The sequence below is a fragment of the Sorex araneus genome, chromosome X, assembly GCF_027595985.1.
Source record: "Sorex araneus isolate mSorAra2 chromosome X, mSorAra2.pri, whole genome shotgun sequence".
Classification (NCBI taxonomy): Eukaryota; Metazoa; Chordata; class Mammalia; order Eulipotyphla; family Soricidae; genus Sorex; species Sorex araneus.
In genome coordinates, this window is record NC_073313.1 from 241,223,305 (window position 1) to 241,367,483 (window position 144,179).

At 41.2% G+C, this 144,179-nt stretch overlaps 1 protein-coding gene across 9 annotated transcripts; it reads left to right on the plus strand.

Annotated features, from left to right (window-relative positions):
- Positions 1–7,005: 7,005 nt before the first annotated feature.
- On the plus strand, positions 7,006–105,568 carry PIKFYVE (phosphoinositide kinase, FYVE-type zinc finger containing). Of its 9 annotated transcripts, none has more exons than XM_055120438.1 (43): positions 7,006–7,138; positions 12,499–12,679; positions 16,012–16,173; positions 16,473–16,508; positions 21,300–21,418; positions 22,616–22,787; positions 26,963–27,170; positions 30,365–30,454; positions 33,931–34,069; positions 35,927–36,084; positions 37,346–37,457; positions 38,753–38,900; positions 39,440–39,607; positions 49,190–49,249; positions 50,807–50,933; positions 51,356–51,536; positions 52,566–52,640; positions 56,582–56,689; positions 61,331–61,471; positions 62,063–62,189; positions 64,213–65,405; positions 66,982–67,082; positions 73,265–73,336; positions 74,013–74,184; positions 75,606–75,784; positions 77,939–78,052; positions 78,785–78,893; positions 78,998–79,152; positions 80,618–80,708; positions 82,667–82,727; positions 84,436–84,573; positions 85,868–85,988; positions 87,988–88,083; positions 90,450–90,533; positions 91,447–91,550; positions 91,810–91,974; positions 94,288–94,347; positions 95,136–95,312; positions 95,842–95,945; positions 96,665–96,793; positions 99,865–100,126; positions 100,516–100,590; positions 102,311–105,568. In XM_055120438.1, exons 2-43 carry the CDS (start codon positions 12,508–12,510, stop codon positions 102,424–102,426), a joined length of 6,381 nt encoding a protein of 2,126 aa, XP_054976413.1. In that variant the 5' UTR covers positions 7,006–7,138; positions 12,499–12,507; the 3' UTR covers positions 102,427–105,568. The 9 variants fall into 9 exon arrangements, 7 of the variants coding, with proteins under 7 accessions (XP_054976413.1, XP_054976414.1, XP_054976416.1 ...); XM_055120439.1 differs by having other exon boundaries at positions 16,476–16,508; XM_055120441.1 differs by lacking the exon at positions 39,440–39,607.
- Positions 105,569–144,179: the final 38,611 nt, after the last annotated feature.

Genomic DNA, 144,179 nt, shown 5'->3' on the forward strand with positions numbered 1-144,179 from the left:
TCTGGGCTTACTCCTGGCCCTGCACTCAGGGATCACTCCTGGCGGGGCTCCCGGGACCAAATGGGATGTGGAAGATCAAATCTAGGTTGGCCGCGTGTAAGGCAAGCACCCTACACACCATACTACCTTTCCAGTCCTAGCACTTGTTGATTTTTGAGGTGGATTGCTGGAAAGAAACAGTCACCTCTATAGAAATGATATTATGTAGCTTCTCTTTTCTTCCTGAATTTGGGACCCAAAGTCACTTGAGATTGTGAATTTACTTGAGGCTATTGGGTTTGATGTGAACCCAATGCTCACTCCTAAAATTAAATTTATTCTTATTCCAGAAAAATATTAGGGCAGTGTTCAAGAGGCATAGAATATGTGGCATGATAAAAGGTACTGGATTTTGGTGGGGAAAGCGAATATAGTAAAATACACAGAACCATGCTGTGTTTCATTACAAATATATCAAATACTACTAGAGATGGACTGCAAATTTGGCTGTAAGCTAAGGGTGAAAAGTAAGATCACACTTGTGAGAGTCTCATCACCAAAGAATGTGATCTATGAGAGAAATGTAGAAATTCCTTTTTTATTTAAAGTATTTTCTATAGATATCTAGAATTTACTTGTGTTGCTGTTTATATGCTATTTATAATACTAGAACTATGCATAGTTCTTATACAATACTAAAATTATAGAAATCATGATTAGGAAACAACTGTGAAACAAAGTATTACCATTATCAATATAAATACAACAATGAAATTTCCAACAATGAAATGTGGCTATGAAGCTCACTGCTTACATTCAGGTTTGAATTTAACTTGCTTATTCTACTGAATGCCATGTGATGATTCATTTAGCATCAGTTTTCTGTCTTTTTTGGAGGGGTTGGCTCCCTGTAGGTGCTCAGGGATCACTTCCGGTGGGTGGGGCTCAGGGGACCTATGAGTGCTGGCGATCGAACTCAGATCTGATGCATGCAAAACAAGTACTTTACCTACTAATCAGTCTCTCCAGTCCTAAACATTTTAATATAATCTGGTCCCAAATACCATGCTAAACACAAATAAGAGCACAGGACTTGAAATTTCTGTAAGTTCTTCATAATGAAACATTTATCTAGATAATAGGATTTTCATCATATTCTGTTATATATAGTTTTATTTTGATGATAAAAATATCAAAGTTCAAAGAACAACTTATTCTCCCTTGTGGAAATTTAATTTGTAGAAATTTGTCGACCATGAAGATGATGAGAGAGAGAAAAATAAGAGAAAAATAAATTCAGAATTGGGGATTTAGGTGACAAGTTGTTCTTCAACTGGCAGGGATATTCACTAAATCACAGGTTTGATGAGCATGATTTTGAATTAATTTCAAGCTTTGATCAAGGAAAACAAATTCTGCCTTTGTGACATTAGGATAGGGATGTCCAGGAGGTCTGTTAGGTTAGTTTAGGACTAGAAAGAAATCTGTGCATCTTTAGCATTGTTAATGACTTAAATTACTTTTTTTAATTTTTAAAATTTTATTGAATCACAAGCTTTCATGTTTGGGTTACAATCTCACAATGATCAAACACCCATCCCTCCACCAGTGCACATTCCCTACCACCAATATCCCCAGTATACCCCCCCTTTTCCACCCTCCCCCTGCTTCTAAGGCAGACAATATTCCCCATACTCTCTCTCTACTTTTGGGCATTATAGCTTGCAACACAGACACTGAGAGGTCATCATGTTTGGTCCATTATCTACTTTCAGCATGCATCTCCCATCCCAACTGGTTCCTCTAGTCATTATTTTCTTAGTGATCCCTTCTCTATTCCATCTGCCTTCTCCCCTCCACTCATGAAGCAGTCTTCCAGCTATGGGGCAATCCCCCTGGCCCTTGTATCTACGGTCCTTGGGTGTCAGCCTCATGTGATGCTACCCTACACTCTACAAATGAGTGCAGTCCCTCTATGTCTGTCCCTCTCTTTCTGACTCATTTCACTTAGCATGATACTCTCCATGTTTATCCATTTATAAGCAAATTTCATCACTTCATCTCTCCTAACAGTTGCATAGTATTCCATTGTGTAGATGTACCAAAGTTTCTTTAACAAGTCATGTGTTTTAGGGTACTCGGGTTACTTCCATATTTTGGCTATTCGTGAACAGTGCTGCAATTTAAATTACTTTTCTTCCTCCATGATCTTCCCCTGGTATCAGTTGACGCTCTAACACCCCAGTCCCTCAGAATGTGATTGTAATTGAAAATGGAACCTTTAAAAAAGTGATTGTGACATCTGACTGGTGCCCTTAAAAGAAATTTTTGATACACAGATTGCACACACAGGGGATGAACATGTGAAGAGACTGCAACAGAATGACTGTTTGCTGCTAAATATAGAGGCTAAAGGAGAAAATAAACCTGCCAACACCTTAATCTTAGACTCCCAGTCTGCAGAACTATATCTTTCTTTTTTGGGAGGTGATGGGGGGGTTGGGCCACAGCTGGTGGAGCTCAGTTCTGTACTTAGGTGGAGCTCTTGGTTTTGTACTTAGAGATGGCTCCTTTGGCTCAAGGGACCCTATGGAGTACAAGGATCAAACCCACTTGCTACATTCTAGGAAAGCATTTTGCTTACACGCTGTATGGTTCCTTTGGCTTCTCTGTAGTGTGTGTATGTGTGTGTGTGTGTGGTAGCCCCACTAAACTAACACAAGCATGTTTTGATAGCAGATGAAACCAGAAAGTGCACTGGAGTATGGAGAGGTATAGGGAAGGGTCTGTCTCAGCAAGAACTCTGGAATATTTAACACATTTTTAAGAGCCAGGTGGAGGAAAAGTTACCGCTGAAAGAGAACAAAAGCACAGTGTGAGGTGACTGCAGATACAGGGACAAGATTCATTAGAGCCTGATGGAAGGCAAAGGAAGAGAAAGGTTCTGAAAAGGAAGATGTACAGCAGAGAGGTTAAGGGAGACAGAGCAATAAAATTTTGGCAAGTAGGGGGAACTCATGAATACACTTCCAGAAGAACCACTCTGTCACGGACGATTCAGATAAATGCCATATTACAGAAGATTAGAGTGTGGACAGAAGTTTGGGACAGGGAAACTCAAAAACATTTTTTTTAAAGAATGTTGATTGTGAAGTGCAAAAGAATTCTTTATAATAGCAAGCATAATTTCTGATAGCTATATAATTGGTCATCATTTTGAATTACCCCCCTCTTATTTCTGTTGGTTAGAAATTTGTTTTGAATTAATTGTTTATAATGATTCAAAATATCTATGGGAGCATATTTAGATGTACCTTATTTTATACTTGTCTCTGTTCTGGATAGGAGCTTGCTAGAGTTGCAGTTGTTGGGTCAAGGAATATAAGCATTTGTAAGGTGCTTTTTAAGTTTTCCCAGATCATTTTATGCTATACTGTGTATGTTTTCCCATGCAGTTCAATAAAATGCCAATTTCATTATATCCTAGTGAGAACTGAATTTACTGATTTTCTAATATATCTTGGCATTCCCTGTTAGAGGGAGATAGGGCTCCTTAGGGAACGGATTGATTCTAAGCCCAGGGCAAGAATACTTCAAGATGAGTTCCATATATTTTGTTGGGTTAGAAACTAAGGAAATGCATAGAAGGGTGATAATGGTATGTCCAAATGGACGAACATAGGAACCAGATGGATGGGGAAAGCTCTGGGAAAGAGAACTTAAGCATAACTATGAGTAGTGGCAGGAATTAATTATATAGGATGCCCCGCCCCCATGAGTTCATATTGGTACTGTTAAAAATATATGGAGGGGAGCTGGAAAGATAGTACAGTGGGGAGGACACTTGTCTTGCAGGCAGAAGATGAGGATTCAGTTCCCAGCATCACATATGATCCCCTGAGTCACTCCAGGAGTGATCCCTGCACAGAGCCAGCAGTAAGCCCTGAGCACTGCCATGTGTGGCACTAAAACAAAACAAACAAAAAACAAAATATAAACATTTTAAGTAATTTTCTGAGCTTGAATCAGAAATTGCTAAATGAAAGTAGTTAGAAATGCTCCACTGAAAAGAATTAGGGGAAAAATTTGGAAGCGGCCAGAGAAAAGGAACTTAATTGATTGGCTACAACTTAGGCATTGCATATTAGGAAGAGCCTGATTTTGTGTGTATGTGTGTAGGTGTGTTTGGGTAGTGGCACACTTGACTGTGCACAGGGCTTACTCCTGGCTCTGTACTCATGATTACTCAGATGGAGCTCAGAAACCGTATGTGGTGCTGATCTTGTACAAGTCAAGAGCCCTACTCGCTGTACATCTCTCTGAATCCAGAAAGTCTAATTATTTGTGAGTGATTGTCCTTAGTTCAAATTCATAACCTTGGATCATTCCAAGTTTTGAAGTTGGTTTGCTTAAGTAGGCTACTAAGGCAAGAATTTCACATCAGTCTGAAGACCTCCTGGTTTAATTGATTATAAATATTAATATAAACAATAAAAACTGCTAATTTATTTTCAGTAAGACCTTATGGAATAACATAAAAACGGTACCATTATTTAAAAAAACCCCTCAGAATTGTAATATGTGCCTGGATGAAGTTTTTGAGAAGGATATTTGCATAAAGTGTCTCTCAACGGATGAAATTCTTCTGGAGTGAATTTTGAAATCTATTATGAGGTGTAATTCTACAGATTCTTCTCTCAAGATGTTAATCATTTTCCATCTCTTTTTTACAGAAATTAAATTGTAAACTAACATCAATATAAATTATAAACTTGTTGAGGACATTTAAAAAATTAATTTGAGGCTGGACTGATAGTACAGTGGGTAGGATGTTTGCCTTGCACGTGGCTGACCCGGGTTCGATTCCCAGCATCCCATATGGTCCCCTGAGCACTGCCAGGAGTAATTCCTGAGTGCAGATCCAGAAGTAACCCCTGTGCATTGCCAGGTGTGACCCAGAAAAAAAGCAAAAAAAATTTAATTTATTGCTTCACCATGAATTACAAAGTTATTTATGATTGAGTTTTAGATATACAATGTTCCAACACCAATCCTTTTACCAGTGTCTACTTCTTCCCACCAGTTCCTGGACTGTATTGTTTCTGCAGTTTTATTCCTAATGCTTACCGACTAAGTTGCCTCTTAAATTAGTCACTTAAGAAACATGTCAATAAGGAAGCCCTATTCAATGGAGGTAGCTCAAGTCTTAGAAGAACATTCAATTCAACCCAAACCCAACCCTTATTGTCTCAAGGTCAGGGAGATAGCTCTACTAGCATGCACAAAACCACTCATCCTTTCATCACAAAGCCTTCTGAGTACCCACATGCGGTCGTGCTGGTGGTCCCCAGCAGCACTGGGGATCCCCCTCCCACAAACAAATTAAAAGAAACTAAAAAAAAAGACAACCACTTACAGAGAGCTAACCAGGCTTTCTCAAATAAGTCAACTGAAGTCATAGCCAAGCAATTTCCTTGCTATGCTTCCCACTCTTCCTTCTATAAAAGTTATCCTCTAGTTCTAGTGACAGAGTGAATCCTAACCACTTGTTTGGGTGCTGTGTTACTCAAAGGATTTTTTATTTTCTCTCTCTTAAACCCTTAACATTTCTAAGATGCTCAGTTTATTTTTTACCACCATTTGGCATTTCTGTATACACTATAATATTGATGGTTATCTTATTCAGATAATCTCTGGATCAATGAACACTTTCTTGTAGCTTTATAAACTGTTAATAGCTGGTGTGCTAATTACGAGGGGAAACTATTCTTACCTGTCTTTATTTTTTAAGGCAGACAGTGCGTTGGGTATGGCTATATATAGGTTGAGAGTTAAGTCATTGTAGAAGAGATTGGACCAAACATCCAGTGGAGATAGAAGGTGGGTTGGACTGGTTTCCCAGCTGCAGACTACTGTATGTCACGGAAGTAGGGAACTTCTGTGTGGTGTTAGGGGTTGTCCCCAAAGTCCTGGGCTTTTTCACTCAAGTCTAAGAAGATTCTCTGCTGAAATTGTCCAAGTATTGGGGGGTGGGAGATTTGGAATTGCGTCGTGAGGGACTGGAGAAGCTGACTGTTGTGTGGCTAGCTCGAGATGGGGGTGGTGACCACAGCTGTACTGATGCCAGTATGCAGAGATCACAGCCACTCCAGAAGCAGAAGCGACCAGTTCAAGGAAAACATTAGAGGGATTGGCCATAACTTTCGAGGAAAAGGGCTGCAGAATTAATTTAAAATAGCACCTCACTTGAGGTTTTGTCTCCTTCCCTACAACTTGCCCTGCCAAGACGAGGGCTTGGGGCCAGCAGGTTTGGGCATGCTTTCTTCAGTTGACAGCACATTGCTTATAGCCGCATAAAATGATGGATCTGCTAGGCAGTCTGGACAGGATGGGATTTGTTAACTACGTATCTGCAGCAGCACAAAACTTGAAAAAAAAAGATGAGCCTTAGAGCTCTATATCACTTATTTGGGGATAGTGTTCTGAATTTTTGAAAATTTTAATTTGCAAAAGATGATGAGTGGTTATTATCAGTGCAGCTCTATTTTACAGATAAGGTGTCTGGGCACCAGGTGATGGGTTTTACGGTCAGAGAGCATAATAATAGGCGGAGTCATGAGTTTGTTCTTTGCCATAGACGCAGGGACTCTTCTTCCTTTCCCAATCGACTATCAGTCTGGAGCGCGGTAGTAGCGTAGCACAAGTGCTCGCATGATCGGACACATACGGTAATGAGGTCCCGCCAGCACCCATCCGGTAACCCCGCACGCGTGATGCTCACGCGCGCAGTCGCTCTCCTCGTCTCCGCGAAAGGCTGCCGAGGCGGCCTAGTTTTCGGGGCCAAGAGTCCAGGACGACTCGCTCTGGGCTGGACTCCTTCTGCCTGAGCATCTGATGCGCGCGTCGTGCGGGCGGGGCGGAGAGGGCGGAGCCGGCGCCCGGAACCATGGCGGATTGGCGGGGAGGAGGGGCGGTGGGCGGAGCCTCGAGGGGAAGCCAGAAGCCGTAAGTACCTTGGAAGTAGCTTTGCTTCCTGCCGCAGCAGCTGGTGGCCCGGCCGCTCGGCTCTGGCGCTCCAGGGGCGGCTGACTGCGTCTGAGCGGGGTGAAGCGGCGGCCGGGGTGGACAGGGGCCAGCGGGGCCAGGGCGGGAGGCGCAGGTAAAGGGGGCGCTCGGGCGGAAGATCGGGTTAGGGAGATCGAGGGGGGCCGGGGCCAAGGGGAGGGAGACCTCGGTGGGGGGCGAGAGCTGGGCTGCTGCACCGCGCCAGTGGGCCGGTCAGCGGCCGGGGCTGGCCAGGGAAGGGTTTAAGGAACCTGTGCCCCAGTCCCCTCCTCATTCCCGGGCTGTCCCTGGTCTGGCCAGTGGGGCGGGGGACTTGGTGTGGGGGCTGTTCTGGAAGAGATGTCCTGGGAAGTGGGGGAAGTTCTCTCCCTTTCCTCTTTTGACCCTTGTCCCTGAACTTATTTCGGAGGGGCACAGTCCAGTTTCTGTCCCGGTGGGTCAGGCTCGGAGCCTACGTGTGTCCATGGTGCATCAGTGGAGAAGAGGGAAAGTTTAGGAGCGCCAGAAACGACGCCAATAGCGTGGTTGCAAGGTTGCAAATATGTTTATCTGTTTTTCATGCTCGCCCTCCCCCTTAATTTCTTGCTTCTCCTTTTTTTTTTTTTGGAGGCTCTTTCCTTAGTGCCCTCTTCCTTAAAGAGGGAATTTGATTTTACGTTTAATAGTTTCCCGTTTTCAACAGAAGAGTGGGAATAAAGTGTTAAAGGATGTTTTTAAAAAGGAATTAAGAGTGTTTTGCCTAACACAGAGGTTATTATTTTTTTTGACACCAACAAGTGCTAGAGATGCTCGAATTCTGTATCAGGCCAAGTTGTTTCGGTGTCACTGATGTGTGTATATGCTAAATGTCATGTATTGATTCACTGCAGACTCCTGTAAAATTAGTGTGTTGACAGCAGAAGTCGAGTCTTGTTCCTGACAACTTGACTTTTACTTGATCCTCATCTTTAACTTATTTGAACGTCCTTTTTAAAACGCTAATTCCCCATCTGTTGGGATCTAGACAAAAAAGAAGTTTTAGAGTCTTTTTTGGTCAGTGACAAAGATTGTGTTTTGTGGAGCAGGAGTGAATGCTTTTCCTTTTTTCCGTCACTTTGGGAAGAGGAACGGAAATCAGACTTGATTTTCATATGAGTGTTTTCTGTTCGTGTGTCAGTAAAACACTGAACTAAAAAATCTTTTTTGATGGGGACATTTCCAGTATTCAGTGGTTTTGCATTGTCAGAGCTTTAAGGGTTTTTTTTGGGGGGGTACTGTTTTGTTTTTGGGTCAAGAATAAAATCCCCGACCTCACATATCAGGAGGTACCACTGAGAAGGGGAAGCCCCTGTATTGAATATTTGAAAAAAAACTGTCTAAAAGTGGCTTGATGGTTACTTGAAATTTTCCATCTGCTGCAATTTTTGTTTTGTAGGCCAGGCTTATTATTATTATTTTTTTTCTTTAATTTCCAATTAGCCTTCTGATTGGATTGACCAACAAGATAATGTGCATTATCAGCAGAAGGTGTGACAAAGTACTGTTGTTCCTAAGAGTTCTTTGAGAAAGTAGGCTAGTCCTGATTATCTCTTGGTTAGCAAGGAGTTCTGGTTTAGATAACTGACTTCCAAGATTGAGTTGTAAAGTAGTTTCTTCAGGATCCCGGTGTCACGTAATTATGAAGATGAACTCGGGGATTGTATTTATATTTCAGAGACTACTTTTTTTTTTTTTTAGTATTTGCCTGTTAAGTACTCTCCCTCCCCCCGCCCACCACACATAATACACACACATTTCTAAAGCCTAATCATTTTTTTGCGGGGAGGGCTTTTTGAGTCACACCCAGCAACTGCAATTCAGGAATCACTCCTGGCCGTGCTCGGGGTGGGGACCATATGGATGCTGGGAATTGAACCCCAGTTGGCCGTGTGTAAAGCAAGTGCCTTACCCGATGCACCATCTCTCCGGCCCCCTGATAAAAATTTTTTTGTGTGTGGGTGATCCTTAGAAGTAAAACAGTGAATTGTTGAGACAGATGGCTGCTTTTGATGCCTCTGGTTATCTTGGTGGAAGGTAAGCTGCTTCCCTAGGGCGTGCTATTGCCTTCACTCTGTCCTTTTTAGTGATCTCCACGCCACCCCCTTCCTTTGAATTTACTTTTGGTTCCCACCAGCCTATTTTCCTCGCCTTTATGTCTTGATACTTAATGATTATTGACTGCTCTCCCCAGTAAAAACAGATCCTGGAGCCCTTCCTTCCCTTCTTCCTTTTCTTTTTCCTCCTCTTCCTCTGTCTTCCTCCCCTTCCTTTATTTCCTTTTTTTCCTTGACCTTCACTCTGCTGCAGGACACATTGCCAGAATCATATCAAAGTTAGTGGTTTCATTAATGCTTTGTTTAATCAATTTATTAATCAATTATTAATCAGGCCACATCTTGAGAAGTTAGAGAATTTGGATAGACAAGATTTGGAAGTTTGTGACAAGCTGCCACATTAATCTGGGTCCGAAGAGGAATTCTGGAGTAGAACATGGGGTCTGGTTATAATTCTGCCACTGATACTGTTTGTTAAGGAAGCTCTTTTAGGTCCAGGAGGGTTCATGGGCTGTCTCAAAGGTAAAAGTTAGAGAATTTGGATAGACAAGATTCAGTCGCTTTGTGCACGCATCTTCTAGGATTTTTGTAAAAATAAAATCTGATGATTGATACAATTTTGAAAGTGAAAGGCATTACAGAATTAAAAAAAATCATAGTCAGGGTGTGTTGATGGTGATGTTGACATTTACGGTCTTGGTGTACACAGTTAACTTCAAGCCACCCACCTCCCAAGTGCCTAAGACCATCGCCACCCATTCTGAAAAGCATTTTATCAGAGTGTGATGGCCTCTTCTAAAGTGTAAGTCAGATTACAGACTATAACACTGTCATGATGAGTTTGTATACCTCAGTCTTTTACATTTATTGATCATGATGGCAGAAAATAAATAGCAGTGCTTTTCTGTAACCTCCCGCTGGTGATGTGCTTAGCTTTACTGTTTTGGTTGAATCATGACCTACCTTTCTTCCCTTCCTCCCTCCCTCCCTCTCTCCCTCCCTTTCTTCCCTCCCTTCCAGTGCTCAGGTCTTATTCCTGTCTCTGCACTCCTGGCAGAGCTTGGAGGACCCATATGTCGGCTGTGTGCGGGGCAGGCATCTTTCCCAGTGTACTTTCTCTCCTGCCACCCTTGTTATCTTTTCTCAAGGCCATTTTCATCTTCAGTTTACTATCTATATGCTTTTCCGTTTAAAGGGATGTGTGTTGTGGGATGATTTGGGGGAACCCCACCTCTGAGAAAGTAGGGGTAAAAGCAGATTTTTCCTAACTTAAAAACACTATTTTTGGGGCCAGCGCCATAGTACAGCAGGTAGGGCATTTACCTTGCATGCAGCTGATGAGGTTCAATTCCTGACGTGGTCCAGGGAGCTATTCTTTTAAAAGCTATCTTTAAGGAAAAAAAAAATTGAAAAAAAAGTAAGATTAGTGTAGATTATATAAAGATAACTTTTTCCTTATTATCTTCTTACATTTATGTCTTACCTCCCACTTTTAAGTAATAATATTTTCTGTAATTTATATCATAATTTTATTATTTGTGTTGACTATAATTGTTGCTGGATATCAACCCTTAGTGTTTTAGGCTTCACCGGTGAATTGTCCCTTTCCTCCTCCCATGCCCTTGCCAACATCCCTAATTTGGTTAAAGTCTATCTTCAACCTTTCCTTTGTGGTGGATAGTAACCCTAAGTGCTTTAGGCTTCATCAGTCAATTGCCCCCTTTCTTCCTCTTTAACAAGCCCTTGCTAGCATCCCTAACTTAGTTAAAGTTTATCTTTAACCTTTCCTTTGTATTTTACCTCTCATTGTCACAGTTCCCCAAGTCAGTCTTGATTACTTGTAAGCCAAAACTTTCTGGTAATTCTGAACTTGTGTTTGTACTGCTTTGTATTTGAAATGTTGTATGTTTGTACCTGCTTTTCTATTTCCCCTATAGCCTTTTTATATTTTACTATAGAGCAATGTCTTTTGGTTAAACACAGAAGAACCATTACTGCTATGCTCCTAATATTTGGGAGTTGATTGACACTGAAATATATCTACTCCTGGGCATAATTACTTGGTCATAAATACTTGACTCAGGCTTCAGTTTCTGTAGTTCCTAACACCTCAAAGGGGAGGTTCTGCTGTGGGACTGGGATGGACCCGGGGCGAATGGCAAAACTATCCGGCATCGAAATGGGACATTCTAGAAAGCATAAATGCATGGTCTTGATGCAAACTGTTACAACCTAAGAAACAGGACCCCCATGGGGAAGGAAAAACTGAACTGGCCTGAGGACTTAGTCTGGGATTTACGGTAAAAGCCTTGCTTGCTCTCAGCCCAGAGAACTAATGTTGGGATCTTTGTCTCTTACTGTGTTTATCCAAACAACTGCAAGTATTGAAAATTAATACATCTAGAAGGAAAGACAAAAGCAATATAGTTGTCCCTGAGAGACAAAGTGTCTTCTTGAGTTGATCTCCCCACGAGAATTCCCTGTGCCAAATGTTTATCTATGTAAATGACCAATGGCACCTGTCCTTACTTCAGCCCCCCTTGAGATGTTCTATAAGTATGCCAGCAACTCTGCATTAAATGGGCCACTTTCACCATCAGACTGTGGTCCCCAGCCTCCCCGTCTCCTCATCTCTCTGTGTCTCTGTTGGGGAGCCCTGGGGAAGTGAGGAGGTGGGGAGGTGGCTCAGGGACATTGAACACCCACACCCACCCACACACACACACACACACACACACACACACACACACACACACACACACACACACACGTGTCCAGCAGCAGTAACAGCCCCTGAGGATTATTTTGTGAATTTACAAATATATATATGTGTATATGTGTGTGTGTGTGTGTGTGTGTGTGTGTGTGTGTGTGTGTGTGTGTGCGTGCGCGCCACACCCAGCTGTGCTCAGGGCTTACTTCTGGCTCTGAACTTACGGATAACTCCTGGTGGTCTTAGGGTACCATATGGGATGCCAGGAACGAACCTGGGTTGGTTGTGTACAAGGCAGGTACCCTACATGCTGTACTATCCCTCCGGTCTCTATGATTATAGTTTTGAGACTCAGTTTTGTCTTTAGAGCCTTTTCAAGACTTTATTTGAAATGCATAAAAAGTCTGTTTTTATTTTTGTTTCGGGGGCACCTTGCAGTGCACAGGGTTTCCATCCCCACCTCTGCTTGGGGATGGTCCTGGCAGGGCTTGGGGAACCATATGGAGTGCTTGGGATCAAACTTTTTGGGTCGGCCAAGTGCAAGGTGAGTGCCCTACCCACTAGGTCTGATATTTTTGTCTGATTTCGAGATACTTGGGTTTTTTTGGAATCAGCTTTCTGGATCCTGAGGAATAGATCCATCTTTTGTTTATTTCTTTTGCTTTTTAGACACATGAAATGGCCACAGATGATAAGACTTCCCCAACATTGGACCCTGCTAATGATTTGCCTCGGTCGCCTACGAGTCCTTCTCACCTCACACACTTCAAGCCTTTGACTCCTGATCAGGACGAACCTCCTTTTAAATCAGCGTATAGTTCTTTCGTAAACCTCTTTCGATTTAACAAAGGTAAGGCTTATCCTTCAAGATCAGAGAACACCTAATTTTTGATTCTCTAGAATTCTTCAGCTTTCTGTGCGGTGTCTCTGCAAGAAGTGAAATATTAACAAGGAGGTAGCTTTAATCATAGGTCACTGAGGTTTACTGCTGAGGGAGAAAAAGCTAGAATTTCCATATAATCTTGTTAATTATTGAAGATCTGAGAATCCTTTTTTCTTTCTTTTTTTTTTGGGTCACACCTGGCAGTGCATAGGGGTTACTCCTGGCTCATGCACTCAGGAATTACCCCTGGCGGTGCTCAGTGGACCATATGGGATGCTGGGAATCGAACCCGGGTTGGCCGAGTGCAAAGCAAATGCCCTACCTGCCATGCTATCACTCCAGCCCCAGGAGATCCTTTTTTAAAGAGAAGTTCTCTTTCCCCTGCTACCTCACCCTTTTCTTAATATACTTCAGTTTATCTTATGTCCACAGAATGGACTTTGTTATTTTAGGGGTTGATAGTTAAAAGACTTTTTTGCTTTTTGGGTCACACCCAGCAATGCTCAGCGGTTACTCCTGGCTCTGCACTCAGGAATTACTCCTGGCAGTGCTTGGGTGACCATATGGGATGCTGGGAATCGAACCTGTAAGGCAAACACTTTACCTGCTGTGCTATCGCTCCAGCCCTTGAAAGACTTTTAATCAAGGCACATAGGAGGAAAGATTACTGAAAGGTGTCAGCAAGCCTCTTTTTTTTTTTTTTGCTTTTGCTTTTTGGGTCACACCTGGCGATGCACAGGGGTTACTCCTGGCTCTGCACTCAGGAATCACCCCGGCAGTGCTCAGGGGACCACATGGGATGCTGGGAATTGAACCCGGGTCGGCCGCGTGCAAGGCAAACGCCCTACCCGCTGTGCTATTGCTCCAGCCCCCAGCAAGCCTCTTTTTTAATGTAAAGTCATTAGTCTAAGGTATCTGTGTTGTGACATGAAATGAAAAGGTATTTTAAAAATGATTCTTTTTTTTTTTTTTGGTTGTTGTTTTTGGACTTACTTCACCTCAGTGCTTGGGACAGATCTAGTGGTACTCACGGAACCAGATGCAGTGCCTGGATAACACCTGGGCCTCCTGTCTAATAGCGTGAGCACAGCCAATATAACTCTCTCCTAGACCCCAGATCTGAGCTGTCCTTGGGCAATTTAGTTTTTGCCCTCTTACCTGGAAGAAGAATCGAAAAAGACCTGGGCTTAATCTTTTGCTTTGTATTTGCCTGGATTATTTGAAGGGCAATTGAAAGTGATCTCTCCTACTGCAAGGGACTGGGGGTTCGTAGTGTTCACTTATTCAGTAGAAATTTCCATTCGCATTAACTTTTATTACAAGTCATGTTTAAAGCTCTATTAAAAATTCCTGTTCAGGGCCAGCTCGAGTGGCGCGGCACGTGCCTTGCATCTGTGAGGCGCCGGCTTGGGTCTTCAGCACCCCCAGGTTCCCCAGGGCTGCTGGGCGGATGGCAGCGACACCGATGAGGCCAGCAGGACCCCCAACTCCCGTTAGGTCGAAGAAAAGAAACAAAAACTTCTGTTCCAAATAACCTTAGATCTGTAAAAAAAAAAAAAAAAAAATGGGAAGATGGTATGGAGAATTTTCCTGTGCCCCCTCGTCCAGTTTTCTCTTCTTTCACCTTACATTCGTGAGGCACATTTATTCCAAGTAATTCACATTGGTGCATCCACTGACTAGGGTATGCATTTTATTCTTATTTCTTCATTTTCACCTAACGTCCTTTTTTTGTTCCAAGATCCAATCCAGAATACCTGGTTATAGTTAGTCCGATAAACCAGCAACACTCTTTTAAAGCTCGTTCAGCTAATGGATATTGAGCATCTTTGTACTATGCTCATAGTGAAAGGACTCCCCCCCAGCCCCCAAAACAGGACAGATTTAAAAAAAAAAAAAGACTGTTTTTTTTAATTTTAATTTTAATTTTTTTCCTTAATTTTTAAAATTTTTATTTTATTTTTTTCTTTTTTTGGGTCACATCCAGCGATGCACAGGGGTCACTCCTGGCTCATACACTCAGGAATTACTCCTGGCAGTGCTTGGGGGACCATATGGGATGCTGGGAATCGAACCCAGGTTGACTGCTTGCAAGGCAAACACCCTACCTGCTGTGCTATCGCTCCAGCCCCAGACTGTGTCTGTGTGTGAAGCTTTTATATTCTGTGTCCTTTAATATGTCCAAGATATTTTTGATGGGAAGTGAAGCAAATTGAACTTCACCTAACACCAAGGATGTGATTATTTGCTGGGAGTTCTCTTGCTATCGTTGAGTTTCTTTCTTTCTTTTTTTTTTTTTTTGCTTTTTGGGTCACATCCAGCAATGCACAGGGGTTACTCCTGGCTCTGCACTCAGGAATCACCCCTGGCGGTGCTCAGGGGACCATATGGGATGCTGGGATTTGAACCCAGGTCGGCCGTGTGCAAGGCAAATGCCCTACCCGCTGTGCTATCACTCCAGCCCCGAGTTTCTTTTTTTTAATTCTATGAGAATTTAATTCTCATCATATGCAAAATGAGCAATGGAAGATAAATGATCTAGCATCTGCCCAGGGAAGGCAGGCTTGAATGGTGGTGGGAAAATTTAAGCAAAATATAATGCCCCAAAGTAGAGAGAGAGTATCTGAGAAATTGTGTGCCATAGAGGCAGCGTGAGGACTGGGGGGGCTGGGGAGGGGACAATGGGGACATTGGTGGTGGGAAGTTTGTACTGGTGGAGGGTTTTTGATCATTGTATGATAAACATGAAAGCTTTGTAACTATATCTCACGGTGGTTCAAATAAAAAAAAAGAAAAATAAGAAAACAAAGCAAGGTAATGGAAGGTCTCTAACAAGAGCAACCCCTTGGATTCTACAACAGAGCAGAGTTGCCAAGTATTTGGGGTGCAGGCATGGGGTAGGGGTGCTCTGGTAGGGGCCTATAGTCAGTGTTGGCAGATATCAATACTTCGGCAGTGAGCAATGGTCCTGTAATGTTGTACCCCGAAAACTTACAAACACATTATTGTAAACCAAGCTTACTTCAATAAATACATATTTTGAAAAAAAAATTAATTCAACATTTTAAGTACGCATGTAATGCGTAGACACTTTTTCCCCCTGACAAAAATATGTCATTTTTTTCCTTTGCTGAGCACTGAATCTTAATTTCTTGGGGGTGCTTGGGGGACCATATGGGATGCCAGGGATTGAACCCGGGTTGGCCGCATGCAAGGCAAACGCCCTACCCGCTGTGCTATTGCTCTGGCCCTTGAATGTTAATTTCTAATAAATCATGCCAAACTTTCCTTCGTTCCAGAGAGGGCAGAAGGGGGCCAGGGAGAGCAGCAGTCTCTGAGCGGAAGCTGGACCAGCCCTCAGCTCCCGTCTCGGGCGTCCCGGGCGCAGTCGGTGAGGTCGCCTATACATTACAAGAAGCAGCCTAATGAGGATCTGCAGCGGCGCTCCTCGGCCGTCCTCGGTAAGAGAGTGGTGGTATTTCATTCCTCGCCAGCCCTGTGTACTAGATTTTTTTTTTCCTTTTCACACAGCAGTTTGTGTTTTCCAGGTAGTTGATTAACTTCTCTTTGGAGTAGCCCAGCTGCCCTGCAGAATTAATGACACTGTTACCTAGGTAGTGAAAATATTGTTGATACCTAAAATTAAAAAAAAAAAAGTCAGCATTTCATTAAATGTAAATTGAGGCAAAGTAGATTTTCTGGACTGCTTTATTTATTTATTTATTTATTTTAATTAACTAATTACCTGCTTGGGTTTCAGCAGAGAGCAGTCTGCCACCCCCCCAGGAGAGCCCAGGTTAGTTTCAGCTCTGTGAACGAGTTCTGCTCTGTTCTCGGGACGGCTGCGGTGATGTGATGTGCATGCCTCTGGCTGTGGGCCTTCTCCACCCCATCATGGGCCTGCCGGTTCTGTGGTTCTGTCTTGGTTCTGTCTTTGTTGGTGGTGTAGTCTGTCGGTGGCTGGATCAGTTGAGCTCCACGCACCTTTTGTTCTCCATCCCGTTCCACTCCATAGTCCTCGCCATCCTTCATCCTCAACACTCTTCTCATGAGAGAAGCCTAGGGCTCATGGCCTGGACCAAAAGAACGCGTAGAGCCAATCATTGGGCGCTTTACATCTGCTGTGGTTTTGAACTCTGCGCAGTGGCTTCCCAAGGGGAAAGAAGAAAGGCAGTGAGAGGCCCTAGCATAAAGGGGAAGAGGCGTAGCCCTGGCAGTCTGGTGGCCTGGGGGTTGGGGGCGGGGGGGGGGGGGGGAGGGGGGGAGTATTCCTGAAAACAAGAGCCTGCCTGCCTACTTCCCTGTTGAGAGCCTCAAGGGAAAAATCAATAATCAGGAGGCACAAGCCACGGTGGTGGTTACAAGGGTGTTTTATCGCTAATTGAGACTTGGCTCGGAACCACCCTCTGCCAGAAGGAGTGGGAGAAACCAGGCGGAAGGAGTTTTCCCCTTAGGACTAGAGCAGGGCTGGCTCACCCACTGGACAGGTTTCCCAGGGCCTCAGGCCTCAGCCTGGGCTGGAGCCGCCACTTGGAAGGAGGAATCAGAAAGTGAGAAGGGGGCCCGAGGTAGATTGGAGGGTTATCTGTTTATTCAGGCGATAGCACAGTGAGTAGGGCGTTTGCCTTGCATGAGGCCGACCCAGGTTTGATTCCTCTGCCCCTCTCAGAGAGCCCGGCAAGCTACCAAGAGTATCTCGCCCACATGGCAGAGCCTGGCAAGCTACCCGAGGCGTATTGGATATGCCAAAAACAGTAACAAGTTTCACAGTGGAGATGTTACTGGTGCCCGCTCGAGCAAATCTATGAGCAACGGGATAATAGTGATACAGTGATCTGTTTATTCCAGATGAACATAAGGAAAAGACCATATCCCGTTCTGATCTTGAACCTTCATCAGTTTCCCTTAGTTCCTGGCTCCGATAGAAGACCGCCCTCCGGTTTTTAGGAGGGAGTTCTTCCAACATATATGTTGAATAAGCTTAGAATTTCCTCTTTGGTAAAATGATTGAGTTGTAGCAAATCTAATCTTTTAGGGATTAGAAACTTTAGAAGCAATACCTACCCTTTTTTTGGGGGGGGGGAACCCGATTGAATTTATTATCTATTTATTTAAAAAATTATTTTGTTTTGGAGCCATACCCAGTGGTGCTCAGGGCATGCTTCTGACTCTGCAGCCAGCAATCACTCCTGGCGGCCTCAGGGGACTGTCTGGGGTGCTGGGGATTGAACTCCCACGTGCCAGTCAAGGGTCCTGCCCTCTGTACTATCACTCCGTTCCCACAAACTTGAATTTAAGCCTCACGAGGTGGGGTAGTAATTTCAGGTCTGCTGCATTCTCAACCTTTCCTTATCCTTATTTTTATTTTGAAATCAAGTTCACTTAGTTCTGTAATATCTGCCACAGGCATTTTTAACTTCAGAAGCCCTGGAGTGTGTTCAATGGAATTTTTCTTTCTTTCTTTTTTTTTTTTTCTTGCTAAAAGGCTGCAGTTTTGTAATTTATTTACCTGCTTTGTGACCTTAGAAGAGTCATTTTTATGTTCTAATATCTGTTTTATCAGAAAAGCGACTCAGGGTATCTGCCCAGGGCAGAGTGCTCCACCCAGCTTTCTCTCGGGTCTCTTGCTTTTTTTTTGGTCGAGGATCTGTGATAGTGTTCGCTTCACAAATAGTCTTGCTCCTTTCCTTGTGACGCCTGTTATTAATTAGTATTTTCATGTTCCTTCAAGGCTAACAGCAGAGGGCTTGATGATTATTTGCTGCCTGTCCTTGGGAGCATAACCATTACAAGTCCTCTTTTTTAAAGCTGACTTTTTAAAATCTGTCTTTTTAACTAAAGCTCCGTGATTCACAAAGTTATTCATCGCTTCAGTTTCAGACATGCCCTGTCCCAACACTCACCCCGCCACCAGTGTCTGCTTCCCTCCATCAGTGACCCCAGGCGCCCTCCCGGTCCCCAGCCCTTGCAATTATAACAGCTTTATTGGCCTCCCTTTCCAACATAAAAGTCACGAATAATTGCTTTATGTTGTGAGACTCAAGAAAAATTTGGCCATTCTAATGCTTCCGTATTTTTATTCTGGCCATGATGTATCTGAGGTATCTGCTAAGATGAATATGGCGCTATTTATAGAGCTTTGGGACTGTGATCAGAGAGACGCCGGCAGCTGAGTTATTCCAGGTAGCCCTGGCTGCCTCCAGGCCCAGGTCTCTGCACCTTTAGTGCGATGGGGACAGGCGGAGTCCCCGCCCAGCCAGAGGCCCAGTGCTCCATCCACCCACCTGTACTGCTGCCAACTTCACTAATGATCTCAGAGAGATGCCAGAGAGGCACCTGCAGCTGATCTTCCTAGCTTCAAAGCTTCTGAAAGGTGCAGTTGCCTGTGCCCAACACTTTGGTCTTCACTGAGCCAACAGCCCAGGAGAAGCACAGAAAGTTAGGTGGGAGATGGGGCTGGAGTGATAGCACAGCGGGTAGGGCGTTTGCCTTGCACGTGGCTGACCCGGGTTCGATTCCCAGCATCCCATAAGGTCCCCTGAGCACCGCTAAGGGTGATTCCTGAGTGCAGAGCCAGGAGTAACCCCTGTGCATTGCCAGGTGTGACCCTAAAAGCAAAAAAAAAAAAAAAAAAGAAAGAAAGTTAGGTGTGAGAATTGAGTAGAAGCCCACTAAGCTCAATGGGTGCAAATAATTTTTTATTTTTTTATTTTACTCGTACCTTACAGCTCAGTAAATCCGCAGCCCATGATTCAACAACACCGTTAGGAGCAACATCATGTAACAAGCTAGCACTGTAGCACTGTCTTCCTGTTGTTCATCGATTTGTTCGAGTGGGCACTAGTAATGTCTCCATGGTGAGACTTGTTGTTACTGTTTTGTAAATCGCGGTGTTTAAATAAAGTTTCATTCAAGGCTAAAATAAGTACAATTTATGGAAAGAGTGGTTGAAGCTTCCTGACAAATGCATTTTAGATAATCATTTCTATAATTAATCTTGGGATTTTTTTTATAAATTTAGATATTATCTCTCTAATCTGTTTTTTTTTTTCCTTCCCCACACACCAAGACAGATAACACCTAAAGCAAATCTTGCAAATAAACTAATTTGAGGAATACCTTTTTTTTTCTTGCTTTTTGGGTCACACCCAGCAATGCACAAGGGGTTACTCCTGGCTCCTGCACTCAGGAATTACTCCTGGCGGTATGGGATGCTGGGAATCGAACTAGGGTCAGCCGTGTGCAAGGCAGACACCTTACCCGCTGTGCTATCGATCCAGTCCCTGAGGAATACTTTTGAGTAGGGCTTTTCTCATCACACTCTGTCATATTGTTATTAAGTTAATGAATTTAAACGAATAGGCAAGTTCATGCATTTTGTCCAACTAAGAGCTTCCTTACGAACTGAGGTTTCACAACTGCCCAGGGCAGGAACTTCTGATAGAACCTTGGTCTTAAGTAAGGAGGTATTACATGACAGCTTTATCGGATATAACCTGTCTGGCTGCACAGCTGGAATTGGGCCTTGTTTCATGATTGATAAGACTGGCTCAGTATCACTATTTCAAAGGGAAGTAATCCCTTCCTCTAGTTTGGGGTAGGAAGTGGCAGGAGAGGGTAAGATTATACAAATTCTTTGTAGTTTTAATCGTTGGATATTGGGGAAAGGGGAGTCTGTAATCAGTTACTGTTTTGGAAGTTTTGAAGCCTGTCAGACTTTTTTTTTTGGTTATTGTTGTTTGTTTGGGGGCCACAGTCCGTGGTGCTCAGGGCTTCCCCCGGCTCTGCTTAGGGGCTTGGGGCACTGTAAGGGGTGCTAGGGATCAAGGCCAGCGCCCTGCCCACCATGCTGTCGCTTGGGCCCCTGTAGTCCGTCTGACTCTGACCACGGTGTGGTTACAAGCCCTCTCTAATGGTCCATCCCCCGGTGCCCGACATGCAGTCCGCAGACCCACCTTCATTGCTGACGGACTGTGAGACTGAGCTCACTGGGGTTGTGCTTCTGCAAAATTTCCAAGAGCAGGTATCATTGCTTGGGACCAAAAAGCCCGGGAATTCATTCATGAATTTTGGACCACTTAAGGCACTGTCGGCGATCCCAGTTCATCCAGACTCTCAGTGTTCTCAGAGAGTACTTGTTTTAGGTGGCTCTCAATTGCTGGTGAAATTTGCAGGGCTGAAAGGAGAATACAGTGGGTAGGGCACTTACGTTGCATGCCGCTGACTGGGGTTTGATCCTCAGCATCAAATATGGTCCCCCAAGCCCGACAGGAGTGATCCCTGAGCACAGAGTCAGGAATAAACCCTCTGCACTGCTAGCTGTGGGGCCCCTCCCCCCCCAGACTCAAACAAAGAGTGATTTGCATGCTGAGATCAATTCAACAGCCAACAGCCTTTCATCTTTCTAAAGCCTGGATTTAATGCTCCATCCCTATCACTTGCCTCGGGAGAAGTGGTGAATGCCAACGATCCCAGGCACATCGCACTGCCTCTGTACCTTGTCCTGCATGTGTTACGATCTTGGAGACCAAATAAGATGCCTTTAAGAATGTCCTTTCTTTTCTTCTTCTTGGTCCGTCCACCTCAGAGACAAGAAGGAAAGCAGAACACACCTTTGGAGGTCATGACCCCCGGACAGCTGTTCAGCTTCGGAGTCTCAGCACAGTGTTGAAACGGCTCAAGGAGATCATGGAGGGGAAAAGCCAGGTAGCCCTCCAGGCTTCGGAAGACGACTCTCTAAGCAGTTATACTGGGGTCAGGCTCTCCTGCCTGCAAACGGGGGAATGACCCTGGAGAAGTTCAGCTGCTACCAACACCAGCCATGACTGTAGTAGTTCCACAAATAGATCTTGGTTTTTTTCGGGGGCGGGGGAGCCACTCCTGGTGGTGCTGAGAGTTTACTCCCTTACTCTGTGCTCAGGGATCACTCCTGGCTGGATTGGGGTGGGAGGGGGTTTGGGGAAATGTATGGGATGCTAGGGATTGAACCATGGTTGGCTGCATGCAAGGGAAGCGTCCTACGCACTGTACTGTTATTCCGGCCCCTCCCAAATGGATTCTTAATTTTAATTTATCGTTCTCTGATCTCCACCTCAGCCCCACCTCCCTACCATTTTTTTTCTTTCTTTTGCTTTTTGGGTCACACCTGGCGATGCACAGGGGTTACTCCTGGCTCATGCACTCAGGAATTACTCCTGGCAGTGCTTGGGGGACCATATGGGATGCTGGGAATTGAACCCAGGTCAGCCATGTACAAGGCAAACGCCCTACTTGCTGTGCTATTGCCCCAGCCCCTCCCCACCATTTTAGAGAGTGCTTTTTGTGTTCTGTTTAAGAAGTGTTTGTTCCATGGTCACTAATTGTTTTCTTTGTGGCTCTTTCCAAGAGGCTTTATTAGTTGTGTGTTTTATTTCTCATGGAAAGTCCAGTTGGAGTACGCCATGCTTTTTTCTTCCAAAGGTTCATTCGAAATTCAGTGATTGCATTGGTAATTAATCTTTTCATAAATCCAAGTTCCAAGTGTGTGCACGAGTGTGTGTGTGTGTGTGTGTGTGTGTGTGTGTGTGTGTGTGTGTGTGTGTGTGTGTGTGTGTGTGTGTGTGTGTGTGTGTGTGTGTGTGTGTGTGTGTGTGTGTGTAGGAGTACCGGGGCTCTCTCCTTCTTTCCTTCTCTCCTTTTCTGTCCTTGCAGTATCACCCTGCTTCAGACTCTTGCTGCTTTAGATAAAGTATGTCCTTGCTGCCTCAGACATCTTAACCCTTTGCATTTCTATATAGATTTTAGAAATCTTCCTCCTTTCCGTAAAAGAAACCTCGGATTTTGATGAGCTTTGCGCTTGTCATTGCATTTTAATAATTACTATGTATATATTTAAGATGTCTTGACACATTTTCTGTTTTGCAGGATAGTGACCTGAAGCAGTACTGGATGCCAGATAGCCAGTGTAAAGAGTGCTATGACTGTAGTGAGAAATTTACGACCTTTCGACGCAGGCATCATTGCCGACTCTGTGGGCAGATTTTCTGCAGCCGTTGCTGCAATCAAGAAATCCCTGGAAAATTTATGGGCTACACAGGTGTGTGCATTTTATTAACAGTTTTACATTTTTTAAAGGTCAGAACTATAAAATAGATATAAAATACCAGAATTAAGGCCGTTTTTATTTTGGACAGTGTGAAATGGTGACACGAAGGTGAAGGAAACAGCTTTCCTCTTAAGACCTTCATCCATTGTATAACAGATTGATGGGATTCTTTGTAAATAGTAAACGGAAGATCTGATGTAGATACTAGAACCAGAAAAAAAAAAAACCATATAAAGAGCGATGGGAGAAGGAACAATATGTGAGACCAAATCTAACATAACTATATTACCATGAGTTTTCATTTTATAAAACTGACCTTCCTTTGTTCATCTGACACTAGTTTGGCAAATTGCATCTTCATGTTCTCCCACAAATGTTAGCAGCTCAGAACATTTAAAGTATTTATTGAGGCTGAGAGAGAAATGAAATGGTGAGTGGGTTTACAAAGTGACTGATTATGAAAGGTGAGTGGAAAAAGAGTGTTCTTGGCAAAAAAAAAAGAGTATTGTTAGTGTTTTTTTTCTCATGGTTTTCTTCGTTTATTTGCTTGTTTTGGTTTTTGGTTTTGGGCCACACGTGGCTGTGCTCAGAGGTTACTCCTGGCTGTGCTCAGAAATTCCTCTTGGTAGTGCTTGGGGACCGTTTGAATGGAGCCCTGGGGATTGAACCCGGACTGGCCATGTGCAGGGCCAGCGCCCTGACGGCTGTGCTCTGGCCCCAGTCCCTAGCCCCCTCTCAGGTGGTTGTTATCACAAAGATCTTCCTCTGGTCATCTTCAACTGCCCACCCTCCTTCCTTCCCCCACCCTCCTCCTCCCCACCACCTACTTAATTTAGTTTTCAGTGCTGGGGTCCAGCTCACTGTCATAATGTCTTTTACTCCACAGGGCAGGGAAACTACTGCAGGGACTCTGTCTTTCTTGGAGTAAGTCTGTTCCACCAGTAGAGTCTAGAAATCACTGCAAAATGGTTTAGGGAGATGGACCTCAACTGAAACTCTTTCAACTTACCTGAAAGCCCCGCTCTCACTGTACTCCTTAAGCTTGACAGGGTACTAAGATGTCCAGTACGTGGTCACCTAGAAGTTGGCCTCTTCGTGTTTTATTAGGCTTCCAAGGAGTTGATTTCATGTATTTCGAAGAGTTGACTTTAGTGATGATGGGAGTTGGCAAGTCTGAAATTCTGAGGGAAGCCAGCAAGCGGGACAGAGAATTTCTGATTTTTTTTTTTTTTTTCAATCTGGCAGACATGAAGTAGAATTCCTTTTTTCTTCTGAAATTCTCAGTCTTTTCTCTCAGGGCCTTAAGTTGGTTGGTCACTAAATACACGAGACCCACCACATTACTGAGGGTGATCTACTTATTTTTTTATGTTTTTGTTTTTGGGCCACACCGAGCACTGCTCAGGGCTGACTCTTCCTCTGCATTCAAGGATCACTCCTGATGGGCTCAGGGGACCATATGGGGTACCTCGAACCCAGGTTGGCCTTGTATAAAGCAACCATCCTATCCACTGTACTGTCGCCCTGGCCCCGTTAAAGTAAACAGGTTTAAATGGGGATCTCAAAGTCTTCTCAGCAACTACTAGAGTGTTGTTTGACTAGACAGTCTGCCCAGGTGACAGATGACATCAGCAATTGCAAATGGGCAAGTGGATGCTGGGCACATAATACATGCGTGACGCTGAGCACATGTAAAGTACTTAGAATAATGTCTGTCTGGCATGTAGAAATTAGATCAGTGAGCAATAAGCCATTAGTATTGGTGGTGGGTGGTTGGGTTGTAGCGGTACTATCTCTGTGTCTGTCATGCAGCTTTTGAATTTGACGTGAGTCTGTCACCTACAGTGCTCGGGGTTCCTTGATGGCAGGCAGGGCTGTGTCTCATCTGTTGGTCCTCTCTAGTTGTATTGGCACGTGCTCTGGACACCCGCTGATGAGAGCTTTCATGCAATGAAGACTTTCTAGATCAAGCTTCGCTCTGTCTTTTGAGCATCTGAAGATGTCTGTTTTAATAGCTGACTGGTTAAGGAAGAATTCCTTTGTGGTGTAAGAAACAACCCAGATCTTTTGTTGTGGCAATTTTTTATTACCTCTCTGTAGGAGGTTATTTTGCTTTACTGCCATTCCACTATTGCAGGCTGTCTGTTGTGCTAAGTCCTGTACTTTCATATTCTTGAACTGGAGGATTTAAGTTCTTTTTCCTTGATCCCAAATGAAATGAATATATTCTTCTTTAGAATTTGGAAAGATTTCATCTATTATATTGTGGTATCAAAATAAATTTGGGGGTTTGAGATCTCCAAGCCTGCTCGGATTGGGGACTGGGCCTCCTCCACCCAGATCCCCCATTTTCCAGTAGCTAGGCGGTCACACCCAGAAACTGCTTCCGGCGCTGTGTAATCCAGTCAATGACCAACATCCAGAGGCTATAAAACCAAGCTCCTGGAAGATCTTATAGCCTAATTCTCCCCTTTGGAGAACCTGGCAAGCTACCGAGAATTTCCTGCCTGCTTGGGAGAGTCTGACAAGCTCCCCGTGGCGTATTCGATATGCCAAAACCAGTAACAATGATGGGTCTCATTCCCTGACACTGAAAGAGTCTCCAATGTGGCACCATTGGGAAGGATGAGTAAAGAGAGGCTGCTAAAATCTCAGGGCTGGGATGAATGGAGATGTTACTGAGACTGCTTGAGAAAATTGATGATCAACAGGATGATGATGATGATGATGATGATGATGATGATGATGATGATAAAAATAGATTTAATGGAATTAGCAGTATTTGATTTTATACAAAATACAATTATAATTCAATAAAATTTGAGTACTATATAATGGCAATTTTGCCGTTTTGGGTCTCACCCGGCAATGCACAGGGGTTATTCCTGACTCACGCACTCAGGAATCACCCCTGGCGGCACTCAGGGGACCATATGGGATGCTGTGAATCGAACCCGGGTCGGCCGCGTGCAAGGCAAATGCCCTACCCGCTGTGCCATTGCTCCAGCCCCTGCAATTGTAGTCTTAAGATAAAAAAAAGTTATGTATTCTACCGGGTGATAATTATATTGAAAATACACATTTAGAAGTCTCTCATGACATTTCAGTTTTCTAATGTTAATGATAATGTTAAGATAGAATTTTTAAGAAGTGTAATATTGATAAAGTTTAATTACCTTTATTTATGGCACATTGAAATGTTCTAGAGATAAACAAAGCATTGTTACCAAAAATTGGGGCTGAAATAAAAATTTGCATTTTGACAGAACTGCATCCTGAAAAAAATATGATATTTAAAAGTATTAAGTAAACTGTGTTGTTTGTTCTTCTAAGAAGGTTTCATTTCCATCATCAACTTAACTTTTCAGAATTTAAAAAAATTGTTTTGCTTCCATGCTTCATGTGATCTGAAAGTTCATTGTTCATTAGTTTGCTTTAAAACTGCGCCCCCTGGTGGATGCTGCTCTTCACTGTTTTACCAGCAATACCGTAATATTTTTTCTCCTTACTTGGCGGTCTGGGGAAAATATGTTGTTTCTGTTTGTAATGATCTATTTATTAAACTTTTTTTCTCAGCTAACAAGATAGTTCACCTTGGCTGAGTGCACACACAGCACTGGGAGTATGCACCACTGGGTGTGGATCCAGAACCAAAAAATAAAATAGAATATTTTTTTCAGTTGCACCTACTATTGCTTCTCTTTTAGAGTCTTGGCAAATATAGCGATTTTCTAGTAATGCTGAGTCGTGCTTTCTTTATTATAACTATTTGGGGTAATCTGCATATCTGGATGACTGTGATTATGATGTTCTTATAAAGGAACTAACCAAATTATTTAAGGTTTTTTTTTTTTTTGCCTTTTGGTGTCACATCCAGCAATGCTCAGGGGTTACTCCTGGCTCTGCACTCAGCAATTACTTTTGGTGGTGCTCGGGGGACCATTTGGGACGCTGGGTATTGAGACAGGTCTGACGCGTTTGAAGCAAGCATCCTATCAGCTGTACTATCTCTCTCTGGCCTCTTATTTAACTTCCTTAAAGTTTTTTTTTTTTTTGAAACTGTTAATGTAAGGCTAACTCTTACCCCAAATATTTAGTATGTTTTGTTAAGTAATATATGACTGTTATCTTTTACTTAGTTTCTGTTTTTTCTTTTTCCTTCTTAGGTGACCTACGAGCTTGTACATACTGTAGAAAAATAGCCTTAAGTTACGCCCATTCCACAGACAGTAATTCTATTGGGGAAGACTTGAATGCGCTTTCAGACTCAGCTTCCTCCGTGTCCGTGCTTGATCCCAGCGAACCCCGGACCCCGGTGGGCAGCAGAAAAGCCAGCCGCAACATATTTTTAGAGGATGATTTTGCTTGGCAAAGGTACTTCCATTTGAGTATAATTTTACTTCTCTTTAAGAAATGCTGGTGAGTGTGTGAAGTTTGAGTGACTTCTCTTAAACCTTTTCTTCCTTGAGTTGTTTCCTAAAACTTCACTATTTATCCTCCTTTGCCCGGGACTTTCCTCTAAAAGCATTATAGAAGCCATTTCTAGATAGTAATAATAATAACTAATCAGAATGTCAACTCTGCAAGAGGGGAGATTGTGTGTATTTTTCTTGTTTACTGTTTTACTCCTGGCATTAGGAACATCATATGGCATGCATAGGATACTGATAATATTTATTGAATTGGCATCAAACAATCAGATCAGTAATTTCTGATGGACCCTCCTTTGAGTAGAACTTATTAACTTCTAATAAATTAAGAAAATATGACAGTGTGTTAGGAGGATATGCATAAGATTTTTTAATAGTATTTGAGAGTGAAATTAGATACTTTTCTTCCTAAGAAATGTTTCATATTTGTTGTATTTCTAAATATGTGGTAATGCCTTATAGGGCAGTTCCTTATTAACTCTTACGGTATTGTGTGAATTAGAATACAAATTTGGTCAGTTTCTGACCTCAGCTAAATACTGTGGAAATGAATGATACCAAATCATGTCAAAGTGCTTAGACTTTTCACATCTTGGTGATACATTACTTTTATCAGTTACTCATTTAGGGAATAAGGAATTAATATATAACTAATGAATTTTGACAGTTTTAAAAATGGAAAGAGTTATAGCTTCATTTAGCATTTATGATTCTAGGGAGTATGGACTGGAGCGATAGCACAGTGGGTAAGGCATTAGCCTTGCACATGGCCGACCTGGGTTTGATTCCTCTGTCCCTCTCAGAGAGCCTGGCAGGCTACCCATGTGTATTTGATATGCCAAAAACAGTAACAGCAAATCTCACAATGGAGATGTTACTGGTGCCCACTTAAGCAAATTGAAGAGCAATGGGATGACAGTGACAGTGACAGGGAGGAGTAGAAAAGAAAGTCACATAGATACTGAATGATTATTCATATAAATTTTAGAAATATACAAAATACATACATTCTTTTTTTTGGGGGGGTGGTCACACCTGGTGATGCTCGGGGGTTACTCCTGGCTCTGCACTCAGGAATTACTCCTGGCGGTGCTCGGGGGACCATATGGGATGCTGGGAATCGAACCCAGGTCGGCCAAGTGCAAGGCAAACGCCCTACCCGCTGTGCTATCACTGTAGCTTCAGTGATCCTTGTTTTGTAGTTACTTGATGGGGCATCGTGATTGTGTCATCATGATCCATTGTAACTTAACACATATTTTGTAAGTTTTAAAGCTTAATTCTACAGTTGGTAAAGCAAGCAAACAGAAAAGGGCACTTAATCCTTGAATGACATGAGTTTGGACTATTCAGTTCCACCTTTATGAAGATTGTCCCAATGCTCCTAATTCCTACTCAGTGTGGAGATTCTGTGGATGAAGACATTTATGATAACCCATTTATCTCCCTTCGACCTCCCTCCCTCCCCCCTCCCTGGCCTCCTTCCTCTCTTCCCTCCCCCCTCCCTGACTTCTTTTCTCCCTTCTCTCTTCCTCTTCCTCTTCCCCTTCTCCTCCCCCTCCCCTTCTCTCCCCTCCCCTCCCCCTCTCCTTCCCCTTCTTCCTCCCCCTCTCCTTCCCTTCTCCATTTAACCTACAAGTATGTATTAGTTGACTGTTAATATTATCAGGTTAGCAATTAGGATAGAGAAGGGACCACAATGACAGTGATAGTTGGAAATGATAACTGGACAAGAACTGAGTGTTGAAAGTAGGAAAAGAGACAAACATGATTTGTTTGTCTCTGTGCCTGTATTGCAAACCATAATGCCCAGAAGGAAAGAGGGGAGGGGGAGAGGGCAGAAAGAGAAGAGAGAGAGGGAGAGAGAGGAGAGAGGATGACAGAGAGAGAGGGAGAGAAAGGAGAGAGAGAATGACAGAGATGTAGAGAGAGAGGAGAAAGAGAGAAGAGAGAGAGGAAGAGAGAAGAAAATGATCTGCTATAGAGGCAGGCCACGGTGGTGGGGTGGTGTATTGGCGGGAGGGAGGCTAGGAACATTGGTGGTGGGAAAGATCCACTAGTGAAGAGACTGAAACCCAATCAAGAACAACTTTGTAACTGTGTATCTCATGATGGTACAATTTAAAAATAAAGAAATAAAATAAGGAAAACTAGACTATGGAAAAAAATTATATCAGACTATTAGTAGCTAAGTTTTGGGACATAACAAGTCATCCCTGGATTTTCAGCTGTGCGGGGAGCGTCTTTCACGCTAGGCGGTACATTCTCCAAGGGTGAGCCATACAGGGATCCTTCCATACATGGTTTCGGTTTTTTGTGTGTTTTTTTTTGGGCCACTCCTGGCAGTGCTCAGGGCTTACTCCTGACTCTGAGCTCAGGGACCACTCCTGGCGGAGCTCAGGAGACCATATGGGATTCTGGGGATTGAACGCAGGTTGGCTGTGTGCAGGGTGAGCGCCCTGTCATCAGCCCTGGGGAGCGGTGTCTTTTTTGTTGTGGCATGAGTGCAGAATTGGTGTGTGTGATTTAAGGAGACAAATGAGGTTTGCAAGAGACGAGGTATTGGAAGCCAGAAGTAGAATAACCATCATTCTGTGCTAATTGTTTGATGCTCATCATTCTCTTTAGTCATCATCTCCTTGGGGGTGGGTACCGTTCTCTCCTTTTAACAGATGTGGAAGCCAGAGGTTAGAGAGAATGCTGGGTAGAGAACCCAAGGTCACACCGCTACTAAGCGTATCTATGGTTTTCTGACTCTCGGGTGCTAATACACTGAGTTATGGGGGCTTCGAATAAAGTGTTTGAACTCCAAATGTACCCCTCCACCACCCTCCCAGCACTTTTGAATGAATACATGATGTGAGAAACTCCATGGGTTATCCATCTAGACAATTTTACTTTTTCATTTGCATTTCGCGTGCTTAAACTCTCTATTAGTCTATTTTGGCATTTAATGTACTTGTAAGAATAAAAAAAAAATCAACCTATATCTATTTTAAAGGAAGAAAACAAAAACTGACCCAAAATCTATTGTAGGTTTTAAAAAAAGGTTTAAATGTTTAAAGGAACTTCGTTAACATTGAAAATTTGCATGTTACTATGCCAAATCATCTCAGTATTTTTCAAATTTCTTTACAGTTTGATTCATCCGGACTCTTCAAATACCGCTCTTTCAACGAGACTCGTGTCTGTTCAAGAGGATGCTGGGAAATCTCCTGCTCGAAATCGGTGAGCTGCTGAATGAAAACTGTTCTCTGGCTCAGTGTTCCTCAGCCCTGCCCTGCCTGGGCCCCCTCTGACTTAATTTTCTTCCCGTAGCCTCTCTCTCTCACCTGTTGGTTGAGAGGAATCTTATTGTGTCCTTCCACTCTCCTTCCCCGCATTTACATGACTTTTTTTTTTTTTATTAGTGAATCACTGTGAGGTACAGTTACAGATTTACAACTTTTCGTGCTTGCATTTCAGTCATACAACGCTCGGGTACCCATCTCTCCACCAGTGTCCAATCTCTACCACCAATGATCCCAGTATCCCTCCCCACCCCCCCATCCCATCCCACCCCACCCCATCTCTGTGGCAGGGCATTCCCTTTTGTTCTCTCTCTCCTTTTGGGTGTTGTGGTTCGCAGTAGAGTCATTGAGTGTGTTTGATCTATAGTCCACTTTCAGCGCGCATCTCCCATCCTCAGCGGGTCGTCGAACCACACTTTACCTGGTGTTCCCTTCTCTATCTGAGCAGCCTTTTCCTCCAGCGTGTGAGGCCAGCTTCCAAGCCGTGGAGCCAACCTCCTGGTACTTATCTCTACTATTCTTGGGTGCTGGTCTCCCCATTTACATGATTTTTACTATTGGCCCCTTTGGACTATCTCCGTGAGAGATGCTGCTCTGTCTAAGGTTTTTCATCATAATGAGAAGATCAAGCAGAAAGAAATGAATGGTGTAGGTTGTTCCACTCTTTTAGCTCTAAAAGGCGAATACAGCATCATTTTTTTTCCCCCCTGATTACCTCCTACCTGATCTCAACGGATGCTCTTCCCAGATGGGAGTATAATATGAGGCCCCCATAGCCATGCCACCGGACTCTGCGCCAGGCTGTTTTCACTCCGGGTGCCCCAGAGGACGGTGGGTGAGAACCCTCCCCGCCCCAAGAGACCCAGTCCCGGCAGCCGACCTTCACTACCCAACCACTGCCACGCTCCAGGCCACTCTCCGGACGCTCTGGCCAAGACTCACGTATGAATGAAGGCACATTATAAGACACTTCCTACATATTTGATGGAGTTCAGGACAGTAGGCAACAAATCATAGAGAGTAATGCATACACACACACACACACACACACACACACACACACATATACATACTTCTCAGAGAACCTGGCAAGCTACTGAGAGTATCCCACCCGCATGGGCAGAGCCTGGCAAGCTACCTGTGGTGTATTTGTTATGCCAAAAACAGTAACAATAGGTCTCATTCCCCTGACTCTGAAATAGCCTCCAATCATTGGGGAAGATGAGTAAGGAGAGGCTGCTAAAATCTCAGGGCTGGGAGGAATAGAGATGTTATTGGTACCTGCTTGAATAAATCTACGAACAATGGGATGACAGTGACAGTGACAGTGACCTCCTTCCTATGTTCTTTGTGACTTTCCTGAGAGTCTCTTGCTGGCCTTGAACCTCTGCCTTCTTTCTTGTAGCTTGCCAGGAGACCTCACTTTCTTTAATGTAGCAGAGAGAGGTCGCTAATGGGGACTTCCTCAACTCTGCCACCTCTTACCAAGGCGACTATGTTGGTAGCTCATCAGTTTTCTCTTTTTAGCCTCTTCTTTGTTTTATTTTGTTTTGGGGGCCACATCTGGTGATGTTCAGGGGCTACTCTGGGTCTGCACTCACTCCTGGCAGTGCTCAGGGGACCTTATGGGATGCTGGGATTGAACTTGAGTTGGATGCATGCAACTAGATCTGTCTAGCTGTATATATGTGTATATATATATATATATGTATGTATATATATATGTAAAATTTGTAAAATTTGTATCACTTGTCATCCTGTTGCTCATCAATTTGCTCGAGCAGGCGCCAGTAACGTCTCCATTCCTGTCGTGTGCTAGTGTAGCCCAATGGCATCTGTTCACTCCAGGAACATGAAGAGCATTAAACCGTTCATTCAGGGTCTTGACGAAGAAGTCCGACTGTCTGGTAGGTGGGTGGCCAGACATTCTTTTGACGTCCCGTGGAATCCAGTCAGTAACAGCTCTAGTCCAGTGGTCGTCTCCAAATCGCATTATGTGTCCGGCTTAATCTGATTTTTGATGCCTTGGCAAATGAGACAGTGTCCCTGATTCTTGATTGTCAGTGGAAGTTGGAACTCTGAATTCCTTCTCTCAGTTGAGTGAAACGTGATAGTCCAAGCATAGCTCTTTCGATTCATCTTTGGGAGACCCGAATAGCGTTCTCATCCTGTTTGCATAGGGCCCAGGTCTCTGAGGCATATGTTAGTGCAGGAAGAACGGTGGAGTCTGGGCACTCTGGAGTTGTTCGTCATGTTGAATTCTCGACCTAGGTAGACATAACTGCTCCATTCGGAGATTTTCAGATTTTCGTTCCATTGAGAGCAAATGGAACATCAGGAACTAGTCCGTTTGTCATGAATTTTGTTGTGAGACTCAGCTGCAGTCCTACCTTTCCACACTCAAGAGTCGAAGTCAGACAGCTTTTGTGCCGCTTGGCTAATGTTTGGTGTTATTAGAATGATTCGTCAGCGAACCATCTATCTTCACTCCCATTCCTTCCTATTTCAGTCATCGCAGGACGTTCTCAAGGGTGGCACTGAAGAGTTTTGGTGAAATGGTATTACCCTACTGAACTCTTTATGTCGATGATCACTTCCTTGTAGAATGTTGAGATCCTGGTGGTGAATCCGTAATACAGCTTGTGGAGGATCTTGATGTACTGAGTTTGAACGCCCTGTTTGTCTAGGGCTTCGATGAGCACTTCAGTCTCAACAGAATCAAAGGCCTTCTTTAAATCGATGAATGTTAGACAGAGCGGCATCTTGAGCTCTCGCGAAACCTCAATGAGCTTGGTCACTGTGTGGATATGGTCTATCGTGCTGAATCCTCTTTGGAACCCAGCTTGCTTGCATCGTTGTCCTTCATTTCATTAATGTTCTACTCGAGTAAACAACTTGTAGACGACAGTCAACAGTCAGAATATATATATGTTTGGGAAACACCCGCTGGTTCTCAGGGCTTACTTCTGGCTTTGTACTCGGGAATCACCCTGATGGGGCACGGGGGACCATCTGTGTTCCTGGGCTTAAACCCTATACATATCATTCTTACTTCAATGAGTATGTGAGACTCTCAGGTCTGTGTTAAATAGTTTTTGGTCCCCTGTCTATACGATGATTTTTACACTTATACTGTTTTCCTTTAAATATTACTGGTATATGAATTGCATTTGTAGTTTACCCCCCCACCTTTAAACTTTCCTCAAAATAAATTTAGAATAACAGAGAAGTTGCAACTTAATGTTGAGAATTTCTGGATATCTTTCTTCTATTTCCCCTCTAGATAACATCCCATCTGTGTTTAAAAGTACTCTTAACATCAAAAAAGCAAGCATTTATTCCAAAGGAAATTTTCGCTGTAATTTTATGAATTGAAGAGTATACAGCTTTTCCTTTCTTTCTTTTTCCTTCCAGATCAGCCAGCATTACTAACCTCTCACTGGATCGATCCGGTTCTCCCATGGTACCTTCATATGAGACATCTGTCAGTCCCCAAGCTAGCAGAACATATGTTCGGACAGAGACTACTGAGGATGAACGCAAAATTCTTCTGGTACGGGTTCAGCAATATCTTAAAACAGTGCTAGTTTTAACATAAAGTGATTACTTAATGGATTTTTAAAATAGCATATAAATTAAATAGTTGAAACAGCTTAAGTTTTTATTAGGTCAAGCATGCCTTATTATCCTTATTATAATATTGTGTTAACATTTTCTTGTACCCTTTTGTCTGGTAAGACCAGAATTTAGGATTATTCAGATTCCGAATTCCTACTTTTATAAGAGAGCTTAACTTTTTTTTTTTTTTCTTTTTGGGTCACACCCGGCAAAGCACAGGGGTTACTCCTGGCTCATACACTGAGGAGTTACTTCTGATGGTGCTCAGGGAACCATATGGGATGCTGGGAATTGAACCTGGGTCGGCCGGCCATGTGCAAGGCAAACGCCGCCCCCCACCCCCCCCATTGTGCTGTTGCTCCAGCCCCGAGAGCTTAACTTTTATCCAGGTCTCAGGTTGCTTTTTAAACTTAGAAAAGTATTTCTCATGCATTTGTAGTACTCTTCTGGCAATAAATAAAACTAAATGTTGCTGAGAGCAGTTTCAAAAGTTTACATATAAAATACTCTACCTAGTTCCAAGAGCGACTAAAAGAAATGGGAGATCAAGTGTATCATTTGAAAGGCAGAAATTACGTTAATTCTGCCCTTTCATAGTAACAGAAGTAATATTTTAATAATAAATAGATTTACTAGGGAAGGAGTCAGGGAAGACTTTGTTAATCTTAGTTTTTCCCTTGTGTTGCGTGGTTTCTGGAGGCATAGTATGGTTGCTGCAAACTTGGTTCTGATTGGAGACTGTAGCCTGTGACACTGGGTGCCACCAGGATAGCACTCTTGACTCTGTGGGCGCCATGCCAGGGAGCCCCATCCTGGGGCCCCTAAGAAAGGCTTTTGAAGCAGAAATGCTTAGACAGAACCTTGTTGGAATGATTTGAGTAGTGATGTGAGGAAAGATGCAGAGATGAAAGGTACAAAGATGACTTCCTTCTTTCCTTCCTTCCTTCCTCCTTCCTTCCTTCCTTCCTTCCTTCCTTCCTTCCTTCCTTCCTTCCTTCCTTCCTTCCTTTCTTTCTTTCTTTCTTTCTTTCTTTCTTTCTTTCTTTCTTTCTTTCTTTCTTTCTTTCTTTCTTTCTTTCTCTCTCTTTCTCTTTCTTTCTTTCTTTCTTTCTTTCTTTCTTTCTTTCTTTCTTTCTTTCTTTCTTTCTTCCTTCCTTCCTTCCTTCCTTCCTTCCTTCCTTCCTTCCTTCCTTCCTTCCTTCCTTCCTTCCTTTCTTCCTTTCTTTCTTTCTTTCTTTCTTTCTTTCTTTCTTTCTTGGACAGAGGTAGGATTACTTTAGTGGGAGACATTGAGAGTTTGATTTGGTGTCCGTGGCAGTTAGATTGGAGAACTAGTGGAACTTCCTGGTAGAAAATGGTGAATTCTGTGTCTACAGGTTAGATTTAAACCTGAAGACTCAGAGCCACTTTGGGAGTTGTTTGAAGCCTACCTCAAAGTTACCTTAGATTAGCGAGATGGACTGCCAATCTCCAGCACCCCTTGCTGCCTTCCCAAAGATGTGTATTACATGTTGCACTCAAATGACCAAAGGACCAGGAGTATGTTACTGTGTCCAAAAGACTGAGAATAGGATTATTTGACATAGTTGGTTTTCAGCATTTCAAGATGAGAGGAGCTGAGTTAAGGTGGTACTCCATTCACGTGTCATTTCTATTCAAGTGTGTAGGTTAGCTGTGACAGAAATGTAAGCTGCATTCCCTCTTCTGACTCCAAAACTGATGGAAAAGAATATCAAGGTGTGCATTTAGCATTTCTCTCAGAAATCACTGCTTGCTCGTGTCATGATTGCAGGACAGTGCTCAGCTGAAGGACCTGTGGAAGAAGATCTGCCATCACAGTAGTGGAATGGAGTTCCAGGATCACCGCTACTGGCTGAGGACACATCCCAACTGCATCGTAGGAAAAGAGTTAGTCAACTGGTTAATCCGGAATGGACACATTGCTACCAGGTAATGGGATCTGGGGAAAAGACTTTTTTGATATTTTCTATTCAATGTGATTTAAAATGCATTTCTGAATATAGGTAATATGATTACAGTATGGTTAAGGTGTGTGGTATTGATGTACGCAGTTACTGCATCGAGCCACCACCAGAGTGCCCCTGACCTGTCACTCCCTGTCCCGGTATCACCTCTGTTGTGTGTGCAGAAATTCCTTAAATGGAACATCTCAGTTAAGTTGTAGTAGGCTACATGGCCAAAGCGGCTTCTCCTAGCAGTGTTCTTGCATCTCGATCCTGAGCTTGTTTTGAGCTTTGGGTCTGTGGGCCACCAGGGGGGTGCCCTTATCTGCCTCATAAATACTTGTAAATGGGAGCGATAGGTTCTGTGACCTTCTAAGATTCTCATGTCCCCTAGCTTTTTTGCTTTATTAACATTTGCTCCTTCTCTTGAGTGTGGAAATTAGTATGTAGGAAAGAGAGAAGCAGCTTTAAGTACAGGAGATCTACTTTCCAATTTGGGCCATTTTGTATCTTTATTTTTCAGCTTGTGGCTTTTAGTCAAGTTGTGCAATCTCTTTGGCCCTTGGACCCCTTACTTCCACCATAAGGAAGTATTTAATACAGTCTTGTGAAGAAACCGTGAAGATGAAATATTGTGAAATAAAGCACCTTATCCCCTGTAAAATGCTGTGTGAATGCAAAGTGTTAATAAGTACCTGTTTCACATCTATATGCATACGCATTTTTTGCCCTGATGTATAATGTTGGGTATTTCCTTCACATCAAGATTGTCAGCTTCTTGCCTTGCAGTTCTCATCATGTTCTTCCTCTATTAAGTACAGAGGTTTGCATGCATTGATTAAAATTGATAAGGGCTTGCTGAAACTAAATTAGAATCGCTTACCATCTTTTGTACTGTAGTACTGTGGAAATCTTTTAATGTGTCTTCAAATCTCCCTTGATCCCTTCCTGAAGGAATATTTGAATTTCACTGTTTCTTAGCTTGTTCCTATTAAATTCTTTAGACTTAAACTTTTTTTGGGGGGGGGAGTGGGGGCGTGGGTTTGTCCCACACCTGGTGATGCTCAGGGGTTATTCCTGCTCTGTACTAGGAATTACTCCTGGTGGTACTCAGGGGACCATATGAGATGCAGGGGATTGAACCTGGCTCAGCCGCAAGTAAAGCAACTGCCCAGTCCCTTGTACTTTTGCTGTGGTCCATAGACTTATTCTAACAGGTCGATTTTTTTTTTTTAATCTGCATTCAGGGTGCAAGCTATAGCTATTGGACAAGCCATGGTTGATGGACGTTGGCTGGATTGCGTCAGTCATCATGACCAGCTGTTCAGAGATGAGTATGCGCTATACAGACCACTGCAGGTAGTTGCCATGTCTGTTGAGCATATAGAGGATTACTGTGAAGTCTGTCTGTATGGTTAAGATGATAAATAGTCAATACCTGAAAGCCATCTCTGCTGCTTGAGGAAAGTTAAATATTTTTACTTAGTAATTAGTATCATTCTATTACTGTATCACTGCCATCCTGTTGATCATTCATTTGCTTGAGCGGGCCTAGTAACGTCTCCATTCGTCCTAGCCCTGAGATTTTAGCAGCCTCTCTTTACTTATCTTTCCTAACGGTGCCGCATTAGAGGCTCTTTCAGGGTCAGGAGAATGAGATCCATCATTGTTACTGTATTTGGCATATGAATACGGCACCGGGAGCTTTCCAGGCTCTCCCATGCGGGAGATAAACAATTAATAATAATTAAACAAAAAAAGTTGGAGTCAGACACTATTCACTTGGTATGACTTTTATTTAACGTGGCTTTGTGGTATTGCTCATTTAACTTAAGTGATTTTCGGTTTGGTTGGAGAAATAGGTCAGCAGTTTGAGTTCTAGTACTTCATGGTTTTCTGAACACAAAGCCAGGAGTAGTTCTGAGCCCTCTGGGTGTGGCCCCAAAACAAAACACAACAAACAGGATTTATTCTCATTTTTGGATTGTAGTTTGACACTAAACAAGCATGTATATAAAGGAGTCATGAATGTTCATATATATAGACTTCTTTGTGAACTTATATGGGAAACTTGGGGTTTAGAAAAGACAGATCACCCCAATGATCAGTATGCTGTTACTTGCAGAACTCTAAGGGTTGCTTTTTAGGATGTGTTTTGGAATTGGTCCAGGGATAGAATAAATTCTAAGCCATCTTCATCAGGACTAAAGGATTGCAAAGACTATAAAGCCTTGTCTATTTTGTTTCGTTCATAATATGTTGCCTACCAGTAACTGAAAATCATACATTTTTGGGAGGGTGAGGCATACCCAGTGGTGCTCAGGACTTACTCTTGGCTCTGTGCTCAGGGATCACCTCTGTCCTGCTTCCTCTGTCCCATACAGTCCTTCTTGGTGGGGTTCAAGGGGACCCTAAATGATGCTGGGAATTGAACTCCCGGTGGGCCACTAGCAAGACTAGTACCTTAACTACTGCCCTATTTCTCTGGCCCCTCAAAATTTTACTTTTAAGAGTGGAAGCACAATGGTGCTTTTTATTATTTTGCTTGTTCCTGTCTAAATTTATTCAGTGGTTAGAAAGTGTGTGGAGGGTGAGCCTCTCAGCACTTTTGCCTTTAAGGGTCAATTTCTTGGGTCCTGTCTTGGTTCTGCCAGAGTACAGAATTTTCTGAGACCCCTTCTCCGGATAGCGACTCCGTGAACTCTGTGGAAGGACACTCTGAGCCGTCTTGGTGCAAAGACATCAAGTTTGACGACAGCGACACAGAGCAGATAGCAGAAGAAGGGGACGACAATTTGACTAGTAAGCCTTGAACTTTCTATCGCCTTGTGTATATGAATCATCGACAGTGTACGTATGATAAAAATGAGCACTTTGGTTCAGTTGAAACAATCCTACTTTTGACTCCCACTAAATGCAGAACATCTGATAACATTCCTTTGCCAGATACAGTATTTTCTTGAGAAACCAACTTGTCAGGCGACTGGTGTTTCTGATTGTGCTGTAGTCTAGCGTGCGGCAGCTTCACGATGAATAACTGAGCTAATAACGCAGCAGACAACCCTCTCCCCTCTTCACTATGGTATCAGACTTTCTCTCTGCGGAACCTCCAACCTATTTCTCCTTTCGAAATTTCACTTTATATCCAACTTGTTCCAACTGAATTCCGTCTACACGGAAGGGGCAGGAAAATACTGTATCCATTTTGGTATTGCACATTGGGCTTGTGTATTTAAAAAAAAAAAAAAAAAGCATTTCTCTCCTTTCCTCCGCTCCCCTGATCATACCCGTTCTCACTCCCCTCCTCTCCCTGTATATCTTTCGCCTCCCAACACTAAAAGATTCTGCCAGTCCTAGCAAGCGTACATCAGTCAGCAGTTTCCAGTCCACAGTGGACAGTGACTCAGCCGCTTCTATCAGCCTGAACGTGGAGCTGGACAACGTGAACTTCCATATCAAGAAGCCCTCCAAGTACCCACATGTGCCCCCTCACCCTGCTGACCAAAAAGGTAGGAGGTGCTCACTGTCTGGAATCCAAGTACAGGCTGGAGAGCTGGGCTCAAAACTTAGGCCGGCCTGACCCACTTCCTCTGTCCCATATGGCGGAGGGCGTTCGGTGTGGGTTTTGGCTCACCGTTTCTCATTTTCCCCATACCTCCTTCCCAGACCCTTTTTTTGGTGGGGGGGTTGGTTCCTTTCGTTTCTTGTTCTCTCCCTTAGTCCCACCCATCCAGTTAAGAGCTTACCTAGCGACTCTTTCTGACCGCGCCTCCGCCGGCATCACGTGCAGCTTCCACGGTGGCGTTTCTTGGCACTCACGACACGGATGTTCTGCTCTGTTCACCTCTGGCTTCACCTAACACTTGGCAGCCTGTTTGCTCATGCTCTGACCCACTAGTGTCGTGTTTCACTAAACCTTTTCAGATGCTTCAACTAAACTGGGGCAAGGGCGGGGATAGTCACATAGTCCAAGATAGGTGCTGGAATTTAAAAGGTTGGACAAACGTATGTGCTATATTTATAAAATGTTTTCTTTTCTAAATAAGATACAATGAATTCACTACTTTTAGTTTACTTATTTGAGGCTTTAGTCTACTGGTCACAATTATAATGGCTATATTCACAAGACATTTAGTATCCAAAGTAAACTGTTGTAAAATCTATTGTAACAACACAAGAGAGGGCTTTTTAAACATAGGTGAAGTTTGCTTTATTGGTTGTAATTATCAAAGCAGATTAAAATTTTAGCCTTAAGGGGCTGGAGCGATAGCACAGCGGGTAGGGCGTTTGCCTTGCACGCGGCCGACCCGGGTTCAAATCCCAGCATCCCATATGGTCCCCTGAGCACGGCCAGGGGTAATTCCTGAGTGCAAAGCCAGGAGTAACCCCTGTGCATCGCCGGGTGTGACCCAAAAAGCAAAAAAAAAAAAAAAAAAAAAAAAAAAATTTTAGCCTTAAGGGGCCAGAGCGATAGCATAGCGGGTAGGGCGTTTGCCTTGCACGAGGCCAACCCAGGTTCGGTCCCCGGCATCTCATATGGTCCCCCAAGCACTGCCAGGAGTAATTCCTGAGTGCAAAGCCAGGAGTAACCCCTGAGCATCTCTGGGTGTGACCCAAAAAGAAAAAAAAAATTTAGCCTTAATATGACCATATAAAGAATTCAAAACACAGAAATAGTTATTATAGGATTTCATAATTCTAATGACTGAAACATTATAAACATGAAGTAGTCAACTCTGTGATTTTGCCCAGATTTTATTATTACTTTTTTGGTTTTGGGTCACACCTGGCAGTGCTTTACTCCTGGCTTTAGGCTCAGGGATCGTGCCGGGCAGTCTTGGGGACCATATGTGGTGCCTGGGATAGAATCAGGTTGACTGCATGCAAGACTAGCATCCTGCCCACTGTTTTATCTCTCCAGCCCTAGATAGAGTTTAAATTTTTAGCATTTAATTCTCTAAAGTTGAATTGCCTCTTAGGCTTTTGAGTGCTTTTTTCTTTTCTTTTTTTTGACTTGAGATAAAAATATGATCATTTTAAAAAAAAGCTTTTGAACTTTAACATCTGTGCTAAAATAATGGCAAACAAATTTGCATTTTAGAAACAATTTTGGTTAGTTTGTTCTGTTAATCAGTATGGTAAGGGATGTGGTAAAAAATGCACTTAATGCTTACACTAAAACAAGGCATATCTTTTTTAAAACAGAGAGTGTGAGGTAAAGGGAGCTTTGGCTATCATTGAATATAAATGAGATATGCATGTTTGTGAGAATCCTTAAAATGGATTGAGAAAAGGTGGAGAATTTTTGGGTACGAAAGGGCAGTGAGACAGCTGGGCACATGTGAAATTTAACTGTAAGTTAAACGGAGCTGGGGAACATGGGCTGGTGCTTTCGTAATTTAAATGACACATGTGGTTCAGAGGGATCTCTCGAGACAAGGTAGCTTTTCTTTGGACGTACTTGTTGACACTTCATTTTTCTGAAAGTTGAGTGCCAAAAAACATACATTTTTTTTGACTTGCTAGTAATACCACCCTTTAGAAAGTTAAGGGACTTTTTTGAAAATCACAAAGTGACTCCTTGTTATAAAAGTCCAAATAGCAAAAGTTGGACTGACTAGGGTAGAAGAGTCCAATAGTGACACATTTCACACTAGAACCTCAGATTGTATCGATAAGTGAAAGTAAAGGAGAAAGCACTGGCAGTTGGAAAAAAAAAAAAAACACCACAGCCACTGTGGTACCGCTGAACTCATCCCTTTAGAAAGGTTGTTTGCAATGAGGTTGTCTTACCTAGGGGTGAGATGTAGCCTCCTTGATAGGATCAGTCAGAAAGCTGTGCCGGCACTTACCAAAGAATGGCAGGATGACCAGATCTCGAGAGGACTGAAGGTTGTATAAGTGCCAAGGAAAGTTTAGAAAAAGATGTTTGAAAATAGTGAAGCAAAGAAGGAAAAGTTAGACTCCCCCCAAGTCCCGGGCTCTCTATCAGGAAGATTTTTTTCTTTTTTTTTTTCTTTTTGGGTCACACCTGGTGATGCACAGGGGTTACTCCTGGCTCTGCATTCAGGAATAACTCCTGGCAGTGCTCAGGGGACCATGTGGGATGCTGGGAATCGAACCTGGGTCGGCCGCATGCAAGGCAAATACCCTACCCACAGTGCTATCGCTTCAGCCCCCTATCAGGAAGATTTTATTAAGGAAAAACACTCTTAACTTAAGAGGAAGGTAAAGTCCAGAGTAAATGAAGAGAGAATACTGCTTATTACATTAAGTTTGGTTGCCAGGTTCAGGCAAATTTTATACCAAATTGTTGAAAGAACTTGAAACGCTTATCTATGGAGACAGTGTTTATAAGCTCTGAAAAACTGTGGAGAATAGTAGGGTATCTTGATCAGCATTTCTCTCTTTCTCTCTTTTTTTTTTTTGCTTCTTTTTGGGCCACACCCAGCTATGCTTAGGGGTTACTCCTGGTTCTGCACTCAGAAGTTACTCCTGTCAGTGCTTGGGGTACCATATAGGATGCTGGGGATTGAATCTGGGTCGGCCATGTGCAAGGGAAACGTCCTACCCGCTGTACTATCGCTCCAGCTCCTTGGTCAGCATTTCTTATCTGGGGGGGTCTTATACTGCCCTGTGGATCCCCAAGATATACCCAGGGGGCCGCAGAATGGATGGCCACGGCGTAAGAATAGGAGGCCACTTTGTAGGACAGTTGGGCTATAGGAAGGAACAAGGTCAAGGCTCAGGCCATGGTTGGAAAAAGTTTGAGACGCACTGGTCTAGATTACTGACCTGTGGGACGTGTGAAATTTTTTCCTTTTAAATTTATAAAGTCCTTTCCCAGCAGTGCTGGATGGACGGATGGGAGGAGACACAGTGGCTGCTCATAATGTCAGCTGCGTGATCTACCACATGAGCTCTCTGTCCTAGAAGCATTAAGAAATTTAAGAAAGAAAAACAGAAACAAACAAACAAAAAAAACCCTACGAACAAACAGAACCAGAAAAGTAAAAAAAAAACCAACAAAAATTAAAAAGATTATTAATAAAGGATCTTGAGCTGTATAATCTTCAGACAACCCAGAAATTTCTCCAGAAATCCCCCGGCTCTCTCTTGAGCCGCCTGCAATTAGTGGTCTCGAGCCGCTTCCCCACCTGGGACGGCTGATGCCATAGCCAGATGAAGGAGGAAACAAGGGCTAGGCTGGTTGGTGATCGGTTGCCATTTATTCCATTCTCCCCTTGTGCCTGTTCCGGTCTCTCTAAGCCCCTCGTTCTAGTCTCACCCAGCCCCTTATTCCTGTCTCCTCCTATCTCCCTCGCTCCTCTCTCCACTCCCACTCACGCCTTGGTCTCTCTCCAGTCTCTTCCCATCTCCCAGCACTGGGGGCAGCACCACACCCCCTCTGGTAGCACAGTCAACATGTGAAAGCCCCTCTTCTGCTCAAGGGCAAAATACCACTTAGAGGCATTTCTCCTCTCCTTTGTCCAATAACTTAATTAACATCTTAATTCTACTTCTTAATATTAGTTATCTTGTATGGACACAGTAAGTGAAGCTTTAAGCTTATAGAGTGGCTCTCCTGGGGACGTCTCGCTAGAGATCTCACAGTACAGTGCTCAGGCCAGATTAATCTTTTCCAACCCTAGCAGGGACTGGAGTGATAGCTCAGTGGGCAGGGCGTTTGCCTTGTACATGGTTGACCTGGGTTCGATTCCTCCACCCCTCTCGGAGAGCCCAGCAAGCTGCCGAGAGTATCCTGCCCGCACGGCAAAGCCTGGCAAGCTACAAGTGGCATATTCGAGATGCCAAAAACAGTAACAACAAGTCTCACAATGAAGATGTTACTGGTGCCCGCTCGAGCAAATCGATGAACAACAGTGCAACAGTGCTACAGTGCTACAGCAGGATTCTAATCCAGTTGTTACTTATTGGATCATGACAGAATTTTTTTTTCACCCCCTCCCAACATGACAGAATTTGTCCATGACCATGCTCTTAACTTATAGGTATGGTGCTTTGGCCTGGCCCGTTTCGATGCCAGGGTAGCTCATAACTTGCCCTGGGTCCATTCAGTCCCTCATCAGGACCCTGCTTTTGGGGTGCTAGGAAGTAAGGTCAACTGATGCTTAAATCAAGAGAACAGATGCCCAGGAGTGAATATCATTTGTGGTCAACTAACTCCCAAGTTATAAAAGCATAGCATTAACTGTCTTCCTGTATCTATACAAAAAGGACATTGCTCTGAATTAACTATGCAAAGGACTTAAGGAGAAGAGAAAAGCAGTATTTACAAGTTAACAGAATCTGATTAGGAGACAAAAGTGATTGATTGTTGGGGAAGCAGAGCACAAAGAAAGAGGTTACAAATAAACAAAGAGGAATGGGAGCACTGTGATGGGAGTAACCCAATAAACCTAAGCTCCCTGTGGCAAGACAGAAAGGACAAACCAAGTTATCCTACACTTGATGTCACATATAGGAAGTTGGGTAAAGTTGTAGAAAAATGCAGTGAACAAGACGTACTGTGGTATTTAGGAGAGGAATTGATGGTGACCAGGCAGTGGTATTATTAGCTAAAATGAGGCATGGTAATAGGGCCTTGGCATTGTCTAGCAACTTCTTTTTGGTCAGCATTTAATGATTCTCAAATTCACAGATCATTAAAGTTCTGAAAGAAAAGCCAGCATGTAAACTAGCAGAATTAGAAGTTAAAGGTATTTATTTTTTTAAGTAGTTTTTTAGTGTAAAAAGAAATTGAATATAAAGTAATGTAACTAGAATTTAAAGTTTATTATTCATACCCTGGAGAAAGCCATTTCTAATTTAATGATACTGCTTTGAGGTATGAATGATTACTTGGTAGGAATTATATTTATTTTGCGTCTGGCTAAAGGAGGGATGGTTCAGTAGTTAGAGATAATGAGCTTTTGTCAGTCTTGACTAATGGAAGGAAACAACCCCAAGCAACTACTTTCCTGGGCTATCAAGGATCTCTGTCCACCTTCTTTCAGAGAGGTGTGGTAGACTCAGTGGAGTCTGTGTTTTCGTTTACTCCTGAACGTTAAAATAAACCTACGTCTGGTGTTTTTAATAATTGAAACAGGTTTTATTGAAGTAACATGATATTGTAACCTTGTTTATAGCCTTATGTGTAGGGAGTGTAAGAAAATAGGAAATACTTATTTTTCTGCTCTGTAAGACTCTAATGGAGAAGTTGCCATCTTCAGAAATAAGGTAATTATTATATTGGCCTCTTGGGTCATTTGCGCTTTCGCTGTTTAGAGTTTATGAGCCCTTGAATAAATGTTTCAGGCTCTCAGTTTTTGTATGAAGTTGAAATGCATCCCTCCCCCGTCTCCATCCCTTTCCCACTTATTACTGGAAAGTACGGATGTCAGAGTGATCTAGTAGTGATCTAGAGAAAGGATAATCTATTGCTGCCTCCATTTTCATTCTTAACATGTAAATGGGAGTAAGTGGTTCTTGTCCTTAAATAGAAGTCTAAAGTAATACTTGTCCTTAAATAGAAGTCTAAAGTAATACTGTGACTTAAAAAACTGTTGATAGGTAAGTCTTAGGCACATAATATTTCAACACCAATTTTCTCCACCGGTGTTTCCATATTCCATCCCCACCCCCATCCCACCCCATCTCCACCTGTCGGTTTGACAGGGACTTGGCAGTGTTTCAGTGGTTGCAGCTTAGAGCTCATCTTTTCAGTTTCATCGAGTCTGTGTTTTGGATATGTGGCTGTATCACACACTCATATCACCCCAGTATAATTGATGTCCTGATACCTCTTCACTCATTACTTCCCGTTCTCTTCTCCCCCCCACTCAATTTCTTTTCTTCTGTCTTTCTCTTCTCTAAACACTGGGGTCAATGGTGATCTAAGCCATCCCCCTTTCTTACAGTACATTTCCTCATCCAGTATTCTGTGTACCACAGAGAAGTGAGATTGTCCTTTGTCTTTCTTCTGGCTTAGTTCATTCAACATGATACCTTCCTGTTCTAGCCAGGTTGCAGCAAATTGCTTGATTTGATTATTCGTTGTAGCTGTGTAGTATTCCATTGTGTACATATGTCACATCTTCATAATCTGTTCATCTGTTGTTGAACACCTAGGTTGATATAATACTTTAGCTATTATACTGAGTGCACCAATGAATAATGGTGTGTGTATGTCCTTTTGAGAGGGTGTTCTTATGTCATGGGAATAGATGCCCCACAGTGGAATTGCTGAGTCATATGACAGTTCAATTCTAAGTTTACTCAAAAGTCTCCATACTGTTTTCCACAGGGGTTGTACCAGGTAACATTTTCACCAGCAGTGGATGAGAGTTCCTTAAATCTTATTCTTAGGAATAATTTTGTATCTTCTAAAGCATGAGGAAATTAGAATTTATAAAATTGGTTAAAACATCTGGACCTAAATGTATTTTTTTCCCTCATGCTTTTTTATCTTAAATAAATATTTTTATTTCCAAAAGCTTGTAAAATAGACAGTATGATATTCTGGTTTGATATATTCTTCACTATAGTTCTAGGAGAGTTGTACAGTTAAAAATTTTTAATTAAATGGGGCTGGAGCGATAGCACAGTGGGTAGGGTGTTTACCTTGCATGCGGCTGACCCGGGTTCAATTCCCATCATCCCATACTGTCCCCTTGCACCGCCAGGAGGAATTCCTAAGTGCAGAGCCAGGAACCTGGGAATTGCTGGGTGTGACCCAAAAAGCTAAAAAAAAAAAAAATTTTTTTTTTTTTAAATTAGGTATTTCAAGCAGTGTTTTGAGCCGTTCTTGGAAAGCTAGCAAGAAGAACCAGGAGAATATAGTCAAAATCTTGGCTTCTATAGGCCTTTTGATTCAGCTTTCCATTTTAGGAAAACATAGGGCATATAGAATTAAGTTAAATGGCACTAGAAGGAAACAGTCCATCAGATCTGAATGTGGGATATTATCTAGGACATTAGGACATTTAGCCGACTGAGGCTGTTACAGAATAGAGTATTACATAAAAAGAAAAAGTTATGGAACCTGCTTTTGATGGGAAGAGAATAAAGAGAATAAAGTCACATTGTCCCTTGGTATGAGGAAGAAATGTTTAACCAATTGGGAAACAATTCGATAAGTTTGAATATGAGAAACTATAGGGAAATGTCCTAAGAGAAATCAGTTGTGCAAGTGATTGATAGTTATTAAGTCTAGACCGAGGGTGTATGAGGTTTTCTGTGTGTTTAAATTATTTTCAAACACAGTTGGGGACAATCCCTTTGGAATTTGTATATGCATACATATAAGCTTTAGTATAAAAAAGCCACTATATTTGCCTTGTATGCAGCCTACCCGGGTTCGATCCCTAGCATCCCATATGGTACGCTGAACACCTCCAGGAGTGATTCCTGAGTGCAGAGCTCCCTGAACATTGCCAGGTGTGACCCCAAAAAGCAAAAAAATAAAAGTAAGGAAAAGAAAAAGCCACTGTACATAAATACTTGCATATATGTATGTATATGGTGACTTTACAAGCTTTGTCTATATATGTTTAGTGTGTGTGTGTGTGTGTGTGTGTGTGTGTGTGTGTGTGTGTGTGTGTGTGTGTACATATACTGTCTTTGTTTGGGGGCCACATACAGTGGTGCCAGGGGCTACTTCAGGCCCTGGGCTCTGGTGACCATGCAGGACCGGATGGACCCAGCCTTAACTGTGTTGAGCAAGCTCTATCAGTTGAGTTAACTTCAGCTCTAAGACACGAGACTAAGTGAATAACAATAAGTGGTGTTATTAATTTCTGTGCAGAAATAAAATGCAACATCAATTTTTACTAGATTTTATTGAAATTGACACATTTGAGTTCTGTAAATAAAGTTTTCTTCTCTTTCTTTACTAGAAGGATGAGCATATTGGCTCATAAACATTGACTTTTGAAGTTGTTTTTTTTAATATATGAAGTCTGCTTGAAGATTTTTGCTAAGCAGGTTTGTCTTAAAGGCCTTAAAAAGAATTGTGGTTTAAGTTGCCTGGCAGAAAGAACCCCATTTGAACTTCTCTTGGTCACAGAGCTAGAGTCATGGGGAAGTAAACAAGTTTCACTTGTGAGAAAAAAAAAATGGAATATTTGAAAGCTAAAAAAGAACACATTCAGAATGTTTTCTGTGGTCATTTTAACGGTAACCATTTGGCTGTGTTTCATTAGAATATTTGAAAAGCAAATTTTTAATTCAAAAGCTAATGAAATTCTTTGAGTTATATTTTTGTTGCCTATCTATGCTACTCATACCTTATATCCTGAAATTTAAAAAATATCTCTTATTGTTTTATCAGAAACTTCTCTGGGTACCACCTTACATATAGGCAGAGTCATTGTTAAGTAATAGAGTTATATCTGAGAAAAGTATCTTCTTTTTTTTTTCTTTTTTGCTTTTTGGGTGATGCACAGGGGTTACTCCTGGCTTTGCACTCAGGAATTCCTCCTGGCGGTGCTCAGGGGACCATGTGGGATGCTGGGAATTGAAACTGTGCTGGCCTCGTGCAAAGCAAACGCCCATACCCACTGTGCTATCGCTCCAGCTCCAAAATATCTTAACTTTTATAGGTGTGTCTTACAAATTCTTGAAAATCTCAATTTTCATAAGCTGGTTCAGCTTTCATAAGGGAAAATGAGATGTTCAGGATAATGAACAGTCCTGTTCCAAAGTTTTTTTGTTTGTTTGTTTAGTGGGGGCGCTTGGGCTATCCCTGGCAGAGGGCTTTCTCCTGGCTCTGTTCTTGGGGACGACTCCTGGCAGTGCTGAGACCACAGGGAGACCAGGTTGGCCACATGCAAGGCAAAGCCTTAACCCCTGTACTGTCTCTCCAGGCTTGTTTCAAGGTTTTAATCAAGTCCTTCATTCAAGTCTATTAAATTTAGAAGGACATACGTGTAACAGATATAAAGATGCACCTTAGAGCTTTCTTGAATTGCCCGGGCAGTGATGGGTGAATATGAGTAATGGTTTGTGTGGGTGTGCTCTCGGTGTAATTATGCTTGTTACAGTTTCTCCTTTCCGTCCTCCTCTCTCTGCTTTCTTCCTGGTATGCACAGAGTATTTGATTTCTGACAACGGAGGACAGCAGCTCTCAATAAGTGACGCCTTCATCAAAGGTAATCTCTCAGAATCTTTCAATGGGAGGGGGGTCATTTTGCTTATGGAGGTATACCTAAGGCCTGGCACAATGATTGGCAGACGACAGGCACTGGAAATCTATGTGATTATTTCACTTATAATCACATCTGTAGTGACATACTTCATGGGGAGTGATTTTAAGAATGTGGTACTTGAAAACAATGAAAGGGCTTTTAAATAAAGAGGCATTTTAGGTTTAGTCCTTTCCTGTGTCAGTGGATGTTGGTGTGTGTATGGTCCGGGATTGTCAGACACGTCAAGGTCCGGGGGCAGGGCTCATCCGACTGAGGATGCTGCTTGCCGTGAAGAGCAGGAAAGAGAAGCAGAGAGTCTAAAGCACTCTGGGGATAAAGGAAGTATGCAGTACAAGCCTTTTATGACTCCATTCATATTTATTGTGTCATTAAAGAAACACTTAATTAGCTCCTGACATTCCACCGTCTAGACCTCAGATAATGGAAGTTTCACATGTAGCACAAAAAAGTTGGGTAACCTGGAACCAGGAAGGCCCCTTCTTGATGATTGCAAAACTAACAGTGTTTATAAGTTCACCTTGTGCTTATTCCAGCGTCCACACAATTAAAATGTGTGGTTTGAGTCCCTTACATGTTATGAAGGCTTGCTTTATTATGTAATCTGCTAGGCTGTTTCGTTGGAAATTTTTGGCTTTAAATTATAGTACGAATTAAAAAATGTTAAAAAACATAAAGTTTATTTAAAAAATAAAGTGAATGGTAGACATTTTCTCTTGTATCTTATTCAGTTTACAGCCAAAAATTATTTTATGAATGTTTTTTATGAAGCATTTGATACTCTTATTATTATTATTAATTTTGTGGTCTTGATTCATTTTTACCCTTTCTAAAAATGTCAGGATTTTAAAACAAATTTTGTGAATTTTATAAATTTATGAATTTTTGCATATTAAAAATATTTCTTCACAGTGTTTTTGAGTGGGTGGGTTTGCATTCATTTTATAAAACTTTGTTAGAAAAGCCTTTGTTCCAGTATTTAAAAATAAATGTTGTCAAGGAACGCCTGATTAGATCTTCTGCACTGTCACATATTGCTTCAGACATACTGGAACTGGGCTTTTTCTCTTTTAATCCAGCACCCACGTGTCATATGTTGTTCTGTTCACTTTTCAGATTTCTGTTGAATACCATTTTCAGCTAGTGATTTCACTGGGAAAATTAACACTCTCCTTTTTTTTTTTTTTTTTGGTGGTTTAAATATGCCCAAAGAAACAGAGGGACAGTATAAAGATTTGACTTTACTTGCTTTTCAGAAGTTGAATTTATAGTCCTGCAATTTGACTTTTCACCGTTCTGATTCTTGCAAACATTGAAGAGCCAACTCAGGCTTAATTCTTTTATTTATATATTTATCCAGTGCCTTGGTTTTTTTTTTTAACACCAAAAATTTGAATTGGTTAACTTAAACAATTGACAAAGAGGAGTGGGTAGTTCCTCAGTCTATGAGTAGATGGTGTCAAACTATAATGAAGAATATTCTCCCTCTCATGCCTTGCATAGAATCCCTGTTTAATCGTCGAGTAGAGGAGAAACCCAAAGAACTGCCTTTCACCCCTCTGGGCTGGCATCATAACAACCTGGAGCTGCGGGAGGAGAATGGAGAGAAGCAGGCCATGGAGAGGTTGCTGTAAGGCCACCAGCTTTTTTCCCTTTCCCTTTCTCCTGTGAGCCTCACTGATGACTTTCTAGGCATGCATTGAGTTTTTCCTTATAAATCCTAAAGTTCCCTGGGAAGCAAGTCCTGTTTCGATGCATTTTCCTATAAAATAAGAGTCCCCCTGTGTTTGTCTGTCCCCATTGTAATTTAGGTGTCAAAATTACACCAAATCGAAGGGGTCATCTTCACGAAAGCTGTTCACAGATTTGTTTATGTGCAGAATCATTAAGGTGCAGCTGTACTGAAGGACTATCACTTACGTGGGAGATTTTGATCTGTGAGCCGTAGCTCCTCTCGATGCTGATAAATTCTCTGTAGACAGCTTGTTGTTTCTTTAGAATTGCAGTTTCTGGCAATATTAACTGTGTCAACTTCTTGTGACATTTTTGTAGTTCAGCTAATCATAATCACATGATGGCACTACTCCAGCAGTTGCTCCATAATGAGTCATTGTCACCATCTTGGAGGGACATCATTGTGTCACTAGTCTGTCAAGTTGTTCAGACAGTCCGACCTGATGTCAAGATCAGGGATGACGACATGGATATCCGTCAGTTTGTCCACATCAAAAAAGTGAGCTCTGCTAACGCTTTCCTCATGCTTGGAGCTGGTGGTGCGGGCCTGACTATGGTGTATGTCTTCACGGTGATCTGAGGGAACATTGCCATGAGGGTTGCTCAGTGAGGAGGGGAAGCTTTTTCTCTCTGATCTGGGTCAGCTGTCCTCTTAGGGTCATGGGGAGCCACTCATCAAAGTCACTGCTGATGAGATGGGGTGACTGAGGTGTGGAATGCCTCGGGAACCCAAACAGAGTTCCTCAGTTCCTTCTTTTCTTGCTTTTTCTCCTTCACCCATTATGTATGAGAAGGCCCATTCCCACAGATTACTGTGACTGTTCTGAGGAACAACAGTACGTAATTTATTTAGATAGTAATGAAATTCTCTCAGTATTTTTGACCTGATAATGGTTTTGTTTTGTTTTGGGGCCACATCTCAAAGTGCTTGGGCCTTATTCCTGGGTCTGTGCTCTGGGATCACTGTTGGCATGACTCGGGGAACCATATGGGGTGCCAGGGATTAAACCCGGGTTAATTGTTTGCAAGGCCAGTGCCCTACCCTCTGTACTGTTTCTTCATCCCCTGATAGTAGGTTGTTTTTTTTTTTTTTTTTGGCTTTTTGGGCCACACCCAGCAATGCTCAGGGATTGCTCCTGACTCTGCACCCAGGAATTACCACTGGCAGTGCTTGGGGGACCATATGGGATGATTCGGATTGAACTCGGGTCGGCCACGTGCAAGGCAAACACCCCTGTACTATTGCTCTGGACCCTGGTGCTAATTTTCATGTAGCACCAGTTTATTTTTTCGTCAAGTGGATACTTTACTTTAGAATACCAGACAGGACAATGACAGAGTACGAAGTGGAAGAAAATCTAAGAAACCATTATTGGTTGAAAGAATAAGCTCTCTCCTGACTTTTTTCCTTCTTGTTCTTATTTGATTATATAATAAAGTAAAATTGAAAGTAAGTTAAGTGTATCCACCTGACTGGATTATGAGACTGCATCATTGAATTTTATTTTTTTCTTAATTGCTTAAATAGATTCCAGGTGGAAAGAAGTTTGATTCTATGGTTGTCAATGGATTTGTTTGTACCAAGAATATTGCACACAAAAAGGTAATGTGATTCAGTTCAACAATGAGGTTCATCAAACCATGGCTCTGCCGAATGGGCAAATTGGGTTACCAAATCATAGAAGAAAAAGGAGAATGGCATTGAGAAGCAACAAAGGACAAAAATGGATTGATTCATTGAGTTTTGGGCCACACCCGACAATGCTCGGGAGTTACTCCTGGCTCTACAATCAGAAATTATTCCTGGCGGGCTCAGGGTTGGGTTGGTGGGGGCGCTAGAGACATCTTATGGGATGCTGGGGATCAGACCCTGCAGGTTGGCTGCATCAAGGCAAACACCCTACCCACTGTCCTATTGCTCCAGTGCCAAGGACAGAACTTTGTGTCTGCCACAGAGGCAAATATTTGGAGGTCGGGGGAAGATGTTTCAGAACTGATGATTTTGGGTTTGGATAACTCAAATTCATCGGAAGGAAGAGGGAGAGGGTGAGTTATACTTCCAGACCAGCAGATACTGATAACTGATCCTGCCACATCAGGTTTCTCTGAGAGACTGGAGTTCTTCCAGAGGCCTAGGATTTTAAAACACTTGAGGTTAAGCTGCACAACTTTAGCCCTGCCTTTCCATTGCCAGCACAGAGGAGTGGGGTGTAGTGACGGATGTGCTAAGGAAACTGGAATCTGAAGGAGAAAGACAGGAAGACAGGGAATGGCTGGGGGCGAGGCCAGAGTAAGCAGGCCAAAACTTTGTGTCCCATGGAGGGTCTGGAGCTGCTGTTCAAGGGCTGCTGGTGGCCACAGTGTTTGGCAGTACCAGTGCTCCTGATTCACAGTGCTGAGTCCTACGCCCGCCTCTAGAAATGCTCATTCTGGAGACGTAGCTGAGTAGGAGGCTGAGGGAGAATGAAGACAGGGAAAGGGGCTTGCTTTTAACGTAGTGCCAGGGCCCGTCAGTATTGTGTTGGTCCTCACTCCCTGAGAACGTTCTGATCTCTAGCCGTCCTCGTAAACCTTGTCAGGCTTCAGAGTCATTGAGGAAACTTAACTGAAATAGCAGTAACCTTGGGGGAAACTTGGTAATCGCGAGACGTTAGTCAGACATCTGGCTTGAACTCCTGAATGGAGGAGCTACAGCCCTGTGTTTCCTCCTTCGAAGCAAAAATAAGTAAATTGCTTATAAGTAATTATAAGTAAAAGCCTCCTCAAATTTTTAAGAAATCATGAACAAGCAGAAGTATTGTAGCTGCTGTTAATTTCATTTTCATGATCCACAGTCGTTATTTCTACAGAAATACTAAAATAAAAGAAGTAGCCACTGTTATTCGCTGAAGAAATCTTATAAATCAAATGAAATGTTCTTTGTTGAATCAAATGCTAGTGTTCCCAGAACTGAAAATGTTATGTGGTTATGGTAGAACTGCATGCATGAATGGCTGTCTTGCACCACTTGCCATATTTAGAGACTGGCCATGTTTGGTATTTAATTTGTAGTTACTTTTAAAAAAGCAAAAAACCCTTGCATGCAGTTCCCCAATGTGGAGGTTTTGTTTTCAGTAACATTTACCAGTTTGGAGTCTATGCATGTGGTAGAGCCTATAACTCATTTTCAGGATTCAGGCTATTTTGCCTGTGTCTTTAGAAGTCTGGTTGGTTTTTGAATATATTATATATTCTTTTGAGTATTTGCTTTTGGAGATGATTTAAAGTTTTCTTTAAGTTCTTGTTACTTAACCTGATTGCCAATATACAGCTACTTGGAAATTTATTCTGTTAAAAAGCTGTCCAAGGAAGCATTTTATCTTATTCTTTTTAAAATTTTTGTAAGTTTGGGTAATAAAACTTTTTAATTTTTATTAGTTTATGGTCACAGTAATCTTTATATTATGGTTTTTATTGGTTTTTAGTTTTTATTTTTAAGCCAAACCCAGCAATGTCCAGAACTTATTCCTAACTGTGCTCAGGGGTCACTCCTGGTAGTACTCAGGGGACCACATGTGAGACCAGAATCTAACGAGGTTGGCTACGTGCAAGGGAAGTGTCCTACCCACTGTACTATTTGTCCGGTCCTTGTTTATGGCTTTGATGTATTAAGTAACTGCACCCCCCCCTCAAAGACCCTAAGACACCCTCAACCTCTGTCTCTGTATCATCTCCACTCAGCTTCTCCCCCACTGCTTGGTAATTTTTATTTTTATAATCTAAAATTTAATTTTATTAATTTTTATTTTTATAATTAAAAAATCCCTAATTTTTGATGGGATTGAAATCAAGAAAGCAATACAAAGAGAAATAAAACCAGGAGCTATTTTTTCCCAAAGAAACAGGCTCGACAAGAACCTTAGCTAATTTATCTATGAAAAAGGAATTTTCATAACCCAAGGCCAAAGTTTGTGACTGTTGGGTGCTATCTCTTCCCTTGTTTTGTCTCTGTAGTATCATGAGTGAGATCATCTGATACTTGACCTCCCTCTGACTTACTTCACTTAGCACAGTGCCCTTCAGTTCCGTCCATGTAGCGGAGAATTGCAAGATTTCATTTTTCCTGCAGTTGCTTAGTGTTCCATTGTATTTAGATACCACAGACTTCATCTAGTCCTCTGTCACTTAGCTTATTTCCATACCCTGGCTATGATACACAGTGTTACAATGAACCATTTTGAATGAATGATTTTGTATTAGGGGCAGATGACAAGGCATGAAGTCCCTAGGTTACAAGGAAGCAATAGCCTTATTTTTGGGAGAAATCTTCTATTTCCCATAGAAACTGGAACCCGTGGGGATTCCTGTCAACAGTGAATGAGAGGGTTTCTTTTTGACCACTTTCCTGCCAACACCGGTTGTTTCCAGTCTTCAATATGTGCTGTTTTAACTGTCATTTGAATTTCCAGTTTGTGTTTGTGTTTCCCCCGATAATAAGTGCCAGTCAGTATTTTGTGTGTATGCCTCCCGGCCACTTGTGTGTCTTCTTCAAAGAAATGTCCCTCCCTATTTCTTGATGGGATTGAAATCAAGAGAACAGTACAAAGGGTAAATAAAAGCAGGAGCTGATTTTTCAAAAGAAATAGGATTGACAAGACCGTAGGTAGCTTATCTATGGAAAAGGAACTGGGTGCATGAAGTGGCACAAGGAACATCTCTCCAATAATGCAGATGGGGAAGCTGGATTCGTGTCTCACACCATACACTAAAGATAGTTCCAGATGGATTAAAGACCTCAGGATGAGGCCAGAATCCATGAAATATCTATCATGAGGAAAATATTGGCAGAACTCTACAGGATACAGACTTTAGAGGTGTTCTCATTGATTTGTCTCTTATGGCAAACATAACAAAGAAACAGACTAAAATTAAAAGACAGTCTACTGAATTGGAGAAAATATTTGTGTTGCATACATCTGATAAAGTCTATAATGTCTGAGATATTATATATACACTCCAAAGTTCAAAAAAGCAAGAAAAAAGAAAAATAAACTAATCATTGGTCAGGAAGCATTTTAATTCTTTTCTCCTTCCTCTACCTTTCTTGAATTTTAGAAAGTCCGTGATTCAAAATAGTTGATTTCTGAACTAAGGGTGTAGCTCAGTGGGTGAGGGCTGAATGTGTGAATCCCTGGATTTGATTTCCAGCACTGTTCCCCCCCCCCAATTGATCATCTCTGGAATTTATGAAATGGCCTGTCTTCTCGCTCCTCTTGCCCCAGTCTAGTGCTTGATACGTCTTTTTGCAATAATTGAAATAAAAAAGTAGTTGAGTATAGAGAATTTGATGTAATAATAGCTTCTCGTGAAATCGCTTTTGGAGATTTTTGCCTGGCTTAGAACAAATAATGAGACTGCCATGAAAGAGCTAAATGGGAGTAATACTGATGTAATGAGAAAAATCTGGTTAATGTAAGAGGATTTATGAACAGTAGAAATCAGTGATGTAAGGAAATCGCTAAAGAGCAAACGTGAAAAGACTTAACAAACTTCATTTCTTTGTAGATGAATTCGTGTATCAAAAACCCTAAAATCCTTCTGTTGAAATGTTCGATTGAGTATCTTTACAGAGAAGAAACCAAATTTACTTGCATCGATCCTATTGTGCTTCAGGTAGGAACTTTTTCTTGGTGATGGGCATGGGCTGGAGGCAGGCGGGCAGAGGACAGTTGGAGCCACATCCTGATCAAGGGCTGGTTCTGTGCTCAGGAGTGACCCCTAGCAAAGCTTGGAGCTCTCTGGTGCCAGGTATTGAACTGGGGTCAGCTGCAGTGTAAGACAAGCTGCACATATACTCTCTGGCCTCCATGTGTAAGAATTTACTGAGATATTCCTTACTGGGGGAATGTGTATATCTGTGATGCTTACAAATTCTTAATTGTTTAAGAATAACATTTATTATTTATTTATTTATTTATTTTTTTGGTTTTTGGGTCTCGCCTGGCAATGCACAGGGGCGACTCCTGGCTCTGCACTCAGGAATCACTCCTGACCATGCTCAGGGAACCATATGGGATGCTGGGAATAGAACCTGGGTCAGCCGCATGCAAGGCAAATGCCCTACCCACTGTACTATCCAGCCCCAATAACATTTATTCTTCATAATATTACTCGTTGTTCCAGTTGATGAAATTTGACAGGCAGATGAACTTGCTTGTTTCATTCAAAAGATTCTGATTCTAAAAGACATTTTTTATATATTGTACTTTAGAAGATTACCAGAATCTCAGTGACTCAGTATTTTAGAGCTTCAAAAAAATGGACTAGACACATGACATTAGGGGAATATCTGGAAGAAAATGTTCAAGTCCATATCCTAATTTTTCTTCTCATCAGGCCAATGGTATACTTGAAGAGATGTCTCAAGTTCTTAGAGCTGTCACCTGGTTTTTTAACATAGAGTATTCTACTAAAATGCCTTCTAGAAAAACAGTCATCATATATACAGTTTGTAAATAGGAAGAATGACAGATGGAAGTTTAATTGTTTTCTGTTGTTTTTCCTTAAGAGAGAGGGCCCAGAATAGCTCCAATAGGATTATGACTTTCAAGTATAAAGACAGGTGGTCTCAGCTCAACTGTTAAACATGCAGGAGACTTTTGGGCTCTATTTTGTGGAATTAAAGACTAAATTCCTGTGTTTAGGATCCTCTTCCAGAAGTACTTCCAACCCAGGGTGCCTCTTAATAGCTCTGCCTCTCAAAGCTCCATTTCCAATTAACACTGTTTCTTTTGTGCATTTTAAATTCCCCTGGAGGCAGCCTGCAGCTCTGCCTCACTGTCTGTATGTTGTCCAAGTTCTCGCTCAAGTTACCAAAGATTATTTTTGTTAGTCCTATGAATATGAACTCTCATAGACTTAAGTTTTCATTCCCAGCCATTTTTCTTCCGTAAATACTGTTAATTTTAATTTGTGATCATTCAAAACAGGTGGCTTTTAGGAATGTGTATTCATGTTAGAGCAGAACCACTTTATACTTGGTTCCAGAAATATTTAGGAAAGATATTACTTGAAAATTCATCGGTAATGGTAGACTCAGTGACATGAAACTGAAATCATAAGAACAAAGAGAAAAAACTGAGTTGTCTAAAAGGCACTATATGCTTTGTGAAACTTTGCTTAGGTGCTTAGGGAACTTCGTTATCAAGAATTGTTTTCTCTTAGACTCAGTGATATATTATTGATACTACATTATATTATTGAAAAGGATTTTCAGACCAGAGATTATATGTGAGGGAGGCACTTGCCTTGGATCCAGACTACCCTCTTTTCATCCTCAGCACCACTGGGGATGGGCTCTCTCTGCCCCCAAAGGATTTTCTGCTAGAGTTATACTGTCCTTTCTGGTTCTAACTTACTATACTTTTCAGTGGAGGACTATGATATTTTTCTGCTAGGGGTTTTCTTTGTGTTTGTGTGTGGTGGGGGGTTGGAAGGTGAGGGGATTGGGCCATACCCACTGGTGTTAGGGCTAATTCCTGACTCTGTACTCAAGACCACTCCTGGTGGCATTCCAGGGACCATACATGGTGCCAGGGATTGAACCGGCATTGACTACATGCAGGGCAAGTGCCGTCACCTTCCTACTATTTCTCTGGCCTCTGCTAGGGGTTTTCTTAGTCTCACTGAGGTGCCAGAAATCTTTCACAGGAGTAGGTCACAACTACATTACATTGATTGTAGGACACAGTGGATCATTGCAGTGATGCTTAAATGTGTAAATTCTGTTTCCGAATGGATGAAATCCTGTATTTGTTTATATTGAAGTTATACTTAAAAGTTGTGTACTTTGTTTTGACCAAATTTTTACAGTCAGGGAAGTATGCTTGGGAAGTAAAAGGTTTTTAATACTGAAAGCATTTAAAATATCAGACAGGAGTTTAGTTTTTATTCCACAATATAGAGCCCAAACTGTTATAAAACCTTGTATGTATAATAGTTGAGCTGAGATCATTTGCCTTTCTACTTGAAAGTTAATATCCTGTTGGAGCTATTCTGGGCCCTCTTTCTTGAGGGAAAACACATAGAAAATAAACCTCCATCTGACATTCTTCCTGTTTACCAACTGTGTATCATTGTTATTCTAAAGGGCATTTTAGTAGAGTACACTATATTAAAAACCAGGTGACATTTAAAGTTAAAAGTAAAGCTTTTAATTTGGTATTTACTATTATGCATTTAATAAATACTGTTTAGTTCATAAAAGCAAAAATATCCACCGGTGCTTTAAAGCAATTTTAATGCTCCTTTAACTCATGCTGTATTAATGTTTTCATTTGGATCTGATGGAGGTATCTTTTCATTTGAATTTTGTCTCCTTTTTCTTTGTCCCATCTAATGTGGAATAACTGATTAAAGGAGTAGACGTTGGGCATACAGACAGAAAAAGAGAAATAACAAACTAAAGGCAAGGGAATAATTAGCCTGCAGCTTTCTTTGTAGTGTCTTCACAAATCTGATGCTACCAGAATTTTTGCTCTCCCATTCTTCTCTTCCAGGCTCATGGTTTACCTCTGATTCTTTCCTTGCTGAGCCTGGCCTAGACCTTCTTACTGAGTATACCAGGAGCCAGATTTTTTTTTTTAAATCAGCTCATTCTTGCATAATGGAGTTAATTCAAGTGATAGAGCATGTGCTTAACAAATACAAGGCTCTGACTTCGATTCTGGCACTGGCCGGCTCCCAAGCACTACTGAGAAAAGGTCATCAACTGATTCTAATGGTATTTTACTGGAGCCATGCAGTAAAGTCAGTTAATTGCCTTGCACACAGCCAAGTTTGGTTTGATCCCCAGTTACCTCTAAGACCCCCCCACCCCCCAAACCCCATCTAAGCCTCCGCAATCGCTGAGTAGCAGGAGCCCAGAGTATACCACCTAGTATGACCCCAAAGCAAAAACAAAACAAAATTATAATTCAGGGGCTAGAGTGATAGCACAGTGGATAGGGCATTTGCCTTGCGCGCGACCAAACCGGGTTCGATTCCCAGAATCCCATATGGTCCCCCAGCACCGCCAGGAGTAATTCCTGAGTGTAGAGCCAGGAGTAACCCCTGTGCATTGCTGGGTGTGACCTGAAAGCAAAAAAAAAAAAAAAAAAAAAGATTACAATTCAGTAAGCAAACTAGAAACTTACTACATTTTTTTCCCCCCTTTTGGGTCATACCTGGTGATGCACAGGGTTTACTCCTCGCTCTGCACTCAGGAATTACTCCTGGCAGTGCTCGGGGGACTACATGGGATGCTGGGAATCGAACCTGGGGTGGCCGCATGCAAGGCAAATGCCCTACCCTTTGTACTATCGCTCCAACCCCCAACTTACCACATTTTAGGGGGAAAAATGCCATTTTATTAACTGGTGGGGAAATTTTTGAAGTGTATAGATTTCTATAACCAGAACCTAATAAAGAGAGAAGACTCAAACTCCCTCGCAGGGCAAGTTCATTGTTGGGATTAGCTTCATTGTTGTTGATAGCAGTGACCGTAGGTACAGTGTTACAGTCTTTGTTGTTTTGTTTTGTTTTTTGTTTGGGGGCCACACATGGCAGTGCTTGGGTCTTATTCCTGGCTCTGCGCTCAGGGATCACTCCTGGTGGGCGTGGGGGACCCTATGAGGTGCTGTGGATTGAACCTGGGTCAGCCTGCCTACTGTACCATTGCTTCAGCCTCATGGATGCAGTCTTGACTAGGAAACATTTCAGGCGTTTTGCATGGGGTTGACAGACTTGCTCAGCTGCTCATGTGGAGTCCAGACATTTTATAAAACAGTTAATCACATTATCTTAACTCTGGTTATTACCATATTTGTTCATTTTGAAAATTACCTTAATTAACCATCCTGTTTTAGCTGTTCTACGTAGCATATACTCTTTTGGGAGATTGAAAGTAGGAAGTCATAAAGTAGCATTTTGTGTGGGGAATTATTTATTCAGATACCAAATAAGAGCTAGTCCTGTTGGTTTCAGAATGTGAAAGGGGATTCTTTAGTGACATTGAAAAAAACTGAGAAATGAATTTTATTTGGGGAATTTTTGTTGCCTTTGGATTGTTGACTGTTCTTCAAAGAAAAATTAGTATATTAGAGAGTGGAATGTCTCTTGAAAAATCTTTCCAATAGAACGGTTTATGACAGGGATGGTTGTGTTTGAATTAATTTGTTATTTATGGATCAAGATATATTAGGCTAAGATGAATAATCGTAAAGTGTCCTGATATTTTAATGTTGCTAGAATAAAGTCTCTGGTTTTTCTTCTTAGGAAAGGGAATTCTTAAAGAATTATGTCCAGCGAATAGTTGATGTTCGACCCACTTTGGTTCTGGTTGAGAAGACAGTATCTCGGATTGCCCAAGACATGCTGTTGGAACATGGCATTACTTTGGTCATTAATGTAAAATCAGTGAGTGTTCCTATTTTTTCGTGTTAAAAAAAAATTAGCGTTTGTATTTATATGAATGTGTGGGTGAGTAAACATGTCTTTTAGTTATCTGTTTCTTTGTTGATTATATATATTGCAAATAGGAGGAACGGATGCTATTTTATTAAGGCTAGAGAATATAGCCTGGAAAAAAAGCATGCTTAATTATAATACTGGTTATAGAGGTCTTTAAGATTAGAGGTGTAGTAGATTTTAGTTAATAAGTATTGTTTGTTACACCTTCATTTTGTGGAATTTACAAGCAGAAAATTTTTCTACCTTGGAAAGTAATCATGTTCAGAGTAGATCCCTATTCCAGAAAGTTCTTTCTACCCACAGTGTTGGGTATGTTGCATGTTGCTTAAATGCCTTATGTACATTATTAATGAGTATGGTTTGTTTAAGTAAGCACATACCAATTCTTATAACCTAGAAATTAAAAGTTGTAATGCCACTAAAACTCAGAAAATTGATCACGAGTGTTACAATGTTTACTTTATTTTTCCAGATTCAGTTTACCAAGGATTTTTATTTGTGTCTAATTTTGTAATGTAATATTTTTCTGTGTTCTAGCAAGTTTTAGAACGAATCAGTCGTATGACCCAAGGTGATTTAGTAATGTCTATGGACCAGCTCCTTACAAAACCACATCTGGGCACTTGTCACAAGTTTTATATGCAGATGTTTCAGCTGCCTAATGGTGAGTGATATTTGGCATAGATTCATCTGAGCATGGGTCCTTGAGAAAATTCATCAACTTATCAGAACTAACTAAGCCAATGGTCTTTCTAAGTAAGAACTGTCTGTTATTGTGGTTAAATGTGAATTACATTGTGGAGCAAGGCGAAGGGCCCTGGAGCAGATAAGGCCTGACCTTGCAAAGCGACCCTGAAGAGAAGTATTGCAAGAGGGAATAACTGGGCAAAGTAACTGGGTGAAACAGGGTGTCTGCACAAGTTGTCCGCCCTTGAGCCTTACTCAGCTTCTTCCTAGTCACATAGGCCAAAAACACAGAAAACTGTCCTGTACGTTTAGCAAGTCATTCTAACTGCAACATCTAGCCTTGAACGGGATTGGACCGGGGTGAAGCAGAGAAGAAAAGATAATAGGCCAATAATGCTAAACTTTATGTGATTGGACCTTCCTGTAAGCCGAGACCCTCTATAAAAATGAGGCAATAAAGTGAGCGATAATCAACTGCATCTGGATGGTGTTTCTCTGCGCACTCGTCCTCCTTTGCCTCACACCCAGGCGGTACCTGCCGGACCCGGTGTGTAGCATTCCCAAAACTTTGGGGAAAACTGTTCCCCAACATTACAAAGTTAAATGTGATTTACAAAGTTATTGATAGTTGAGTTTTATTTTATTTTATTTTGGCTTTCTGAGTGATGATCAGGGGCTACTCTGGGCTTTGCACTCAGGAATTACTCCTGGAGGTGCTCAGGGGATCATATGGGATGCCAGGGATCGAACTTGGGACGGCCATGTGCAAGGCAAATGCCCTACCTGCTATGCTATCACTCTGGCCCAGTAGTTGAGTTTTAGGCATATAATATTTCAACATCAATCCCACTACCAGTGTCCACTTCCTTTTCTCAGTATTCCCATATTCTCTCCCTACCCCACCTCCCCCCCCTCACCTAGCACCCACCTGTCAGCTTGACAGGCACATCACAAAGTTTCAGTGTTTGCAGCTTAGAGCTCATGTTTTCAGTGCTACTGAGTCTGTTTTGGGTATATGGCTATGCCCCACCCTCATATCACTGATAAAACGGAAGCCCTGATGCCCGTTCACCCATTACGTCCTGCATTACTTCCTGTTCTCTTCTTCCCCTGCTAGATTTCTTTCCTTCTCTGTCCTTCTACACATTGGAGTCAAGGGTCATATAGGCATCCCCCTTTTACTACAGTACATTTCTTCATCCAGTATTCTGTGTACCACAGATAAGTGAGATCATCCTTTTGGTTTTTCTTTTTTTTTATTTTCTGGTTTTTATTCTTTGATATTTTCTGATTTCAAAGTAACATAAAACATGAAACAAAGTACACTAAAACAGGGAGAAAACAGGCTTTTCAATTTCTAATCTTGTAGTTGAATCCATACTCTATCATTAGACGTATCTAGCTGGTGTAGAATTCTGTTAATGGGTTCTTCTTCATGCTTAATAAAATAAAATCTTGGCTTGATATTCAAGACCCACTGTGAACTGATTCAAACTTGTATTTTTAGCTCTTAACCATTAATTTCCTGTCTTCACTTGTCATAGATCTCTGTGTCCAGTTGAAACATTTGCCCCACTTTTACTTATTCATGGAGACTTAGACTAAATGTTAATCAGTACAAAAAATATTCTCTAACTCCTTTCCTAAAGTAGCCTTTCTTATCTAAACTTCCAAAGTTTTCTGAAATATTTTATGACATTAAGATAATGATTTTTTTAACTGTCGTGTTAAACTGACCACAATCATTATCTCATTTTTAATATACTTTATGTCATGGTTTATGCCCTGTATATACTCATTTTTTATTTTTCCTTTTGGGTTTTCTTCACCCAACATGTTCCAGTTCCAACCACGTTGCAGCAAATTGCTTGATCTCATCATTCCTTGCAGCTGCATAGTATTCCATTGTATATACGTATCACATCTGCATATGGACTCTTGTTTTTATTTATTTATATTTTATTTTATTATTATCATTTTTTTCATCTCTTCCCTTGTAGAGCAAACCAAAACGCTGATGTTTTTCGAAGGCTGTCCTCAACACTTGGGCTGCACCGTCAAGCTGAGAGGCGGCTCCGACTACGAACTGGCCCGGGTTAAGGAGATCCTGATCTTCATGGTCTGCGCCGCCTATCACTCTCAACTCGAAATCTCCTTCCTCATGGACGAGTTTGCCATGCCGCCCACACTGGCACAGAACCCGTCCTTCCATTCTCTGATCGAGGGCCGGGAGGACGACGGGGCGGCCCCGGAGCCGCCGTTCAGCGGGAGCCCCCTCCCCCGGGAGCCCGACTTCCCCGCAGAGTGCCTCCCCTCCGAGGACAGCGGCCCGCTGGAGCCAAGGGTGGTGTCCTTGGAGAAGGGGGACCAGGAAGCGAGGGGCGTGCCCCAGGAGGGCGCCTCCGCCAAGCCTCAGGAGTGCCCCGCCGCCGCAGCTGGCCCGGCCCCCGCTGTCCCCTGCGCTTTCTTCCCACCCGTCCCCGAGCCCTTGCTGCTACTGCGGCCAGCGCCGCCGGTGGTGGACGATCCGCAGGAGGACGTCGCGGCCAGTGAGCCGGCGGCCACTTCGCAGCCAGCCGATGAGCTGCAGGACCCCAAGGGCCAGATGCGAGCCTTCAGGGACCCCCTTCAGGACGACACGGGGCTGTACGTCACCGAGGAGGTGACCTCCTCCGAGGACAAGCTCAAGACGTACTCGGCGGCCTTCAAGCAGGAGCTGAAGGATGTGATCCTCTGCATCTCCCCCGTGATCACCTTCCGGGAGCCCTTCCTGCTCACCGAGCGGGGGATGCGCTGTGCCACCCGCGACTACTTTGCCGAGCAGGTGTACTGGTCCCCGCTCCTCAACAAGGAGTTCCGGGAGCTGGAGGGCCGCCGGAAGAAGCAGCTGCTGCGGGATCTCTCCGGCCTGCAGGCCATGAACGGCAGTGTCCAGGCCCGGTCCATCCAGGTCCTGCCCTCGCACGAGCTCGTGAACGCCCGCATCGCCGAGCACCTGGGGGACAGCCAGAGCCTGGGCCGGATGCTGGCGGATTTCCGGGCCCGGGGAGGACGGATCCAGCAGAGGAGCGCCGACCCGTTCGCGCACGCCAAGGAGTCGCCGGCCACCTCCTCCGGGAGCAAGGCAGGAGGCAAAGGCGAGGGCGAGGATGAGAAGGGTTTAATGTCCAGTGATGCGCTCTTGTCAGCCAAGGTGAGCCAGACCGTGTCCGGTCCTTTCCCAGTGGACACAGTGTCAGGAAAACAGTGCTCCTTACAGGTTAATGAGCCTGCAAAATAGGACAGACTTAGCAGACTTAATTCCATACTTCTTTTTCTGTGGTTTATGTGTTTAAAATGTATCCCATAGGATGGGATGGAAGTGAAGATTTCAAGCAGAGTTAACTAGGAAACGGCTCAGAAGTTGGTAGAAACCAAGGGGGTGGGGTGGGGGAGGTTGTCCACAATTTTTTTTGCTTTTTTTGGGGGGAGGTCATACCCGGAGATGCACAGGGGTTACTCCTGGCTCTGCACTCAGGTATTACCCCTCGCCGTACTCAGGGGACCATATGGGATGCTGGGAATCGAACCCGGGTCGGCCGTGTGCCAGGCAAACACCCTACCCACTATGCTATCACTCCAACCCTGTCCGTAATTTTTGATGAGACCTCTCGTGTCTGGTGTGATGTGAGCTTGAGCCTTTCAGCAGTGGCAAGAAGGAAAGTGAAAGGTGGGTGCATGAGTGGGTATATTTTTTCAGAAATTGTTAGATTCATCAAATTTTTTTTTTTTACCAGCTCACCATACAAAACACTTCATATTATTTAACTGGGGCTGGAGCAACAGCATACTGGAAGGGCGTTCGCCTTTCACAAGGCCGACCCGAGTTCGATTCCTCCGCCCCTCTCAGAGAGCCCGAGAGTATCTCGCCCATACGGCAGAGCCTGGCAAGCTACCTGTGGCATATTGGATATGCCAAAAACAGTAACAAGTCTCACAACGAGAGATGTTACTGGTGCCCGCTCGAACAAATCGATGAACAACGGATGACAGTGACACTGACAGATTATTTAACTGTGATAATGTCCTTTTTTCTATTCTCTTAAAACTGACATGTGTCAATATTCAGTATGTTTGTTCAGAACACATCATGTATTATTATTGGTCATTGTATCAGTTTATGTACACATTATGCATTATTGATAATGGTGGGAACAGAACTTATGAGAAAGCCTTTTTTGCATGTGATTTTTTTGTGGTTTGTTTTTGGGCTATACCTGGCAATTCTCAGGGCTCAATCCTGGCTTTGTACTCTGAGACTAATCCTGGCAGTGCTTAGGGGGGGACCATATGGGATGCCAGGAATCGAACTTGGTTGGCTAAATGTGATGTGATCGCCCTACCTTAAACTATAGTTGCCCCAGCCCTAGACAATTATTTCTGAATGACAAAATAGAATGATTTAATCATATAAAAAATTTGAAAAAATTTTAAATCTTATTTCCTTGTAGGGAAGTAATAATTATAATATACTATTTTTTTTTTAAATTTATGAGTGTGGTGATAAAAGGAAAGTGATAAAAGCCACCCTTAATTTGATGTGGAAAAATACCTCTAACTACGTCCCTGTATTTAGTTTCTTGGAATTTTATCTCCAGCCAGGATCCCAACCGGGATGACAGGGGTCTCTCCACAGGGAGCAGAGTAGTGTGGGCTGTTGGAGGCGCGCGTTGGGCCGGGAGGGGCTGCTTCTAGTGCTCACCTGTGCTCACCTCTCCCTTCTCTTTCAGGTGGACTGTCTGAACCCTGTTAACCACCAGAGACTGTGCGTGCTCTTCAGTAGCTCTTCGGCCCAGTCCAGCAACGCCCCCAGCGCCTGTGTCAGCCCGTGGTAGGATTCTTTGCTTCCTTGCACTGTTGCTCTTTACTCCCGAATGACAAGGGCTGGGGAAGTAGCTTGGTATTCGGGGGCAGACTCCTGGCTTGTGCAATGACCCAGATTCAAACACAGCACCATGCCCCCTCGTCCCCAGCATTGCCGGATGTAGCCTTGGAGCCCCTCTAGCCCCCCTGCATATGTTTTTGGTGGTCCCTGAGCCACCACCATGGTGGTTCCCCGGCATGGTTGGACCCAGACAGCATCACAGAGCCTGACCAGCACTGCCCGAACATTGAACCTTTGAACCCAGAGGCTGAGTATTGCTGGGATGGCCCCCATGTACCCTCATACTTTTTGGAAAGCTGTTACTGTCACTGTCATCCCGTTGCTCATCGATTTGTTTGAGTGGGCACCAGTAACGTCTCTCATTGAGAGACTTATTGTTACTGTTTTTGGCATATCCAATACGCACGGGTAGCTTGCCAGGCTCTGCTATGTGGGCTTGATACTCTTGGTAGCTTGCCGGGCTCTCTGAGAGGGGCGGAGGAATCAAACACCACCAGTCGGCCGCGTGAAAGGCGCCGCATGAAAGGCGAAAGCCCAACCACTGTGCTGTCGCTCCTGCCCAGCCCCTACATAAACCAGTAAATATAGAAACAGAGTTCCAGCAACTTGAAAAGAAAATGAAGCTGCTTGAGGCCCCTTGATCCCTAATCCTGTTACTACCCATCCACTTTTTTACTCCCTGCCTCGATTTCTTTCTTTCTCTCTCCTTATATCTATGGTCCAGGGTCGAGGGTAGTCTGGGCACAGTGGTGGTGGATAGAAGTGTGGTTTATGTGTGTATCTAAACTACAGCGCCAGCAGTGCTGTAAGCTGGAGTTCAAACTACAGCCACCACCAGACTTAAAAATGTGCCCGTCCAGGAAGCAGACTGGGGGTGCGAGGGAACCTGGGGACACTGGTAGAGGGAATCTAACATTGACGCTGGAACATTGTACACATGAAACTTAAATATAAATAAGCATGCAAATCACAGTGCCTTAATATTTAAAAATTTTTTTCAGTGTCCAAAAAATTTTAAAGGGAAGAACTGCTGCATTGAAAAGAAACAGTCTCAGTTTCACCGATTGGCCACTTAAGGCAAAAAGAAACCTAAAAAAAAAAATCAGCTATGAGGAGTTGTTTTTTAGTATGTTCAGCATATTGCGGGTCATATGTGAACTGATGAAACTTTGCATCTTAGGGATTAAGTAGGACTTTTTGTTCCTGGGTAGAATTGAGAGTACCTTCAGCAAGTGTGAAACGGATATAATGGTGAGAGAGAAATCCATACTTATGCAAATTAGAAAGATTCTGTATAAAAAACGAACTGTGAATCTTTTGATGATAGGCTTTTTCCCCTCTGGAGAAGCCAGTGTTTACACTTAAACATCTATTTTTCTCTTTCTCTTCTCTCACATTTCTCTAAATAAATTTCTTTCAATGAAACTTTTCCTTCACTAAAAACAAAAAATAAATAAATTGGTGATAACTTATGTAAAATAAGTTTTCCAGTAGGCATAATTTTTATAAAAACAACATTTTTCTTATTGATGGTTTTTATTCTAATACTTAATTTTTTTAAAATTTTATTTTATTTTATTATATTGAATCACCATGAGAAAAAAAAAACATAAAGCTTTCAGGTTTAAGTCTCAGTCATACAATGATTAAACCCTCATCCCTTCACCAGTGCACATGTTCCACCACCAAGAACCCCAATATACCCCCCTCCCACCCAGCCCCCACCTAAGTAGCTAATGATCTTCATTTTATTCTCTATACTTTTAATACATTCAATATTTCAATAGAGAACTCACTATTATTGTTTGGAATTTTCCTCCCAATAATCAGGCCTGCTGAAAAAGCATCATTTAATAATTTCTTTTCATTGCTGAGAATGAAGACTCTATGGGCTCGGTTTTGGATTTCTGATATTTTAGCTCAGTTCACAGTCTAGATGCATTTCTGTAAGAAGCCGCTCTGGGTGCCAAAATGGGTTAGAAGACCTCTTGGATCATAGTCTTTGCAAGCTGAGGGTCTGTTTCACGAGCAGCAGCTCCGGATCTTTAATACTTAATTTTAAATGATTGCTCAAAGTGCATTTAATATGATATCCTAAATATATAAGCTAAAACAAACATGCATACATATTCACATAATTTCTATATAGTTTCTTTCAAAAGCTATCTATATGTATATTCCTTTAATTTTCTCTGTTATATGGTATAAGAGAATAAATGCTGACATTTCTATTTTCTGATGACAAAACCCCCCACATTTTGTAACGCTAAAGTTATTCATTTCAAAGGATAATCACAAGTGTTTAGTTATTACATAGTTTAACTTTAGTTTTAAAAGTATCATGAAATATAATGCCATGATCTTGATCACTGTTTCCATGATAAAATATGTTCTGCATTTTAATTTTGGGCACCAGAAATATTTATTTTTACTTAATGAGACCTGAGATTATTCTAGTAGCAATTTTAGCAGGTAAATTCAGGCATTTTCTCTAGCAGTTTATAGATTTCTGTCAAGTCTTAAATAAAATGTGGCTTCTCAACAGGGGGATAGGAAAACTACTTATGAGCACTCATAGATTAGGTTCCTGGGTAGGAGTTGATTCTCTTGGAAGACTATGAACTGCTGTTTTCTCTGGTCAGTACAGCTATGGACCAGAGGAGAGGAGAAAGGAGTCTCATTTTATGTTGGCAGGACTTAAGACTTGGTAAAGGAAACTTGAGACCTCCCCCCCAACCTCTGCCTTTTTATTGAATCATCATGAGATGCACAGTTACAGATTTGTTCATAAATGGGTTTTAGTCGTACTTGCACCAGTGTATATTTCCCACTACCAATGAACTGTGACTCCTTTCTGTCTCAGATTAGCTTCTCATATGGTAATATAGTTTATGCATCATCAGTAGTTTTACAAGAAAACAGATGAGGAGTGAATGAGATACTGTGGTATAACAAGTTAAAACCTGTTTTTATTAGACGTGGGAAAAACCTGTTCTAAAACAACAAAGAATCTTGTTGCTTTAATGGTCCGTTACAAGTACATTCAATAGGTAATGAGTTTGTAGTCTCATGAAATATCTTTGACATGTGGTATTTCTTACAATGGCTTTCTAAGAAATTATTTAATGTTTCAGATTTTTCCAAGTTTTTATTACGTGTATAATTTATATAAAAATTAGATGAAAATAATTTTATATTTGACTTTTTCCCCTAGTATCTTTCCATCCATATTTTTTAAAAGAACCTAAGTTCACATATTTTGTTAATTTTATTTTTATTTACTTACATAATTTCTATATAATTATATACATCAATCTTATATATAATAATTTTTTTATATTTACTTATATAATACGAATCACTGTATCACTGTCATCCCATTGAGCAATGATTTTCTCAAGCAGGCACCAGTAACATCTCTGTTCGTCCTAGCCCTGAGATTGTAGCAGCCTCTCTTTACTCATTCTTCCCGGCAGTGCCCCATTAGAGGCTCTTTGAGGGTCAGGGGAGTGAGACCCATCATTGTTACTGTATTTGGCATATCGAATATGCCACGAAGAGCTTGCCAGGCTCCGCCATGCGATTTTCCTGCAATACTTTATTAAATGTATAGAAGTAAAAATGTGATTTTTAGGGATGAAGCTCCTAAGCAGGGTTCAGGGAGCCCCAGAGTGACGTCATGCTGTCCTCAAGGGGCCATGTGGTGCCAGGGATCAAACTTGGGGCCTGGCATATGCAAAACAAGCACATTGGCTCTTCAAGCTATCTTGTGGGCCTGAAATTTGAGTTTCAAAGACATGGTAAGCGTAGACCTATCCATTAAAAGGGCGGTTCACAGATGTAGGCCAAGAAGCTAGTGAGAGGGCCCATCTTGGTGGGAAATGGGAGGACTTGGAAATTCAGCAACCTCAAGAAGGAGCTGACCCTGCACGAGGAAGACCCGGGTTTGATCCTGGCACATCGATGATTCCCTGAGCCCCACCAGTGAGTGGTGCTCTGAGCATGGAGCCAGGAGTCAGCCCTGTCATAGCTGGGTGTAGCCCAAAACACAGAGATCAATCAAAATAGAACTAGATGGTCTAAGGGGCAATTAAATATGGGTGTGAACTCATCCCAGTGAAGGCAGGGCATGAAATATAGATGAGAAGCTCCTAGGTACCTGTTTTGATTCTGGGTGAAAATGCTGCAGATATGGAACGAGCCTCACGCCTCTGGGAAGTGCTGATCAACAGACCCCGGAGGGGTGGGAATTGAGGCAGAAATTACTTTCACCAGACCTTCTCTGTAAGCCAGAAGTGCAGACGCCAGCCAGGCATGTGGGGACCAGGACTTCCCTACCCACAAGCTGGAGCTGACTCTGCAACTTTCACAGCAAACAGATTCAGCATTCCCTACTTGGGTTCTGTGTGAAGCATTTAAAAGCCACAGTGTGATACAGTTTAAACTTAAACCAAAGCACCCAGGATAATCAGTGCAAAAATGCACGCCTTTCAGAACACAGGGGAAGGCGAAAAAGGAAAGGCAAAAAAACGCTTCCTCTGCTATTGTCTGACTGGAGTTGTATCCTCATTTCAGAGGCAAACATTATCGCCTTGAAAATCCACCATGGAGGGGGGCTAGAGTCCAGAAGGCTGAATTGGAGAATTTGGTATACGAACTCCAGCAACCACAGCAAATCTATATCGAAACTTATTCATCTACACAAAAGTTGCCTGAAACCCTGATAAACAAAGCTTTTATAGCAAGGGGCAAAAGGAGAGCATGCAGTTATTCCTGGGCTCTGCACTCAGGAATTACCCCTGGCAGTGCTTGGGGAACCATATGGGATGTAGGGGATTGAACCCGGGTCGGTCTTGTGCAAGGCAAATGCCCTAACCACAGTATTATGGCTCCGACCCTTCTCTCCCACATTTTATGTTTTTAGTTATTCTCCCTGTGAGGTTTATTTCCCTTTTATAAAAGTCCTTTTAGTATCTCTTCGAGAGCCTGTTTATTGTTGATGAATTCCTATCACTATTGTTTATCTAAAAGAAAGTTCTTTATTACTCTTCTAGTTTGGTTTTGTCTTTTGTTTTTGTTTTTGGGTCACACCCAGCAATGTTCAGGGGTTACTCCTAGGTTTGCACTCAGGAATGAACTCAGAGGACCATATGAGATGCTAGGGATCAAACGCTGTTTAGCCACATGCAAGGCTATCATCTGTACTATCTCTACTATCTGTGCTATCTTTCCCGCCACTCTATTTCTCCTCTACCCTGAGTGATAGCCTAGCTAGGGGGAGTGTTTGTTCTTGTTGCAGATCTCTTCCACTCAGCCCATCACACACGTCAGGCCATTCCTCTCTGACCTGTTTCTGGGGAGAAACCTGCTGCCGGTCTTCCGTGGCCTCAGTCTCTGTGGCTCTTGGCTTTCACGGCTTTTCATATTCTCTCTTTACCTTCGACTTTTGTCATTTCAATTATGTCTTGGGGCGTGTCTGTTTTGTTTTTATTTGTTGGCAGCTCTTGGAACTTCCAGAACCGGAAAGCCTGACTCCTTTCAGGCCTTGGGAAAGTTCTTAGCTATTATTTTTACAAACAAGAATTCTGTTTCTGGTCTGGAGAACTAGCACAGGGGGCTAAGGCGCTTACCTTGATCTGTCTGTATATAATAAGTAAATTATTATTATGTAATGAGTGATAGCACAGCGGGTAGGGCGGTTGCCTTGCATATGGCCAACCCGGGTTCGATTCCTCCATCCCTCTCGGAGAGCCCGGCAAGCTACTGAGAATATACCAAGAATATCGAATACACCATGGGTAGCTTGCCACCCTCACGGCAGAGCCTGGCAAGCTACCTGAGGTGTATTCGATATTCCAAAAACAGTAACAACAAGTCTCACAATGGAGATGTTACTGGTGCCCGATTGAGCAAATCAGTGAACAATGGGATGACAGTGCTACAGTGCTTATATAATTTTTATTGCTTTATTATTTACAATAGTATCAAAGTCACTGATTTACAGTAGCAGTACTTTTTACTACGCCAGTGTTTGAAAACCTGTCCCCACCCCCTTCCCCCATTGCAGCCCCCTAAGTTTCCAGTTCAATTGAAGAAATGATCTCTTATCTTTTTTTTTTTTTAATTAGGATTGTCACAATGGAATTTTACGGAAAGAATGACCTTACACTGGGAATATTTTTAGAGAGATACTGTTTCAGGTAAGAACAAATTTTCTCTTTTTGTTCTGTTTTATGCATTTTGATGCCCAGAATTTTATATTCTAACACCAACATAAGTTGTATATGTCAGATGTTGTCTACTTTTTCTTATTTGAACCTGGGGTGCTCTACTGTTAGCCATGGCTGAGGCATCTTGGTCAAATCTCTGCTAGTCTAATTACCTTGCCACCAAAGAGACTTTCCCCTCCCTCCCTCCCTCTCTCTCTTCCTCCCTTCTTTCCTTCCTACTGGGTGTCTCTGTTTATTGTATCAAATGAATGGCCAGAGAAGCTTTGAAGTGAGCTTGATCTTGGTTTAAAATTTTAGTACTTTCACTCACTTGAAGAGCAAGTGTTTCATCCTTGGAAGACCCTTTGTGGGAACAACGTGCTCCAGAAATGTGAGGGATTTTAGTGAGCACAGTGAGACCATTTTTAACATCTTCAGCAAATTGAAGGTTGTCCCCAGGTGGAAACTGCACCTCATGCTGTAGTTGAAGACCTAATGCTCAGATGCAGGCTTCAGGCGTGTGCCGTGCCCTGCAGAGACTATCGCCTGCTTACTGGGTGTCTCCGGGGGACGCTGTGCTTGCCCTGCAGTGTTCCTCGGCAGACACTGTGCACCGGGCATTGCTCCATGGTTTCCTGGCTAACGGGAGGACTTGTTTCTGTTAAAGGCCATCTTACCAGTGTCCGAGTATGTTTTGTGATACCCCCATGGTGCACCACATCCGACGCTTTGTTCATGGCCAAGGCTGTGTACAGATAATCCTGAAGGAACTGGACTCTCCTGTACCTGGATATCAGCATACAATCCTCACCTACTCCTGGTGCAGAATCTGTAAGCAGGTACGTGTTCTCTGTTTCTATGGTTTGTCATAAGTTACCTTTTATTTTCTCTCCCTACCTCTCTCCTTCCCTCCCTCCCTCCCTCCTTCCTTCCCTGTTTTTGGGCCACACCTGCCTATGCTCGGAGCTCCATGTTCTGGGATCACTCCTGGTAGGGCACAGGGGCCATATGTGTCCCTGGCGGGACTTGGGGGAATGATATGTAATCCTGGGACTCCTACCAGGGTCAGCCACTTACAAAACAAGCCTCTTACCTGCTAGAAGACAAGTTATTTGCATAGCTCTTTTGGGGGGGAGAAGAATGGTCTGTATTATTTTGTTATCTGTCATTGAACTCTATTTTCCAGCTCTGTATATTTGTTTATTTTACAATCGCTTATTAGTTTTTTTCTTATTTAAGTGGTGTAAGGGTAAGCTGTTGATTTTAATAAATTTTCAGCAGGAAGTGTAAGGCATAAGAGGTATGTGTACAGAATTTAGACTTTCATAGTTTTCCGTTAGTATGCATAGGTTACTATGGGTAAGGTGTGTCCTATGAAGTGTCTCCTGGCCTGAATGCGACCATGTGGTCCAGGAAAAGATTCATTTGTGAGTTAGGCTTGGCCCGAGTGTGTGGAGAACCGATGTGAGCATAGTGGTGATTGAGTTCTGGAGGATTTTGGTTGCTGGAGTTGGGTAGCCTTGGGTGGGGAGGGGTCTTAGCTTCCCGTATTTTGGAAGTCAGTGAGGCATAGAGTATCAAAAACTGTACAACTCCTTTGACCTAATAATTCTCTTAATACCATATTCCATGGAAATAATGACTTTTTGTAAATAAGCCTATGAAGAAAGTTTATCACAGCATGATCAAGTGAAAGAAAAGCATGTAATGTCTTGAGTGCTCATCAAGAATGATTCATTAAATATATACCTATATAATAGTTGAATAATCTACTGCCACTACATCTCAGGTTGGACAAGAATTTACTTTTTTTTTTTTGGCCCACACCTGGTGATGCTCAGGGCTTACTCCTGCCTCTGTGCTCAGGGGGCACTCCTGGTGGAACAAATGAGATGCCAGTGATCAAACCTGGGTTGGTCACATGCAAGGCAAGCACCTTACCTGCTGTACTACCTCTCCAGCCCCTGGACAAGAGTATTTGTGTGGGAAAATATTTCTTGATATGTTGCTAAGGTAACAAAGGTAATGAAAGAAATTATTGGTTATTTATAAATATACTACAGTATAAAATAAAGTGAACATATCAGCATATTGATGCTGGTAGTGGAATTGCTATTTTTCCTAGCCAGCCCTCAGATGATTCTTTCTTCACCCAGTTTCAACAGTGTTTATTATATTTTTGATAGGAAAGAAAATTTGTTTTTGCAAAGAACTTCTGAATATGTGATTCGATAACAAAGACTTTTATGCTGCATTTCAGGTAACACCCGTGGTTGCTCTTTCCAATGAGTCCTGGTCCATGTCGTTTGCAAAATACCTTGAGCTGAGGTTTTATGGGCACCAGTACACCCGGAGAGCCAATGCTGAACCCTGCGGGCACTCCATCCACCATGATTATCACCAGTATTTCTCCTATAACCAGATGGTGGCCTCTTTCAGGTGAGAAGTTAGAGTGCGTGGTACACAATCACATACTCCGTGGGAAGTTCGGTTATATTTCTTCCATTGCTAGGTTGATGTTTTTGTCATTATTAACAATTTGGGAGTTTGTCTGATGTATGTGTGTATCTCTATCTATCTATCTATCTATCTATCTATCTATCTATCTATCTATCTATCTATCTATATTTTGGGGTGGAGATTAGGGCATTAACTAGTAAACAGATAATTAGATATTCCAGACTGAACTAAGATTACTAGTTCAAAGAAGGGTAGTTACCACGATGGCATTAAATTATTTAAATATGCCTTTAGGCTCTGCCTTCAAATATAGCCCAGATCCACATACTTCTTAGCACTCACCACCGATCCCTCTAGACAGAGCCTCTGTCCTCCAACAAATTATTGCTGCTGTAGCCTCCAACAACTTCTGCCTGGCTTGGCCTCTGACTTGTCCTCAACATAGCAGTCAGAAAGATCCTGTTCAATAAATGTGAGTTTGGGCTGTTCCTTTGTTCTAGGACTCTTTCCCCATAGCTCCGCTGCAGTGAATGTTTGTTTTTTTTTTCAACTCTTAGAGAAAGTCAGAAGGCATTTCATTCTCTGGCCCATAGTGTTCTGCCTGCCCTCGCCCTCTGACTCAGTTTCCTCCCACTGGCCCTCAGCAGGCCCTCTGGCTTTCTCTCAGGCCCTCAGTTACTTCACGTTACTTTTTTGCTCGAGGAAGTCGAACTCATGCCTCTCTTTCTCTCTCTCTCTGAACTGCACCCTCCCCAGATCTGATTTCCCTTAATATTGTGCAGCTCTTCGTTCAGTTCCTTCTGCTCAAACTTCCTCTTATCCTTAGTACCCTTTGTTTCCTTCTCCTGCTTTCTGTTTCCTCAAACACTTTCCTTTGAGATATATTTCAAATATTTACTGAGGTAACTGTTGCCCAAATCTTCTTAGTCCTGAGTCATGGGGAGAGGAATTTTGGTTTTTACTTAGTGCTGTATCTTTAGGACTGAAAACAGAATCTGACATGAAATGGAAACATTCATAACTGCACTCTGTTGGAGTTCTTCCTGGTGCGACTCCCTGAACACCTGGCCCTTAGTACTTGTGGGAAAGCTCTGAGTTATTTCTTTACACCCTTCTGTTCTTTGTTGGGGGAATCACTTATAGTTGTCCTGTGACCACCGGGATACCTGGGAAAATGGAGATTCTCATCCCATCTAGGGCTGATGACCCAAAGATAATCACCTCCTGGATAAACTGGGAGATGCTATCCACGTGGGTCACAGACTGATGGCCATATGACTGAGTTTACTTGGAGAATAATGGTTATATATCGGGGCAGAAAGGGACGCATTACATGCCGATTCCAAGACGGGAAGGGGAAGATGAATTCTGTGGTTTCGTGGGCTAAGGGTCATGATGGGATGAATGTCACGAGGGGTCACGAAATTTCTATGAGCTAATGCAGAGATGGAACAATGAGCTTTACAGATACCACCGGTGTTGGCTCCTCCTGCCCTGAAACCCCTGCTACCAACAGTTGCTGGACTGTGAAGCCATGTGAACTGTCAGGGAATGCTGGTTTCCTTGGAAAGCAGCTCACCCTCCTTCAAGGCCAATGCTTGGGGCTTTCCAACAAGCACAGCAGGCCAGGTGTTCAGGGAGCTGTGCCAGGAAGAAACTCCAACAGCACCCTAGGGCCTTTCCTGGAAAAAAAAAAAGAAAGAGCTTTAACCTGAACGGAGGGACCAGGGAGGGTACCCCCATTAACTGGACAGTGGGAGCCCTCGGGTGGGAGGAAATGCAGACTCAGGCTGAATGCTCAGGAGCTGGGAAGATGATGAACCCCTCCACTGAGGCGGTTTATAGGAGGGAACCCGCCTCATGTTCACAGGACGTTTACACCCAGTCATTTTAGTTTTCAAAGCTCAGAGAGGATAATGAATGTTAAGGGAGAAAGGATAACGTTATAGCACACGAACAAAACAAAGTCCTTTCAAAGTTAGGGAGGCTATTTATGTTGGTTGAAAGTTGTCATCAGTATTTTTGTGATTGTTTTACAGTTTAGTTGATCATATACTATGCCTTTACTTAAGATCTTAAGATATTAAAACATTTTTCTTTCTTTCTTTTTTCTTTTTGGCCATTGTTTCCTAGTTATTCTCCCATTCGGCTTCTTGAAGTATGTGTCCCACTTCCAAAAATATTCATTAAACGCCAGGCTCCATTGAAAGTGTCTCTTCTTCAGGATCTGAAGGATTTCTTTCAGAAGTAAGTTATAGTTTTCTCTGATCATCTTATTGTGTGTGTGTGTGTGTGTGTTGGTGGTAATGTACAAAATGTGTTTCTTTAGTCTTCCTTAGAAAATATTATTTCTCTAACTGTATTACTTATGTCTTTTTATGTAAGAAAAAGAAAAAAGAAAGAAAAAGGTAGATAATATACAAAAGTATTGCAAAATAAATAAAACCCTCCCTGACAAAATAGTTGTTCTAATTTTTTTGGGGGGGTCATACTCGGCGATACTCCTGGCTTTGCACTCAGGAATTCTTCCTGGTGGTTCTCGGGACCATATGTGATGCAGGGAATTGAACCCGGGTCGGCTGTGTGCAAGGCAAACTCTCAACCCGCTCTACTATCTCTCCAGCCCAGTGGTTCTAGTTTTGATGTGAAACCTTTCCTTGTTTTTTCATTCTGAAAAATCATGTATGACTTTAAGTTAGGTGAAGCATAATTCATGTTCTATGTGTGATGTCTACTTCTGTGAAATTTGAGCGTTTGATTTCAATTTTAATTTTTGATAAAATAATAAGATGTTGTTTATGGGGGTCCCTCACCTGCTTTATTCCCATCGTGGTCCTGGAGGGCTGTTCCCTGCGGTGCTCGGGGGACCATAGCATGCTGGGGATCAAACTCAGGGCTCCTGAACGCAAAGCATGTGCTCCAGGCCCTTTGCCTTGAATCTGTTCTAACGTTTCTTAAGTGTTTAATATTTATTGTTAGAGTTTCACAGGTTTACCTTGCTGTTGATGAGAGACTTGCTTCTTTGAAAACGGATACATTCAGCAAAACTAGGGAAGAAAAAATGGAAGATATCTTTGCACAAAAAGAGGTAATTCATTTCTTTTACAGAATTCTCCCAAGTTACGTATCAATGTATGAGATGTGTCCTTTGGGTTGTTTCTCGAAGATTGCTGAATTGGTTTGTCTTTGTAGATGGAAGAAGGTGAGTTCAAGAACTGGATAGAGAAGATGCAAGCAAGGCTCATCTCTTCCTCCGTGGATACCCCTCAGCAGCTCCAGTCTGTCTTTGAGTCACTCATTGCCAAGAAACAGAGTCTTTGTGAAGTGCTCCAAGCTTGGAATAACAGGTAGATCTTGGAGTCTGTTGTTTCTCGACTATTATGGCTGTGAAAAAAGCACTGTCACTGTCACTGTCATCCTGTTGCTCATCGATTTGTTCGAGCGGGCATCAGTAACGTCTCTCATTGTGAGACTTGTTGTTGCTATTTTTTGGCGTACCCAATATGCCACGGGTAGCTTGCCAGGCTTTGCTGTTCGGGCGAGATACTCTTGGTAGCTTGCCGGGCTCTCCGAGAGGGGCGGAGGAATCGAACACGGGTTGTCTGCATGAAAGGCAGACACTCTACTGCTGTGCTATCGCTCCAGCCCCTGTTTAAAAAAAATAAAAAATTCTGCTCTTCCAAATTCTATTAATTTTGGATATTTCGTTTTACTAACAAATTGAAACTTTCATTTTCTATCATGACTTCCTCTTTCATTCTTTGAAGTATGCTGATCTTTAGACTTTGTGAAGGTCAAAAACAATGGTGGAAAATCACTTCTAATGCTATTTCACATCCTCATTAGTGTGTGTGTTTACTTAATCCAGCGTCATTGAATTAGTGTTAGCCTGAAGTGATGATGATCAATTTTTAGGCCAGGAATTTCAACTGTGGTATGTATCTTGTATCTTAATTTAAACTTGTGCTAGCGAGTATTTCTCTTTAGTAATTATTGAAATGCTCAGATTATTGCAGACTTGGGTTATGGTAGGCACTGAATAAGTATAAGATGGACTCTCACTTTTATATCCAGTCTTATACACCCTATGATGTTTATATGGTTTCTGTCTTCTAAAAGAGGAAACCTAGTTCTAGAAGACTAAGGAGTTTGCTGAAGTTATACAGCTGCTGTCAGAGCTGGGCTTTGGGCCCTGACCTGTTGGTCTCTAAAGCTCCCTGGCTTGTGCTGTGCTGTGTGCTCTTAGAATGTCTTGCTACCTGCCGCCCCTGATTCCTCCCACCCAAATGCCTCATTAAGGTAGTCTGATAGTTTGGTTAGGAATATGAATATGATACAAATAGGGCTACATGCAGCTGTCACATCTGTTACAACCATCACTGTCATCACTGTCAACCTGTTGCTCATCGATTTGCTCGAGCAGGTACCAGTAACGTCTCCATTGTGAGAGTTGTTGTTACTGTTTTTGGCATATTGAATATGCCACGGGTAGCTTGCCAGGCAGAGCCTGTTACAACCAAAGTAGGAAAATTTAATTTTAACTTTTTCGAAGCTGCACAGGAAGAACTTGTAAATATTGTTTAAAAGATGTGAGAAATAGGGGCCAGAGCCATAGTACAGCGGGTAGGGCGTTTGCCTTTCAGGCGGCCGATGCGGGTTCGATCCCCGGCATCCCATATCGTCCCTTAGCACTACCAGGAGTAATTCCTGAGTGCAGAGCCAGGAGTAACCCCTGAGCATCCTTGGGTGTGACCCAAAAGGAAAAAAAAAAAAGGTGAGAAATAAAGCGATGTTTTCTTCCTTTAAATGCAGGCTGCAGGATCTTTTCCAGCAGGAAAAGGGTCGAAAGCGGCCTTCAGTTCCTCCGAGTCCCGGAAGACTGAGACAAGGGGAGGAAAGCAAGGTAATACCATGTAGTTTAGGTTTTTCATTAATACTAATATTCATTTCATTTATGACAGTGGTATTTTCACATATAGATAATAATCATATTAGATAAGAATTTAATTTTGTTGTTGGAAAGTTTTAGAGGAGAAATCATCCAGATGAACTTTTTGTCTTTGCCTGAAATAAAGTGTCTTTCACAGAATTAATAAGTGCTGTAGTTTCCAGACATCAATGGGGGACAGTGTCTTAGTTATAATAGGTGCTATTAAAGAGCTTTCTTCAACCATTGGCTCATACATTCATGCTCCTATTTTATCTTGGGTGTTATGGTTAACAGCAGTGATGAATTTTATGGTTTGATTATACAAGGTTATTACACTGTAGGGCTCAGAGAGATAGTACAGCTGGTAAGGTGCTTGCCTTGCATACGAATACAGATCCCTGAGCACAGAGCCAGGACTAAGCCCTGAGCACCAGTGGGTATGGCTCGAAAACCAATTCAAAAAATGATTATTACACTTTATTTATTTATTTATTTATTTTTATTTATTTTTGCTTTTTGGGTCACACCTGGCAATGCACAGGGGTTACCTCCTGGCTTTGCACTCAGAAGTCACTCCTGGCGTTGCTCAGGGGACCATATGGGATGCTGGGAATCGAACCCGGGTCGGCCGCATGCAAGGCAAACGCCCTACCCGCTGTGCTATTGCTCCAGCCCCAGGATCATTACATTTTAATCACTACCAAAGTTCCCAAGACTCTACCACTGTCCTTATATTTCTTATGATCTGTCTCTTCTTTCTCTTCCTCTCCCTCACCACCCTACTTTTATGCCACTTCTAGTGAAATCATACAGTGGTTTACCTTTCTCTGTCTTCCTTCACCAAGCATAGTCTTTCTTTGCAGCTGTGTGGTCTCCTATTGTGTTTAATTTCCCCACATACATACACACACATGTTAGCCTTTCGTTAGTCAGGGGCTACTTAGAGTGTTTCCAGTTCTTGATCGTGGGAAATAACACTGCAGTCAGCTTAGTAGGGCCTGTGTCTCTTTGCATCAGTGTCTTTATACACAGTAAGCAGAACACCCCCATGTACTATATCTAGATTGTGTTGAATTTCATTTTTTTTCATGTTGTGGGGAATCTCCATAATGTTTTCCGTAATGATTACAACAGTCTTCATTTCTATCATCAGCATCCAAGGATTCCGTTGTCTCCACACACAACACTTGTTTTCTCTTAGCTGTGTTATGGCTCCCCTCACAGATGTGAGGTTATGTGTTATTGTTGTTTCCATTTGCATCTTTCTGCTAAGGGATGGTGGTAAATGTTCCTTCATGTGCCTGTTGGTCATCAGTTATCTATATGTCTTCTTTGGGGGAAAAAAAAAAATCTATGCAAATGCGTTGTCATTTTTAAATCATTTTTTTTTAACTTTTATGAGTAAAAATTAAACTTTTTGCTTTCACTTTTTCCTTTGTGTAGTTTGGACATTAACCGTTTTATGCAAAGTATCTTTTTCCATGTGGTGAAATGTCTGTTTATTTTGGCACAAGTTGCTTTTGCTGTATAATGGCTTTTTTTGTTTAATGTAATCCCATTTGTTCATTCTCACTTTTAGTTTCCTTTGCCTTTGGAGTCACTTCCCCAAACACGACTCTGTGGCTGATGTCAAGGAGCTTATTGCTTATGTTTTGCTGTTTTGGTTTGGGGCGATGCTCAGGGTTTGATCCTGGCTCACTCCTGGCGGGGCTGAGGAAATCAAATATGGTGCTGGGGATCAAATCCAGGTCCTCCACATGCAAGGCAGGTGCTTTACCACTCTACTACCTCTCCAGCTTAAGTCTTCTGATATGTACGACATCCCTTTAGATCTTAGATCTAAGTCTTTAAATAATTTTGAATTAAATCGTGTGTGTGTGTTTAAATGTGATTTTAATATTTCTGTAAGAACGGTGTTTTCTTCTCTACAGATTGGCGCGATGGATGCATCTCCACGCAATGTTTCCCCAGGACTTCAAAATGGAGAAAAAGGTTGGTCTTTGGAGTTGGTAACCACCTTTGGATTTAAAGGAATATCTTAGTCTCTGAGTTCTTTTGAACCACCAATTTTGAGAATTTTTTTCAGATGCATTTATTCGTAGACTTTAATTCTTTCCTGTAGAGCATTTCTGCCCTGTTAGCTTTAGAGATCCTAAAGTACATTGCAAGAAGATGAATTTGTATACGGAAACACAGGATAAAGAGAGAAGGCTGCTATTAGGAAAATAAACAGAAACAGAGGAAATTATATTTCTGTTTTGCTTATTCCAAAGTTAGCCTCCAGATTTTACTGAAAAAGTCTTGGAAAGTTTATGTTTTTATGTCACTGAAATCTTTTCTAGGCTTAATTTGTCTTTCACAATATTTCCTTGAATAATTCAGTGCCATCCTAGAAAATAAATAAGGGCATTTACTTAGATGCTCTTTGTAGAACAAGAGCTTAAATTGTAATCTTTTGCATTTTTCTATTATAATTAATGAATTTTCCCCCTGAGAATGTGATTCTTCTCCCCTCTCCCTCCCAACTGTGTCCTAATTTCATTTCCTATTAGATAAACTAAAACTTAAGTAAGCAGTTGAAAGACTGGTGAATGATCCACTTATATGCAGAGTTCATGACTTCATCTTTTCTAACAGCTGCATAGTATTCCATTGTATAGATGAATCAAAGTTTCTTTTACCAGTCATCTGTTCTTGGACACTCGGGTTTTTTTTTTCCAGAATCTGGCTATTGTAAACAGTGCTGCGATGAACATATAAGTGCAGATGTCATTTATACTTTTTTGCTTCTCCGGGATATATTCCCAGCAATAGTATTGCTGGGTCAAATGGGAGCTCAATTTCTAATTTTTTGAGAAGCTTTGCATATAAGTGGATCAACATGGAAAGCATCATGCTAAGTGAAATGAATCAGAAAGAGAGAGACAGACATAGAAAGATTGCACTCATCTGTGGAATATAAAATAACAGAGTAGGAGACTAACACCCAAGAATAGTAGAAATAAGTACCAGGAGATTTGCTCCATGGCTTGGAAGCTGGTCTCACATACTGGGGGAAAAGGCAGCTCAGATAGAAAAGGGAACACCAAGTAAAATGTGGTAGGAGGACACGCTCGGGAAGGGAGATGCGTGCTGAAAGTAGACTAGAGACTGAACATGATGGCCACTCAATACCCCTATTGCAAACCATAACACCCAAAAGGAGAGAGAGAACAAAAGGGAATGCCCTGCCACAGTGTGTGGGGGGACTGGGGGGTGGGAGGGATACTGGGTTCATTGGTGGTGGAGAATGGACACTGGTGGAGGGATGGGTTCTTGAACATTGTATGAGGGAAACACAAGCACAAAAATATGTAAATCTGTAACTGTATCTTCACAGTGATTCACTAGTTAAAAAATAAATAAATTAAATAAATTAAAAAAAAAAGACTGGTGAAAGAAAGAATAGTCAATCTTGGTTGCCCATTATAGTTCCAACACTGTCCTAAAGATAAGATCAGAAACAAGTTCAGAGACCTATGTAGAATGTAAAAAATACATAAAATTACATGCCTAATAACCTAAATAATTTTTAAGAAGCTAAAAATATTTTTTTAGTTTAGTAGGAAAAATTAAGAGTTGGCATTTTAAAAAACATGAATAGTTGGAAGTAACGGACTTCCCGTTTGAACGGCTCGTTTTGTTTCTTATTTTGCTTTAGAGGACCGCTTCTTGACTACACTCTCCAGTCAGAGCTCCACCAGCTCTTCCCACCTCCAGCTGCCCACCCCACCCGAAATCACACCGGAGCAGTCAGCCGGTCTGCCTGCCGACCTCGATACCGCCAGCAGTTGTGAAGGTACACGTCGGGCATATAGGCTCCACGTCTCCGAGAAAAGTGTTGCTAATACTTTGACACGTTAAGGTTGAGAATTTTGGGCAAGTGCTCTTTTACTGTCCCCAGGCAAGGCGAGTTCTAAAACCCTGTATTTTATTTCCAGCCCTTTTGGATCCATACGTTTTACCTGGGCTGGAGCGATAGCACATCGGGTAGGGCATTTGCCTTGCACATGGCTGACCCGGGTTCGATTACTCCATCCCTCTTGGAGAGCCCAGCAAGCTACCGAGAGTATCCCGCCCGAATGGCAGAGCCTGGCAAGCTACCTGTGGCATATTTGATATGCCAAAAACAGTCACAAGTCTCACAGTGGAGATGTTACTGGTGCCTGCTCTAGCAAAATTAATGAACACCGGGATGACAGTACTGCAGTGCAGTGCTATGTTTTACCTATTACTTCTTCAGTTGTGCTGCCTGACATGGAAGTGTCTGAGCAACCAAGTGTGATTCAGCTTCATCTGCATTTTAGCAGGGACAATTTACACGTTTCTATGTCCCAGAAAGCACATGTGAGTTGCCATGCAAGGAAGTAAGAGGTATTGCAGCTGTGTTTCCCCAAACAGAGTCCATTTCATTATTAATAAATGTATGCCTACCCTTTCTCTGGTTAAGCAGTTAACTATTTCGACTTCTAAATTGCACTGAAACTCAGATGAATTACGTTGTGAAAATTGAGTTGCCATAGCAACATGAACAGCTTCGACCAGCTTCACACAGGCAGAGAGAACATCCTGTCTGCTGCCCAGCCCCTGAGATCCCAATTAGCCATCACTTGTAGGATGGTCTCCGTTTCAGAGATGTTAAAACTTTTTTTTTTTTAAAAGGGGACGAGGGGCTGGAGCGATAGCACAGCAGGTTGGGCATTTGCCTTGTATGCGGCCGACCCAGGTTCAATTCCCAGCACCCCATATGGTCCCCTGAGCACCGCCAGTGGTAATTCCTGAGTGAAGAGCTAGGAGTAACCTGTATGCATCGCCGGGTGTGACCCAAAAAGCAAAATAAATAAATAAATAAAAGGGGTGGGGGGGATGAGGCGGAATCTTCTTGAAGTCAGTGCTGTTACATTTTACCATTGTTTCCTTTTCATCTATATGAGTCATTATTCCTAGGTCAGAAATCTTCACTGTTACTGGCAGTGAATACTGTCCATATGTCTCAAAAAGGAAAAGAACTAAAGTTGAAACCTTAGACTTTTGTGAACTCTTTCTGAATATTGAAACTTAAGTGAAATATTGTTTGTTATTATTTGTTGTAGATGTGTTTGATGGACATTTGTTGGGATCCACAGACAGCCAGGTGAAGGAAAAATCAACTATGAAAGCCATCTTTGCAAACTTGCTTCCAGGAAATAGCTACAATCCTATTCCATTTCCTTTGTGAGTATTATAAAAACTGTGTCTTGTTGGGTAATTTATTTTCACCTAATTTTAAAAAAATCAACAAATTTACTCTGTATATATTTAAAATATGTCTATATATGTATTTGTCCTAACTTATGCTTTATCATAGTAAAGCGATGTACTTTGTTCCAATAAAATGTATAGAACATGTAACACTTTATAGTAGATAAAGATGAACTAATATTGCTCAGTTTTCGAGATTTCTGATTCTCAAATAACTACATGTATACATTTTTGAAGATACACTATGACATCTGTTGATCTTCTAGTTGCAAGATGAAATGAGGGTGGCTTTTACTGATCCAGTAATTTACTGGGTAATGGTGGTAGTGAGCCACCTGTGTCAGGTTTCATAGGATCTTGTTTGTGCGGGGCTTGCCCAGAATGGGAAAGAATATAGACTGGCGTGAGAATTTGTTTTCCCTCACAGTTGACCTGCTTGATTTTCAGTTGCTGCTCTGTTTCAGTGGTACTAGTGTGTAAAAAAGTGAACATTTATTAATAAGGATCTTTGTTCTTGGGATTTTTCAATCAATATTTATTTATTTATTTATTTATTGCTTTTTGGGTCACACCCAGCGATGCTCAGGGGTTACTTCTGGCTTTGCACTCAGGAATTGCTCCTAGCAGTGCTTGGGGGACCATATGGGATGCCGGGGATCGAACCCAGGTCGGCCACGTGCAGGGCAAACGCCCTACCCGCTGTGCTATCGCTCCAGCCCAATACTTATTATTATTTTTTTTTGAGTGCCTGGTATTTGAGGATGTAGGATTAAGATTAATAAGCAAAAAGAAAAAAGACAGGAATTTATAGTTTGTAATAAAATAAATAGAAAGTCACAGTATGTGATGCAGTCTGTTATAGCATGAGAAGGTTTTTTTTTTTCCTTTACTTCAGACTCAAAGGTAGTCTTATATTGCCTGGGTTATGGCCCTTCCTGTTTCATGGCCTTGACTTTTCTTTTTAGTTACTCCTACTCATTGCTCCCAGGGAAAAACAACAACAACAACAACAAAAAACCTTTACCAGACCCTCATCTAACTCCCCATCCCTACCAAGTTAGATCTCGCTGCTTTCAATATTCCCGCATGCACTTACTACAGAAAGTGTTATTTGTAGGATTTACCTCACTATACTGTAAACTCTCCCATGACCATGCTTTGCACAGCTGTACAGTTGTCTTGTGCATGTTAGATGTTCAGCAGTAGGTTCTCCACATACTGTGTTTCTGATGCTTTACATGCTCAGTCAGTAACACTTGCACAAGTGAATAAACGGGTTCCTAGGTAGAGTGGAAGTGGGGGAGCACTATTTGGGCTGAAATTACCCCATTGAGTTTCCGTGTGATGAAAAAGTGACTGGTTTATGTCATTTATTTGGGGACTACTTGTTTATCTCCACATTTTCTAGAAAACACCTACAAGATACTTTCTTTCAAGAAAAAGATTTTTCATGCACCTTCTGTTTCTTGTAAAACCTTTCCGAAATTAACATGGGCCTGAGATCTTGGCCATGTGAGTTTTGTTGAGAATGCCAGTTCCAAAGCACTCTGATTTGACAACTAATTCTGTTGTCAGCTGCCTTTCTGTTCATATCCTTTCCTTCTTTCCTTGTCTGACTTGTTCAAGTTCTTCATATATTTGGCTTATATTCTTCTTTTTTTTTTTTTTTTGCTTTTTGGGTCACACCTGGCAATGCACAGGGGTTACTCCTGGCTTTGCACTCAGGAATTACTCCTGGCGGTGCTCAGGGAACCATATGGGATGCTGGGGATCGAACCCAGTCACGTGCAAGGCAAACGCCCTACCCGCTGTGCTATCGCTCCAGCCCCTTGGCTTATATTCTTAACATTTTGCAGCATTTTGCTAACTGAAAATTGCCCTGTGATTTACTTATATGTCTTAATGGTATGTTATATGTGGTTTTCTACTAATTTTGTGCTTCTGATTTATTTTGTTTTGAATTTTTGAACAGTGACCCAGATAAACACTATTTAATGTATGAACATGAACGAGTGCCCATTGCAGTCTGTGAGAAGGAGCCTAGTTCCATCATTGCGTTTGCTCTCAGGTATTTGTCATGGGTTTTCTCATCTATGTTGCATATTTATTCTTTATGTATATCTATTAATTACCATATTGTTGAAATCTTTCACCTAAAGCAGGGGAAAATGAATAACTAAAAGCAAACATATATATGCTCTGGGCATGATAATTTGTTCTCTTTGTAAATGTGCCCTTTACCCAAACAATGGGATATAAGATGATTCTTAAGTACAAAGATTCTTTAGCACTAATAGCTAAATCCAGTAGGTAAGTTAATATGTAGTTATCCTTATGTCCTGTAACTATTTTCTCTTTTATGTATATCCACTTACCCTTTGTATTTTCTACACAATTCTAGAGTATTTCTGCGTAATATTATCTAAATTTTTTTTGTACTCTTTATTCTTTTCCTTCCTGCTTCCCACACATACAAGGTAAAGTCTTCTTAATTAGAGTAATGCTTTTCTAGTGTCTTAACCCATAGATTTATCTGACTTTTAATTTACATGCGTGAGTTTATCATGTGTCTTAAAAGAACGCTCCTCTCTTGAAATACTGATATGTCCAAAGAACAAAACTTTTCCATCTTAATGGTATCTTGGAAGTGATGGGACTTAGTTTAACTAAAATCTAGAATATTTAATTTAAACTTTTGGGGGGGCCAGAGAGATAGCTGAGAGGAGTGAGCGCCAGAACGTCATGCAGGAGGCTCTGGTTCTAAGCCTGCCCCTATATAGTTCCTGAGCACCCCCAGGAGTGATCCCTGAGCACAGAGCCAGGAAAAGTGCCCAAGCACCCCGGGGTGTGGTTTCTTGTGCAAGAAATTTAACTTTTGGGGGTGAGTGGGAGGTGGAGTGATAGTACAGCAGGTAGGGCATTTGCCTTGCATGTAGCCAACCCGGGTTCAATCCCCGGCATCTCATATGGTCCCCCAAGCACTGCCAGGAGTGACCCCTGAGTGCAGAACTAGAGCCAGAGCCAGAGCCAGAAGTAAACTCTGAGCATCACTGGGTGTGGCCAAACAAAGAAAATATCGATCTTTTTCTATTAAAAGTTTTTCTGCTTATTGGTTACAAGTGTCTACTTATTTAACAAAGATTTGAACATATGTAATATTTGATAGACTAGGTATTAGATATTACTTAGTATCCAGTTATACTTGCTTAAGACTGTCACTGTCACTGTCATCCCATTGCTTATCGATTTGTTTGAGCGGGCACCAGTAACGTCTCTCATTATGAGACTTATTGTTACTGTCTTTGGCTTATCCAATACACCATGGGTAGCTTGCCAGGCTCTGCCATGTGGGTAGATACTCTCGGTAGCTTGCCGGGCTCTCCAAGAGGGGCGGAGGAATTGAACACGGGTCGGCCGTGTGAAAGGCGAACGCCCTACCACTGTGCTATTGCTCTTTTTAAAATAATGTCTTGTAAAAGTATTTAGGCAGAACTCCAAGACACAAAGATTTAGTTTCAGACTAAATGTACTGTAATATGTACTGCAACACAGTACATATTACAATAGTGCATGCCACACTTCTTTTTTGATTTCCTCGGAGACTTTATAAGTTAAATTTGTTAAACTGTAGTCTCTTATGCGAGCAGCAGCTTGATGCCTGAATAAGTAGGTTATGTCATGCTTTGGTTAAGAAGTACTTTAGTATTAGAATATACTAACCATCATTTGAGCCTTCAACCAGTTAGACTCCTTTCTTACACAGTCATTACAGATATCATCAAAGGGTTTCACATGTTATCAGAATTGTTGCATGGGTACAGAGACTTAAATGCTTGTGGAGGAATGGCACCAGTAAGCTTGCTAATCATAGGGTTGCCATGAACATTCCATATGTTAAAAACAGTCCCTGTGGGGTGCAGTGGAGCCAACTTCAGTCAAACATGGTATGCCAGCACCCCTGAGACCCCCTTCTTCTTCTTGATACCAGGTTTATCTAAAGCAGGGTTTCTGGAGTGCTGGTATAATACTTGGATATTTGGGGCCCAATATGCTCAAAATATTATTTTCCTCAAGTTGAGTGCCTTTAAAGCACTTTTAAATTCCTTTCTTCTTGATGATGCTAAAGCTCTCCCAACTCCCGAAGGTGTTTTATCTAAGTGTTGGCACAGCAATGTTCACAGTCCCCATCTCAGAACTTGATTCTAGTTGACGTGTCAGGTCCTCTCCTGTGTTATTTTTCACGAAGACCACCGATCCTCCTGAAGAATGTAGCTACTTCTCCACGATAACTTTTTAAGTTAACGCCAATGTATTTGTTGAATTATGGACACTTACAATGATTGTGTTTCTAGGATGCAAAACTTACTCTGAAGCCTATGATTTTAAAAAGAAGAGCTTAACGTTTAACATTTTCCAAACTATTTCTGCCCTAAGTTGTAAAGAATACCGAAATGCCTTAGAGGAGTTGTCCAAAGCGACCGTGCGGAACAGTGCCGAAGAAGGGCTTCCGGCAAATAGGTGATCCGAGTAGCATCTGTTTTCATTCAGCTCTCATCACTCTCTCTCCTCATTTAGTCTGTACTTGGTTTTCATTATCACATAGCGTCAGTATAAAGGTTTCGTGGATACAGAGAGTGGGCCTCCCTCTTAGCCAAGGCGGTAGAAGAGAATCCAAGTGTAGCACTAGGGCTTACACGGTCCTCCAGGCAATAGTTACCAGATAAGTGCCCAAGAGTTCATGTACCTTATAGGTTTAAGCTTTCAAGCCTCTGATCCTCTTTACTCTTTAGATTTTTAAAGCATTCACTTGGAAAGTCAGTAAACTTCTGATTGACTTTGTGATTTCAGATGTTTGTGAATTTTCCGTATTAGGTAAAGAGCCTCATCGTTAATTAGAAAAGAAATTCTCCCAAACCAATTTTTTTTTAAATATTCAGTATCGTAAGCATTTAGATGGAAATTGTTGTAGACTCATATCATGATTCTTACTGAAATAAGTTTTCCACCTTTACTAACACTTTGACCCTTGATCTGTAACTCTGTGTTATGGTGGGTAGCTAGCATGAGAACTGTGAATTTATGTTTTCACTCTGATTGTCTTATAAGCAGCAATATATTACCCTAATGGACCTAGGGGGAAAATAGTATAAAAGCTACTCTTTCGTGTATTTTCCATATGCTTTTATAATTTTGTGGGTTTTTTTTTTTAATTTTATTTTTTTAATTTCCCAAAGTGGTTTTCTTCATTCCAAAGCCACCCCAGGGCTATTTCTTTCATGTTCTAACTCGTATTTATGTAAGTGATGGATCTGATTTTTTTTTTTTTTTTTAGTATTGTGGGGAAAGTTAGGTGAAGGTAGATGAATGTAGGACTCTGGGAGTTTCTCGTCTTGACTGTCTCCAACCAGCGTTTCCTTGTCTTCCGCCCCAGCGCTTTCGATAACAGACCCAAGACCAGCAGCCCCGTGCGGCTGCCGGAGGCCAGTGGAGGACCGACGAACCGCACAGCAGAAGCGGATCCACAGCCTCAGCCAAGTAAGATCACAGATGGAGAAGTCGTTACTGTGATTTTTGTTCCTCATTTGGAAACGAAAAGACATCCAAGATGTGTTGCCTTTGGTATTTGAAGCATAAAGTAAAAAAAAAAAAAAGTATTTATGTCCTCTTTGGTATATCACCGTTAGCCTCCTAAGAGGGTTACTGCTCACAGGATTCAGTTGAAAATTTTGATTTTTAAAAATTTTTACCTGCAGTGACCTGTACTTAATATTAATATGTTACCTCTTATTTTTAGCCAAAAAGGCTTCTGGAATGTTGTCCTTCTTCCGAGGGACAGCAGGGAAAAGCCCTGATCTCTCTTCCCAGAAGAGAGAGACCTTACGTGGAGCAGATAGTGCATACTACCAGGTTGGGCAGACGGGCAAGGAGGGGACGGAGAATCAAGGCGTTGAGCCTCAAGGTGTGTTCAAGTAGACGAATGTGCTTATTCCAGGCTTGATTGATTTGTGTCAGTTGTTTCTGTTCTCTGTAGCCTTCACTCTGATTTTTTTATTTTTCCTGCTGAAATCAGGACCTTCCCTCTCCTCTCCTACCTTAGTGTGATAGAAAGGGAAAAGCAGGTCACTTGACGGAGTTTACCCGAGGGCATGTATTGCTGCCATCCCTGAGTGCATAGCAGGACCCTAAACCTTAGTCCCCACCGCTGTCCACTGGCAAAAGCCACATCCCTTTGCCAGGTTGACTAAGTGAGATGATTACACATGCGGCATCGTCGCACGGTGTAGCTTCTGGTATTGTTCAAAGGTGTTTATTTCACTGTCCCCTTAAATGCTTCCTTTCCGGTCCAGTGTTTGTAAGGTTGAGGTTCATCATTTCAACTGTAGGTGAGGTGACGGTGACTGATGTGCGCTTTTATTTTTTTGTATTAAACAAATACACGTTTGCACTCATATATTTACTGTTTGGATGTTGTGGTAGCAAGTGAAGTCATTGTTGACTGAGTTCAATATTTACCATCTGACGGTTTGCAGGAGTAATGGGTTTAGATCATACTGTTTATTTATTTTCATATTCTTGGTTTTGGGGCGACAGCCAGAGGTGCTCAGGGTTTATTCTTTTGTGCTCAGGTATTACTCCTGACAGGACCATGTGGGATTCTTGGGAATCAAACCTTGGCTGGCCATGTGGACACCCTACCACTGTACTGTCTCTCTGACCCCTAGATCTTACATATTTGTGTGTTTGGTTGTTTTTTTGGCCACACCTGCCAGTGCTCAGGGCTTAGTCCTAGCTCTGCACTCAGGAACCACTCCTGGCAGGGCTTGGGGGACCATATGTGGTTCTGGAAATTGAAGCCAGGTTGTCCTCATTCAAGGCAAGCATCCTCCCCACTGTGCTATCACTCCGGCCCCAAGACCACATGTGAAGTGTGTGTGTATGTGCATGCATGTGCTTGTGTGTGTGTGCATGTGTATGTGTGTAAAGCAACTGCAGAATACTTTCATGTTAGTAATTAAGATGTTAGTAATTATTTTTTTTAAATAAAGTGCAGTAGTTTATTTGCTGTTACATGTGATCCTTAGAAGGCATTGATACATTGAAAAGATAATTTGAAATGTAAACTCAGGGAATAACTTATTCTTTAACACATTAATATATTCTTGATAGCTATGACAATTGAACAGCGTTAATCTGATAGTAAATTTTCCAGACACACCTTTCAAATAAAATCAATAACTCCAAAGTGGACAGTGCATTTTATACATTATATCTTATTATAATAATCTCTCTCTTGGTATATGAGTAAGAACAACATCTCAAACTTCTGGGAAAGCATTATTACAAGGAGAAAGCCTTTACAGAGTCTTACTATGGATTCATGAAAGGTAGATTTTTTTGGTTTTGTTTTGGGACCACACTTGGCTGTGCTCAGGGCTTACTCTTGGCTCTGCTCAGAGATCACCTCTGGCAGTTCTTGGGAAGCCATATGGGGTGCTGGGGATTGAACCCTTGTCTGTTTGCAAGAGCACTTTACCTGTGTACTACTCTCCTGCTGGAGACTAGACTTTTGTTGGTGATCATGGTGTATGCAGGTGTCAGATCATAATGCAACATAGCTAAAAGTTATATTAAAAACCAGTGGTACCTCCGTTTACAATTTTTTTTAAAAGCCATTAAAATGAATGTGAAAACATGATGGAACAACTGAATCAGGATATTGCTATCATAGGAATGACAATTATAAGAAAAACTACTCAGGCTGGAAAGAGTGCAGCAGGTAGGGTGTTTTCCTTGTGGACTTATAATTTTTCTGTCCATGATGAATTTTGTGGACACGGTTGGCATTGCATAAAAGTACTTACTTTTTTGTCAGGGCAGGGCTCTTGTCTTGTACTGGCCAGCCCCGGTTTATTCCCAGGGATTCAATTCCTCAGCCCCACCAGGAGTGATCCCTAGGCACAGAGCCACGAGTAAACTCTGAGCACCACCCGCTGTGGCCTCCAAACAGAACAAAAACAACAAAAGAGGGAAACCACTCTCCAATTTGAGTGGTTTTTCAATGTAAGAGTTGATCTTTCAAAAGGCACATGCATTTTTTTTATTGTAATAGCTTATGTATTTTTAATTGTATATCGAATGCTTGTGAATGGCGTGACTAGGATAAGAGTTGACTTGCTAGGTTTTTATTGTTTAAAAGAAGCGGGGGGGGGAAGAGATGAGACAAAAACAAACTATCTAAGACAAGTTTTACTAATGATGCTAAACTTTGTAGATGAGGTTGATGGAGGCGATTCACAAAAGAAACAGCTCACAAATCCTCATGTGGAGCTTCGTAAGTATGAAATAAAATATTGTTTTCGGAACAGGGGACTAGAATTGACCAAACTCAGTCTGCGAGACTCACATCCTTTCCATATGTATCTTTTTTCTTGAAATGAATGTTAAGTACCAATGCTAAATTTATTTAATAAGAGATATAGTTTACGAGAACTATTTGATCTGAAATGTAATTGGAATTGCAACCTAATTTATAACTTGAGATATGTTTATTTCATTTCATTTCTAATGTTTAAATAATGACATTAGTAAGCTAAAACCATTAAACATAGGCTATAGGCCTGGGACGCCAAAAAGATACTTTCATTTGCATAATATGGACAGTTAAATTTTAAACCAAGTAGCTAGTGTAAAATTAGAAATGGTTTTTTTTTTTATGTTTAATTTTTCCTGAGTCCTCCCCACAGATCCCTCTTACAGAATTTTGATGGACAGGGATCACTCTATCACTGTATTACTGTTAACCCGTTGTTCATAGATTTACCCAAGTGGGCACCAGTAACGTCTCTATTACACTCAGCCCTGAGATTTTAGCAGCCTCTCCTTACTCGTCTGTCCCAATGTTTAGAGGCTCTTTCAGGGTCAGGGGAATGAGATCTACCGTGACTGTTTTTGGCATAACGAATACGCCATGGGGAGCTTGCCAGGCTCTGGACGGGGATGTAGACTTAAAGTTGCTGTTATGAAGGAAATTAAGTGGTAGGAATTGGGAGGGGCAAGAAAGAAAAGATACTTGTGATCTTTTCAAGTTGTGTGTTTCTTTTTAAACTCTTCTGTCTCTAGAATTTTCGGACGCGAATGCCAAGTTTTACTGTCGGCTTTACTACGCGGGAGAGTTTCATAAGATGCGTGAGGTGATTCTGGGCAGCAGCGAGGAAGATTTCATTCGTTCACTCTCTCACTCCTCGCCCTGGCAGGCCCGAGGAGGCAAGTCGGGAGCAGCCTTCTATGCCACCGAAGGTGGGTCTGTAATCATTTCCTTTACGTTTACTTAATAATTTATAAAAGTAGATGGCTAACTACCCACTAGCACAATGGGTAGGGCGTTTGCCTTGCACGTGGCCGACCCGGGTTCAATTCCTCCACCCCTCTCAGAGAACCTTGCAAGCTACCAAGAGTATCCCGCGTGCATGGCAGAGCCTGGCAAGCTACCCGAGGCGCATTCGATATGCCAAAAACAGTAACAACGCGTCTCACAATGGAGACGTTACTGGTTCCCACTCGAGCTAATTGATGAACAATGGGAGGACAGTGCTACAGTGCAGATGGCTTAGCTGTGAAATTAGGCCTGGTTCTGCGAGAGTTTTCTTGACTGTATAAATCCTCAGGTGCCCTTCAGTTATTTGAAAACCATATTTTAAATCATTTTATTCCCCTGTGACTGAAAGAAAAGAAAAAGTGAACAAATCACTTTGGCTGTCGGGAGTGACTTCTAGGTTGCTTCTGTGCATGTAACATTGACCGTTCCCTTGATGTTTCTGCCCTGTAGACGACCGATTCATTTTGAAGCAAATGCCTCGTCTGGAAGTCCAGTCATTCCTTGACTTCGCACCACATTACTTCAATTATATCACAAATGCTGTTCAACAAAAGGTAGAAATCCTAAACTTGCGCTGATGAGTAGATGATGATTAGAATTCGTTGGTTTTGTTTTTTGTTTTTTAGATCCTGAAAGTTAGTCCTTATGTTTTCTCTGTTCTAAGGTATGACCCAGGCAAGGTTAGATCTCTGAGCATTGTTGGGGTACAATAGAGTGAAGAACTGAGAAATAATGATCAAATTACATATAATTAGGATCTCTGTAAAAACCAGGAAGGGCAGAGGAAAGGGGATGAGATGTCTAAAGCCTTAAAAAGGGGATGAAACTATCTGTACTGTTACTAATTTACAGTTTTCCTAGAAAAGAAAGTTGCGATGTGTGTTGAGAAGGGAAGGCCTTGGGGCTGTGAGGAGCCATAGGAGTTGGTGACCCTCGTGTCACTGAGCAGTGACTCCCAATAAGAGTATGGTGGAGTCACAGCCATAATGTCCACTCATCATTTAGAGCACGCTATTGGGGAAATTCTAGGTCATGAAAAAAAAAACCAAAATGTGAGGTTGAGTAGCTGTGGAAGATGGTTGCTTCAGAGTGTGTTAAGGGTATAGTATTTGTATTAGCGTTGCTGCAGTGCTTGCTCTGAAGATGGAAGGGTCTGGGTTTCCTTTAAGGTCCACGGGAAATCATATGTGGGTATTAAGTCGATAAGCCAGATGTCAGTGATAAGTTTCAGATCATCTTTTTGATGAGTGTATTTTTGCCTTTCTTTGATTAGAGGCCCACCGCATTGGCCAAAATTCTCGGCGTGTACAGAATTGGTTATAAGAATTCTCAGAACAATACCGAGAAGAAGTTAGATCTACTTGTCATGGAAAATCTTTTCTATGGGAGAAAGATGGCACAGGTAAGGATATTGGAATGTGCAAAGCGTTGCTACTGGAACCCTTTGTGTACTTCTGGCTCGTGAATGTAATGGTCCAAAGACCAACATCTTTTTTGCTAATAAATATTAAACTTTGGTTACATGCTCCAATTTAATTGTTTCGGGGGAGGGCTAATTTGGGCCTCACCCAGTGATGCTCAGGAGCTAATACTGGCTCTGTACTCAGGAGTATCTCTGGTAGAGCACTGGGGACCGTGTGTGGGACAGGGATTTGAGATGGGTTCATCGTGGGATTCAAGGCTAACGCCTTTATCCCTATACTGTCTCTATGTCTTTAAATTACATTTTATTTATTTATTTGTTTTGCTTTTTGGGTCACACCTGGCGATGCACAGGGGTTACTCCTGGCTCTGCACTCAGGAATTACTCCTGGCGGTGCTCAGGGGACCATATGGGGTGCTGGGAATTGAATCTGGGTTGGCCGCGTGCAAGGCAAACGCCCTACCCACTGTGCTATTGCTCCAGCCCCAAAATTAAAGTTTTTTTTATATTTTAAATTCAGTTTTGTTATGTTTTAAAAATAGTAGTAGCACTGTAGCACTGTTGTCCCGTTGTTCATCGATTTGCTCAGCAAATAATACAAAATTAGTACCCCCAAGTACAACAACACAAGACAATTTGAGGAAAGGAAATGAAATCATGTTTCTTTTATTTATTTTTCTTTTTATTTGGTTGGGTGAAGGGTTTGGGCCACACCAGCGATGCTCAGGGGTTACTCCTGGCAGTACTCGGGGGACCATATGGCCTGTAGGTGATCAAACTAGGGCTGGCGCGGGCAGGCAAGTGCCCTTCCCGCTGTACTATTTCTGGTTCCCTAAATCGTGCTGCACGATTTAAACTTACGCGTCAACTCCATCTCTATTAAATCAATGCAAAGTGAGTCTTTTTTGTTGTTGTTTGTATTTGATTTGGGGTGATACCAGATAGTACTAAAGGCTTACTCCTGGCTCTGTGCTCAGGGATCACTCCTTGCAGTGCTCAGGGGACCACATGTGGTACCAGGAATCAAACCACTTGGGCAGGGCAAGCCCCTTAATCCCTGAATTGTCTCTTTAGCCTTGACGAAGTAAGTTTTATCATAGCAATGCCAACTATCTGTCCACAAAATTCATCACTGATAGAAGAATTGTGTGTTCACATGATTATATACAAAAAGAACCTTTAACAAAAATAGTCCACTTGAGATACACAATAAGCTATTTGAGGAAGAATTAATCATCTTTTTTTTGGGTTTTTTTTTTTTTTTTTTTTTTTTTTTTGCTTTTTGGGTCACACCTGGCTATGCTCAGGGGTTACTCCTGGCTTTTGCACTCAGGAATTACTCCTGGCGGTGCTCGGGGGACCATATGGGATGCTGGGAATCGAACCTGGGTCGGCCGCTTGCAAGGCAAATGCCCTACCTGCTGTGCTACCACTCCAGCCCCAGAATTAATCATCTTTAATCTGACATAAAACAACCATGAAAAGAATCAGCAAGAACATCATAAAAATAATCTTCAATGCTGTAATTTAAGAAATAAAAGAGCACTAAGGCAGACTTGAAAATCATTACCACTCATAAATAATTCTTTACTCCAAGGCTAATTAATGTACAAACTAATCTAATATAAATCAGCAATTCAACAAAGTATGGGACCCAAAGTTGAATTCCTCTCTTTAAATTACTTTAATTGGGTTAATAAAGTTTTATGTGTGCTCTTTACATATTCTTTAGCATTTTATCTATTTAACAATTTATTTATCTGCATGTGTACACCCATCACACATATATTTCTATAAAGTTTAACTTTTGATTCTTAGAGCCCTATAGGAAGGAATAAAGATGAACACTGTGGACTGACCCTAAAATTTAGCATATCCCAAAAATTTAGCATATCCATATTCTAAAACCATAGGATTACAAGATAATTGGGCAGATGTTTCCGTCACCTCACTTTTAATGATGGAAAACCTGGGGTGGCCGGGGACATTGAGTTTGACATGTTCCTGATCTCCGGCACTGCATGGCCTCCCAAGCACTACTGGGTGTGGCCCTGGTGGCCCTGAGTACTTCGAGGTGACTGTGATGACCATTGGCGCCATAGGGTCCCAGCCCTCTTCCCCCCCCTCCACACACACAGTCCCTCCCCAAGTTACTTGGGACATTTGCGAAAGAAAATGAACAGGAGAGGCTGCTGTGAGATATTACATATCTATTTCAGTCACGCAGGTCTTCATAGAGCTCAGGTTTGCCCAGACTCTAGAGTGTCCTAACGCTAGAGGAGTTCTGCACTTGCTCTGCAAAATACTGGTTCTTGAGCTGTTTCAAGTTTGTGGTGAGATAAGGCCTCTGTATCATCATGAGCAGAAGGACGAGGGGGTCAACATCAGGCCCTGTTGCTCTGGAACCCAAGTCCTAGACTTTTTCTTTTTCTATCCCCCCAGATCTTCAGATACTGTTGTTTCTACCTTGTCATAAGTAACTACGTAGATTAGGATAAAAACTTTTTGGTGTCTTAAGGCTATTTGCATTTGTTTTACAAATGTTTTATGAGAACAGCTAATGTTTTTCTTAAAGTCAATGAAATGGGTCCGTATATTTCTGAAGGGTTTCAGTAATTGAGTACAAGGGATGAGTCATGCTGTTCTGTCATGTTTTGTATATTACGCAGTTGTAATGCATGTGGTTGATGACTTCTGTTGTGTAAGTTACGCTGATATTTTAATTTTTTTTTTTTTTTTTTTTGCTTTTTGAGCACACTGGGCGATGCACAGGAGTTATTACTGGCTCATGCACTCAGGACTTACTCCTGGCGGTGCTCAGGGGACCAGATAGGATGCTGGGAATCGGGAATCGAACCTGGGTTGACCGTGTGCAAGGCAAATGCCCTGCCCGCTGTGCTATCACTCTAGCCCCTGACATTTTACATTTTAAAATACATGGAATGATAGGAACTCCAGGGGATCTTTCTGCCTTTTTTACTTAATGATATTGATTCTTCATAGCAACTTCAGTGCACAGAATGACCAAGAATTTTCTTTCTTGCGGCTAGGTTTTTGATTTGAAGGGTTCCCTTCGGAATCGAAATGTCAAAACTGACACTGGGAAAGAGAGTTGTGATGTGGTCCTGCTGGACGAAAACCTCTTGAAGATGGTTCGCGACAACCCTCTGTATATCCGCTCTCATTCCAAAGCTGTGCTGCGCGCCTCCATCCGTAGCGACTCCCACTTCCTCTCGAGCCACCTCATCATAGATTATTCTCTGCTGGTTGGGCGCGATGATACCAGCAACGAGCTGGTAGTTGGGATTATAGGTAAGTCAGTCAGTGTCCAGAGTACAGCATGAAGGGCGTGATGAACTGGCCTCGCACTGGATTACTGGATAGTCTCATAAACTTCATTTGGGATTTTTAAAAATCGTCATTTTAAAATTCTGCTACCTTCTCTTCAGTTTCCCTGTTTGCATTTTAATTATCTTTACCAAAAAGTATTCATATTTAAAAAGTAGTTTATACATGAAGCTCTGTGAGCTCTTGTGAATATTAAGGACTTAGTATGGGATTTAAAAAAAAAAAAGCCTTAGGACAGCACCTGGCATAATTAGCACTTAATTAGAGGTAACTCTTGTAGAAGTGTTCTGTTAATCACTATTATCATTCATTTATATTTATTAACTGTTATTTTTGCCTCCTGCAACAAATAGATTACATTAGAACATTTACCTGGGATAAAAAGCTTGAGATGGTTGTGAAATCTACCGGAATTTTAGGAGGACAAGGTAAGCTTATGATTCTTTTTGTTATTAGTTAACATTTTAAAAAATGTTATGTTTTGGGTTAAAGTATAGCTGTAAGGCACTTGCCTTGCAGGTAGCCATGCTGGGTTTGATGACTGGCACCCTAGGTCGTCCCTTAAGCACTGCCAGTGGTGATCCCTGAGCTCTGAGCCAGGAGTAAGCTCTGAGCATCCCCGGATGTGGCCCCAAAACAAACAAGTAAAAAAAGAAAGTTAAGGGGCTGGAACGATAATACAGAGGGTAAAGCGTTAGCCTTGCACGCGGCCGACGCAGGTTCGATTCCTAGCGTCCCATATGTCCCCTGAGCACCGCCAGGGGTAATTCCTGAGTGCAGAGCCAGGAGTAATCCCTGTGCATCGCTAGGTGTGACCCAAAAATGAAAAAAAAGAAAGAAAAAAAGAAAGTTAATTATCTACTTTTAACAAATTTTAAAAAGTAAGTGGTTATATATCTTGTTTTGAAAATGAACAAGTCACAAAAAGGTATAACATTTGGGCTTTGTTTATGCTTGTGTTTTTTTTTTTTTTTTTGCTTTTTGGGTCACACCCAGCAATGCACAGGGGTTACTCCTGGCTTTGCAGTCAGGAATTACTCCTGGGAGTGCTTGGGGGACTATATTGGATGTCGGGGATCGAACCCAGGTCAGCCGCATGCAAGGCAAACGCCCTACCCGCCATACTATCACTCCGGCCCTATGCTTGTGTTTCAGTGCTTAAGGTTCACAAAATAAAAAACAGAAGAAAAAAAGAAGGGCAAGAAGGGCCAGAGGTTCTGATTACGAGATTGCCTTTCTTGTTCCCTGAGCATTAGTCGCCCTGTTGGTGCTTTTAGACATCTCTCCTTTCTAGGCAAGGGCTATTTTTAAAAAATAGAAAATCCTGCCAGGAAAGACCTTCCCATCATCGTGTGATATGGTGACTTGCCCTCCCTCTCTTCCTCCCTTCCTTTCTTCCTTCCTTCCTTGTGAAGCAAGATCATTCTTTTTTTTTTCTTTTTGGGTCACACCTGGCCATGCACAGGGGTTACTCCTGGCTCTGCACTCAGGAATCACTCCTGGCGGTGCTCAGGGGACCATATGGGATGCTGGGAATCGAACCCGGGTCGGCCGTGTGCAAGGCAAACGCCCTACCCGCTGTGCTATTGCTCCAGCCCCGCAAGATCATTCTATATTGAATGAAATTTACTTAGAAAGATGGGACCTGGGGAGATGGTACAGTGGGTAGAGCACTTACCTTACATATGGCAGACCTGGGTTCCATCACCGGCATCCCATATTGTCCCCTGAGCCCCATCAAGTGTAATTCCTGAGCTCAGAGCCAGGAGTAACCCCTGAGCACTGCTGAACATGACCCCCACCCCCAATTTTTTTTTTTTTAAATAAGGAAGGAAGGAAAAGAGGTAAGGAAGGAGGGAGGAAGGGACAGAGGGAAGGAAAGAAGGAAGAAAGGAAAGCGGGAGGTCAGGAAACAGGGAAGAAGGGAGTGGGGGGAGACTGAGTCATACCATGTTCAAGAGAGAACAGTGCGTCTCCAGAGTGGAGAAAGGAGGATACATATGTGAACATGGATTACTAAAACTCCTTCTTCCTTTCTTGATGTTTGTATTATCTTTTTGGCAGTTTCCTCAAGAACATACTGTAAGGCATTTGCTTGACCAGTGATGTAACTGCTTTCTTTTTCCCTCTTCTCTTTCGTAATCTTAGGTAAAATGCCAACTGTGGTCTCTCCAGAATTGTACAGGACTAGATTTTGTGAGGCCATGGACAAGTACTTCCTGATGGTCCCAGACCACTGGACAGGCTTGGGTCTGAATTGCTGAAATGAAGCACTTGTCCTGAAGTGGACCGTGAAAGAAAGAGCACTGGAACGAAGGACCAAAAATAAGCTACTTCTTTGATTCATCATATTCACCACTTTCTGCAAAGGCCTTTGAGTGTTGAGACTCCGGAGGCTGTCATCAGTGATGGATTCAGACTCCGTAGACTTGGTTTTTTGATATCGTAAATTAGCCACCTGTAGGATGGAAAAGTGTGAACATTTTTTTCCCTCCCACTAAAGCTGAATGTAGGCTCATTTTAAAGGGATAAGGACAAATGTATAGCTGGAGGCAAGGAGATCAAGTGAAAACTAGGGTGTCATCTTTGCTAAGAGCTTCGCTCAGAAATAAGTGTCTCATAGACTGATTATCCTGGCATCACATTTGAGTCTTTCTTTGCTGAGAAAGACTTCATAGATCATGGTGACCTTGTATGTCTTAATGGAACAATTGAATGTGGCCTATTAACAGAATTTCTGAAGCTGTTTATAAAAATTCTGAATTATTTTTATGAAAGTTTTCAGTGAAACATATTGATCCTATTTTATGTGTTGTATTTAAGGAGATATCTGGCATAAAATTTAGACTCCGGTCAGGTTTTTGTATTTTGCCCTGTTTTGAAGTATGTTTGTTGTTTTAAAAATTCTGTTAACTCTGGGTGGCAGGAGGCTGCCGCCAGTAGTTGTAAGTTTTTGAGGTGGCTTTTTTTTTTTAAGTTTGTTTACAGCATTTGTGTAATTGTTATGTGAAACTGCACTTTTCTGCACATGCTTTTATTCTAGGCTTCTCTCTGACTTCAAGGAAACATTAATAAATGAATTTGAATGAGTGAACCCTGTAAAGGGAGGGATCCCTTCCTTATTTAATGAAGGATTTTTTTTTTAAATGTAAAAGATGAGTGAAAATTAGGTGAGAGGTAGATGGCTGTTTGTTTTGTGTATCAGCAAAGTTTTACTTTCAGTCTAGCCAGCAATTTAAGTGGGATCTGTAAGATTCGAAATATTCAGTGTGGACGCCCTTATTTTCTAACTTTCTCAACCAGGTTTTTTTGTCCACTGATTACTGAGAAATGTTAAGTGATAACTATGGGAGCTTCTTATTTGATAGAGATCTTCATTGTTCTTTTAAAACGATCAGAAATACTAAACTGTCTTTGAGAAAAAGGCTTAATCCCAGATGTTTCCTCATGGGTTCTGTCTATATAACAAGAGTAATTTTGGGAATTTAAGTAGTTTCAAATGCTCTTCTCTTTTTCCGCCTTATACTAGCATATTTCTGTTGTAATTTTCACATAGTAAGCAAAAGAAATCAGATACATTCCAGTTACAGAGATTCTGTAGTATGAACCTACATAGAAATGTGAATATTTTGGAATATATGTTTTAGAGAATGAAAACATTAGTTCGGCATTTGGGGCTTATTAGAAGCCTGGCTTGTTTAGTTAGCAGCAAGTTGTCCAAGTATTTACGACTAGTTGGATGATAAGCACTTTTTTTTTTAAGGAAAACCTGTTGCGTGCCTTTTAAAAACATAAAACACCTGTGATTTTAGTTTTGATATCAGCTAGTAAGGAGTTGGACAGGAATGAAAGAGAGTGGAGGATTACTAGCTTACTCTGTGTTTACAGACAGTGGATTTCATGTCTCTTTTAAAATGCAAACACTGTATGTTCCGCTTTATTTTTCGAGCAGCACAGGGTCAGGGTTATTCATCCGTTTCCAGTCGCCAGCACTTCAGGTGAAGGCATCTGGCTGTCGCTAAGAGAGTCAGTGGTTCCCTGCAGGCCCAGTACCATGGATGTAGCTTGAATAGCCCATTGGCCGAGTTCCCAACAGTTACAGCATCTTGTGTTGATGGTGTTTTCCTTGCCCAGGACTTGAAGAGAGTATTGCTGCCCCTTAGGTAGTTTGGTGGCTAAAAATGACTCCGGTATAATATAATCTAAAGTAAGAGCTGCTGCTTCGTAGGGGTAATCAGCCCTTTCAAAACTGTCTTAAGGGAGGGGACATACGACATTTCTTTGTTGTGAGTGGCAGGTTTGTATCCTCAGCCCGGAGCTGCTCTTACTCAGACCACTACCATAGTTAGAACTTGTTCTGTATATTGTGCTGGTCAGTATTAAGTATTGAATGTTGAATGACCATTCACCTCTCTTCAGTTCCACTTTAAAGCCCGGGGAGCATATTCATGGTGAAAAGTTAGGAGTAAGGATAAAAACTTTCTTCCTTAGAATGAAGCATAATCCTCAGAACAGTTGATAAGTAGCACAACAAAATGATACGAACACATTACATTGTATAAAAAAATCTTATTTATAAATGTGAAACTTTTTAAGGCCATAAAAACTTTATTAATTAATAAAAAGAATTTTTTTTTCTTACATAAGCCTAAGAAAAACAAGGGGGGAGGGACATGGTAAGTCCTTTTATAGTCTTGAATATTTTGAATTTATAGATAATCAAACTTTCCTACACAATGTCTTCAAATTTGTTTCTTGATTCTGCAAGTCAGTAGTTTTCTAGCTTTGGCTTTTAATAGATGTTGTAAATAGTAGGGTTGTATTGGTTTTTGTGGCTTCAGCTTCTCCTTGGCATTATTACCCTGTAAAGTGGACTACAATCAAACTGCCAGGGGTGACAGCCTGTAGAGCGTTTGCTTAGCTGCCAGGGAGAAAACTACTGTGGATGAGCCTGATGGTGCAACCAACCAAGCCGTTCATTATTCTTCAAGTGTTAACATACTGACTGATGCAGTGTTCAAACCATCTCGTGCAATGCCCTTTTCCATTTTTTTTTTTGTAACATGAGTGCAGTGTATTATAGAAAAACAAAAATTGCAATCATGAGCAGTGTTATTAATGCTGCTGTGTTGGTTTTGTAAAAAATGTACATTTTGTCTTTAAGGCAGATTGCATTTTAACTAGAGAAGTGACGTTGTAAATCAGATTAGCCTCTTTTAATTTAATATGAAAAATTTAATTAACAATACTGAAAATACTTAATGTAATATATTGTATATTTTATCTACTTTGGTTCTAGCTGTTTTATATGATTGACACATTATTTAAATGATAACTGCCTTGACATTTTGGAGACTTAATACTGTAAAATAAAACTGACTTACAATAAATGGAGAATCTACTGCATCTTGATTTGAATCTGCTGGGGGGGAACATGCAGAAATGGAATTTGGGGTACAAAACCTTGGCTCTGGCTTGTCAGGGTCAGTTAACAGCCTGTTCATTCTCTTCCCACTGGAGAGCTTGTCTTGGAAATAATCCTTCTCCATAAGTCCTAGAACAGGTAGTTTTGAAGCTGCATGATTCTTGTTCATTTTTGTTAACTCTTTCTTTTCTGTCACTGTCATTGTCACTGTCATCCTGTTGCTCATCGATTTGTTCGAGCGGGCACCAGTAACATCTCTCATTGAGAGACTTTATCGTTACTGTTTTTGGCATATGGATTTCTTTTCTGATGAGACACTTATTTTCAGCCCTGAAGGATCAAGTTTGCCCATCACTGTTAATCAGTTACTCTCCTGTTCAGAGTCTTCTTTCTCCTTTAGCCTCTGAAGAGGACTTGGCACACCCTGGAGCCTTGACTCGGGGGAGAAAGAACCACAGGAAAAGGAGCTCTTACCCATGTTGCTCTCTATTTTTTCCCTTTAATTCTCTTAAAGTTTTTTTCCCACATATTTAGGAGCTATGAGTTTGAGGCTTACGTATAATTATATCATCTTAGTGAATTGGCCTTTCTGTCATGAGGGTCTGTGATTAGATTCATTATTTTCTATGTATTATTTCTTGTTCTCATCTGTTGCCTTCTTGCCCTAGACAGTTCTCTAATTTACCATACTCTGAGCCCATTCTTCTTTCCACAGTAATCAACTTCGCTTCTTGTCTGTGTAGTCAAGAGTTTGTTGCCATGAGAGTGTTAGGAGAGGGAAGGGAACATCCACCATCAGAACGAGTTAAAGATGACTGTCAACTGAAAACATTTCAATTGGCAAGTAACTACAGAAAGGTGTTCTACACTTCCCTTATCTGACAACATGCTTCACTGTCCTGGAGTTCAACTATTTTAGCGCTTCTCCAAAGAAGTTCTGAACAGAGAGGCATTAATGGACTTTCGATCCCGCTCCAGTATCCCAACACATTATGTCTGTGAATGTATTCCATCCTTTGACTGCTGTTTCCTTTTGGGGTTCACCACTAATAGAGAAGTGCAGGATAGTTGATACCAACTCAGTGTTGAGATCCAGTAATTGTATGGGATGAGAAGGGAAGATCTTCCCTTCTGTTAAGTCATTTAACCAACTTCAAAGATTGTTGCTTAAATTCCATTGTAATTTGGTTCTTACAGGAGTCCCAGTCATGCCTCCTTTTCACCCATGACATTTTTGTGACCGAAGCATATAGGTATGTAAATAGGTCTACAGAATAAACATCTACTGATAATATAAAGAAATTGAAAACAAATAAACTTCACTTAACAGAAATAGCACCTAGTCCAGGTAGGTATTACTTAAACAAGTACATTTTCTACAAAGCATTTCTAATCTTAAACCCTTGCTTCTGAAATTGGTTTGCAACTCTATCTAGGGTCATGCAACAATGTGGGGATTATAAAAAGCTTTCAAGTGAAATTTATTAAAATTAACTCATTCTATGTCCTGTAAAGTTCGAGTTAGTATATAGTTTTGTTATTCAGAATACTTTAATGTTTAAATTTGATCAGTTTGGTGGTGAGGGTGTGTCAAACCTCTAGAAGTACTAAGTAATCCACAGTTGTAAGAGCATTAACTCTGGAATCAGTACATAATATAATAGGTAAGGCTGGCCTATAAATTAGGGCATAGCCATTGAAAAATTATGATAAAATTCAGGGAATAGTTTACTATATAAAGAAAAACTAGGCAAAGAATTGTGTTAAAGTGAATAATAATAGAATAGTGTTCTTGCCACTTACTCATGTCCAAAAGAAAACTTAAGTTCTGGAATATGCAAACATGCATTCTGATGTTTTAGGATAAAGCAAAGGTGAATAAAAATGAAGTTTTAGTGTTATGATTTGAAACTGATAGTTATGAGTTAAATAAATGGGTGAGATAAATGGGTACCACCAATCACCAGCTAATACCTATTTAGAATTTTTTTGATGTCTTCTATTGAAAAAATGCTTTTTTTCCCCTCATAATATAATCTAGTGAAATAAGCTGGATGGAGAAAGATATTGTATATGTTCACTTATGAGGTATTTGGGAAAACAAACAGATCAGTTAAATAAAACAAAAATGAATGTATGGGAGATAAGACCAGGAAGACTTGGTCACAAAATGGAAAGGGGAAGGATGGGTATGTATAAACAAGGATGGAGAGAACAGTTGTAGGTGAAGGATAAAATTGGACTCTCCATGGTAAACTGGGTATAGTATAGGCGCATGTTGATTCTCAGTGGTACCTGAGTGAAATTTACATTCACAGTCACAGTATAATCACGTCACCTCAAAAAAATATGGGCTGTTCAATCAATTCCTGTTTTGTTAAACTGAAAATAAAATCTATTAAAACAATGTTGCTGTAGTAATTTCAGCAGTTTACTACATTGTCTTTTAATGTATGCTTGGATTGATTATTGTTTCCTGCTTGTTAACATTAAAAATAGTTAAAATTAGCACTGCACTGCACTGTCGTCCCGTTGTTCATCAGTTTGCTCGAGCGGGCACCAGTAACGTCTCCATGTTTTTGGCATATCGAATGTGCCACGGGTAGCTTGCCAGGTTATAAATCTTCTAGACTAAGAAAGATTTGTAATGATGTGGAAAATTCTGTAATAGGGCAGAAGAAATTTTAACTTTAGAAGTTCTTATATTTAGGATATTCTTTGCATTTATATGACTGAAGGTGCCATAAAAGCCACCACTCCTTTTATGATGGGGGAAGAAGTTTAATATTCTCAGGGAGATTGCTAGGAATGCAAGAACAAAAAAAGAAAAAAAAAATCAAAATTAGGTTGCAGTAGTGAGCATTGGCCAGTAGAGGGCCCTAAAATACTTGGTCATAACTTTGGGTGTTTTTTTCCCCTGTTAAGTAGCATTTTTTACAATAGTATTTGTATCTATGATATTTTAAATTATTTTATTGAGTTACCATAATACTAATATTAATAGACTAAAATTTCCAGATTAGCTCTCCAAGTCAAGGAAACTAGATCAACCAGAAGTAGTGGAATCCATATCCCCAGTCTTCACCTGAGTTCTAAATGTTTTTTTAAGCTATTGTTACACCTTAGAATATATTTTCAGGCTTTGTTAGAAAATTGATATTTTCTGCTTTTTGTGTAACTTCTTTCAAATAAAGGTAACACTAAAACTTCACTTGAAAGCAGCAAATCTGCCTCAATATGCCACTGAAATGGAGTCATAACTATATACATAACAATCAGAAAAAAGACATTTGGAAGAACCAGAGAAATATCAATGAAGTATCACTGTATCACTGTCATCCCATTGCTCATTGATTTGCTTGTGCGGGCACCCGTAATGTCTCCATTGTGAGACTTGTTACTGTTTTTGGCATATCGAATATGCCACGGGTAGCTTGCCAGGCTCTGCCATGCTGTCGAGAAACTCTCGGTAGCTTGCTGGGCTCTCCAAGAGGGGTGGGAGGAATCAAACCTGGGTCGGCCACATGCAAGGCAAATGCCCTACCCGCTGTGTGGACCTTAAAATTGTGTTGATATCAATTTTTTAATTGTGTAATTATATGTTATGAAATGTGTTATAACAATAGTAGGAGAGAGTTTGTGGACGCTCATGTTGGTAAATTTTAAATTTGTAATTTTTCTGAAACCAAAAAAAGAAAGGAAAGTGCATGAAAAAACCCCCAACTCCAAGTGATTATTCTACAAATGGCAATAACTTCGCCTTAATGATGTTGCTTCAGTTTGTTTAAGTGGAGGGATCTTTTGTTTCAGCTTTTTACCTGTTTCCCAGGGTGGGAGGGATGATGAGGAGCTGAGTTTGAATCTACTCTTTATTACTTTCTCCCTGCAAAGCACATCACATTTATAAAGACTGTGCATAAATGTGTTCAGTTATTGCTGTTTCCTCTCTCGAAGGAAAACGTCATTCTCATTCTGTGGCTTTTATTTTATTTTATTTTTTTATTGAATCACCATGTGGAAAATTACAATGCTTTCAGGCTTAAGTCTCAGTTCTACAATGCTGAAACAACCATCCCTTCACCAGTGCCCATATTCCACCACCAAAAACAAGCAAACAAATAAAAAAAAACACACACAAAAAACTCATTATACCTCCCATCTCTCTCACCCTCATCCCCGCCCTCCCCAGCCTGGGCAACTGATAAATTTCACTTTATTTTCTCTTTACTTTGGTTACATTCCACATTTCAACAAAAAAACTCACTATTATTGTTGGGAGTTCCCCATCAGAGTCAGACCTGCGGTGAAGAGATATGAGGTTTTGGGTTTCTGTATTTTAGCGACTAAGTCCAGGGAGATTTCTTCCAGAAATTGGATCATTGCAATCTTATATCTCTCATTAGTGGTCCTCATAATATGGTGGTCGCCACGCCTCTCCCCCCTCCTCTATCCGCCCCCGCCCCGGAAGGAAAAGTCGAGAGAGAGAAAAACCTTTCCCCTCCTGGGCAGGCATGGGGCCGCAGCTTAGTTCTCAGTCAGGAGACATTGTGAAAGGAGCTGCCAGTATCCAAAGTAGTTTACCTGGCCTCTGGAATCATGCTGGTGCAGCTGCGGAGAGGCCGCACATGTGCTGCCCCCGGGATCACATCTCGGCAGCCTCATTCTGTGGCTTTTAAAAATTATTTTTCAAAAGCCCAGTCTTTTCTAAGTGAAGTCCCATTATCTGCACAAATTAGAATAGATAATAACAAAACCAGAGTCTGGCAAGCTCCCTGTGGCATATTTGGTATGCCAAAAAACAGTAACAACAAGTCTCAGAATGGAGATGTTACTGGTACCCGCTCGAGCAAATCTATGAACAACAAATGGGACGACAGTGCTACAGTGACAGACAGAATTCAATACGGCAAAAGTACACTTTGAGATGCCTCCAGACCCCACCGCCTGGCCTGGACAGAGGAGGGCTCATTCCTGAGAGCCAGAAACCCCAAGCCAAGGTTCATTGCCTTCTTTACTCTATGGCAGTTGTGCTACTGAGCTCCAAGTGGGTGCATGACTAAGGAGGTAGAACTAGCAATGAAAGGTATTATTCCTGATTTCTGAGGACTGCAACTTCCTTCTCTCTGCTAGGGAATGTAGGAGGTGTTTCTGAGAAATCAAAACTCCTTGGTTACAATGAAAAGCGGAAATTCGCTGCATTAATCTAAACCTGGAATTTGCTGTCTAGCATAATCTATTCGGCTGCCACAGGAAAGGGATTTTTGTGTGCGGCTATTCTTTTAAAAGAACGCACAAAGATTGTTTATACTCCTATTACCTCTGCCTTTAAAAAATTATCTTTATTTTAGTTTTTCTCCTTTATTTAGACATCGCGGGCTAAAGCGATAGCACAGAGCATGGGGCATTTGTATTGCATGTGGCCGACCCGGGTTCGATTCCTCTGCCCCTCTCAGAGAGCCCGACAAGCTACCAAAAGTATCCCGTCTGCATGGCAGAGCCTGGCAAGCTACCTGTGGCGTATCCGATATGCCAAAAATAATAACAACAAGTCTCACAATGGAGATATTATGGGTGCCCGCTCCAGCAAATCGATGAGCCACAGGATGACAGTGATACAGTGATTGAGACATCGTGGTTTATATGTTGTTCATCAAGTTGTTAATGATGTATTTGTTACAGGCATCAATATTCCAACAGCAATTCCATCACTACTGTCACCTTCCCTCCACCATTGTTCTTTTTTTCGCAACCACCCCCCAAGTCTCTGCCCTTTGCAGGCACAAAACAATTGATTTTGTATTGCTTGTTACAACCAAATGGCTAATGCAATCACAAAAAAAAAAAACAAACTTTAGTAAAAGAAAATTTGTGAAAATTCATATCTCACCATGGGGGTCTTAAATCCTTGTCTGCGGGTTTACCGAGCTAGTTGAGCTTTCTGTGTTAATGTTTTTGTTTATTGAGCTTCGTTGGCGTCTATGTTCCTTTGCCATTTAATTTGGTGTGCTTCTCCAGGCACATTTCCCCAATTTGCTGTATGAGGTGTGTTTGTGTGTGTGTGTGTGTGTGTGTGTGTGAGTGTGTGTGAGTATGTGTATGTGTGTGTGAGTGTCGTAGAGTTCGGAGGTGTTGCATGAATGCGCGAATGAATGCTTGCAGCTAGTTGATCTCTTTCTAGATTTAATTAGGGGATCTGTAAATCTGGGTTGTTAAATGAGCTTACATGGGGTGGGGTGGGGGTTGTGGGATGTGGGTGTGGCTTCTAGTGCTTCAGGAAGTACTGAGTGGGAGGCTGCCTGCCCCCACTCCAAGAAGACCTCAGAGTTCTCAGTCTGAAGACCAGTGGACCTGAAGTTTTTGGCAGTTTGGCATCTCTGCGAAGCCTAGTCTAGAGGTGGTGGAGTCAGGCTGTGGGCCTGGAAGCAGCTATGGGGCCGAGTGTGACTGCCTGGACTCCAGCAGGTCTCTGTCTGCCCCTTCCTGAGGGTGCCCCCAGAGTTTCCAGCTGGGAGACTGCCGTACCCATGAATTTTTGCATCTACTTGATCTTCTCTGAGCTTTAATCATGAGTTTGTAAAGCTGGGCCAGTAAAAATGTGTGCTACTTTTCTTAACATGGGCTAAGTCAACACAACATGTACTTGACTATTTGGGGCTTTCCTCACTAGGTGATAGTAAGCCATCTAGCGAATCGAGTTTCCCGGGGATAAACCAACCCATGGCTATTTTGTCTCGTGTGACTTGATTTTCAGTTCTTTAATTTTGCAACATTTCCCCAATTTGCTGTATGAGGTGTGTTTGTATGTGTGTGTGTGTGTGTGTGTGTGTGTGTGAATGTGTGTGTGTGTGTGTGTGCAGAATACACAAATTCATAGGGAACGTGATCAACAGAGCTGGATGAATCTAAACCATCTTTTTTGCATTATTATTGCACGCGTGTGTGTGTGTGTGTGTGTGTGTGTGTGTGTGTGTGTGTAGGGAGCACACCAGATTGTGCTCAGGGCTTATTTCTGGCTTTGTGCTCAGGGATCACTCCTGGCAGGGCTCAGGAGACTTTGAAGGGTACTGGAGATTGAACTCAGGTCAGCTACATGCAAGCCTGATGACTTACCTATTGTAGGCTCTCTGCTCCCCTGCTTTGTTAGTTTAATTAACCAAACTTAACCTGAAAAACAAGTTTAAAAGTTTAACCTGAGAACACTTAAATTGTGTACAAGGGAAGCTCTTTTTAATCAAGAATATATTTAACGACATTATGTGTACAAATGGATGACTTTTGAAACCTTCTTATTTAAACAGTCATCTAGATGTGTGTAATCACCGTGTGACTAGGAATCCCGAGGCTCTCTCTCGCCGCCTACGTTCGGTGGTCTCGGGCTCCTTCCCCACCCTGGACTGCCGATGCCAAGGGTGGATGAAGGAGGAAACGAGAGCCAAGCTGCTTGGCTCTTTTTTTGCCATTTATTCCATTCTCCATTTATTCCAGTTGCCATTTATTCCATTCTCCCTACGCTTCAGTTCCAACCTCACTAAGCCCCTCATTCCCATCTCCTCCTATCTCCCTCGCTCGTCTCTCTGTGCTCCGACTCACTACCTTGGTCTCTCCTTAGTCTCTCACCAACTCCCCAGCATTGGGGGTAGCAACCACACATCTAGGTCTGGCAGCACAATCAACATATCAAAAGCCCTTCCTGATCTCCAGTCAGGCTCAAGGGCAGAAATACCACATTGGAGTATTTCTCCTCTCCTTAGTCCAATAACTTAATTAACATCTTAATTCTACTTCTTACTATTAGTCATTTTATATGGACACAGTAAGAGATACATTGAGCTTGTAATGGCTCTCCTGGGGATATCTCGCTATAGATCTCAGACTACAGTGCTCAGGCCAGATTGATCTTTCCTAATCCTAGCAGGGTCCTAATCTAGTTGTTACTTTTTGGATTATGACAGAATTTGTTCATGACCATGCACTTAATTTATACTTAAGTATTTTGGCGTTTTTGGCCAGGCCCATTTCGATGCCAGGGTAGCTCATAGCTTGCCCTGGGTCCATCCAGTCCCTTATCAGGACCTTGCTTTTGGGGTACTAGGAATTAAGGGCAGCTGAGGCTTAAGTGGAGAAAACAGATGCCCAGTAGTGATTATATACATATATATATATATATTTTTGCTTTTTTGGGTCACACCTGGTGATGCTCAGGGGTTACTCCTGGCTCTGCACTTAGGAATTATTCCTGGCGGGGCTCAGGGGACCATATGGGATGCTGGGATTTGAACCCGGGTCAGCTGCGTGCAAGGCAAACGCCCTACCCACTGTGCTATCACTCCAGCCTCCAAAGATGCTTATTTTTAAAAGCAAGTATATATATGGAATATCTTCACTCATGCAATCAACAGATACATTTGGAACATGTGTTCTTGTCTAGATCCTGAGGGTGTAGATATCAAAGACACACCATCAGCCTCAAGAAGCTTGCTGTTATATATGGATATATAAAAGTGAGTATAAATCAATCATAAGATGTGAGGTAAAGACTAAACAATGCTCTAATTTGTTGTTCAAGGCAACGTGACTTAATTAGCAATATGATTTATGGAAGATGTTTGTTTTCAGTTTTTAATTTATAAAAATCACTTTAGTTACAAAAGTTGTCTATGTTTAAGAAGTAGACTTGATAAGTCTGCTTTGTAAAGTGATACCACCTGCTATGAATGTCACCTGGAAGAAAGTTTAATTTAGGGACGCAGGTTCTGTAAGCTTAGAGGGGGGGGGGGAGAGAGAGAGAGAGAGAGAGAGAGAGAGAGAGAGAGAGAGAGAGAGAAAGGGAGAGGAGAGGGAGAGAAAGGGAGAGGAGAGGGAGAGAGCAAGAGGGAGAGAGCAAGAGGAGAAAGAGGAGAGAGAGGAGAGGAGAGAGAAAAGGTATCTGCCATAGAGGTAGGTTTGGGGCTAGGGTGGCGGTTGGAAGACCACTGGTGGTGGAAATTGTACACTGGTGAAGATTTGGGTGTTGGACCATCCTTCTTCTCCCCTTGCCTCTCTTCGTCTCTCCTTGCTTCTCCTCCCCTCTCTTCTCTTCCCCTCCCCTCTTTCCTCCCTCCCCTCCCCTCCTCTCCTCTCCCCTCTTCTATTGCCCCTCCATTGAGAAATGTTGGTCTGAAAGTTTGTTTTTGTTTTATTTAAGTTCACCTGTTTTGTTTGTTTGTTTGTTTCTCTGTATGCCACATATCACTGTGTCACTGTATCACTGTCATGCCCTTGTTCATCCATTTGCTCGAGTGGGTGCCAGTAACATCTCCATTCATCCCAGCCCTGAGATTTTAGCAGCCTCTCCTTACTCATCTTTCCAAATAGTGCCATATTGGAAGCACTTTCAGGGTCAGGGGAATGAGCCCTATTATTGTTACTGTATTTGGCATATTGAATATGCCACAGGAGCTTGCCAGGCTCACATATAAAAATCACATATAAATTAAATTATGTAGGTGTTTGTCTTTCTCCATCTGACTTATCACTAAGTATAAAAGCTGCTAGGTCCATCCTGGTAAGTGGCAGGATTTCATTGAGTAGTAGTTAATGCCTCATTGCCACATGGTATAACAGCATGCCAATTCCACCATGCTATTAACATTTAGCCTTATGTTGTTTCTGTTTCTTAGACAGTAATGATTACATTTTTGCCAAGATAAATAGTATTAGAAATCCTATGCTTTAAATGTAAACCAGTACTTAAAAAAAATATTACAAAGAACCCCAGCCAGGTAAGCTTGGGAAGGAACTTTATTATCCATATCATTTTATAATAGTTCATATTTAAATTGAAATGCTGGCTGTTATATTGTGATGTAGTTTGTACATATAAATAAAACCATCACTGGCAAAGATGTGATTTTCATCAAATAGGCTTTGTTTGATTGAAACTTTAATATTTTTGTCAAATTCTTCCCTGTTTGAAGTTAAAATTTCATGTTACCACAAAAATTGATCCGCAAAAGCTCATTTACCATCTGTAAATTGATTTTTCAAGAGTACCCACGGGCTTTTAACTATTATTTTTGGACTTGCTCCCCAACCCACACAGGCAATTAAGTAAGACTAAGGGGGGGGAAAATACCCTTTCCTCTGAATCATCTATTAAAATCTAGGTTCCTTTTGGTGACATGTTATTTTATTTCTCAGGCTCACAATATTGAATCTGTGCCTTGGGCAGATTAACCTATGCGGGCTCTGTGCTTTGCAGTGCTGCTGCCCCTCTTCCATCCTACACTGGGCTATCTCCCCACCCCATTTTATTGAAAAGCCTCATGCAAGCAGAGGGACTTTTGTTTGTTCAGGGACCTATAACTTGCAAGATTCCCCCTACTGAGCATACTGTCACCAAAACTATAGAGTGTCTTCCCAGTGATTATACCACAGGTCAGCTCTAAGAGCTCTTGTACCGGGCCCTGGCTTGTCTCCTTCCTACCTTGCCGATTCCAGGACTCCCGAATTGTGTTTGATGATAAAGATTGTCCTACAGGTGTATTGTCATCGGAAGGGAACTGGGAAAGTCAATTTGTCAGCGTGTTGCCATCCCACCTGGAACCCCTAGTGCTCCTGCTTTTGCTCCTGACCATGGACCCCTCCATCCTGAACAAGCTAGTGGTTCTTGTTAAGGGCAGAATAAATAAAAGGGCAGTACAATTGGTGGTTTTGAGGCAGCAATACCAATACATTAATGACCCCATGGCTGCGGAAGAGTCCTCAGTTTAGTTCAAAGGAAAGGGGGGGAATGTGAGGGCAAAACTGATGCTATGACAAGCTGTAGTTAACATTAATTCTCAACTAGGCCTCAGTTTCTGTTTCCCTGAGGCAGGTCTTGCCAGTTTCTGGTAAACTCCCAATTGAGTAATTCACCTAGAAAAGAAATTGGGCAGTTGGATCTGGCCACTCATGAGGGGTCACCGCATCCTTCTTGGAAAGAACCGCAGACTGTTACTGGTACCTGCTGTCTAATTGCTGACCACCGATGTAATAAGGCCAATGCTAAAAATAGACCAGTATATAAACCTTTCTTAAACTCTGAACCCTATATAAACTGCCTGTGATTTGGAGTCAGGGTCCTGGTCAAGACTCCACTGAGTTGGATGAGACTTGGACCCTAGCTCAAGCTAGGCAATAAAGACCCTTTGCTTATTGCATCACAACTTGTCTTCGTGTGATTCCTCTGGGGAGATCCCGGCCCGGTTTAGCAATAGTATAGTTCACAGATGGCTGTCCTCAGAGGCTGATGCCTCCCTTCCCACAGCGACTGGAGAATGAGTGCTTTTTTTCCCCCTTTCTTTCCTTTCCTTTTCTGTCAAATAAATGTTGTCTGTGAACATAAATTCAGAAATTCAAAATAATAGGAGGGAGAATTCAATTATTCCAAAAGGTGTGGTCTCATGGACTGTGCTTAAAACCGACTTGAGTTCTGACAGGATGAGATTCTATTTGAGTTTCATTCAATAAAATGATAAAGCAGCTCAGCATGACACCATTCAAATGTTTGCAGGACTTCTGTCATTGCTTCTGTTCTCACTGGTCTGTGGATTGAAAAGAAATTTGTATTTTTAAATAAGATTGACCCATGCAAATGTTACAAGGATCAAAAGCATTTAAATACAAAAAATAGAAATAATGGCCTCTTGATGAAAACATAAGAACTTCATGAGGTCTTGGAGAAATATAGGAAGGCTATATAGTAGCTAATTTATTTAAGGATTTTTGCTGGAATTGTGTTAAATTTCTGCTAAGTTAATTCTTTGGGGGTGGTGGATGGGTGGGCTATACTTGCTGATACTCGGAACTCACTCTTGGCTCTTTGCTCAGGGGTCACTTCCTGTGGTGCCCTGGGGGACTCATGTAGTGCCAGGGATAGAGCAGTGTTTGGCCTCATGCAAAGCAAGTATCTTAATTCCTATACAATCCTTCCTACTCCCAAATTAATTCTTTTTTTATTTTGCTTTTTGGGTCACACCTGGCGATGCACAGGGGTTACTCCTGGCTCTGCACTCAAGAATCACCCCTGTGGTGCTCAGGGGACTATGTGAGATGCTGGGAATCAAACCCAGGTGGGCCGCGTGCAAGGCAAACACCCTACCTACTGTGCTATTGCTCCAGCCCCACAAATGAATTCTTAAAATCACAGACACAAATAGTTAAAATTATGGAAATTCTGAACAAGGTCTGACATAGGATTGAAAACAACAATGTATAAAGAACACCCATTTCTCCAGGGAAATGTTATTTCTGTTTCAATAAAATTCAATGATAGCCACTTCCTCTCCACCAGGATTAGTGCCAGCAGTGCATTAGACAGATCCCTGTCTTCAGCTCGTCTTTCTAAGTCCCAGCCCATTGTGGCTGTAAAGGATAAAAAGTTCCTTTGATGAAGTCAAGATTTTTGTTATGACAAACTGTCAGTCCTCATAAGCCATGTGTAGCTTCATTCACAAATCGGAGGAAAACTTTTGGCATATCTTCATTGAAGAATACAGTCATTTCCCTCCACCCCCTGCCCACAAACAATTCTACATTCAACTGCAACTTCTTTGATAACATGCAACAGATCCAAGGCCAGCAAGATAGTCTAGGGATTTAGGTGCCAGTTGTGTAAGCATTCATTCAACACCAGTTCAAACTCCAGCATTGAGTGTGGCTATCGGAGGAGTCACCCCTAGAAGGGGTGAGCCAGGATTAAGCCCAGAGCACCCCTGAATGTGGCCCCAAGACCACTGCCACAATGTTCTAGATCCATAAAACCTATCTTTAGCAATTTCTCTATTTCGAGGCAGGTTTGTGTTAGGTACAGGAAATAGAAGAGTTGATCTTATATTAGCAAGTTAAAAGATGAATGTAAACTTTTTTAAGAAAAAGTACCCATTTAACTTAAAACATAACCAAATAGCTGTATATCACTCTTTACCAATCCAGTCTTTTTTTAATTTTTAAAATTTTATGGAATCACTGTGAGATAGTTACAAGCTTTCATGTTTGGGTTATAATCTCACAATGATCAAACACCCATCCCTCCACCAGTGCATATTCCCCACCACCAATATCCTGGGTATACCCCCCTTTCCCACCCTCCCCCTGCCTCTATGGCAGACAATATTCCCCATACTCTCTACTCTCTCTCTACTTTTGGGCATTATGACTTGCAACACAGACACTGAGAAGTCATCATGTTTGGTCCATTATCTATTTTCAACATGCATCTCCCATCCCAACTGGTTCCTCCAGCCATCTTTTTCTTAGTGACCCATTCTCTATTCCATTTGCCTTCTCCCCTCCACTCATGAAGCAGGCTTCCAGCTATGGGGCAATCCCCCTGGCCTTTGTATCTACTGTCTTTGGGTGTCAGCCTCATGTGATGTTATTTTAAACTCCACAAATGAGTTACCAAGCCAGTCTTAAAGGGGATTTGTTTTTCATAAAACATTAACAGAATATATTTTTTTGTAATATTCATTCAACCCCTATTTTCCCAAAAATGATGGAGTATATTAAGTATTTACATATTTTAATAAAATTAAATACATGGATGGTGTTGAATCACTAAGATAAAAATGTTCAGAAATATATAGTGCATTTCATAATCAGACCAAGGGAGCGGGGGCAGGCTTGGATTTGAGACCTTGCATCTCTGTGCCTTTATTTGCTGTCACAAATAAATCTTTCCCCTTTACCCAAAGCTTATATTATGTAACTAGTTTTAGGGCATGAAATGCTGAAGTTCTGGTATTAGAGCCAGGGCCACATAGTGATTTGGAAAAAAAAATTTCTTTTTTTTTTTTTTTGGGTTCGATTCCCAGCATCCCATGTGGTCCCCTGAACACCACCGGGAGTAATTCCTGAGTGCAAGAGCCAGGGGTAACCCCTGTGCAACGCCGGGTGTGACCCAAAAAGCAAAAAAAAAACAAAAAACTGAAACATGATGTATGCATGGTGATAATATTTGCCAAAACGTTGTTGAATATTGGCAATGTGTTGTATATGTAAAATGCATAGTTTTGAATATATCCTGGTCAATGTAAAGTAATGTAAATTTTTTAATGAACATCAACATTGAATAGGTAACAAATATAATAGCGAACTTCCATTAACATTTTAAAATTTATTTGAAATGATTTACAAAGCTGTTGACATAATTTCAGACATTCATTGTTCCAAGTCTAAAGTTCAGTCAGTCAAGATTCCCTCCCTCTTCCCATCTTTCCTCCTTAGCAAACTCATTAAAACTTGGTGATTTGTGTATAGAGTGTGATAGTACAGCGGGTAAGTTGCTTGTGTTCACACACAGAGGGCCCACATGATCCCCTAAACACCTCCAGAGGAAATTCCTGAGTCAAGAGCCAGGAGCAATCCCTGAGCATCACCACGTGTGGCTCAAAAGCAAAAAGTAAATACCTGGTATTTTGAGGTTTTTGTTTGTTTTAGCTTATTATAGCTTATTACAGTTTCACTATTTACACTACTGTTGACTCTTGTGGTCTTAATGTACATAGTTTCTTCACATCTACACCACTCAAATCTACAGACTCTACCAAGGCTCCTAATTGATGGCCAGTTGGCCTCCTCATTCCTCATATCCCCTCTCTTCTTTGGCATTTTCATTTCTACAACCCAGGCCAAGAATTTGACATCATCTACTGACTTCCCTGTCTTATGCCACAGATAGGAGGTAACATCCAGTATTTGCTCTTCGACCTTGTACCCTATTCCTTAGTTTTTTGTTTTTTGAGACTGTCTTATTTAATTACATTATTTATATGGAGTAAAATTGACACTTTTAATTATACATTTTTGAGTAAAGTCGCAGGCTATAAAATCAATACTCCAAAGTCCATAGATTTCCTATACGCAAATAAATGAGAGAGAAGAAAGTGACATGAAAATAGCAATCCTGTTCAGAATCATGCCTGAGAAAATAAAGTACCTCAGAATCAACTTAACTAAAGAGGTAAAGGACCTGTACAAAGAAAACTACAAAATGCTACTTCATGAAATAAAAGAAGACACGAGGAAATGGAAACATATCTCATGCTCATGAACTGGGAGAATTAACATTGCCAAAATGGCAGTACTCCCCAAAGCATTATACAGATTCAATGCAATTCCTATAAGGATACCCATACAATTCTTCAAAGAAATGGATCAAACACTCCTTAGATTCATATGGAACAACAAACTCCCACAAATAGCTAAAACAATTTTGGGGAAAAAGAAGATTAGAGCTATCACCTCCCCCAAGCTCAAACTCTACTACAAAGTGGTAATAATTGAAACAGCATGGTACTGGAACAAAGGTAGAGCCACAGACCAATGGAATAGGGTTGAATATCCTTACATATACGCTCAAATATATGATCATCTAGTCTTTGATAAAGGAGCAAGAAATGTGGAGTGGAGCAAAGAAATCCTCTTTAACAAATGGTTCTGGGAACACTGAATAGCTACGTGCAAAAAAAAAAAAAAGGCCTCAGACCCCTATCCAACACCATGCACAAAGGTCAGATCAAAATATATTAAAGATCTCAACATCAGACCAGAATCCATAAGGTACATTGAAGACAAGGCCAACAAAACCCTCTATGACATTGAAGCTAACAGTATCTTCAAAGATAACATGTCACTGGCCAAGCAAGTGAAAACAGAGATAAACATGTGGGGCTATCTTAAACTAAGAGTAGTAGAGATAAAGAACCAGGAGGTCTGCCCCACAGCTTGGAAGCTGGCCTCACATGCTGGGGAAAAGGCAGCTCAGATAGAGAAGGGACCATCAAGTATAGGGTGCTTGGAGGGCCTGCTCGGGATAGGAAATGTGTGCTGAAAGTAGATTATAGACCGAACATGATGGCCACATAATAACCTGCATTGCAAACCACAACACCCTAAAGGAGAGAGAGAGTAAAAGGGAATAGGCCTGCGACAGAGGCGGCGGCAGGGCAGTGTTGTGTATGTGTGTGTGTGTGTTTGTGTGTGTGTGTGTGTGTGTGTGTGTATGTGTATGGGGTGGGGGTGGTGGGAGGGATACTGGGAAAATTGGTGGTGGAGAATGGGCACTGGTGGAGGGATGGGTACTCAATCATTTTGTGCTAACTTGTGTAAACACAAAAGTTTGTAAGTCTGTAACTGTATCTCACGGTGCTTCATTAAAAAAATTTAAAATAAAAAAACTATTTTCAAAAAACATCTTTGATTGTTTGGATACATTAACAATGAAGGTATTTCCATAATCCCCAAATTTCCTCTGCATGAAGAGAGTAAAGAAAATATCTTCAACAAATAGAAAAGAATTTAGATTGGTAGAAAGAGACAGTCACATCAAAATGAAGCTGTGTGCGTCCACACTTCAAAGTTCATGCCTCTGGCTGAATACCTTCACCTTGAAACTGAGTTCACCAAATAAATAATCTCTTCCAAAATTTTGTATTTGGGTCTTTGTGCCTCAAATCACCAGATTCTTCCAAACCCCTCCTCCCCACTTCCCTTTACTTCCGTAAACCCCAGTAGTCACGCCCAAGAACCACCGCCTAAGCCATGTATGCTCACCTACAACCCTGTCCCAGAGACTCATAAATAAATCTCAAGAGATCAAACAGCTGCATAAAGTGCTCGAACACTCTCTTATGACTGACTTTTCCAGGTCACCTGGGGAGGAGGGGGATGTGTTAGCCCAGTGCCCACCCAAACAGAGTCCCAAAGCTGCTTGCTTTCTCCCACAGTTCAAACTTGCCACCATGTCTGCAGCCAGACCCCATCAGTTCTGGGCCAAGATCACCAAGAAATTAACCTGCCAAAAATTTAGACCATTGACTCAAGAAGCAAATGAAACCTCTGGAAAAGAACTGAGTGCTCAAAGTAGGCAGAGGGACAAACATGATTACCTTTCAGTACCTGTATTGCAAACCATGATGCCCAAAAGGAAAGACAGAGGGAGTGAGGGTGAGGGAGAGAGAGACAGAGACAGAGACAGAGAGATAGACAGAGAGACAGAGAGAGACAGATACAGAAAGAGAAAAGAAGAAGATGAAGAAGAAGAAGAAGAAGAAGAAGAAGAAGAAGAAGAAGAAGAAGAAGAAGAAGAAGAAGAAGAAGAAGAAGAAGAAGAAGGAGGAGGAGGAGGAGGAGGAGGAGGAGGAGGAGGAGGAGGAGGAGGAGGAGGAGGAGGAGGAGGAGGAGGAGGAGGAGGAGGAGGAGGAGGAGGAGGAGGAGGAGGAGGAGGAGGAGGAGGAGGAGAGAGGAAAGAGAAGGAGAGAGGAGGAGAAGAAAAGTGCCATGGAGGCAGGCTAGGGGAGGGCTTGGGGGTGTGGGATGAAAATGGGGCCATTGATGGTGGGAAAAGTACACTGGTGAAGGGAGGAGCTTGGAATATTATATGAGTGAAACCCAATAATGAACAACTTTGTAACTGTACTTCATTTTTTACAAAAATGAAGCTGTGCCTATAGGTTTAGTATTTGTGTTGGGGAAAAAGTAAAAGTAGACTTGTGATAATGTGCAGAAATCCTTTAAAGGAGGGAGAAATGTGATATCTAGTCTCAGTTACATAAGAGTTCTAAGAATGCAGGGAAAGACAAAATGAAAATTCTTTTTTTTTTTTTTTTTGCTTTTTGGGTCACACCTAGCAATGCACAGGGGTCACACCTGGCTCATGAACTCAGGAATCACCCCTGGTGGTGCTCAGGGGACCATATGGGATGCTGGGATTTGAACCCGGGTCTGCCGCGTGCAAGGCAAATGCCCTACCCGCTGTGCTATCGCTCCAGCCCCCAAAATGAAAATTCTTTACAAAATATGACCTTGGAAATCAGAATTGGCAAATCCAAATTATTTTATCACTCTAGTATAATAATAACAATATGAAAGAATGGTTTATTGAATGTGTCAACTGAATGCTATTTTCTTTACATACACCGCACACACATCTTTAATTTTTTTCTACTAGATATATGAATTGCTGTTTAAACTAAAACGTTAGCCTATATTTAGTTTTTTTGCTGAGATCTTTCGAGTTGGTCTACTTGATATCGGTGAACTTAAACCTAGAATAATATTAAAACACTTTAGTTGCATGCATGCAAGCATATGTAACAGTGTGCTGAGGAGTCATAAATGCATTATTCTTTAAAAAAATTAAAATATTGTATAGTTATTCCAAAATAATGAAAATGACAACCTAAAAGGAGACATTATTGTTATAAACATAATAAAGTGATTCTATCTCATAATTTTGAATAAAAATAAAGGAGCATACGCAAAATATAGTACAGGCACTTAAATAACACCCATCCTCTTTCCACAACTTTCTTAAAACCTAGTGTTTTAACGTACTGAACAGATAGATTTTATTTGTACCTGTCATTTTCTGAGTTATAATTATGACCTAGTAGTGTTAAGACTTTTGTTTAGTACATTTTTTAATGCAGAGAAAACAATTTGTTCTAGGACATAGTTTTCTTTAATTTTATTGTGTGAGTACTATGATTATTTTTTAAATAGCCTTGAAAAGATATTAGTAGGTCATTTAAAAAAGCAAAAGTGGTTAAAAAATATTCCTTCACTAATTTTCAAAAGTCTGCAAATTAAAATAATGTGATATCATTTTGAGTCTAAAATTAATACATTTAAAATTGTTACATAAATTCCATGGATAGAATTGCAAATCAACTCGACATTTTTTGGAAAATAGTACATGTAATAGGAATAAATTCTTCATAGGCTATGAACCAACGTGTCCACTCCTAGACTTCGCTACCTAAAGTCTGTGGTTATTTCTGCAGATAGCCTGATGAATTCCAGTCATACCTAAACAATCTGAAGTCAATTCACTTCTGGGCAGACTTTTGCAGTAGTTCATTCTTTGAATCTAATATATTACCCATCATTTTTATGAGTCAAGTTTACTTTTAGGGTTGTAGATTTTAAATGGAAGCAGGTTTTTAACTGGATATGGCTTCTCCAACTTCATAATATGACCCAGAAAATAAAAAAAAACTTTCACCCGTGTCCTCAGTCCTACGAAACCAAAAACAAAACCATGAATTTGACAGATACTTTATTGACAAAGTTACTACTAGTTAGGTTGAGCAAAATGAGCTAGAGTCAAAAGGAATATGTTTCTTATTTAAAAGGCAGTCCTGCCCATCCTATCCTAGCCATCTGAAACAGATTTAAGGAATTACCCAGCCTGGGCCTGCCTGAGAGACCAAGAAGTCTGGGTCTTCATCTTCACTCTATTCTGTCAGTAATTATTGTCAGCAGCTGGTTTTTCTGCTTTCCACTGTATTTTTAAATATTTCCCTTCATAAAGTCCCAGCAGACATTTGAACAACCAAATCTAAAATTTATTCCATATGTCTAATGCAAGAAGGAGTCACAACTGCCGATGACAGGGAAAATAATATGCAGATACGTTTATCAGATCAATCTCTGTACAACATAGATTAAGCTCTGATGAGCCATTTATACAGAGTTACATAATCACAGCATATATATGTTATTAAATATGGATACAGTTTAGCCAGTGGGTTTAGATGTAGTATTGACATAGAAGCTGTAGTTGTACAATTGCACCTGTATTTTTTATACATGTAGATTGCATCAATATGTAGTCCACATGCATAAAATGATGTACATCAATACATAATTGAATTGTAAAGCTTAAATATTTTGATACCAATGAAGTTCTTAGATAACTGCCACAATCAATCAATCACAATCACAATATCCTGTTAATCACCAATTTCTCGGGCGGGCTCAGTAACATCTCATTTCGTCCTTTCCCTGAGATCTTAGAAGTCAATCTCGACTTGGCCCTCCTAACGATGTTGCACTGGGGGCTCTTCAGGGTCAGGGGAATGAGATCCAGCTTGTTACTGGATTTTGCATATGAATACATCATGGGAAGCTTGCAAGGCTGTCCCATTTGGGCAGGAAACTCTCAGAAGATTGCCAGTTTCTCCCAGAGGGTGGAGTAGGCTAAAGATATCTGAGAGCTTGCTTTTAAATCTCTGTCTGGATGTTGGCCGTTGATGGGATTACACACACCTGGGTTCCTCTGCCGGAATTATAGTTAATTAATAATAGTGAGAGTGGCTGAAGAGTCATAGAAAAGGTGCTAATACATATGATTTATTTGGGTATTTCTTAGTTCAGATTGCTTTAACAAATTTCATAAGATAGATGTCTGTTGGATAACATTGCTTTGTCCTTTTACTCCCTGCCACAGGGAGCTTAGGTTTATTGAGTTACACCCATCACAGTGCTCCAGAGGCACTCCCATTCCTCTGTGTTTATTTTTAACTTCTTTGTGCTCTGCTTCTCCTGTTAATCAGTATATCCCCAAATCAGACCCTGTGACTTGTAAAGTCAGGTTCTTCTGAGGACTTTGAATTTTGTATATGTAAGTGAAATATTGCTTTTCACTTTTTTTTATTTCCTTTGCAAAGTTTAATTTAGAGAAATATCCTTTATATATAGATACAGGAAGACAGTTAATGCTCTGCTTTGTAACTTGATAGTTAATTGACTCTGAATAATATTGACTCCCGGGCATCTGTCATATTTACTCGACTTAAGCCTCAGTTGCCCTAAGTTCCTAACACCTCAAAAGGAGGGTCCTTACAAGGAACTTGGATGGACCCAGGGCAAGCCATAAGCTACCCAGACATCACAAAGGAACAAGCTGTGAGTTACCCTGGCTTCAAAAAGGGACAGGCCAAGTGCCATAAAACATAATAATTTAAGAGCAAGGTCATGGACAGACTCTGTCATAGCCCAAAAAGAAGTAACTGGATAAGGACCCTGCTGGAGTTAGGAAAGACTAACCTGGCCTGAGGACTGTAGTCTGGGATATATGGGGAGATGTCCCCAGGAAGAGCCACCCTTTAAGCATAATACATCTCTTAGTGTGTCCATACAAAATGACTAGAAATATTATTAAGAAGTATTAAGATAACTGTTTAAATGGATTTGGACTAAGGAAAGGAGAAATAGGTGCCCACTTTGGTTTGCAAATGGCTGTATTTCTCACATAGGAGGCTAGGAGCAAGGAAAACTATATTATATATGCGCACATATATATAAAGAGAAATAATGAATTTTTATAAAGGCACTAAATCCATTCATAAGGGCTCCACCCTTAAAAATAACTACCTAAAGGATTCCACTCTCCAATCATTCCACCCTTCAGTGCCTACACTGAAGTTAAGGCATATGAATTTGGGGGAGGGGACAAACATTCAACCATAAAAAATAGTATACAGAGTCTCAAAAATTAAGTCTCAAAAGACCAAACATGATGGCCTCTCTGTATTACAAACCATGATGCCCCAAAGTAGAGAGAGAGTAAGAAGGAAGGTGCCTGCCACAGAGGCAGGGGAGGGGTGGGGTGGGGGTAGTGGAAGGGATAATGGGGAAATTCATGGTGGAAAACGTACATTGGTGGAGGGATGAGTGTTTGATCATTGTATGAATGAAAATCAATCATGAAAGTTTTGTATCTGTATCTCACAGTGATTCAGTAAAAAACAAAGAAAAAAATTAACTCTATATATCAAAATTATCAGAAATTTAAGTTTAGATGGCAATTTGTAGTCTATTTTTAAACTTTTAAAAAACTTTTTAATTATTAACTTCTTTTTAATAATTTAAAAAGGTACAATCATTTATCTTAATTTTCTCTGTGTTTTGAGCTCTAGCTTGTTATCCATACATTATCAACATGATCATGTTGTATTGTTTGCACAAATAGATCTTATATTACTAAAATTGTTTTATAAGCAATATAAAATCTGATGTGCAATAAAGATGAAAATATCTTTAAGGCAATAGTGTGTATACACATTTTATATATACATACATATATATTAAAGTTTTTGATCCTGATCATTAGAAAAAAAATTCAGAGATTTCAGGAATGAAGAACCTTGTAGTTATACTCAAGCTTAATTCATTTTAATTTTTTTATTTTTATTTTCATTTTGGTTTTTGGGTCACATCTGGTGATGCACAGGGGTTACTCCTGGCTCATGCACTCAGGAATTACTCCTGGAATTACTCCCATATGGTGCTCAGGGGACCATACGGGATGCTGGGAATTGAATCCGGGTTGACCGTGTGCAAGGCAAACACCCAACCTGCTGTGCTATCACTCCAGCCCCTGAAGTTTAATTCCCTTTTAAAAGTTAGCTTTATTTATTGTAGTCCAATGATCATTTTGCATAATGAAGATTATGAAGGAAAAATAACATCTAGGTGATTTTTATTTTTAATTATTTATTTTTTTAGTTTTATAGGCCATACCTGTGGTGCTCAGGGGCTCCTTATAATTCAATGCTCAGAAGTCACTGCTGGAAGTGCTCAAGGAACCATGTGGTGCTAGGGATCAAACGTTGTCCTCCCATGAGCAAAACATTCGCTCTGCCAACTGAATTATCTATCTGCTTCTTTATTTTACATCACAGTATAAGATGTCACAGTATTGAAAAAAATCTATTCCTTGATTATTCTCTGAAAAGCAGTGCATACATCTGTCTCAATTTCTGAACACAGCTTTACAACAACACTAGGATACAGGTGTTTCTTCTTTCCTCTTTTATTTTGTGTTTATGTTTATATATTATGGTTTGGAGACTATACCCGGAGATTTCAGGGCTTACTCCTGGCTCTGTGCTCAGGGATCACTCCTTGGCGGGCTCAGAGAACCATATGTGGTGCCAGGGATCCAACCTGGTCAGTCGCAAGCAAGGCAAGTGCTCTACCTGCCTTACTATGGCTCTGACCCCTCTCCACTTTTATTTCACAAAGATCAGGAAATTCATGCTTAATGAGCAAATAACTTATTCAAAGAGCACAGACGATCCTGGAAGATTCTGGATTTGGGTGTCGGACTTGATCTCAAAATCAGCAAATTCTGTACCATGTCTTTTCAAAAGATTGGCAACATATCCTGGATGGAAATAAACTTGTAAAAACTGAAGAATCCACTCTTTCATAGAAGAGTCTCATTGAAGCTATAACACATGGTCTGACGAAGGACACTTGTTGAGTGACATTCCATACTTTCCCTTGCCACTGCCATGAAATCTCTTCGGAGCTGTCTACTCCTGAGTTCCCTTGTATCAAGACTTGGGACATGTTACATTTTAAATATTTTCCTTCCATACACTGTACCTTGGATACACAAAATATTGTAACCTCTGAAATCCTCTATTATTGCTATAACCGCATCTTTGTGAATTGTGCAGTTCGAGATCAGGTAATACCAAGTCCTCTAGAAAAGATATGAGATAAGAGATTGAAGATTAGGGCTGGAGCAATAGCACAGCGGGTAGGGCATTTGCCTTGCATGCAGCCGACCTGGGTTCGATTCCCAGCATCCCGTATGGTCCCCTGAGCACCGCCAGGAGTAATTGCTGAGTGCATGGAGCCAGGAGTAACCCCTGTGCATCACCAGGTGTGACCCAAAAAGCAAAAAAACAAGAAAACAAACAAAGAGAGATTGAAGATTATTATGAGGCGAAGTAGAAATAGTGGAATAAACTTGATTTCAGAAAGGAAACTGTGAAAGACCAATGGCCAAACTATTAGTAGATGAGACATACCAACTCAGTGACCATATCTCTGAACTTCTGCTTCTCTCTTATTTGATTATAGTTCTATCTGAAGAGCTTAACATTTTTTTCAGTTGATATTAACACCATGATAGAGGAATGATTCTAAACCCAAGACCAGGCATCTATTAAGTACAAACAGATATCATCAGTAAATGTCCTGTATTCCAGTTTCCATGGAGCATAATACACATAGTAAAATTAATGGAAGCTCTCTATTTGAAACTTTGATGAATATGTTGAATTAAATAAACTACCTTCTTAGAATCAAGAAATTTTGATGAATAGTAGTAGAGTGTACATAAAGTGAAGATGTTTCCAATATATTTGAATTTAAGCATGAGAAATTATAATGCATTTAAGGTCCTGGAAAAGATTAGACTTCATTAATTTATTTTTCATTACTCTCAATTAATAATCTGCCACACTCTATGGAATGATACATTAAAAGCAACCACAGAACGCAAACACATCATTCATTAGGGGAAAATCTTCAAATATATTGTCTACCGTCCATGGTTGATATGTACAACAATAAAGCACTATGCTCTGTTTCATGAAAAATATTCCTTCTCATTATTTTTAGCTCTTGACAATTGTTCTGCTTAATTAGCTCAGTTAATTGTGGATCATTGCCAGTTATGTTTGCAGAAACCATGGTAGTTTATTAACTCTCATACTGAAAGAAAGATGACAGAAGCACTGGAAGCCTGATAACTAAATGCATCTTTTAATTTCTAGCCCTTTAATGAAATTCAGTGAATCTTCATAAATTGTTTTCAACATATAGTCTCTGGAATAACACTTCCTCCCAAGTTTAGATGTATGTGATCCACAAGGGGCAATCATGAATCATGGTTAAGCTGACTCTTCTATGCTTCTAACAAACATTTATGTTCTATTGCAAACTATTAAAGAACACATTTTAAGATCCTTGAAGGGAGAAATTTTTTGCTGCTGTATTACCGTAATCCATAAAAGCCCCAGTACATAGCAATCATTCAATATATATTTTTGAAAAATAAAAAATTTTCTTTTAGAGCTATTTTTCAGTGTATATTATATATATATTTTGTTCCCACCAGGTCTCTAAATATGGGTTATGTATTGAAAGTATTATTATTTAATTCACAATAACACAGGTGGTATATGATTATAGCCAGTTTATTCATACATTTCACAAAAATATCAAACAATAGACACTTTAAGTTGTTAAGTCTTTGATTCCTAATATTTGCTAAGCTACGGAAATCCAAGAAAAAAAATTGTTTTCTCCCTTTGGCATTTCATTTTGAAAATTAGCTTCTTTATTCTTTCATAATGAAACATTTTGAGTCCTGTAGCAGACGTCTTTGTTACCATTAATTGAAGATCAATGTTCAATTAATTTTCAATATATAGCGTACACAATACATAGAAGTCCTTGGTATTCTCTTCAAGGAACGGATAGCTGAATGGCATGGAAGTGGAACACATGAACCATGTAAGAACTGGTGAAATAAGCTCACTGGGGGATAGAAGAAATTAGTAACAGTGGTTGAAAGTTTTTCTTTACCGAGGCAGCCAAGATTAATGCTCCATGAATTTCCAGTTGCCATGGAGCGTTAGTAGATGAGTAAATGTGCAACTTTAGACTTCTAAAGGGAGAGGTGGAAGCAATCACAGGCTTGTGTTTCCCACAGAAACTTCTTTAGGAATGTTATATCATTATTTTTAAAAGTCATTTAATTAAAACAATTTCCTCCACTTTATCTAAACACTGTGGTTTACAAAGTTGTTCACAGTGATTTGTTACAGGCATTCAATATCCCAACACCAACCCCGCTGTAACTTTCACCTTCCCTCCACTATTTTCTCTAATATTCAGCCACCCTTCAAGCCTACCCCCATAGTAGGCCCACAATAATTTATTTTATATTATTTGTTACATTAAATAGCTAGGGCTAGAGCAATAGCACAGTGGTTGGGCTTTTACCTTTCATGCGGCCAACCCGTGTTCGATTCCTCCACCCCTTTCGGAGAGCCCAGCAAGCTACCTGGCAAGCTACCCGTGAGTATTGGATATGCCAAAAACAGTAATAAGTCTCTCAATGAGAGACGTTGCTGGTGCCTGCTCCAACAAATTGATGAGCAACAGGATGACAGTGACAGTGATTAAATAGCTGAAGGCTTAACTTAACAACAGCAGCAAAGCAAACTCTCAGACAAGGACTTAATATCCCTATGGTGAGATACAACAATTTTTCACAAATTTTCTTTTCCTAAAGTATTTTTTTTGATCATTCGGGGTTTATGTTTTTGTTACTTGAGATTAGTTGGCTTCTACATTACATTCCCATCCAATCTGATGTACTCCTACTGAGATGTTATTATTGTAGAATTTGAAGAAGTCTCCAGAAAATCCAGAATATTTAATTAGGCCGTCTGGCCAGAGAACTGGTGACAGCTCTTGGGATGTGAGTGCAGTGTTTGGGTTTTGATAGGGTGGGAACTTGTCTGTTTCCTTCTGAGATTGCCCTGGAATTCTCAGCGGGGACTGGGTATCCAAGAAGTTTTTGCTGCTCATTAATCTCTTTTGATATTTATTTATGAGTCTCTGGAACAAGGCCAGTAGATGAGCTTAGCATACATGGTGGCAGCTGTGGGACATGGGTGTGGCTACTGGGGCTTTTGAAAGTATGGAGAAGTCGCGGGGAGGGAGATTGCCTGACCTGACTCCAAGAGGGCCTGGAGTTTTTAGCCAAAAAACCCCAGTATATCTGAATTTTTCGGCAGGTTAGCATCTGTGTGGAGCTCAGCTATGAGGTGGTGGAGTCTGGTGGCATGACAGCAGTTTAAAAGAGTCATGTCAGAGTCTGTGCAAGATAGTATGGATCTGGTTTAGGATTATAACACTGTAGCACTGTTGTCCTGTTGTTCATCGATTTGCTTGAGTGGACACCAGTAACGTCTCCATTGCAAGACTTGTTACTGTTTTTGGTATATCGAATATGAGACGGGTAGCTTGCCAGGCTCTGTCATGTGGGTGGGATACTTTTGGTAGCTTGCCAGGCTCTCTGAGAGGGACAGAGGAATCAAACCCAGGTTGGCCGAGTGCAAGGCAAACACCCTATCTGCTGTGTTATTGCTCTTGAGCTCAGATCCAAGAGTAAGCCTTGAGCACTGTGGTCCAAACCTTGGAAACGATGGCGGCTGACCGGATCTTCCAACTGGTTTAGGATTATAATTAAATTAATTTATTTTTTTGACTTTTGGGCTAACTTGGGTGTTGCTCAGGGCTTACTCCTGGTTCTATGATCAGGGGTGATGCCAAATGGTGCTCAGGGGAACATACACAGTGCCAGGGATTGAACCAATGTTGACTGCATGCAAGGCACGTGTATTATCCTCTATACTGTTTCTCTGGCTCCGAGGACTCTAATTAGACTATTCTACTAAAAGGTCTTAAACTCTAAACTGGAGTTGTTTTATTGCTTACCAACCTATTTGCTATTTGGTATTGTGCTATTTGATGCATTCTTGGAACAATCTGAGTAATGAGTTAAGTTTAACCTATGTCCCTTGCAATAATACAACAAAGCCTTGAACTATCAAATTAGAATACTTTGATTATATTAACCAGCACAAACTTTGACTAATTATTGAAAAAACTGGGCAAAGACTGCTCGAGTCTAATTAAGCACAACTTCCTAAAATAGTTTTATTATTTTTTTATTTTTTATTTTTTGGTTTTATAAAGTGGTTCACAACATTTAATTACATTTAATATTTGAACACCAATCCCACCACCATTACACCTTCCAACCACCATATTTCAGATGTTTCCATCCTGAACACCAACCCCTGCCCCAAAGCGAACCAAAACAATTTATTTTGTATCATTTGTTATGAAAAACCACTGAAAATGTTCCAAAAATGTTTCCTTAGAAGAAAAAGTGTGAAGATTGTTGTTTTTCGCTCAGGGGCCATTAAGCTCTTCTATAAGAGATCACTATCATGTAGTTAAAGGTTGAAACTTGTGTGCTTGTATATATATATGTACATATATACATATATATATGTGTATTTGTAAAAAAAATATTTCTCTCTAGGATTGGTTGCCTCCTACTTTAAACCCCATCAAATGTGGTGCAGTACTCTTGGAGTATGGATGGTTTGAGGTATGGATGGTCCAGAAATATGTTCATTTCTGGATGAAGCTCGGCCTGAGCATGTGGAAAGCAGCTGTGAGCATGGTTGCGGTTGAACTCTGAAGGTTTTTGGCTGCTGGGGTTGAGTCCCTTGGGGCGGAGGGGTCTCACTCGACTCCCTCTGGGGTGCCCCAAATGAAACAGCCTGTCTCGAGGTCCAGCAGAGTGTTGTGTTATGTTCCCTTCTGGGAGAGAAGCTAAAAAAGCCCTATTCTAATTAATAAGATAAGCTTTGATTTTAGATATAACAGATTCTTTCAGTAATAGTATGAAAAGACATTGTTTAGATAAAGATATGATTTAGTTTAAAGAACATTTCTTCTTGATATGTAATTGAACTCTGTTTTATGATTATTTATTCTCTTGTAGCTAATAATATTTAACATAAACCTATGAAGTCTATTTGTAATAAACATGTGTGTTCCTAAATTTTTTTCACAAAAATAATCTCTTCATTATCTTTCCACTAATGTAAATACTATTAGCATGTTTATTGAGAGGTCTAGTCTCAAGTGAGCAAGCAAGCATGTGTTCAGGAAGGACTGACCCAGCAGCTGAATTTTTTCCCTCAATCTTGCACCTTCCTAAGAAGGTATGTCTCAAAAAGAAAGACGGGGGATAAAAAGAAAAAGAAAAAGAAAGAAGTGAACCAAAAAAAAAATTGGATCGTTGGCTTTTTGTTGGCCTTCGTTTAGCCAGATCCTTTATGCTAACAGATTGATTTACAGTGAATCCATTTTTACTTGAAGTGGGGGAGGCGGATGGTGTGGATGGGAATCAATAAAAATCCTGGACACCAAGTAGGACAGAATTTTCTTGGTTGGCATGACTTCACATGAGTTGTTGAGCTTTACTTTGGGGAAAATAAAGCAGACTTGGACACAGGAAAGACATTTCCAAGTGCATGTGCTTTTCTCCTTTTTTGAGTTTAATCAACTTTGTAGTAGTACGACTTATAACCGTCCTATCTCTAATTCTATATTTTAGTTGATAATTACTCCCAGTTCATGATACATTCCCTCACCTTCTTATTCTTACCAATAAAGCAGTCTTCTTTCTGATTTCTTGTATGCATTGCCTATATTATGTCATATTTATAAATTACATCCAATTTCTTGGTGAATTTGTATCATACAAAAACACTTAAAAAGTCCTGTCTTCATTATATCATCTAAAAAGCTTTGAAATTTTTCTCATCTCCTAAAGATCTTCTTCACTTACTGAGTTATTTTGGTTTCTCGTCTATATCCAGTGGTGCTTATGGATTACTTCCAGCTCTGTAATTAGGGATGCTCAGGAACAATGCGTGGTAGAGACCTGTGCATCCTGGGCATCCAATCTGTGCCTCTTGCATGCAAGGCATATATTTAGTTTGTTGAACTCTCTCCTTGGCCTGTGAAAACCTTAGCATAACCTTAATACCAAATAGCTCACTAGCTTGTAGCTTGTGGCTAATTACATAATAAGAAAGTTACGTTGATAACTTTCCTGGTCACATCAATTCTTTAGGGTAGGAATAATTTATTTGGTTCTCTTGTTTACTGTCCACTTTTACTCCTATGCTAAGAAAGTAGTTTATATGAATTGCTAGGAAACTGTAAAGACTTTCCAAGTCTTACAAATCTTTCTAGTCCATTCCCATCTTAAAGAAGCATTGCTTTTCTCAGTGAGGTTAAATTTTAATTTTAAGTACTATTTGGTACATTTTTCAGAGCATATGGCTATTTGGGATGAAAGAATTCAAAATAAAATCCCCCACAGACAAGTCATACTGCCCGATATGTGACTAATCCTTCACTTTCACAAGAATTTTTTTTAAAATGTGATACTACCAGGAAGTTATCTTTGTGGATGAAATGAGAAAAACAACGTGAATATACTTAGAAAACATGTGTAGTTTTTTATAATGCCAAGATACATTGGAAAGGTAGACTTGGGTAGTAGAAAAGAGAGAATTATGGAAACTGAAGACCTCAGCTGAAGTCTATGCTTGCTGCTGTGTGTCCTGTAAGTCACTTAGGAAAAACTGAAGTTTCATTTTTTTCTCATCTAAATGGGGGTCCTCCCTACTGTACTATCACTCTGGCACTTCAAGTGTTTTTTTTTTTAATTCAGAGGGAACTAGAGTGATGATATGGGGGGTTAAGGTATTTTCCTTGCTCTCAGCTGAGCCAAATTTGATCCCTGGAGCCACATATGGTCCCCTGAGCACCACCAGGAGTATGGTAAAGCATGGTCCAAAACACACACACAAGAAAAATTCAGAATATACTCAGTAAATGGGCTGGAGTGACAGCACAGCAGGTAGGGCGTTCACCTTGCACACGGCCAATCTGGGTTCGATTTCTCTGCCCCTCTCGGAGAGCCTGGCAAGCTACCGAGAGTATCTCGCCTGCATGGCAGAGCCTGGCAAATGACATATTCAATATGCCAAAAACAGTAACAAGTCTCACAATGGAGACATTACTGGTGCCCGCTCAAGCAAGTCGACGAGCAATGGGATAACAGTGATACAGTGATATACTGAAATGGGTGTCATCTGTGAAATGAGTTTCTTTATTTTCCCTCAAAATTTTATTTTATTCAAGCACTGTGAAGTGCAAAGTTTTCATAGTTGGGTGTTAGACATACAATGTTCCATCCCTAATCCCACCACCAATGTCAACTTCCCTCCATCAGTGTTCCCAGGTTCCCTCTTCTATCCCCTTTCCCCAGTCCCAGCCTGCTTCATCTTGACAGGCACCTTTTAAATCTGCGTATTGAAGTTTGATTCTTGAGCTTTCAGTTTTATTGACTGTATGGTTTGGACATTTAGCTCTATCATTCATTAACACTACCATTATGTCTGTGTCCCCTTGACCCATGCCCCGTTGCTTCTCATCTATTGGGTGTCTTTAAGGCAGAGAGCTTGTGCAGGGTTAAGGTGCTGGCTTTGTATGCAGTCAGCCCACGTTTGATTCCCTGGAACCACATGATCCTTGGAGCACCATTGAATACACCAGTGGTGTGGTGTGGGTCACCCTGGGCAGCACTTGGATTGTAGCATTGAACCCCTTGCTTTGTTGACAAAACTCTCAGGGATGGACATCCAGGACTCCTGGACACCACTTGGGAGAACCCCTCAAAATAAAGCAGCTGGATATCCTCATTTTCCTTTCTCTTGAGTTCTGGGACACAGGACATTTAGCTGACAAATATTTTGTGAGATATGCTTTGATGAAGAATATTAATAAAATCTATAGGAGGATTGTAGTAAATAGCTTATAGCTATTTCATCTCTGGTACTGCCTAGTCCAGCCAGATGTTTTCATGTAAATCTTACTATCTTCAGAAGTGAAATTTACATTACTAGATTTTTTTTTGCTTTTTGGGTCACACCCAGAGATGCACAGGGATCACCCCTGACTCTGAACTCAGGAATTACCCCTGGCAGTGCTCAGGGGACCATCCATATGGGATGCTGGGAATCGAACCTGGGTCGGCTGCGTGCAAGGCAAACCCCTACCCGCTGTGCTATTGCTCCAGACCCTAGAATTATTTTTATTGAGAAAATAGGTTGTAGATTTATAGGAGTCATCAAATATTAGGAGAGGTTAAAAACTACTTTTGAAAGTACTAATTTATAACATATATGAGATAAGTCACAATTTTTAGAAATGATTGACAAAAGATCAAGTCAGTTCTGTGAAAGTCATGATTTTGGAAAGAATTTATGGAGGCAGAATAGGTTATCTGTCCAGTCAACATTTGAATTTAACCCTGGTAATAGTGAATCAGAGGCATTTCTTATGCTATGCCAATGGTTAAATGAGCTTTTTTAAAAATAACTTTATCTTTTAAAAGAACAGACTAAGGTTCACAACAAAATTGAGAGGAAGGTCCAGAGATCTCCCATTAACCAGTTTCTCCCATCCATCCGTAGTATCTTCCAGTATCAGCCTCACTCACCAGAGTGTTACAACCTTTCTCAAAATGTCACAGAGCTGGACTATTATAGTATGTAGCTGTCTCAGATTATCCACTTAAGGTGAGTAATGTGCATGAGATCTTCAGCCACATATGGTTTTATAGCTTTATAATATATTTTTCTGTATAATGTCCCATTGTCTGGACATATCATAATTTATCTAACCACCTACTATCTAGGTTGCACCTAAGATTTCACTATTATAAATATACAACATTCATCTATGTGGAAGTTTTTGTATAAATATGTTCTAGCCCTTTAGATAAATACCCAGAAGACCGATCACTGGATTATACAGTTAAAGTTATGTTAGTTTTTAAAGAAATGCCTTTCAATCAAATGCCTTTCAAACCTGCTTTTACGTTTTCCTTTTCCATCAGAAGCATGTGACAGTTGCCATTGTGTCCCATTCTTGTCAGCAAATTATTATCAGTGTCCCAGATTTTGGCCTATCTGATTCACAGGTGTGGAACACTATCTCATTGGTGGTTAAATTTGTATTTTCCTAATAATATTTATAGTTTATCCTCTATCTGCATATTTTGTTTAGTGATGTACCTGGTAAAGTAGTTGGAACATTATAAAAATTGAACTGCTTTCTTATCATGGAGTTTTAACTTCTTCATATTTTGGAGATCAAGCCTTTATCAGACCTTTTTTTGGGGGGATTATCTCAAGCAGTATCAGGGAGAGGAATAGACTTGGCCACAAACCTACGTGATATTTGGCCAACTGGAGCAGTGTTTCAGCGCTCAGGCATGAGGATGCATTACTGCTCAGGTCCCCCAGCGCCAGGTACCACCAGGGCCACCCCAACGGTACTTGTGGATCTTTAGGACCAAACCCAGAAATACTTACGTGGTAATGTGGTGTCAAGGATATAACCCTAACTCCTATGTTATCTGCCTGGTCCTTTAATGTGTCTTTTGAAAATATTTATTTCAAGTCAATGATTTGTCTTCTTAATTGCCTGATGCCGACCCGGGTTTGATTCCTCCACCCCTCATGGAGAGCCCTGCAAGCTACCAAGAGTATCTCGCCCGCCCAGCAGAGCCTGGCAAACTACCCATGGCATATTTGGTGTGCCAAAAACAGTAACAACAAGTCTCACAATGGAGACGTTACTGGTGCCCGCTCGAGCAAATCGATCAGCAACGGGATGACAGAGAGTGACAGAGACAGAGAATTGCCTGATAAGTCTTTTGAACAGCAAGAGTTTGACATTTTGGTGGTGGTGGTGCTGGGTCATTGCTGCAGAGTCCAGGGACCAAATATTTGGTTGTGGTGGCTGCACACTCTATATTACAGTGTGTCAAAGGTCATGAAGAAGTGATTCGGGGCAGAGAGTGGTTGAATTCATGGTCTTAGTTAAGCAAGGCAGGCATTCTACCATCAACCATAGCTTTGATATCTAGATTAAAATGTGAACAAAACCCAGCTGGTTAGCACATTCTTTCATGCACCAGACCCTTGGTAGAACATCTAAAACATAATTAACATGTTTAACATTGTCTAGATTTTACAGTTTTGTTTTTTACATTAAGGTCTCTGACTGAGTTTTCTGGAGGTGCTCAGGGCTTATTCCTGGTTTTGTGCTCAGGGATCACTCCTGGCAGTACTAGGGGATCATATGTAGTGCCAGGGGTCAAATCCAGGTTAACCAAGTGCAAAGCAAGCACCCTTCCCACTCTACTATCACTCTGACCTCCTATGAATCATTTTATTTTAATTTTTAAATTAAAGGTATAAGGGCTGAATCTAAATTCATGTTTTTACATCTGAATGTCCAGTTGGTCCATCAGCATTTGCTGGAAAGACTATTTTTGGTCTATTGTGTTGCTCTTGCACTTTTGTTAAAGATTAGTTGACTATATTTATGTGATCTTTATTTGGGCTTTCTACTTTTTCCATTGATTTATTGATTATTCTTTCACTAATTTGTTCGAGCGGGCACCAGTAACATCTCTCATTGAGAGACTTATTGTTACTATTTTTGGCTAATAATACTGTGTATTGGGGATGGAGCAATAGCACAGCGGGTAGGGTATTTGCCTTGCATGCGGCCGACCCAGGTTCGAATCCCAGCATCCCATATGGTCCCCTGAGCACCGCCAGGAGTAATTCCTGAGTGCATGAGCCAGGAGTAACCCCTGAGCATCGCCGGGTGTGACCCAAAACCCCCCCCCCCAAATACTGTGTATTGATTACTGGCCATTATACTTAATATTAAAGTTAAGTATCATCAGTATTCCAGCTTTGTCTCTTTTTCCAATTTTGTTTTTGACTATTCTTGGACTCCCTCAAAGTCTGGTGGCTAAGGTTCTAGAGCAAAAATGAGTCTTAATTGTGAAAACTACCAGTTGTTTAAGGTTAGTACTGAACTGTTATTTTATAGGTCAAACCATGACAGAATTCAGAATCAAAGTTGTTTAATGCTGAATTTCAGTTATACAAAGTTCCAACACCTGTTCCTTCACCAGTGTACAGTGTCTCCATCAATGTCTCCAGTTTCAATGTCTCCAGTTTCCCTTCTGCTACCCACCCCACAGCTTGCCTCTAAGGCAGACACTTTTCTTCTCTCCCTCCCTAGCTGTCTCTTTCATTCTGGGCATTGTGGTTTGCAATACAGGTACTGAAAGATGATCATGTATATCTCTTAACCTCCTTTCAGGACTCAGTGATAATTTTGAACTGTTATTGTCCTAGTGGTCCCTCTCTGTCCTAACTGCCTCCTCCCCTGCCCCTCCCCCAATACTGAGACAACCCTTTAACCATGGACCAGTCCTCCTGGTCCAAGCATGAATAACTTTGTAACTGTATCTTTCACCTGATTCAATGAAAAAAAACAACAACAACAACTCAGAATCAGGGGAGGAGACACAGATCTCTCTTCTAACCTCCCGAATGGAAAGGGTGTAAAAAGATTTGGGGACATATTTTTAAACCTCTGAAAAGAAAGGATGGTGGGCAAAAATATTGTAAAGTTGGTTGATTAGGGGTGCTAATTATTAGGGGAAAATTATCTTAATTTTTCAAGAAACAAATGACATACATTTGATATTTAATTAGACAAGGCAAATACCTATTTAAGAAAGAGTGGAATGGTGCCAAACCCATAATTATGCAACTTCTTAATTTTCTTAAAGCTTTATCTTGACTGAGGTGGGTGTGAGTTTCTGAATTATTTTACTTAATCCTCAAAAGGAAATAAAAATTGCTATTGCTTCTCTTTCATTATTTCTCCTTGTGCTACAGATTAATTACTGGGTATTTTATAATAGACTTTGCCTATTAGTAGCTATAAATTGAATGTGATATTGTACATCAAAACGTACTGCAAATCCCAAACTTACTGAAATCTGTAAGTTCTATACAGCTTACCATAGTTTCTTTGAATTTGTTGTTGTCTTGTTTATGTGCACATCCTGCTTTATTTTCTCAGTCTCCTCTAGGATGGCTGCTGTATGTGAAGTTAAAGTAATTTTAAAACAATCAACATATTTTCACCATTTACATTCAAATTATCTTATATTTATTTATCAAATAAAAAAGTATTCACATACTTTTTACATTCAAATTATCTTCTCCATGAAAAAAAGGTGGATTATATTTTAAATCACTCTGTCCTCTAGTTAGGTACCTGGAATTTTTAAAAATCACCATTGAAAATGTTGCTACTTAAAGACATTGTTAATTAATTAGCCAATAAAACATAGCTAGAAAAGAATCTGATGATGGATGGACAGTCTAATTTCTATTTTGTTATTTTTGGAGACTTCCTAAGTGGTGTTCAGGAGGCCAGGTGGTCCTTTCCCAGTGAATTTTGGGCAATTGGTTCTGCAGGTCAACACAGAACCCCAAGGATGTAGTATTCCAGGATGCCAGGGCTGCACTCAGCAAAGCTTGGGGAACCATGTGGTGTCAGGCATTGAACTAGGATTGGTTGCATGTGAATCAAGTGCCTTAACTACTGTACTATCTCTCCAGTAGTAGGATACTCTAATTTTTAGAATGTACTTTCTTTCTTGGTATGAAAACTAAGAAAGAAACCATAAAATGTTGATATATTTAGATACATAAAAATTAAAAACTGCTGTATTGATTAAATATTAAAAATGTTTAAATAAAACAAAGTTTGCCAAAAGTCAAGTTGGAAAGACACTTTGGTATTTATACTAGGAAAGATTTACTATTCTAAATAGAGATGTGCTTTCCACATAATTTGGAAACATTAAAGCTCCAGCATTTTGCCCTGTCATTGTCTGTGGTCACAAGACTAAAAGGATTAATAATAATAACAAACAACACAAATCACATTGGCTAACATTTCCTGAGCACGTCCCTGGATCAGATGTTGTTCAGACAGTTTTGTGCATGCCAACTCATTTGTTTTTTCCAACAAACTTGGGAGATGTATTTCCATTTCCTTTATTTTACAGTTGAGGAGGCTAAGACAAAAAGAAAACATTATACAATTTGCCTGGGGTTTTAAAGCTAGGGAGTAGCTGTCCAGTATTCAAACCTAAATTGATTGGATGCGTAGTATGTGACATTTCATTGCTTCTGTCAAGAAGCAAAAATAGATCTTTTTAAAAGATGTGAAATGGGCTGGAGAAATAATATTGGGGTTAAGGCACTTGTCTGGCATGTCACTGGTCCCGGTTCAATACCGACATCACATGGTTTCCTGTTCTATGCCCTGAAGCACAGAGCACAACTGGGTTTAGTCTATACCCCATCTGATCTCCCCCACCCCAAAGTAAAACAACTAGTCAGTAAGTGTACATAACAGTCACCCTTGATAATGGACTTAAAAACAATAATGGCATATCATCTTTGCTAAATCAATAAGATCATGAAAAACAACACCAAAAAAAGCAAGAGTTTAAGATTTTGCTTCAATGGTGCTATAAACAGATCCAAGCTATAAATATCCATATTAAGCTCTACACTTGAGTATCACTTTTATTTTATAAATAAATAAATAAATAAAAATAAAAAACCATTTCTGGTTTCTGGACCACACTTGTTGCTGCTCAGGGATTACTCCTGGTCAGCACACAGGAGTCACTCCTGGTGGTGCTCGGGGGACCATATGGGACGCCAGGGAGAGAACCCAGGTTAAATCAGTGCAAAGTACCCATTTAAACCTGAATCAGCTGTGTAGAAGGCAAGCGCCATATCTGCTATGCTATCTCTTTGACCTCAATTAAGTATAACTTTTAAGCAAAAAAAGTTTTTAAACATTTGTTTTATTCATGAGTTACATAAAATTGCATAGTCAAGGATAGTCATCAGTACAAATTTAATTCTTATAGTATTTTACTTTTTATCTTAGATTATATAATAAGCATATAGAGAACATAGAAAATTAAATTTAAAAGATACATAGCTCAACACTGTTATTTAGCCTATTTCTCACTCATAACAAAGTATTTTGTATAGCCCAAGATTTATAATAATTATGAGTAGATAAGCTATTAGGTAAAGAATTTTGGTTGATTTATATTCTTTGTGATATTATGCATGTTAAAAACTTTCTCTTGGATCATATATTATCATTGAAAAGGTAAGTTGCAAGAATTTTAGAGTATGTTTTTCAAAAGAGTTAAAAAAGATAGTAGATGGAAAAGATAAAATTATCTCTATTTTCTGTTTTGAGTCTCATTGAAATGAAAAAAGTGTATTCTTTTAAAAAGTGGACCAAACTTCAACATATTGGAGTATATAAAAAAAGGTATAAGGAAAAATTTTAGAAATTCCTGAAATGTTAAAAACAGATACTATTACAAAATACAAACATACATAAATAAAGATAGAAAGTGGACCTGTGTACACATACACACACAGACACACACACACACACACACACACACACTCAATCACTGGTAGGCACACCCACATCCCAAATTTGGGATAAAAAACCTAAAAGTATTTAGAGAAATATTCAAGGCAATTAAATACATTGTTGACAAGCTAATCAATAAACTTCAAATTAATTAGTTTTGATATTTTGGTTGTTCCTTCAATTATGGAGCAGCTGGAAATAGGGATCTCTGCTCCCAGAATAAAGTTCTCAGAATTAATCTTCAGAGATAGGGAGGCTACATCAACGATGTGAATCAATTTAGCTAAAAACTAGAACCAAAACTTTAGCTTTTGTAAGAATAACACAGGAACTGGTTAAAACTTCACATTTCTAGGGGCTGGAGCGATAGCACAGCGGGTAGGGCCTTGCATGCGGCCGACCCGGGTTCGATTCCCAGCATCCCATATGGTCTGCCAGGTGTGATTCCTGAGCACTGCCAGGTGTGATTCCTGAGTGCAAAGCCAAGAGTAACCCCTGTGCATTGCCAGGTGTGACCCAAAAAGCAAAAAAAAACAAAAACAAAACTTCACATGTCTAAATGTGAATCCAACGTGAAGGTTAGGATTCAGCAACTTTGTGGTGGAGCCCTGGACTGTGAATTGTGGCAAGTAAACTGACTGATTTGGGGACAGGTGGTCAGTGCATGACATCACAGACATACAAAAGACAAAAGCTCCAGTGCTTGCTGTGCATACGACTTACCTGGGTTCAATCCCCTGCATCCCATTCGGTTCAGAAGCCTGCCAGTAGTAATCCCTGAGTCAGAGCCAGAGTCAGCCTTTGAGCACTGCTGGGTATGACTCCCAACTCCATCACCCATTGACAAAATAGACAACAGGATTAAACCAAATGTTAGCAAAAGCAACCCAGCAATACCACTCCTGGGAATATACCCTGGAGAGGCAAAAAGGTATAGTAGAAATGACA

Bases quoted from the DNA above. Each gene is read 5' to 3' on its own strand.
- PIKFYVE (XM_055120438.1), top strand. From the start codon at position 12,508: ATGGCCACAGATGATAAGACTTCCCCAACATTGGACCCTGCTAATGAT. The intron at 74,185-75,605 runs GTACGTGTTCTC...GCTGCATTTCAG, and splicing joins GGTGCAGAATCTGTAAGCAG to GTAACACCCGTGGTTGCTCT. The intron at 100,127-100,515 runs GTAAGTCAGTCA...TGCAACAAATAG, and splicing joins GCTGGTAGTTGGGATTATAG to ATTACATTAGAACATTTACC.